A 139,176-nucleotide genomic window follows, 5' to 3' on the forward strand; every position below is an offset into this window, starting at 1 on the left:
CTACTAGCATCAAGCAGCATGTTTGTTTATTCGATTAAATTGCGAGAAAGCAATTATAAATGATCGAATCCTCCGATCCAAGTCCAGACACATTGGGACTAGGAAAGAAGCGGACTTTAAAATCGTCGCCACCAAGCAATCTTCGGAAAGCTTCGAAAATATTCGGCAGCATCCGTAAATGGTATTACTAAACAGCTCTGAATATATTCAAACCTCGAAAAAATCTTTGGACTTCCGGTGTCTCTGACTTCGGAAAGCTTCGGACGTTTACCGAACATCTTCGAAAATCTCAGAACATATTCGATTACGTCGGAGACATCTTCGGTGTTCCGGTTTCTCTGACTTCGGAAAGCTTCGGACATCGTTTGTATCGAACATCTCAGAATATATTTTAAAAAAGTTAGAAAACTTTTTTGTGTGCTCTAAAGACAAAAACAAATACTCATGTATCACTTTATTAGGAAATGTAGGTCTATTTATCACAATGTATGGCTATGTAACTCATGTATAACTGTAAATGATTATGTAGGTCTGTGTTTGGTATAGTGATTATGATTTGCTGACAAAACCACGGGTGCATACATGCCTTTGTTTTTATCTTTCTTTCTTTCTTTTTTTAGATCTTTTTCAGGTCTGGTTCAGGAAACTGGTATACTTTATTTTATTTTGTAACTTCATTCAGTCTCAGTTTTCTTGTTGTTAATAGCCCAATTTCGATATATTAAAATTCAGCCTAAAACAATAGACCTCAGGACGAGGCTGCGGGGACTAAAGTATAGAGTTTGTGGAGAGTTTGCGGAGCCTCGTTGTGATGTCTATTGTTTTAGGCTGAATTTTAAAATATCGAAATTGGGCTATTGTTATTCATTAAATAGTTTCAGTGTTTTCGCTGTTGTTGTTGCTGCTGTTTGCCAGGAGTTAATTTTAAAATACATCATCTTAACGTTGCATAGGACGGAAGGCATGATATACAAGTACACTTATTGGGTAGATTACACTTTCTCAAAGTCCTTCGACGCGCGGTTTAGGTATGTCACACGACGCTTTGTTCGGTACGCTCCGGGGGTACGCTTCCCTAAGAGGGCGACTTGGTGCAAGTCTATGGGTAGATGAAAAGCATTTTTACTTTTCCAGGATACAGTCCATAAGTAATCTTACTTATCTGAAGAAATCGTTCACAGAGTCTCACATGACCCACATGCAGTGCACATCTGCTAATTGTAAACGTCTACAACACTAGTTTGCACAAGCCAACTTCCAACGCCTGTCTCACAAATCCAAACTACTAGCTCCTTAACTTAGCAGCATGTTTGTTTATTCGATTTAATTTAGAGAAAAAAATCTATAGATAATCGAATCCTCCAAACCGAGTACAGATGCAATGTGGGGCTGGGCACGATCATTGCCAAAGCAATCTTCGGAAAGCTTCGGACACCTTCGGCAGCGTCCGAACATCGTATACGTAAACTGAGCATCTCAGAATTGCATCCGAAAAACGTTGGAAACATCTTCGGAATTCCTGGTACTCTGAGGGGTATCGAGTGGTCTTTGCGAGCATTGACAAGCATGCGAGCAGAGCGTTTTTCTTTGCGAGCACGAGCATTGAAAAAAGTTAACCTTGCGAACAACGAGCACTTTTCAAAAAGCTACCTCCACTAAAAACCGAGCATGCGAGCGCTTGTAAAAATTTGTGACCACGAGCAAACGAGACCTCACTAAAATTTTGCGAGCATTGCGAGTAGAAGCCTAATTTTGCAAGCACTGCGAAATTTTGATGCACCATTCAAAAAAGGCTTGTGCAACCATTTTGCAACAATCCAACTTTAACGTACATATCAAATTTTAATTTCAAATTATTTAAATTCAATATTACTCACGGTTTATTATTTCTTGGTAGGAACTGATACATAAAAACAATGATATTGTAAATGGTGCCAATATGGACTCTTAAGGACAAGCGAATGTTAGTTCAAGTACAAACGGAAATGTCATTATAGCGGTCTGTCTGTGACTGAAATTCATACATTTTGTATTGAGTCATGATAGGTGTTGGTGTTTTTTATGAACTGTTCTTGTTTGTAAAAGTTATTTTATAATTAACTCATGTAACCCTGAAACTCTCATTATTATCGTTGACAACGCTGATTGCTCTAAAAAAATAAAAACAGTATCTGATAAACTCAGAAAAGACGTGATGATCTTGAAAGACGAAATGATAACGAAACTTGCGTCTGTTCAATATCGAAAACTGAAAAAATGTCAATCGGCATTTTGAAAAAAAAAGTATATTGCGCTTTAAGTTGTCGAGTGTTAATATTTGTTCACAAAACGGCGAATAACACGCACATACATCTATTGAAAACAAAATGTTATTGTTGTACTTTCCTGCTCAATTTCTTTGTGATAACAGCCTGATATTATGCCTCTAGCTATAACCGATGTTAGTCTTTGCAGGCACAGTAAAACCCCATGAGTGTAAATTTGTGCGAGATAACCACTCCCTTGAGTCTTCTTCGTTGTATACCAACGAGATTAGTGCTACACTGATGGTCAGAAGACGAATTACGTATCTGTGAAGCTATAGTACCGAGTGTTGTTTGGGAGCCAGAAATATAATCTTCCCTTTCTCTTATCTCCCGAAACCGCTTATTTTCCTTTCCCGTCAGGGATCGTACTGAGCGGGAAGATCAGTGAAAGTAACTTCTCGCGATTCATTATAATTACTATTTAGTTAGAGTCAAATTGTACAGTGAAGAAAGCTAGCACTTTAGAAACAAAACGAGAGCAAAGGTTTCACTGCTATAAGAGACCAATTTAGCCAGATCTCGTGTACTGAGACCACACCTCAAGCCAGCAAAACATCCCTTTTACTTCCATGCATTTGAGAAATCAATTCAAGATAAAAGGGGACTTGGGCGAGACTGCTGCTTTGGTGAAAAGAGACTGAGTCTGCTTCTACAGTCTGCCCATAACACGGGTCACACCCTTGTGTAAGGAGCATACGATTGTTCTTAACTTCCCTTTAAAAAATACATGGTTCGTGACTTCGTTACATTTTGCCTTTGGCAACGGAAACGCGCGAGGTTACTCACTATCAACAACATAATCTACAACTTATAGTAATTACTCAAGAAGTGAGAAATAAAACTCCGTGTCAAAATATATGTACTGCTAATCGGCAAACTTCCCGGTGCTTTACAAATTTTAGATACTCCACCTCGCTTATTTATATATCAGTGCTTGCTTATCGGTGAAATAACGTATCCAGTTATAACGTGAGAGGCTTAAATTCGGTAGATTGCACGATTAATATTTGAGATTTAGTGTTTAACACCGCCTTCTCAGCACTTTTAAACGTTTGTGCGCCAAATATTAGAGCTGCATCTTTATATTCTCGGCTTTAGTGTCTTAAAATAACAAGTTTAAACAGTAAATCCCAATAACAAATCAAATGAAGCTATTTAATTTGAGTTGCAACAAGCTACGATGACGGAGCATTTATTTACAATAATGCGACTGTATCACTTTCAGAAATACTGTACCCATATATTAATATAATCAGAGTTTTCGTTTTACATATATGAAAATATACTTGGTTAAGGACATCTTATTTTCAATTTTTTTTTCTCAAGAAAGACAACTCTTGTACTTGACAACAAATTTAACAATTCCTTCCCTTGTATTTCTATAAAAATTTCTGATTTTACCCACGGTTTTCAAGCTCGAACCAAGGGCGGATTCAGGGGGAGGATGCAGGGGCGAGCACCCTTCGCTGAGATGACCTGCGGCGTAGTTTTCGCTTTTAAAATTTGTCTGCGCCACCAGTCAGTTACGCCGTTTTTCAGTGGTCCTTACCCTCCTGGATTTGCACCCCCCCCCCTCCCCCCTAGAAAAATCCTGAATCCGCCCATGCGAATACTTGCGCGACATTCTGAATCCACTTAGTTCAATCATGCTTCAATGTCTCTGTATCCACACGAGCATAACAATTAACAATCCAAAACTACCACCCTTTAATCTTTATTTTTAACGAACTTTCAAGCAGACATGTCCCCGCACATTCATAAGCTGCTTTCAAACAGTACTCTCTCGGATTTGTCAGCACGCATTTATGGTAGGCCCCGTTACATTTTCGACAGCAAAAGAAGAAGCAGGCAGCTAGGTAGGGTTTCTTCTCGATATCAAGTCTTCCAGTTTCTTTGCAGAAAATAGGATAATTTTCAATCCAGACTAGTTTCTGCAAGGGAAATGGTAAACAAAAGAACGTTAAACAAAATCCGAAAAGTCTCATCATTGTAAGCATACAGAAACGAGACGTAATGACGGACCATTATTTTCATAGGAATCATTGTAATTCACGCCCTAATTTTATTAGTTATAAATATTCCCGGGGCTACGTAAAAATGACAAGAAAACATCCTGTTATAAGTCTATGCCATGTTTTTTTAGGTATATAAAAGGGGTACCTTTTTTCAGTAAAAGGTATACGAAAGGGGTACCATTTCTGTCAAAATGGTATATAAATGGGTAAGGGGTTAGAGCTCGGGGCGGGGCCTTCCCGTATAAAACGTTTTGTTTGTAACCACCCCCCCCCCCTCCCCCCTGGTAAATATTCTCAACACGAAATGTATTCAACTTACCTGAAGTTCTGAGCTGTTGGGATCAGGGCAGAAATCACTACAGTTACATGAAATGGCTTTTCGTGGATCGCGTTTTGTTTGATCTAACATCGATTGACCTTTTTCACCTTTTATCTCCAGGCTTCTTACTTCAGCATTTTGTTCAGACGGTCTTGGAGTTTGCTGAGGGCTTCTGCATGTAATACGATTCTTGTAGAGAAGAAATGCAAAGAAGATCCAAAAATATACAGATGACAAGTGCCTTCTCGGGCACATTTTCACATCTCTTAGCTTCTCTTTTAAGCTGCGAGTTTTAACTTAGAACAAGCCTTAGTAGTTAAGACAATGGTTAGTTGCAAAGATGTCCAAATTAAGATGGCGAGTGTGAAACGGTTGAGCGGCTATGATCTCTCTAGAGTCTGTCACAAAAAAAAACTGATTATTTATTCCAATGTGGACAAATTAGGTCTTGCAAGACTTTGTTACATCAGGCTTTTACGGGGAATGAAGAAATATGGGGAAACAAATAACCCTACAGTAAAATAAAATTTGTAATTAGTTTACGCCAAAAATATGCCGATTATTTTTCTGCGCGACAGAAAAAAATTCCGTGCTAAATTGAACCAACTTGTTGTTTGCTCCGCGGGTTCAAAAACCCAGTGAAGTGCAACAAATGACCACTACAATGTACATATTCATGATATTGGCAGTGGATTTTCCCGTAATAAAGTATATGAAAATAAAGCACATTTTGTATCAGCTGCAAACGAGATTTCAAAGTAACTAGTGCACGAAAATACACATTATTTTGCTAAAATTTTGTTTTGCTGAAAAAAAGTTTAACTAACGTATAACGGTGAAAAAAAGCAATGTAGGGATAAATATGAAATAACAAAACTCGGGCCAACTCCAACGAACTGTAACTAGCGGCCACTACAATCAAACCTGGCTAAACTTAATTTTACTTTAGAGAAGCTTATCTACAGCAGATAAGTGCGGTGATAATGTATTCACAAGATATATTTTGTTTGTATGAAACCGAAGCACAGACCTATATATTATCTTAGCTTTAAGGTTATTTCCACCCAAGCTGTTAGAATAGATGTGTGTTCTTTTCTAGCCTGTTCCAGGCTCTCGGTTTGTGGCTAGTTTTTTCCAGCAACACAGTTTTTTTTTTTTACATTTACACCTTGGTTCTGCTTGACTTGCTTTATAATATCAACGCCCCTCCTGAATCCCGGGGGAGGGGGGGGGGGCTACTCAAAAACGTTTCGTACAGGGAGGCTCCGCCCCGAGGTCCAACCCCTTACCCTTTTATACACCGTTTTAACAGAAAAGGCATCCCTTTTGTACACCTTTTACTGAAAAAAGGTACCCCTTTCATATACCGAAAAAAAAACATGACATAAGCCCAAAACAGGAAGTCTTGATGCCATTTTTATTTAGCGTTTAATAAATTTAAATGATACAGCCATAAGGTGCGTCTGCTCTAAATCTTTTAATTGAAGGCCCTTTTAAATACCTAAATGACCGATACCCCTACCCTTTTATATACAGTGGAACCCCGATATAACGATATGCCAAGGGGGCAGTGAAATTATATCGTTTTATCGAGGAATCGTTACATCGGGGTTCCGTTCCATACATTTTACTATTGCCGGGACATAACATATTCATTGATATATCGGGAATATCGTTATATTGAGTCATAAAAAAGGTACCACTTTCGGGCGGAGCCTCCCCGTATACTGGTATAGGACATTGTAGCTAACGCACCAGCAATACAACTTAAAATTCAACGTAAATTTATTCTTGTGGACGTAACTTAATTACCAGTGGTTTCTAGGACATAAATAAAGAAATATATTACACTAAGAACAGAAATAACAGCATACAACAAAGGAAATACTAGAAGACAAACGAAGGAAACGATATGTACCTGACGATTTGGATACGCGGCGAAACGAAGGACGACAACTGAACGAACGTAGCTTCTTAGATATAAACGAATCTTTCCGTGAAGAAACAATATGCATAAAACTCGCAAAAAGGTGACTTAATATACACGGTAGACTGGGCCGAGTAATACATAATCGCGGTAGACTGGGCCTAGGAATTGGTTTCTACAGACATTATAGGGAGTACCCCCCGGGTCCTGAATGAACTATTCGGAAAACCCAAGCTTGATATTACATAGAAATTCTCCTAACTAACTATCAATCATTTCTTTTAATGTTAGTTGTGAGAATTTGGCGTTACATCACGACAATACTTGTTGATGATTTTCTGTATTCTCATTACCTGCCTGCTAAGCTAATGTATTGAGATTGAAAGGAGAAGTAGTAAGGTCCGCTTACATTCGGCAGCAGCCAATCAGAGAGCAGCATTTCTGCGCATGCGTAGAAGGGAAAACCACGTGACTTGGGAGTTGATGACGTCATAGGAGTCGGCCCCAGGGTGTCCTTGGAGTGTCGGTCCCAGGCCCCGCTCGGAGTGTCGGTCCCAGTCCCCGGACGGTAGAAAAGAGCTCGGCCCAGTCCCCCGCGGAAAAAAACCGAAACTAGGTGTAAATAGGCGTAAAAGGGAAAAACCACGTGACTTAGGGGTGTGATGACGTCATAGGAGTCGGTCCCAGGGTGTTTGGAGTGTCGGGTCCAGGCCCCGGACGGTGGAAATGAACTCGGTCCCAGTCCCCGCGCGAAAAAAAAACGACAAGACAAGAAAATAGGCGCGTAAAAGGGAAAACCACGTGACTTAGGGGTGTGATGACGTCATAGGAGTCGGTCCCAGGGTGTTTGGAGTGTCGGTTCCAGTCTCCGAACGGTTAGAATGAACTCGGGCCCAGTCCTCGCGCGGAAAAAAACGACAAGACAAGAAAATAGGTGTAAAAACAGGTTTTTTTTTAATAACAGGTTTTTTCTGTTAAGGTACAAGACACTAAAAAACGGTAACAAGTGGTCCTAAAGCCCCGGTAGTGTAACGGGTATCACTCCTGCCGCTGAGGTAGGCAATCGAGGTTCGAGTCCTCGCTGGGGATATTTTTTTTTTCCTTGTGTCAATGTTCACTAAGCCCTAGTGGCCGCGCACCCTGGGAATGAACGTGTACAAAGTTAGCAAGACCACCATCCTATAGATATGGTTCACAAAGTGCCATACTGTCCTTGTGGTATCTGGAACTCAATACTTTGCACTAAACGCATGCGCAGATGAGTCTACGCGATACACTCACGATTGATAATTAGTTACCTCTCTTGTGAAGACCACAAAGGTTGTCTCAGAAAGCGCCATGCCTTCCTTATGGTATGGTTCTTCCTGGCACTAAACGCATGCGCAGATGAGTCTACATTGCTTTTTCTAGGTCGGCGATTCTGAAAAAACGCACGCTTGTGAAGCTATTTAAAAAAAACACGTCAGAGAGGGGGGATGAGGGGGTATCCCCCTTTCTCGGTTTTACTGGGAACGAGTACGAATCGAGCGGTGAGAGTGTTTATATCTCAAAAGATGTCGACAAGTAAGTTATTAAATATTCAGTTATGGAGAACGATCAACGTGGGTACGATTGAAACTATATCAACGTGTTGCGGTAGGTTTCCCATCTGGGGCATGCTGTTGGACACAACAGTGGGAGGACTAGGAGTTAAAGTAACCATAGGGGTATGACATAAACGTGCTGGCATCTACCACTCTCTTGTCGAAAACCACTTGATAGCGCTTGATCTCCGTCACAGTGTTCAGGGTTTTGGTCGTTTTGTCTCGGGTGATCTTGTGAGGGTTGAACAGGGCAATGCTCCTCGTTTCGGCCAAGGGCTCTTTCACTTCGGATTTGACGTTGTCTTTCAATGTCTCAAAGTTGAGATGGGCGGAGCCTCTCACGTTCAAGGAAAAACCCCTTACTTTACAACAGGTTTTTCCCAGTTTGGTCTTGTAGGCATAGTTTTTTGGTCCCGCGGCGGCAAATTCCACAATGAAGTCATCATCGTCTAGCTCGTTGGTAAAGTCTCCTAGGTAATCACCCAACGGTAAGGAGGGTTGCCCTTCTCGATGCTTGTAGATGAGAGAATCTGTGTCAAAATACAAGATCTGTTCGGGTTGTAGGATGGAAAGACCTTCTTGGTACAGCTTCAAACGGGCCCAGGTGGTCGTAAAACAGGCCACAAAGATGTTGATATCCGGTTGAATGTTGGCACAGTCCTCCTTGCACTTATGGACCACCTCCAGCATGTCTGGATTGACGACCCGGATGTCTTGGATGTCTCGGGTATCGTCTCTCAACAAATCGTGAAACTCAGCTGCAGAGGTGAAGGCTTCAACTTGGGTCTTGTTGCCTCTCTGACCATACTTGCCCCAAAAACTATTGAGCATGATCTTGGCCAGGGATCTGCGTCCGGGATTCTTTTCAATTTTGTCCGGATCCAACTGGATGCCTTCTTTGAGAAAGAACTGTGTCAGGTATTCCTGGCGTTTGTCTGGATCGTCGCCCACCCACGAGGGCCAGCCGCTCGCTTCCTGCTTCATCTTCAGGAAGGTGTTGACATACTCTTTAAACATGGTGTTGGATTTGCGGTCAAAGTGCCACACCTCGTGAATGTGCTCCACCACGTACCCTTGCTTGACGGCCTCTTCCAACTCGGGCGTGCACCACGTACCGGTCAGTTGGCGTTCTTGAGGGCTGTGAGCGCATTTGGAGGATCGTTGGGTCAACGGCTTGGGCTGCTCCACTTCCACGCAGGTACGGCAGAGGGGGAATGTCAGTTTACCCCCTTGGCGATAGGGCAACACGGGGCTGTACAACCCGTAAGGTGGCGTCACCGTACACTTTGCCAGACCGAAGAATTGTGAAATGTTCGTGTGTCCCGGTTCTAGGATCACTTCGGGATGCCCTTGAGGGTAGTCACAGTTTTTGTTGACAAATGGATACAACGAGGTAAAGTCCACGTACCGGATCTCTTCTTCTGGTTCGGCAAGGTCATAGAGGCGGACGGCGTTGGTTCTACCGCCAAAGAAGGCGTCTCGGGGCTCCAAGCGGGAGTTGATCGCCAACGAGTCCACGAACGATTTCACCTCGGGATCACTGTCCTTGAGCGCTTTCCACCGGCATTCCCACATTTCTACCACGCGGTACCCCGCATCCCGGATCCGCTGCGTCTTTTGTTGCGTTTCCGCGTACACGTCCCTCAGGCTTCTGTCGCCCATCTTCCGGTGCTTCTGATCGCGATTGGGAAAACAGTCAGGACAGCCGTGAAAGTAACAGCCGTGGAACTCGTAAACCGTGTGATCCTCGTACCCGTCGACGTTGATCAGACGGCCTCCAATCCACAAGGCTCGTTCTCCACCGTTCCTGGCGTGGCGGATGGTACCCTGCGTCTGGCTGTCTTGATAGAGCAACCATTCCAGCGAGACGTGCGAGTGAGGTTTGCCCTTGCCTTCCCAGCCTCGTACCGGTTCAGAAGCCAACGTCTGTTCTTGCATGCACTTGGTGCGGTAGAAGCGATTACAGGCCGAGGCAATGGTGAGGCACTTGTCCATGGGATCGAACCCGGCAATGGCTTGAAACTCTGCCCGGAAGACCTTGCACCCTTCGTGCAACAGCTCCACGTCGGAGCGACAGTAGTCGACAAGTTCGTTCCGAAAGTGGAACTCGTAATTCTCCGCCACGCGTTCTTCGTACCACTTGTCGAATTCGGCTTTCCTGGCAGCGGACATTCCCTCTGGATCGTAATAGTCTCTGGCAGGCATGCTGCCCACATAGTTTTGATTCTCCTTCGTGTTGAAAAAGTGGGGGAAAAACCCCTTTTTTTGCTCGGTGAGGCCAAAGGCTTTGGGAAAGGTAGCAAGGCTCATCTGTAGAAAACACATGGAGTCCTTAAAGGTGATGTTTGGGATGCTCATGCTCAGGATCTTGGCCCCATTCACGACTTGGTCAGGGCAGATGGCTTGGTCGTACAACTCGTTGAGTACAAAGTAGGAGTCGTACCCTTTGAAATTGTGTGCGACAGCTATGACGCGTTGTTGTTCGGCGATCTCCCTCAACCAAGCGAGAAAGTCTTTGACACAAGTCTCTCCCTCGAAGGTTCTCCTCTCGTCGGTGTCTCCTCTCAGGGCGCAAATCAAGTTGGCCACGTGCTGGCCTTCTTCCTGTCTGGCTTCGGCGTCCCAACTCACGAACACCGGTGGTTCGTCTTCTTTGCGTTGACCGGCGCTGGTTCTCTTGCGGTTCTGTTTTTGTTCCACCTTGAGAGGATTTTGTATGTAGCACTGGTGGTAGCGAAGATCTTGGTATTCCTTACAGGACGGGCAGGAAGCATGGCCGCACTTGTGACTGTTTCTCAGTTCATAGGCACCGTACGTCTTGAAACAACCCGCACACCGTTTGTGCGTGTCACACACGCTGTTCCTCTTGGCTCGGGTCATGTCTTTACCGGTGTCGGTGCGACTCTTGTGCAATTGAAGACAGCGGGTTCCAAAAAAGTCCCGCTGACAGTCTGTACAGTTCACCCTGGGTACAGCGTGGGCTCTCTTCCATTCGTGGCAATCGGTCTGATGGCAGGCGGCGCACCTGGTACCCGGGCAGTTGTGGTCCTTACGGCGGTCATGGCTATACCCCTTTTCGCACTTGGTGCAATAATAACTCTTTCCAAAAAATCCCCCTAGGGTGGTACAGCCGTGGTAATGGTCATGGTGTTTGATCAAGATCAAACGTTTGTCGTCGGGGCGTTGTGCTCCTTTGAAGATGATCTGGTAACCATGTTGGACAGACACCACCACAATCTGGTAAGCGTTCAAGTGGGCTTGAAATTTGGCCAATTCGTCCAACCCGCAAGGACCTTCTGGCACGTCGGACAAACGGTGTAGTTCCCTGGCAGCCCTTTCCTGTACCGTATCGCACTTCCTTAAGTTTCCATAGTACCAATGGTCGGTCCCGAAATCGGCACGGGCCTTCATCATCACCAAGGCGCGGGCACAGCATAACTGGTCGGTGTTTTTGATCTTGAAGACACATTTTTTGCGGTCCAGGATCTGCTCAATGGGATCCAAACCGGGTTTGTGTTTCTGATTGTCTCCCCCTCGGCCTGGATCTTGCACGTGAGACACGTTTAGGTTGAACGTGTCGTCCACTTGAAAAGTCTGATTACTGTTCAGCATGTCACTGATTTGTTTTAACAGCTGTTGGGCAGCGACGGTGTTTTCTCGCCACTCTCCCACTCTCAGCCGTCTGGAATGAAAAGCATTTTGAATCCTGTTACTGTTGATGTTGATCAACAAGTGGTCGTCATCTCCAACCGCTCCGTCGTCCAAAATATGGCGCTGCACGGCTCTCTGCAGGGCTCGGGCAATCTGTTGTACGAGTACGGGGCGCGGTCCTAGGGGTGCGGATTCTACTGCGGCGCCACCACCTGTCTGTATTAAGCGTCCGGTAAAGTTTCTGATGTGGAGCCCAAATCTGCGCACTCTGCGGTCCACGTGACCTCTCAGTTCAAATTCAAAAGGAGCTTCCATCTTGAAACAAAGGAAATAAGGCAATGAATGGATGGAAAAAAAAACAAATGTACGTTTTTTTATCTATATGACTGCCATGTTCGGAGTCATCAGCACTCTTCCAAAGTACAGGGGTCTCGAACAAATCTGCGTACTCTCCGGTCAACGTGGCCTCTCAATTGAAAGTCAAAGGCAATAAGGCAATGAATGTACGTTTTTTTATCTATATGATGGCAATGATCGGAGTCATCAGTACTCGTGGAAAGTACAGTGGCCTTTAAAGTGACTACAAGAATAACATTTGTCCGTAATTTTCTGTTTTCCTGTACAGCTCATTAGAATATTACACAGCATAAAAGCACATGAAAAACGGGTTACACGAATTCACTCTACTCTAATAACTAGTTACCTCTTCATTGGACTCTCCTTCACTTGTGCTTGCACTCTACGATGAAAAGAACATCGTATAAATAAAAAACATTGGCGAATCAAATATAACCCAACGCATCTCATCAACGTACCTCTTCCAATCTAGCTCTCTCCGGGCTCTCAGCCTCTATATCTTCTCCAGTAGTAGTCTCATCTCCAACCATAGTAGTCTCATCTTCTTCTTCCATTGTAGCGCTCAGACCAAACAAAGTTTGCGAGTGAATAAATGAGCAAAGTAGCTCCTTTTATACAACTTTTCCATCCCAGAAGAACTGGGCTCTAGTATTCCCATTGGTCAATCGAGGTGACCTGATACAGAATGAACCAATGAGATCTCATGATCAATGTCACCCAAGGTGACGGGATTTTCCCCACAAGGGTAAAATCCCAAGCTGACGGGATTTTCCCCACAAGGGTAAAATCCGCGGGATTTCCCCCCAAGGGAAAAATCCCGACGCACGCGCGTGGAGAATCTTTCTCGGAATTCTCGGAATTCTAGGAACCCGCGTGTGTTCATTCTCGGAAAAGTACAGTAAAACGGACAAAGTTTTCTTGTCGGATTACAGCTCTTTTCAAGAAGGATATAAGCTTTAAGGTGAGCTAATGTCTCCATACTCTACTGTACAAGACGAAGAGCGTTTGATAAATTGTATTTACTGCGAAAAATAAATTTGGTTACGTTGTAAATCTTGACAAGTGGTTTGTTTTTGTTCGTGCGGCCATCATGAACCGTGCATAGTAAAGAAGAAGAAGGTTTTAGACCCGTTCATTTCGTTCAAGGTTTTTTGGTCTAGTTGTGTTTATGGTCAAAAAAAAAAGGAGGAAGAAACCGAACTTTACGAATGAACAAGTCGTTTTTGGTGGACTGAATTATTCTTTTAAGCGAAATTGCTCGCGCAGTTGTCGTTTTCTTTCGTAAACAACAACAACTTCAAACGCCTTCATCTTTTCTTTTCGCGGTCTCAAAATATCGAGGGAACATCCCACTATGATTCAGAAAAAAAAAATAAAACCTAGCCACCTAGAAGTGAAGCTTAAACGTTTTTTAAGAAACCTAAACAAATGTGTCAACGACTTTGTTGTGATTTTTCACCGCTCGCGAAAAAATATAATTGTAGCGAGCGGTTCATTTGACCGTTGTTCAAATGCATTATTCTCGAGGAAAATTTTTGTTTCGGCCCTTAAATCAAAGAGACCTCCAACCATGAATGGTATTAATTTAGTAAAACGCAAAGCAAGTCATTGAGCCGACTCTTTTACATTTTTAGGCTCTAAACAAGTGTGTCAACGACTTTGTTGTGATTTTTACCGTTCGCGAAAAAATATAATTTTAGCGTGCGGTTCGTTTGGCCGTTGTTCAAATGCATTTTTCTCGAAGAAAAAATATTTTTTGCGGCCCTTATATCAAAGGGACGTCTAACCATGAATGATATTATTTCGATGAATGTTATTGAGCCGAAAATTTCATATTTTTGGACTCTAAGCACAAGTGTCATCGACTTTGTTGTGATTTTCACCGTTCGCGAAAAAATATAATTTAGCGTACGGTGTTTGTTGTTGTTTAAATGCGTTTGTTTGTTTGTTTTTGCGGCCGTTAAATCAAAGAGATGTCCAACCATGAATGATATTAATTTAGTAAAACGCAAAGCAAGTCATTGAGCCGGATCTTCACATTTTTAGACTCTAAACAAGTGTGTCAACGAGTTTGTTGTGATTTTTCACCGGTCGCTAAAAAATATAATTGTTGTAGGCGGTTCATTCGGCCGTTGTTAAATGCTTTTTTTAATTTCGAAAAAATGTTTTTTGCCGCCCTTAAATCTAAAAGACGACCAAACATGAAAAATATTATTTCGATGTAAGTTATTGAGCCGACTCTTTCGCATTTTTTAGACTCTAAACACAAGTGTGTCAACGAGTTTGTTGTGATTTTTACCGCTCGCGAAAAAATATAATTTAGCGTGCGGTATTTGTTGTTGTTGTTTTAGCGATTGAATCCCATACTCTCGTAATTCAGTTTCGGCATGGAGCAATTCTTAAATTTATTTCACAACAAAAGTCTGGTACCATAACCAGAAAGCATGACATTCGGTCATTGGACAATGTCCTTCGTATAGATGAAAACCGCAACTAGGTAAAGGCTGTACAATGGTCTCTTTCAGCACGTCGTATTTCGGACATCCGTACAGTTCTAAATTCATGCTAGGAATGTTCAGTTTGTTCAACAAGTCTCTTTCGACGTGACCTCCCTTGTAAGCCACCACGGTTCTCTCGGGGGTTTTGGTCTCCTCGTACAAATCTGTCATCACCTCCTCCACCCTGTCATACTCGTAGGCCTTTTCTTCCTTTCTGGGTTGATACGTCAGTCCGTGCACGTTGTATTTGACGTAAGACACGGTTTTTTTGTCTCTGGAAGATAAGTTGCACCACGACATTCTCATGTAGAAAGCATGGCGTCCGAACTTTTCTTGCCAAGTGTAATAACCCAACTCGCGTACTCGAAACGTCTTCTCCACAAAGTAACCTTCCAAGTCCAAGATCATGCACACGTTTTCCGGAGTCATGCCAGAGCCAACTGCACTCTGATGCTTGACGTAGAAAATATATGAAAATGTTTAAACTGTAAATCTCAATGATCCAAATTAGGATATTGTTTCTGGGAAATGCATCTCAGATACAGTTGATTTCTCAGCATTTTCTCTTCATCCGAGTCGTACTTCACGCCAGCCAATTCCGGGGGGAGAATAATTTTCCCTTCTCCATCCACCCAAAACTTTTGCTCTTGACACTGTTTGACCAACGACTCGTCCAAGGGAAGATCACCAATCCAATCCTTGACCGGGGGTGGGTAGTGTTGTACTTTGAAGGCGGGTCTCCCATCCAGAATTCGTTGCGGTCTATCCACCACGTCTTGTCCTCTTCTGGGGTATCCAAATTCGTCCCTAGAGTCCAGTCCAGACCTTCTCGAGTAGAGGGGATCCTCGTTTCCCACATATTCCTTTCCTTCCAGCCAGGCTTTGATCTTGCCAAACGGAAGACTGTCTGCCCATTGGAAGAACCGGCATTTCCCCTTTCTGCACTTGAGGTAGATCCTGTTCGGGTTGCTCTCTGATTTCGACATGCTCAGAATGAGACTCTCGTTGCAGTAACATTTCATCTTATCCATGTTCCAATAATAGTAAGCCGGTAATTGTTGATTGACCGCCACCACGTACTGGTCAATGTGGGCGCTACCGGTGCAAATGAAACAGATGGTGCCTTCGCTCGTGTGGGGGCAAAAGTAGAACTCCCATCCCCCGTCCGTCATTCTCTTGGTCAGCGGTTCTTTGTGGACGGGGCAAACCGGGTCGCGCTCCGTGTCGTCAAAGGTCTGTTGTAGGAACTGGTCGGGGTCGAAAATTTCACCCTCCTCCAACACTTCCTCTTTCAACTCCATCTTCTTCTTCTTTGTAGGATGTCTCTTTTTACGGGGGACTTTGGGTTTCTTGGGGTTTCCAGGCCCTCTCCTCTGTCGCTTTTTTTGGGGTTCTGCTACGTCCATGGTGCTCTCGATGCTCCAACTGAGGACTAACAGGAGACAACACGGCGCTTTTATACTCTACTCTCGGATGACGTCAATACGCACGAACCAACCAGAGAGGTAACACGTGACCTCTTCCGACCAACCGGCAATGACCCAGGTGACGTCATCCAACGTATAAAAAGAGCTGCGCGTCCATTTGTCGACTCAGTTGTAGCGATGGAAAGCACAGAGAGCGATTCCAGCCAAACTCAAACTCAAACCCCACAAGTCAACGGTGTCTTTGTACAAGGAGATCCCAAGGACTGGGAACCATTGCCTTACTATAGGGATCTAAAAAGGGGCGATTATCAATCGGACGAAGATTACCTATTGGAGCGCGCGAAACGTGGCATGGAAGCAGGCTACACGTTTATGCAGTGTCAAGAGCATTGGATGTGCGATCTGGAGAGTGCATTACACAAAGGTTCGGCCGAAGCAAGCCAAGAGCAGTGACATGGGTACGAGAGAAAACTGGATGGACCTGGAACAACGACTCTTCTACACCAATTGTACAAAGCTAGAAAAAAAGATCCAGACCGACACGGGAATGAGTATGTTGTCGTTAGACTTTCCCACCACCACCATACCCGAAAACATTCCAAGGAGAGTCTACGTCTTCGAGGACATGGTGAAAGAGCGCGGGTGTGCCAAAAACCGCGTCACCGAAAGTGAATGGCTCAAAGAGAACCCTCACTGGAAGGGAGCCGTGATGGCGACCCTCAAAGACATTGGGCACGGTTATCTCTGGGATAGACATTGGAATGAATTTGTTTACGTGCCATTGCAGCGAGCCTTTTTCTTCATGACGTCTCGCAAACCGCCGCCCATTGGCAACGGCGTCTCGTTCTGGTTAAACGCGAACGTCTTCGACTTTGACGAACGGAGTGGTTTAGAAGATCTCATCGCCCCGTTGAGAGCGAGTGTAGCCCTAAGCCAGACATTGTCTGCTTACTTGAAACAACCTATCACGGTCGACGCAAACACGTACGAAGAACTGTGCAACCAACTGGCAACTCAAGTAAAATTGCAACGCCTAGAAAGCAATCGTTGGCAAGAAATAGCGGATAGATTGTTAGACAGAGATCTCTGCAACCGTTGCGCCATGCAAAAAGACGAAGCTTACCTGGGCGACGACTACCAAAAAGCCAAGCTGTGGAGACCTAGAAGTTGCGAAACATGTACAAAATCTTTTGATAACATATTTATTGATGCAGGCTATTTAAATTGATATTTTGAAATAAAAGTTCATTTGTCATGGATCTGTATGGAAAGTGGGAGTGGTTGAAACGATTGTGCGAGAAAGCGTATGCTGAATTTGGGAGGGGTATAGATATACCGGAAGATACAAGTGACTCCCCCTTGAGAGTGTTCGAAGCCACCCACATAGAACAAAACTATTTCAGATTGATACCGTTTATATTATGGTTGAGACATTTCAAGGATCCAGCCGAGCTGTTTGCTTCTATTTACAAACTTCATCCGACCACGATCGAAGAGGCAGCTCATAAATTACACGTCACTTATATGAGGGTGGTCAGAGCGTCGTCGACATGCCAAAGAAGCTGAAGAAAAGAAAAAGGATGAGAAGATACTTTTGGACTACCACGATCCCAGTCAACCGGGTAGCTTGGGCGGGATAACAAGATTCGCCAAAACGCACAAGATATCTGTCGACACAGCCAAAAAAGTATTGGAGCGCGATTTGGGTTATACCCTTCACAAACCGCGCAGACGTCGTTTCGCCACGTTACCGGTCCTGGTGTTTAATGTCGACCAACAGTGGGTAGCCGATTTAGTGGAAACGCAACCGTTGTCCAAATACAACAAGGGTCACAGATATCTACTCAACGTGATCGACGTCTTGTCTAAATATGCCTGGGTGGAACCCCTAAAAGACAAGACGGGAAAAACGGTGTCGGACGCCTTTGCCAAGATTTTGAAACGAGCCGATGGACGCAAACCTCAGAACCTACAGACCGACGACGGGAAAGAATTTTACAACAAGACGTTTGCCGCGTTGATGAAACGGGAAGGCATCCACCACTTTTCCACGGCCGGAGATACCAAAGCCAGCATCGTGGAACGCTTCAACCGCACTCTCAAGGAACGCATGTACCGATACTTTACCGCCAAGAACACGCTCAGTTACCTACCTGTACTCCAGGCCTTGGTGAGAGGTTACAACGGATCCCACCATCGTAGCATCGGCACTAGCCCCGAGACAGTGAATGCGAGCAACGAAGGAAAAGTGTGGGAACGTCTGTACGCGAAGAGATTGTCGTCGGGTAAAAGAGAACGAAAAACCCCGCTAAAAGTAGGAGAACGCGTGAGATTGAACAAGAAATTTCGCACGTTCGAGAAAGGGTATTTACCCGGCTGGACCGAAGAAGTGTTTGTGATACGAGAGGTGCGTCGGGGACCACCCGTCACGACTTACAAGATCCAAGAGTTGGACGACACCCCCCTTCGCGGTACGTTTTACAAGGAAGATCTACAAAAAGTCGCAGTGTCCGACGACGATGTCTTCAGGGTGGACAAGATCGTCAAACGAAAAGGAAATAAAGTCTTGGTGCACTGGAAAGGCTGGCCAGACAAGTACGACAGCTGGATCGAGAAGACGGCTCTAAAAAAATCATGAGCCACGAGGAAGGATTTTACGTCACGTTACCCAGTCACAGCAGCGGAACCGAGTTTCCAGAGAATAGAGCAAACTCTTTCAAGGTGCGATTACCTCACCCGCTACGATTGGAAGGAACCGGTTGGAAAGTGGGATTGAGTAGCATTTCCGTGCCAGATGCCAGCATCGACTTAACTCGCTTTAAGTCGTTCAAGTTTCCTCTCTTGAGTGCTCAGTGGATGCTCAAGCGCAAAGACAATGAGGGTCGCGTGCAAAGCAAGTCGGTGACCACCGATCTGACGTTCCAGGACATTCTATATGACGACAACATCGTGGATGGCCTCAGTTTCATGAAAGCCCTGGTCTTCAAGTTCGATCAAGTCAAAGAATACAAGCGTATCGTGGGAGACTTGACCAAGTCGCCCGATAATGGAAAGCAGTGGGAATATACGTTCAAGTGGGAAGGTGAAGAACTAGTCCTCGACAACTCGAACTTGGACGTCTCGGAAGTGAAAACTGAAGGCGTCCCATACTACATGTCTTTCAACGAGGATTTGGCCTTTGACATGGGATGGGTAAAAAAGGACGAGAAAGAAAACGTGTTTCTCGGGCCGAACCTGAAGCCGGAATGCCACCACGCTACGATACCCGATCCCATAGACGTGGATGATTTTGGAGAGGGCAAGAAAAATTTCTGGGTTGTTGAGAATGGACAGCTTTTCTTGAGTTGCTATTGTAACTGGCGCTTTGTGAAACTCAACAGAGCCTTCCAAAAAGTGATTGGAGATGCATCGCGTACGCTTTTCGTTTACTCAGATGTGGGTGGTAGTTCCGTTGTGGGAAATCAAGTCACGGATCTGTTGCGGGAAATTCACTTTCAACGTGAAGGAAAAGGTATCAAGTACTTTGAACCTCTCCACATACAATATATTCCACTCCGCAACCAGATTGTGGACATTATTGAAACGCAAGTGAGCGAGACTACAGGTAAACTGGTGGATTTTGGCGAAGGCAACACGATCGTGACCTTACATATCAAGCGAACATGAGAGGCGGTGCCCTGACGCGTTTCACACCGGATCCTCCACCTCAAGAGGGGAACGGATTTTTGGCCGACATCGTGAGAGAGTCTCTGGGTGGAGCCGTGAGAGGATTTAAGAGTGGGCGCGGCGTCGCGGACCGCATTCGTAAAGCGGGTCAAGGAGCCAAGAGTGGTCCTAAACGAGTCGTGAAACGCCAACTGAAAAACGTCATAGAACGAAACGTCAAGAGAAAACTGAACGACATCTTTGGCGAAAAATGAATCCCGTTTACTCGCGATCGTCCAGACTGGTCCGATCCAAACGCGCCCCCGTCAGACAGCGGGGAGAAGGATTCTCACTGGCACTTTTGAACCAGGCCTTGTTGGGACAAAAGAGGCGACGACGAAAAGTACAAAAGGGCGGGTGGATAGGTCCCGAGGTCAGAAAGCCTCCTGGCTACGACTGGATACAGACCTTACGGAAGCGCAGTGGAAGAAGGAAGAGAAGACGATGACCGAAACCATCTCGAGCGCCTACCCGCAGTCGAGACGCGAGGCCAATCCTCGATTGGATCTATTCGCCGTACCACCGACAGACGTCAGCGTCTCGTCGTATCGGATGGTCCCCGTTCAGACCTACACCACAGGCATCAATCCGGTGGAGTTTCAGATCGACCCCCAAGAAGATTACATCGATCTCAGCCGTAGCTTTTTCGAGGTAGAATTGCAACTGAAGAAAGACAACGATGAGAACGTGGCAGCTGCCGACAAGCTGTGGCCCGTCAACAATCTAGCCCATTCTCTGTTCAAGCAAATCAGCGTGCGTCTCAACGGTACTCTCATCAGTCCCCAGACGGACACGTACCATTACAGAGCCTTCTTGGAAACGTTGCTGAATTACGACAGACGTGATGGAGAAACCATCTTGAAACCTCAAGGATGGTACAATCATATCGATTTCCCAGCCACGTGGACGGACAATAACACGAACACTGCAGCCAACGCTGGAGCTGGACACGCAGACTATGTAGCCCTGACCGCCAATCACAAGGAGGCTCTCAAGAACTCTAAAGCAGAACAAGCCAATTACACGGAAGGCAAGCGACACGTGTTGCGTTTCAAACCCCTCATCGAAGTGTTTCATCTGAGCAAGTTGTTGGTACCCAGAGTGCAGATAGGAATACAGATGTACTTCAATTCTCCCGACGTGTTCTTGAACGGAGTGGGTCTGGCAGGAAAGTTGACGGCCGAGGAAGTCAAAGTTCGAATGTACCTGTGTCAAGTGCGTCTCAATCCCACGACGTACAGGAGACTGATGGATGAGATGACCACCAAGAGTCAAGTGGTGAGTTACCCGACCGTGAGAAGCGAGATTCGGACCTTCAACATGCAGGGAGATCAACGACGGTACGAATGCACCAACTTGTTCCAAGGAAGAATTCCCAACCGCGTGATCGTGGGTATGGTACTGTCCACAGCCTTCACCGGGAACGTGGTCAACGATCCCTTCTGTTTTCAGAAGTTTGGAATGAGCAGCATAAAACAACTCGTGGGAGGAGAAGAGTATCCTTACGAGACGCTAGAGTTGGTCCACAACGATGGCACCAAAGATCTCAGAGGGTACCACCGTTTCTTGCAAGCCACCGGATGCCTGTGCAAGCAGCAAGGAAACATGGTGAGAGGTGACGATTGGGGACAAGGAAAGAATTGCACGTTGTTCGTGTTCGACAACGTGGCCAATGGATGCGTGGACAGTTACAGGATGAACCCCAAGCAAGCCGGAAATCTACTAATAGAGCTGAACTTTGGAGCCAACCCAGCTGTGAACTTGACCATCATCGTGTACGGAGAGTTTGAGAATCTCTTGGAGATAGACAAGAACAAAGCCGTGTTGTACGACGTGTACCAGCGTTAGTGATGGAGAAAGTGACTTTGAATAACGTGCAGTTGGATCAGTTGGCCAGACATCACCCGTCGTTGAAACCTTACTTTTACGGGACAGTGGCCTGCGATCGATTACCTCGCAAACCATTCAAGACGGAAGCCCGCGGGTACATCGTCAACACCGATCCTCACTACATGCGCGGTCGGCATTGGATCGCGCTGTGGACGAATGGAAACGTGTGCGAAGTGTTGGACAGTTACGCCTTACCCCTGGAGGTGTACCAGACGGCGCAACCGTTGCAAGATTGGTTGGACGCTCATTGGAAGTACGTGGAGCGCAACGGACAGAGTCTACAATCGTTGTTCAGTCAGAGCTGCGGCGATTACGCGTTGATGTATCTCATCGATAGGGCCGAAGGACGTAGCATGAGTCAATTCGAAGCAAGATTCAAGAAACACGATTACGTGTACAATGATCATAAAGTTGGGCAAATGTTGAAGCAATTGATCTCGAAGGAAAGGTCGTGGCACAAAATTTGTAAGATGGAATACCATCAGGATTGTGAACCGTCTCTCTGCGGTGTAAGACACTTGTTGTTGTGAGATGACAAATAAAAACGTTGAAATGAATAAGGTGTGTGTCGTCTGTCGCTCGGGAGATCGGGATTCGTTGCAGACTTTTTTTCTGCAACATGCTTATATCATTGCTCGTTTTTTGACGAATGTCATTTCGCCATGGAGCGCGGTGAAGCCTTTAGCTTTCGGATGCCCTCTAGCATTTTGATCGTGGGCCCCTCTAGCTGCGGAAAGACTTGTTTTACCGAGTCGGTACTTTTGAATCACTCAAAAGAGTTGTTTAGTACACCCCCTGAGACCATTCATTACTGTTTTGGGGCTTGGCAAGACGGTTTCGCGAACATGAAAAAGCGAGGCGTGAAATTTCACGAAGGGATTCCCGAAGAAGTAGATTTGACCAAATGGTTTCCCCGTGGAGGGGTGATGGTATTGGACGATCTGATGGAAGAAGGAGGAAACGACAAGAGAGTATTGGATCTGTTCACCAAACTTTCCCACCACAGGAACATCACCGTCCTGTACTTGTGTCAAGACATGTTTCCGCCGGGAAAATACGCCAAGAGCATTTCTCGAAATGCGCATTACATCGTGGCTTTCAAGAACCCTCGCGATCAATTGGGCATGAGGAATTTACTGTTACAAGCGTTTCCCTCCCGATGGCAAGATGTGATGGACGTCTACACCAAGACGACGGAAAGACCCTTTGGTTACATGGTATTGGATCTACACCCTGCCAGTGGCGACGACAGACGGATTTTTAGCCACCTCTTAAAAGGCGAGGGATGCATGAGATGTTACAGATTCGTTCGAGATGTTCGTACGTAACGATCACGTGTGGCTCGCGTTCTTGGACCTGTGCAGTCGTCATTTCGAGCGTATGAGAGAAGAGGACATGGACTACGAGGCCATGCAAACCGTGCTACATTTGGCCGAAAAGCGACAGATGTGGAAATTCGTGAGAGAATATAACGAGACTTACTTCAGCGAATTGATCCAGACACTAGAAGAGAGAGCTAGAAAAACATGTCAAGACATTCGCCAGCAGGAGTAGGAACCAGTCCTAGTGCCATTCCGATCGTCAACGTCAACCGAGGGGGATTGGAACAGACATTGGATCGAATCGACCCCATAGTCCTAAGACGGTACTTGGATCAATTACCGTCTCCTGCAGTGGGTACGGGGACTTTGAGACCTTCTTCCTCGAGGTCCAACGTACCTGCAGGTCAAGGAACGCTAACGGGTGGTCCACACCGATTGAATCAAGACGACATGCAACGTCAATTGCAAATGCTGTTCAACGATCAACGTCAAGTGGCGGCTGGACGTCGCATCGCAGGCATCACCACGACAAACACCATCACTACGACCTATAAAGACGGGGGACGACCGACCGTTCGTCGTACCTCGACGAGAGTGAGCCATTAAAGATGTCCCTACTAAACGGGTCAAAGACGAACTTGGATCCAGACCTGTTACACAGATTGGACGGATTGTATACCTTTTACCACAAAAAGTGGTGGTGTCATCGTCAAATGTTTTACCATTTTAAGTGGTGTCATGCTTCATTGAACGCTTTGGCTTTATTCATCGTGGCAGCGGGTATCATTGCGGGTTCCCTTACAGAAAATAGTGTTATTGTGGCATGCCTAACTTCAGCTGGGACTGTGGTCAAGGGCTGGAACGATTTCAAGAAATATTCGTTCAAAGTGGACGTATGTCGTTTTGCCTACACCAGCTACGACAAGACGTTGATCGAATTGAGAACGTACGCGCGCGGTCTTCCGATGGACGAACTAGAAGGATTCTTGATCAAGATGCAAACTCTAGATGACACGATCACCGATTTCACGCCGCCCGTGGCCGACAAGTACGTGCAAGCGTACGAACGACAATTTCACGATAAATCCGAAGGTACCCCCGTCTGAAGTGACAGTTATGGTAGGATGGGAAGAACGAAACGTAAGGCCAGAAGAAGGAGGCAGCGAGGTGGGGCTCTCGCGAGACGTAAACATCGTTTGGTGGACAAGATAGCCGAGGGGGCCAGCATGTTTCTCTCGGGTCCTTCACCCACATTCTTCACGTTGGGCGGTAAATTGGCCAGTCAAGGATTTAAAGGGATAATGGATAATGTAAATCATTATAGCCGTAGACCGCGACGACGATAGGACCATGAGGAGAAAGAAACGTGTGACGCAAAGGCGGAGACGTGCTGGCAGGAGAAGAATAGGACAGAAGGGTGGTATTTTACCCTTAGCAGCCTTGATACCAGCTTTGATCGCGGGTGGAAAAGCAATCGCTTTGGGTGCTGCATCGGGTGCTGCAGGTTGGGGTGCAAAGAAAGCCTTGGATGCAGCCACTCGAAAGAAAAAGAGATAAAAACACTATAAGAGGATGGGGGCATTGGGCGTCACCGGTAGTTACAACAGACTGCATTCTGTGACAAGATGGTGCGAGGAAGAAAGATAGTAAGGAGAAGACGAAAACAACCTAAAAGAGGACCCGTGTGGAGAGGAGAGGGTTTATTGGACATACTCAAGTTTGCCGGCAAGTTGGGTTATAAATTGGGAAAGGACAAGCGCTATAAGAGGATGGGGGCAAAGGGCGTCACCGGTAGTTACAACAGACGTCCAGCCCCGTGGGAAGTATGAATCGATTACGTCGACAGCGTCCGTTCTTGGAGAGCATTCTGAGAGAAGCCAATCGGTTCAAGCGAGAAGAGATGTTACAGCACGCCAACGCCGATCAGATCAACGCCGTGAGTGAGATGGTATTGAATTTGCTCAAGAACCGCATTCCGCTCAGTCCACCGATCACCGCCAAGCTGCGACGATATAAGAAGGTCTTGCGCGAACTGGGTAAGCGCAGAAACTCGTTGAAGAGAAGGCGAGAAGGTCTCCTGTCACAGAAGGGTAGCGGGTTTTGGAAAGGACTGCAACAGATCTACCAAGCATGTCTCTGCAAAACACCCTCCAGACAATGATGAAAATGTTACGCGAATCGGCGGACAGAGAAGCAGAGTGGGAAAAAAGAGCAGACCATTGGCACAAAGCCTACGCCCGCGTCAATCATGACTATTTGGCTTTAAAATACGACGCAGAGTGCGAAGATTGCATTCGAGAGAGGCAAGAGACTCCGGAAGGAAAGACCCTAGTACTGTGCAAGGAGTGTAGCGACAAGTGTACATCGAGAAGCGACTTGAAAAGGCGCATAGACAAGTTAGAAGAGGAAGTTCGTTACTGGCAAGGGTGTTACGAAAGCTTGTTGGAAGAATACTTCAAAGATGACCGAGGAAGTCGTGATGGTTCCCGCTAAAGACTTGAATCGTTTGGTGCAATATTACAAAGGCGAAATCACGGACAATGCATTGTTGAACAAAGCGGCTCGCATAGCAGCCGAAAGTCACTTGCTGTTAAAAGATAAATCCGTTCCCGATGGTATCGCCGTGGCACGAGTGAAACCTCTCGCTCGCGAACGGGCTCGTTTGACCAAACGGATACGTCAATTTCCCATGGGAGGAGTAACAGCCAGACGGCCGGGCGAAGAAGCGGAGGAGGAGGAGGAGGAGTTGGAGAATGTAGGTTTGGTGACGGGACCCGTGGAGACCATGTTGAAACAACTCATAAAAGGGAGTGCCAAGAAATCACCTCCCACAGTCACCCCGAAGGCGACAAAGAAAGCAAAAACGGCACCTGCGGGCAAACCGACATTGGCAGAGAGATTCAAGAGTTTAGAAGAGAAACTAAAGACGAGGAAAAAGCCAGCTGTGCGAAAAACGGAAGCCGAGAAACTGAAACCATTACCCGGTTGGGAAGATTGGGCCAAAGGCAAAAAGTTGAGACGAAAATTGGAGTATGACGAAGACCAAGAAGAAGAGGACTGAAAAAAAGACGACACGGCGACGACAACGCGGACGTGGGATCGACATTCAGAAGTGGCTCGGGAAGACTGGAATCGAATTTCACTGGCCCGGTTATCAGTACATGGGTCCCGGAACCAAATTGGCAAAGCGATTGAAACGCGGGGACCCGGGCATCAATCGATTAGACAAGATCGCCAAACAGCACGACATCGATTACAGTCACGCCAAGAATCTAAGGGACAAGTGGAAAGCCGACGAGAAAATGATTAAAGCCATCAACAAATTACCTGGAAGTAAAACCATGACGGAACGCATTGTCAAACGAATCATGCAAGCCAAGAAAAAGTTGAAACTTTAATGTTGTTGAACACAATAAAGACGTGGTTAAACGTTTACATGTTGTCGTATGTGCATTCGATCACCGACTTGAGCAAACAAACAAAACTCTCGTACTCGTTCCCAGTACACCCGAGAAAGGGGGATACCCCCATCCCCCCTCTCTCACGTGATTTTTTAAAAAATAGCTTCACAAGCGTGCGTTTTCTCAGAATCGCCGACCTAGAAAAAGCAATTTTGGTGGGTAGACTCATCTGCGCATGCGTTTAGTGCAAAGTATTGAGTTCCAGATACCACAAGGACAGTATGGCACTTTGTGAACCATATCTATAGGATGGTGGTCTTGCTAACTTTGTACACGTTCATTCCCAGGGTGCGCGGCCACTAGGGCTTAGTGAACATTGACACAAGGAAAAAAAAATATCCCCAGCGAGGACTCGAACCTCGATTGCCTACCTCAGCGGCAGGAGTGATACCCGTTACACTACCGGGGCTTTAGGACCACTTGTTACCGTTTTTTAGTGTCTTGTACCTTAACAGAAAAAACCTGTTATTAAAAAAAAACCTGTTTTTACACCTATTTTCTTGTCTTGTCGTTTTTTTCCGCGCGAGGACTGGGCCCGAGTTCATTCTAACCGTTCGGAGACTGGAACCGACACTCCAAACACCCTGGGACCGACTCCTATGACGTCATCACACCCCTAAGTCACGTGGTTTTCCCTTTTACGCGCCTATTTTCTTGTCTTGTCGTTTTTTTTTTCGCGCGGGGACTGGGACCGAGTTCATTTCCACCGTCCGGGGCCTGGACCCGACACTCCAAACACCCTGGGACCGACTCCTATGACGTCATCACACCCCTAAGTCACGTGGTTTTTCCCTTTTACGCCTATTTACACCTAGTTTCGGTTTTTTTCCGCGGGGGACTGGGCCGAGCTTCTTTCTACCGTCCGGGGACTGGGACCGACACTCCGAGCGGGGCCTGGGACCGACACTCGGACACCCTGGGGCCGACTCCTATGACGTCATCAACTCCCAAGTCACGTGGTTTTCCCTTCTACGCATGCGCAGAAATGCTGCTCTCTGATTGGCTGCTGCCGAATTTAAGCGGACCTTACTACTAGGAGAAATTAGATGTTGATCTCTGCTAGGAATTTAATCGAGTCAATCATTTCAATTCATCGATTATTTTATCTACTCCCGAGAATAATCCTTCAAAGTATATATAATTTTAATATGAAGAGTTGACAATTACGACCCTATAGCAAGTTTAATTTGTAAATTCTTTTCTTTAGTACGTCTGAAGGAGTACGAATCATTCATCCCCCCATCTGTGATTCGCAGAAACCAAGACAATATTAATTGTATTGTTCTTAAAAAATGACTCAGGGCACACCCAGTTTTTAGCTTATTCAAAGTCCCCGCTTCTACCTTCGGGAATGAGGGCTTCATTTGGACCCTGTTATTCCACAGCTCTAAATAGCTTTTTTTTGTTTTTTGATTGTATGCAATATTCTTGTTTTAATGTGTACATTGGTTTTGAGAAGTTGATATTATTGTTATTTGCCTGTTTGGCAGTGTATGGATACAGATAAGAAGAAATAATATTTTGTTATCACAACTGAGAACGGGCGAGGGGGTGTGACTGTGAACAGTCATTGGGCATATCCGAACAAATAAAGCGTTAATTTGTTTGGCGCAAAAGGCGAAATAAATGAACACAAACAAATAAGGCAGATGAGACAATTGTCTTGTGCAATGAGAGTTGTTGCGGACGTTTCAGAAAGGAAATGAAAGCTAGTTAAATTTCAATATATTAAAGCACATAGATAATTAAGGTTCATTTCAAATGAGTTTATTTGTCTTTTACAACAAACTTACATCACTAACTAAGAGAGAACAAACAACTATCAAAAGCTTAAAACAACCAACACTGAAAAAAAAAAAATCTTATAAAAAGCAAGAAAACCAAAGCTCTTGTTTACGTGTTCAATTACATCACTTTATACTGATGAGTAATGTCCCGAACTTGTTGTACGGATTACTTTGAGGGTTTTGCGGGTTTATAAGGGAGTTCCCCGAAAGATTTCTTGTCAATGCAATCACACATACACTTGTACGCCGCGCGCATACAGAACCCATAGCTGTTCCCAGGCTGTCTTAGGCAAATGTAAAAGGCTTGGTTACATCTTCGGCAACAGTCGAACATTTCTTTGCAGACATACTTGTTCTGTGGTTTGTTCTCACTTCTAGGTGGCAGCATAATGGCTGATGCATCGCGACACAGCACCGGGAAGTTCTCGTAGCTGAGATAGTTGTCAATTTTCTGCCAGAAAAGAAAAAAAAGAAGATACGTTATTTAAGTCACACTATACTCCATGATCCCTACATGAAGTTCTTACTACTCAAAAGTGTGTGAGGATATTATAAAAAAATATTGTTGTTTGCTTTTCTCGGCTTGTATTCTCTCATTTGCATGGTATAAAACAAACGAACCATTAATAGTTAAATTTACTAGTTTGAAATTCTCTGTAAGGCGTTTAGCATTGTCTATTTTTTTTTTTATTGCCATTTTGAATTCCCGCGCAGTCGGACTTACCCGAACATCCTGTGGCAGCCTGGTAAGATGAAGTTTGTCACATTCTGCAGGGCAGTTACAAGTATCATTGTTGCCGCCCTCTTGCCCCCGGGGAGCAACAATGAGTCTCTCTTTAAAATCCGGCGATGGTTCATCTCGCGTCCCCTCCAGGGCTTCTAACGCCTCGTCGTTGTACAAATCTTCAAGAGTTTGTCTTCTGTAACCATGTGCGGCCATTATGACCGAAGCGAGAAGGCAAACAACCAAGAACGCTTTCATGTTGGTACTGAGAGAAGCACCGATTGGGAACGATTTTTGGACAAGCCCTTCTGCACTGAATGAGATTGGGTGTGTTAAAAGCTTTTATATCACGCCAGTTGCAAGGAAAATACTCGAAGTGTTTGTGGCTTGTTTTTGATTCGTTGTTGAGAATGGCAATCATGCATGTATGTATAAGTTAATATCAATGTGGTGCCACTATACCAAAAATATTCTCTCGTATGTTGGCTCCGATTGAATGCTTTGATAAGCTTAAAAAAGTAGTGTGTTTTTTTTTACATATTTTGAAGAAGAAACAAGTTACAATTTTGCTATTGCAATCCTTGAAAAATTCAGACTAGTAAACAATAATACCAAAGCGTTAACACAAAACTTTTCTCCACCAGAGATTTTCCTGTTTGTCCATTTACGTGACTTTGCTATGTATTTTTTCCGTTTTATCTCAAGTACAAAGTTATATTTGACCCCAAAATAGGCGGTATGATCAATTAAGGACCGTTCCACAACGTTTTCAGACAGATACATCATAGTGTCATGCAGTATTGGATAGGACGGAAATAAACCTCTTCGCTCAAGGGCAACATTTTAGTTCAAGGGCTTGTACAGGAATGTTATCCGGGCATCAGTGAGCCTATACACACCACAAAACAAACATAACTGAAGCGCACTTAGCATAACTTCGCGTTTGTTGTCAATATTTATCTTTTATTTGCGGGATGAAAGGAATCGATCCTTTTGAAATATGTCAATAATATCGGCACCACAAAGATCTGCTCAACTAAAGCTTACTTGGACAGAAATATAGTAAACTGTGACACTGATATTATGCAATCGGGAAAAGTTTATTTGGTATACAATAATAAAATTTGTGTGGCATTTTACGACCTCAACAACACTGTAGCAAATATGGGCTTCCACTGTAAATTATACATTGTACTCACAATTTGTTCTGAGTGGTTTTCGAAGCTTTATAACTGAATACTTTAGAGTGCAATTCTCAAATAATCTTGTTAACTGCCTGTTTTTATTTGCTAAGTATTATTGTTATAGTGGATAACAATGAACTCGAGTATACATAAAATCGGAAAGGGGCAAATATTTTCAGGAAAATGGGTGTACTGATATATTTATTGTTGATACTGTTCTCGTACTGAGCAAAAATCGCAAGGCCTCAGTGAGCTCAAGAGAGTTTGAGGGATCTCTTTATTCATTTCAGTTTATGTTCATATTTTCAGTTTTTCTTTCATAAGAACAACCAGAAATGACTGAAAACATCTTCAATTTTTTTCCACACATTTATTGAATAATTCACATCAGTTTACAATTAATATCACAAAAACGCAAGCCGTAAAACGCTTTGTAAGATACAACTAAACAGCAGTTAGAAATACAAAAACAATATACTGCATGGAAACAAACAGCAAAAGTCAGGAAAACACCGCAGTCATTCCCAGTCTGCTTGCGTCAGTAGCATACAGTGTTCAGTAAAGATTTCATTGTTGCTGTTGGTTTATCTAGGACGGAAGAGAGGTAGGACCAGTGGTAGGAACAGTGGTAGGACCAGAGGTAGGACCAGGAGTCGGACCAGGGCCCGGACTAGGGAACGGTGGAATTTCAGGTGGGGTGTGCTTTTCCATGCATTTACACATGCACTTGTATGACTGGCGATAGCAGAATTCTGGGCCCCCGTTAAGACTTCCCATTTGGATCATGCATTTGTCGTACACAGCATTGCAAGCTCTGCAGCAGTCAAACAGGTAGAGTTGCAGGAACTGACATCTGTACAGCGGATTTCTGTTGAAGACGATCGTCGAGGCCAACACGCAGTTGATAGGCCTCGCTTCAAATTTGTGGAAGCTCTCGTTTTTCTGTTGAATGAAAAAGGGAGTAAAATTAAAATTAGAGATGATGTCTTTGAATGAATGAATGAGTGAAAGAATCATTTCACTTTCGTGCCTATAGTGAGTTTCTGATAGTAGCTAAGAGATTGTGTGTGTTGATAGTTCGTAGAAAAGGCGTGGCGCAGCTGAGATCTAGAACTTATAAAGCGTACACAACGACATGCATTCCCCTTACAATTCAAAGTATAGCAATGTCGGTCTTCAACTGTGTTGTAAAAGTAGAAATCAAACACTAAAGAGTGGTGTTTACCTCTAGAAAATCAGGCACTTCCAGCTTGTTGCATGTTGGTTCACAGGGAGCTAGGCACTTGGTCGACTCGTCATTTTGTGGAGCCGGCGCTCGGATGGATTCGTCTTCGAGCTGCAAGCTGGTTATTGCGGGAAGAAGAGCTCTATGCTCGGGTCGAAAAAAGCGTTTAACATGTTCTTCAGTGCTGAAGGCATTCACCAACACAATGGCGAGCGAAAAAGTTACAAGAAAGCTACACGTCTTCATACTGTGGTATTGTATGCTTGTTTGAATGAAGTATTGCCTCTCTGCAAGCTTTCCTCGACTGAGAATACAACTCTGTTTAACCGAGCTTTTATACCGCAGTACAAGATGACCAGTGTTTTGTGTATTGTTTAGTCTGCATATTCGACCGCATTCTATCTTGAGTGGGTTTCCGTTGATACGTGACATGACGCTGTCATGTCAAACAAACAAACCCAGCCAGGAAACATCGCTGAACAATAGCAACGCAGGCCCGAAAACCAAGATTGGACTCCGCGTAATCAATGAGATAAGATCGTTCATCATCAAACCTGTGAAAAATTTACTTTTTGAAATTATTTAATTTCAAATTTGAACTCGTCCTACAACCATTAACTCCTGTTTTATTGTGTACATCTTCGTTGGCTGTATTTCATTTTCGCTAGTTATAGTTTCACATCAAAAATATCATATTTGGTCATGGTTCAGTGAAGCATAAAAAAAGTAGAATTTCCTTAAATGAAATTTTTAAGGTCACTTGTGGTTAAACAGGAAAATTTTCTTTAAAACGATATTTAAAAGAACAACTATATACTATTAAATGAAAGAGCTCATAACGACTCTTATTGCCTCAATTTGTTATATTTTTGTTAACTTGCCAACAGATCTTGCGAGACCTCTCAATATTCGAGTATGTGATCTTAGCCAACTCATTTTAGTGCCATGCCCAGAAATGGGAAAAGTACTTATACTGATTTGAATCTGTAGCAGGCGGGCCGTGTTAAGTTAATTATCAGATGACAATTTTGTACTGGGTCTTTTTATGCATCAACGAATCTCAATTGCTTGTTTCCTGCAAGTTTTGCACGTAACTGCAGAGAACACGAAACAGCTATCAAACTACAGCACTGTCATGTTCAGCTAAGACAGAGCCACAGATAAACGGTAGCAGTAACATCAATTGATCTTAGCCAACTCATTTTAGTGCCATGCCCAGAAATGGGAAAAGTACTTATACTGATTTGAATCTGTAGCAGGCGGGCCGTGTTAAGTTAATTATCAGATGACAATTTTGTACTGGGTCTTTTTATGCATCAACGAATCTCAATTGCTTGTTTCCTGCAAGTTTTTGCACGTAACTGCAGAGAACACGAAACAGCTATCAAACTACAGCACTGTCATGTTCAGCTAAGACAGAGCCACAGATAAACGGTTTCTAAATGCAGTAACATCAATTTTATCTGCAGAAGGTGTAGTGTCTACAGCAACTTCTCGATAAACATGGCTTAAAATTAAACACGTACTGTCATATTGTTCGACAAATGTTGCAGAAAATTAAAGGTTCAATATATTATTGAGCACCCTCTCAGACTTGGAAGTGGTGTCGGTAGCTGTCGAAAAAAAAAACCAGGCAAACGCTACACGCTACATCGGTGTTTAAGCGATGTTTTCGATCATGTATCACAACAATGTAAATAATACGAAGAGCCTTTCTTTCAAAATACCGCGGCATGTCTTTATGAGTATTGTTAACTCGTTTCAACATATTTTTTTTCTCATGTATTGCTTTTGATCTCACGCGCATGAATTAAATTTTTGAAAACATTCAAGGGCCCAAAGCCTTTTCTACGCATTTTCAAAAACTTTCGTCGGCAATTTTACTCTAAGGGACTTTAAAAGTGAAATATTTCTGTTCAATAGACCCACTCAAATAAATTGGGACAAAAGAAGGTTAACCTGCATCAATTCATTTAAAATATTTTGTTGTCAGAAGCTGCAGTGGTCATATCAAGTGGCAAAATCAAATTTATCCAAATAAGCGCCTTCTTTCAGATATCATATCTTAAAAACGAATTCGGTGACCCCTATTTTTTTACATTTCTGACATAGTCCGACATAAGTAGTGTAAACTAGCTGTGGTGAAAGTTTAAGAAAAGTTGCAATGTTGGAAGATTTTCGCGCGAACGTTCTTAAGGTGATTCCACTGAATTGCATTGTGCATCCTTGCTGCGCATACGAACACTACGAGATTCCCTTCTGGCTAAGGTCCGTAGGGAAATAAATGGTCGTTTTCTCTTAAACGAGCACGGTGACCCCCATTTGTTAATGCATTAATTTAAAGTTCATACGGCTGTCTACAATATATCGAAAAGTTTAAAATTCTACATTGAGATATTTTAATTTTAATGCCGTAAAAAGCACGTTTTCAGGTATTGCCGTTGACATGCGCACGAAGCAAAATCTTTAATTTCTTTCATTATCTTAATTCCTGTACATTAAAAATAGTTTTTAATATAAGAACAATGTCTATGTTGTTGAGCTAGACCAATACTGTAATGTAATAATGACTTTTTTCTAGAAACATTAGTTCCTCATTCGGATTACTGGGATTCCTAATATATACCTCGTGGGTCGTATATTTACTATAATGCCCATCCATTTTACACAAAAACTAGCGTGGTGACCCCCATTTTTTATTTCATTTTTTTTTAATGCTCATATCATAATTGTAACCTCTATTCAGTGGAATCACCTTAAACGGACTGTCGAGGGGTAAAAACATCCTTTTTGTTGGAGGAGGACAGATCGCATGGAGACCTGACTGAGAGCGAGGCCAGAGCAGAACTGAGCCCGACTCTACGTACCGGGGGGATATGTCGCTGAACAATAAGACCGAAGGCTCTAGATTTGTCATGCCTGGTTACCAGAGCCTCTCTGAGCTGTCCAAGATTGCGGACTTCGTATGACTTTCGTGAGAAATGCTTGGGGAAGACATTGGAATGTAGAAATTGCGAAAATGAGGATTGTAGCGAGAGCTTGCGCAAAATATCAACAGCTTCTCATAACTCACCCCTGGAAAACTCAAACTATAGGAACAGGTAAGAATAAGTGAGGCGAAACGACAAGAAATATTGGAGACGAGCTTCTTGCGTTGCATGCAAACAAGTGAACCGCTCGCAGGCACAGTTTGGCTTCAACTAAGTGGAAACTTAGTGAAACGGTAAAAGTAAAACCAGGTCAGAGGTTTTTATATATAACATTTAAGCTTTTGTAGTTACTTAAAATATGTTTGCCATATACTTACTGCACAAAAAGGTACCGCAAAAGTTGTACATCAAACAATTTTAAGTAATCAGCTACAGAGAAATAAAACAGTGATACTAAGGGCCCACTACAGTCGGGGGAATATGTGCCGGTTTTGGCAAATCTTCGTTGAAGCACTCGAAGAGATTTCGAATTATTTCATCCAATCAAAAACTAGCGCAAAAGGTTCACGAGTACTCCGAAAGAAATCGCGCGTACAAATTCGTCATGTTGCTTAGCAACTTCTGGGACGAAAACCGCGGGCTCAGTCACTTCTCGGAGAAGTGATGTCGCTATCAACTGGCACTTGTTCCCCCGACTGATTACAGTATCTCGTTGCCAATTAACGTTGCCAAGCTACGTGGTTGCCACGCAAGTGCAATTTTATTTCCGGTTTTCTCGCATTTCGTGATCAGCTTTAGTAAATTTTAAAGTTTAGTTCTCTTTCGGTTAGAATCATTTTCCAATCACGGAAATTTGTTCTGCAGTAAAAGCGAACTGGGTGAATGGAAATTAAAAAAACGTTTGTCGTACTAAATACTTGCAAAACATACACGAAGCCTAAAGCAAGTATCCGAAACCAGTGGCGATGCATTAGAAAACACGCGAATGTGCAGCGATACCGTCACTTTTCATCGGTTTCCCCTTCAGCTCACTGAAGAAATCTGTGAAAGCCACGGGCAAAAATAAAGGCATTGTCACTAGAACTAAACAAATGCCATAGAAAAACAGCGATTCATTTCGTCCGCGGAACGAAGATAAGGTAATTTTTACGCAGTTCCCGAATAAATATACAGGAATGAACTCGATTTATCTGCCGTAAATTGCTGGCAGAAACTGCTAAAATGATTAGTACAGCAGTCCTACCACATGACAAATTCACAAAGGTACAAAACTGCGAAAACTAAACTATATAAAACACCTGTATAAAAACATTTCAGCTCACAAACGTTAACTATTTGTTCAACCGAACTACGAATTGTAGCCTTCTTGCTCAAAACATAATAACGCCGTTTACGCTAATCACGAGCCGATAATAAAGAAACTCGCACTAAACTCTTTTTAATACTTACGACCGACTCTGTTTACATTTGTCATAGCTTGTACATGTTAGTTAAGCGACAGTAAACGTCGTTAAAGCTGTACGAATACAAGCAAGGAGTAAAGTTTGCCGTGTCTAAAACAGTAGATCGGGGCCGTGCAGCTGTGATTTAACAGCACGCAATCATACATACATACATACATACATACATACATACATACATACATACATACATACATACATACATACATACATACATACATACATACATACATACATACATACATACATACATACATACATACATACATACATACATACATACATACATACATACATACATACATACATACAACAACAACAACAACAACAACAACAACAACAAAACAAAACAACAACAACAACAACAACAAAACAACAACAACAACAACAACAACAACAACACAACAACAAAACAACAAAACAACACACAACAACAACAACAATACAACAACATACATACATACATACATACATACATACATACATACATACATACATACATACATACATACATACATACATACATACATACATACATACATACATACATACATACATACATACATACATACATACATACATACATACATACATACATACATACATACATACATAAAAACTTTATTTTTTCTCGGATTTACAGAGTAGCTGGTTAGCTAATATCTCCGAGGAAAAAAAATGTAAAAATAACAGCCTAGAAAATTATAAAAACAAAAAAACACTGAGCGGAAAAATAAAGCATTACAATTAAATTAAAGTTACCTAATATAATAATAATATATAATAAATAAGATCAGTTTATATACAAATTACATAAAACTATAGTTTCGGACGAGGCGCTTAAAATTGTTGAAGGAATTGATTGTTCTGTAAGTATCAGGTAGAGAGTTCCATAGTTTGCAGGCAAGATAACTGAAAGAATTTAAACCAAAGGAAGAAGAAGACGGCTTAGGGAGGGTTAGAATGTTGCTACCTCTTAAGGAATACGAAACAGAGCGAAAGGAAAACATTTGTTTCAGATATGCAGGATAGTTATCAAGATACAGACATTTAAAAAGAATCAGTACCATGTCTTGCAGGCGTCTATTTCCTAAATTAGTTATTCCCGCTTTTTTGAGCAATTGAGCAATCACTTGAAGCGGGGACGACAGCCGGGATTTAACATGAAGGACTAATGTTTTTCTCAAATGAACGTTGTGAGGAGTTTGTTCTAAGATGTCTTAACGCTTCTCCCTTGACAAAGCCTTGCGTGACGCCTGGCAGATGACACGAATAGAGATTCGTGTATTGAAACAGCTCTGTAGGTTTGTAATGTGCTCACACGTTAATTAACAATTATCCTGCGAAATCGCGCGGAATATCGCCTGATACTTAGCCGACGAGGCCGTAGGCCGAGTTGGCTAAAATCAGACGATATTCCGCAAGATTGAGCAGGATAATTGTTTTATTATTCAACAAATTGTCAACGAAACACATTTTGCAGGTAGAAAAACTGTATTTATGCAGCGCTTTACAAGATTTCGGATGAATCTTCGCAACCTACGTATATCGCAGGATATCTGTTATGTACACCGGGATGACAGATAACGTTAACATTTTGACCATATATGGGCAGCACGCGCATTGTGCACTATCGTCTACAAGAAAGTAGTGTCTGTTTCCGAGATTTCAGCCGTGAATTTTATCGAAGGGTGAAAGCTGTTTGCCTTTAGAAAAAATTCTTCTATTTTGTTTCTTCTTGTGCATCACATTGAAAAGACGTCGTCGATGGATCGTTTCCAAAGGATAGGTTTTTTGCTACTTTGTAGGAGTATTTCGTTTTCTATTTTGGTGATTTTCGTGTCCATGGCTGTTCAATGGGTTTAAATATAATCTTTTTCATTGAATATGAACTAGTTTTCTTGAAAGATCAGACTGAGTATATTTCTCTCTTTAAAACCTGTTAGGTACGGAAGGGTTTCCTTGATGAAATTCTTTGTATGCTTCGCATACAGTGTTAATGAGACAAGGAAGGCTTTTTTAGACTGTTTAGGCAGTGTAATCTTCTCATTGAAGTTATTGACGTCGGTCGCACAAGGCTGGTTTCTGTGCTACGCGGCTGAAGTAGATGGTCAACAAAAGCTGAAATACGTCCTGTATATAGGGCAACAACAACTTTATTACCAAAACAATCACATCCTATATTATGGGTTTTCCGACAGGTGTGTATATAATAGTTTATTTCGGGTTAGAAATTTGGCAACTGTGACTCTGACTACGAAAAATGATTTCTTAGTTTTCTCAAAGTACATGTAAAAGGCTTTTGGCGGAAACAGACTACATCAGGTTTCTTTCCCACCTTATAGCTATTCTTGGTTTTCACATGACGTCATCAAAATTCTAAAATCCAAAATTGAGATATCCCTGACTTTTTATCCTTCACTGGCTATAAGACGTCCTTAATATATATCTTATTGAAGGCTTTTTTAACTCGATAGCATCCGCTGTCTTTAAGATATAACATTTTGAATTTCGGAGTTTCGCGCCACACGACATCCGGGGGCCCACCGCCGACGAAGGCCAGGGGGGGGGGGGGCGGACGCGGTGGTGGGAGGGTGGACCCGCAGCCCCCCGCCCGGGCGGGAGACCGGGCGGACACCAGACACCAGACGGGTCGACCAGCCACGACAGGAAGGACACGGACTCCGGCCCCCACACGCGAGGGGGAAGCGAGACACACCCGTCGGCGTCGAGAGCCGCGGGCGAGGGCCGAGAATGCACAGATTCAGAATTACTTCACCAGAAACTGAACCTGAGATCATGTTTGCCAATTCCTGCGAGAGTAGATTAAGTATTACCGTCTGTAATGTACTATGATAGTCTGGTCGTGTGGCTCAACAATGACAAAATCATGTGCGTCGCAGATATCGGCTAGACTTTACCCCTTAGAAGACGTACTGGTCAAGCAAGTGGATACCATGAGGCATGTACATCCGCAGGGTATTTTTTGTCTAAATGTTCTGAGGTCTCGTCATAAACACTGTGGACGGAGAGAAGACTCTAGAGGTGTTATAAGAAAAGATGATAAGTCGAGAACAATAGGTACGAGGCCCGTAAGAATGTGAGTTCAAGGGTGCTGAAGTATAGGGATTGAGGTGTGTATTTTTTGTTTGAATGCTAGTTTAGTTTTATTTTTAAGGGTTAGTTAGCTAAAGTATTTGTAAACACGACCACATCAGCTATGCTGCAAAACATTATCGTGTATAAATAAAAGCTTTATATTATTATTATTATTATTATTATTATTATTATTATTATTATATCAAAATGGCCGCCCGAAGGCTGTCACGTATGTTTAAAGAAAATGCCTAATCCTGTTATTTTTAACAATCTAAACGGTTGAGGTTTAACGAGAAGTGTTTATGTGAATGTTCACGTGCATCTCTGTGCGGACTGAGTCGCGAATAGTATTCCTGGAATTGAGAGAGGAACGAGAAAGAAAATTTGGAGATGAATGATGAAAAAAATGTAGCGGAACACAAGATGAGAGAACATGAGTGAGTGAGACCGGTTGAGTGGAAAGGAGAGGGAGAGGAGAGGGACGAGAGGAGGGGAGAGGAACACTGCTCCCATGAATCCGAAGGGACACGACACGGCGGCATGCCGCTGGGCAGCCATCGTGAAGAGCCCAGGGACGTGGCCCCACACCGGGGGGAGAGGAGCCAGGGCCGATAGGGAACCGGGAGCGGGAGATGCACAAAATTCGCCGACCAAGTCCATTTCTAGCGATGTTCATGAAGGTGAACTGACCGCTTTTTATAGCGGAAGTTAATGCCATATGTTTTTATTGATTTCCGACGGCCATCTTGGAGCCCTTTACATGGACTCCAGCATGGAGTTTCCATACTGAGCTCTCTAAATTTGTGTAAAATATTTTGACGGATAACTCAAGTACGGAATACCGTACAGACCTGAGAATTGGATACGTTGACTATATAGTAGTTTTCTACAACCTGTAATATTCTTGAATTTTTTGACTCAACAGTTTTGGATTTATTTTTTAGCAGCGCGTGACAGTAGCGTTACTTGCGTGACAGTGAAAACCAGCAATATATGGACAATAAATAATAGAAATAGGATTTTTAACTTCTGGAACGAAATCAAGATTTTTCCCCGGTTTTTCCTGAATATCGCTCTTGAGTTGTTTCTTTATTTGGTTAGGATGTCCCCGCTATGCGGGGCTTTGAACAGACGTCTTGGCCCCTAGGGCGGGGTAATGAGCCGGGTTTTAACACTTGCCAAATGTTAAATTCCCCGGTAAGTCCCGGGGGTCGGGTGGCCGGGGTTTCAATTGACTGATGCATAAGATACTCTCAAAGCCGGGAGATTTTTCTTATCATCTTGATGGTAGTTTTGGAATAAATAGATAAACAGAAAGGAGTCATCTCTCTTAACCAACAAAAACTATTACTTGTAGCCAAGGAAAATTTTTAAAAATGCGTTGAAAAGGCTTTGGGCCCTTGAAGGTTTTCAGACCATCTCGAAATTTTAATTTATCTGCGTGAGATCGAAAGCTGCAATACTGATGAGAAAAAAAATACAATGTACGTTGAAACGAGTTGATTTTGACAACACTCATAACAAAATGCCGCGGTATTTTGAAAGAAAAGCTCTTCGCATTATTGACGTTGTCTTGAAACATGTCCGAAAACATCGCTAAAACACCGATGTAGCGTGTAGCGTTGCCTGTCGACAGCTACCGACACCACTTCCAAGTCTGAGAGGGTGCTCAAAAATATATTGAAACTTTTAAGTAATTTTCTGAAACAATATGATAGTGTTGGTGTTTAATGTTAAGCCATGTTTATCGAGAAGTTGCTGTCGGTAGACACTACATCTTCTGCAGATAAAATTGATGTTACAGCATGAAACAGTTTATATTCTGTGGCTCTGTCTAAGCTGCATATGACAGTGCTGTAGTTTGATAGCTGTTTCATGTTCTCTGCAGTTACGTGCAAAAACTTGCAGGAAACAAGCAATTGAGATTCATTGATGCATAAAAAGAGCCAGTACAAAATTGTCATCTGATAATTAACTTAACACAGCCCGCCTGCTACAGATTCAAATCAGTGTAAGTTCTTTTCCTATTTCTGGGCATGGCAGTAAAATGAGTTGGCTAAGATCACACACTCGAATATTGAGGTCTCGCAAGATCTGTTGGCACGTTATCAAAAATATAACAAATTGAGGCAATAAGAGTCGTTATGAGCTCTTTCATTCGATAGTATATAGTTGTTCTTCTAAATAGTGTTCGAAGAAAATGTTCCTGTTTGATCACAAGTGACCTTAAAAATTTCATTTAAGGAAATTCTACTTTTTATGCTTCACTGAACCATGAGCAAATATGATATTTTTGATGTGAAACTATAGCTAGCGAAAATGAAATACAGCCATGATGCAAACAATGAAACAGGAGTTGATGGTCGTAGGACGAGTTCAAATTTGATAATAAAATAATTTCAAAATGAACTATTTCACAGGTTTGAAAATGAACGATCTTGTCTGATTAATTACGCGGAGTCCAATCTTGTTTTTCGGGCCTGCGCTGCTATTGTTCAGCGATGTTTCCTGGCTGGGTTTGTTTGTTTGACATGACAGCGTCATGTCACGTATCAAACGAAAACCCACTCAAGGAAGAATGCGGTCGAATATGCAGACTGAACAATACACAAAACACTGGTCATTTTGAACTGCGGTATAAAAGCTCAGTTAAGCAAAGTTGTATTCTCAGTCGAGGAAAACTTGCAGAGAGGCAATACATCATCGATTTTTTTGTGCTTATTTTTCAAACAAGCAGACAATACCACTATGAAGACGTTTAGCTTTCTTGTAACGTTTTCGCTCGCCATTGTGTTGGTGAATGCCTTCAGCACTGAAGAACATGTTAAACGATTTTTTCGACCCGAGCATAGAGCTCTTCTTCCCGCAATAACCAGCTTGCAGCTCGAAGACGAATCCATCCGAGCGCCGGATCCACAAAATGACGAGTCGACCAAGTGTCTAGCTCCCTGTGAACCAACATGCAACAAGCTGGAAGTGCCTGATTTTCTAGAGGTAAATATCACTCTTTAGTGTTTGATTTCTACTTTTACAACACAAATAAAGACCGACATTGCTATACTTTGGATTGGAAGTGAAATGCATGTCGTTGTTTACGCTTTATAAGTTCTAGATCTCAGCTGCGCCACGCCTTTTTACGAACTATCAACACACACATAGTCTCTTAGCTACTATTAGAAACTCACTATAGGCATGAAAGTGAAATGATTCATTCCGGCTTCATTCATTTAAAGACATCATCTCTAATTTTCATTTTTCTCTCTTCTTCATTCAACAGAAAAACGAGAGCTTCCACAAATTTGAAGCGAGGCCTATCAACTGCGTGTTGGCCTCGACGATTGTCTTCAACAGAGATCCGCTGTACAGATGTCAGTTCCTACAACTCTACCTGTTTGACTGCTGCAGAGCTTGTAATGCTGAGTACAGCAGCTGCATGATCCGAGTGGGAAGTCTTAACGGAGGCCCAGAATTCTGCTATCGCCAATCGTACAAGTGCATTTGCAAATGCATGGAAAAGCATACTCCACCTGAGATTCCACCGTTCCCTAGTCCGGGCGGTGGTCCAACTACATCTACTCAACCAACTCCGACGGCTGGCCCGACTGGTCCTTAAAACGAACGATGAAACTTTTCCTGAACATTGCCGGTACGCTACTGACAAAAGCAGACTGGGAACGACTGCAGTGTTTTTTCCTTGCTTTCGCTCTTTGTTCCCATGAAATATATTGTTTTTTGTATTACTAACTGCTGTTTAGTTGTATGGTAACTCGCAAAGTGTTTTACAGCTTGCGTTTTTGTGACATTAATTGTAAAATGATGTGAATTATTCAATAAATGTGTGAAAATATGTGTGAAAAGATGTTTTCAGTCATTTCTGGTTCTTCTTATGAACGAAAATCTGAAAATATAAAACAAATTAAAATAAGACCCCTCAAACTCCCATAAGTATCTTTAAGGTCTATCGCGAAATTGAATGTTTATAACGATTATATTAGAAAAAAAAAATTATTATCACAACATAAATATATCAGCAACACCCATTTTCCTGAAAATATTCGCCCCTTTCTGATTTATGTATACTCGAGTTGTTGTCAACTATAACAATAATATTAGAAGTCTTAAAGTCTTTATTAAGAAGCTAGTCACAACAGACGTGTGGCTTTACAATAAAAAAACAATCTAAAATAAGCTAAACTAGTAAATAAAAGCAAATAAAAACAGGCAGTTAACAAGATTATTAGAGAATTGCACTCTAAAGTATTCAGTTATAAAACTTCGAAAACCACTCTGGACAAATTGTGAATACAATGTATAATTTGCAGTGGAAGCCCATATTTGCTACAGTTAACGTTGTGTTGAGGTCGTAAAATACCACAAAAATTTTATTATTGTATACCAAATAAACTTTTCCCGATTGCATAATATCAGTGTTACAGTTTACTATATTTCTGTCCAAATAAGCTCTAGTTGAGCAGATCTTTGTGGTGCCGATATTATTGACATATTTTAAAAGAATCGATTCCTTTCTTCCCCGAAATAAAAGATAAATATTGACAAGCCCTTGAACTAAAATGTTGCCCTTGAGCCAATACTGCACGACGCTATGATGTATCTGTCTGAAAAACGTTATGCCACGGTCCTTAACTGATCATACCGCCTATTTTGGGGTCAAATATAACTTTGTACTTGAGATAAAACGGAAAAATACATAGAAAAGTCACGTAAATAGTCAAACAGGAAAAACTCTGATGGAGAAAAGTTTTGTATTAACGCTGTGGTATTGTTGTTTAGTAGTCTGAATTTTACAAGGATTGCAAAAGCAAAATTGTAACTTGTTTCTTCTTCAAAATATAATAAAAAAGCAAACTTTTTTAAACTTATCAAAGCGTTCAATCTTACCCAACATACGTGAGAATATTTTAAGTACAACGACCAAATTGATATTAACTAATACATGCATGTATGATTGCCACTCTCAACAACGAATCAAAAACAAGCCACAAACACTTCGCGTATTTTCCTTGCAACTGGCGTGATATAAAAGCTTTTAACACACCCAATCTCATTCAGTGCAGAAGGGCTTGTCCAAAAATCGTTCCCATTCGGTGCTTCTCTCAGTACCAACATGAAAGCGTTCTTAGTTGTTTGCCTTCTCGCTTTGGTCATAATGGCCGCACATGGTTACAGAAGACAAACTCTTGAAGATTTGTACAACGACGAGGCGTTAGAAGCCCTGGAAAGGACTCGAGATGAACCATCGCCGGATTTTAAAGAGAGACTCATTGATGCTCCCTGGGTGCAAGAGGACGGCCAGAATGATACTTGTAACTGCCCTGCAGAATGTGACACACTCCATCGTAGCAGGCTGCCACCTGATGTTCGGGTAAGTCCGATTGCTAAGGGAAATGTCAGTATCAAAATATACCGTATTTTCTCGATTAAACGCCGGGCCCCGAATAAACGCCGGGTCTCCAAGTTGTATTTAAAATCAACCCCTTAGACAATTATAAAAGGTTGAATATGTTTAAAAATAATGTCTAATTATATAGCGTAAAAATATGAATAAAATCATTTCTTAGAAACATAGGGCTGAAAAAACTCCGAATTCAAATAAACGCCGGCCCTATAGGGCCAAGTTTGAAATAAACGCCGGGGGCGTTTAATCGAGAAAATACGGTACAATGCTAAACGCCTTACGGAGAATTTCAAATTAGTAAATTCAACTATAAATAATTCTTATGTTTTTATACCAAATGAGAGAATACAAGCCGAGACAAGCAAACAACAATTAATATTTTATTTAATCTTCACAAACATTTGAGTAGTAGGAACTTCATGTAGGGATCATGGAGTATAGTATGACTTAAACAACGTATCTTCTTTTTTTCTTTTCTGGCAGAAAATTGACAACTATCTCAGCTACGAAAACTTCCCGGTGCTGTGTCGCGATGCATCAGCCATTATGCTGCCACCTAGAAGTGATAACAAACCACAGAGCAAGTATGTCTGCAAAGAAATGTTCGACTGTTGCCGAAGATGTAACCAAGCCTTTTACATTTGCCTAAGAGAGCCTGGGAACACCTATGGGTTCTGTATGCGCGCGGCGTACAAGTGCATGTGTGATTGCATTGACAAGAAATCTTTCGGGGAACTCCCTTATAAACCCGCAAAACCCTCAAAGTAATCCGTACAACAAGGCGGGACATTATTCATCAGTATAAAGTGATGTAATTGAACTGGTAATAACAAGAGCTTTGGTTTTCTTGCTTTCTATGAGAGTTTTTTTTTTCAGTGTTGGTTGTTTTAAGCTATCGACAATTTTTTGTTCTGTCTTAGTGAGTGTTGTAAGTTTGTTGTAAAAGACAAATAAACTCATTTGAAATGAACTTTAATTATCTATGTGCTTTAATATATTGAAATTTACCGGCTTTCATTTCCTTTCTGAAACGTCCGCAGCAACTCTCATTGCACAAAACAATTGTCTTATCTGCCTTATTTGTTTGTGTTCATTTATTTCGCCTTTTGCGCCAAACAAATTAACGCTTTATTTGTTCGGATATGCCCAATGACTGATCACAGTCACAACCTCTCGTCCGTGCTCTCAGTTGTGATAAAAAAAGATTATTTCTTCTTATCTGTATCCAAACACTGCCAAACAGGCAAATAACAATAATATCAACTTCTCAAAACCAATGTACATATTAAAACAACAATATAGCATGCAATCAAAAAACAAAAAAAAATTGCTATTAAGAGCTGTGGAATAACAGGGTCCGAATAAAGCCCTCATTCCCGAAGGTAAAAGCGAGGACTTTGAATTAGCTAAAAACTGGGTGTGCCCTGAGTCATTTTTTAAGTACAATACAATTGATATTGTCTGGGTTTCTGCGAATCACATATGGGCAGTATTGTGGATAAATGATTCGTACTCTTTCAGACGTACTAAAGAAAAGTTTTTACAAATTAAACTGCACTATAAGGTCTACTGCGATACTCATAATTGCTAACTCTTGGTAAATTATATACTTGAAAGGATTATTCTAGGGAGTAGATAAAATAATCGATGAAATGACTGTCTTGATTAACCGGTGTATGAAATGCCATGGGTTCGATTCCTGTCGAGGACTCAGAATTTTTCTTTGTCCCAAGCTTGTGTCATTGTTGGAAAATTCATCTTCATTATCTAATTGCTCTTTAAAATATCAATACATTGGCTTAGCTGGCAGGTAATGAGATTAAAGAAAATCATCAACAAGGAAATATCGTCTTGATGTAACGCCAAATTCTCCGAACTAACATTCAAAGAAATGACTGACAGTTAGTAATGAGAATTTCTATGTAATAACGAGCTTGGGTTTTCCGAATAGTTCATTGTTATAGTAGCGTTGATAAGCAAGTCAAGCAGAACCAAGGTGCTAAATACATGTTAAAAAAAGTTAAAAAAATCTGGATTGCTGGAAACGAACACACATCTAAGCTTACGTTAAAAGCAAAGTATAAAGTCTGTTTAAACTGCTTGGGCGGAAATAACCTTAAAGCTAAGATAATAGTTCCATGCTTTGGTTTCAAACAAACAAAATATACTCTTGTGAATCATTTTATCACCGCTCTTATCTGCTGTAGATTAGCTCCTCTAAAGAAAAATTAAGTTAAGCCAGGCTAGTCACCGCTAGTTTCTGTAGTTTGCTTTGCTGGGCTTAACCCGAGTTTTGTTATAAATTTCACATTTTATCCATATCACTTTGTACCGTTACGTTCGTTTAACTTTTTCCAGGAAAAGGAACTTTTTATAAGCAAAACAATGTACAATTCCGTGCAGTAGAAGTCTCGCAAGATCAGTACAGCTACGCATATTTTTTTAATGCAGAAAAATCCGTTACCTGCCACTGTCATGAATATGGGCATTGTAGTGGTCATTTGTTGCACTTCACTGGGTTTTTGAACCCGAAAAACAATAAATTGGGGTCAACTTAGCACGGATTTTTTTTTTGACGCACAGAATTGAAAAATAATCGGCATATTTTGGACGTACAGTGATAACAAATTTTATTTTACTGTAGGGTTATTTGTGTCCCCATATTTCTTCATTCCACGTAAAAGCCTGATGTAACAAAGTCTTGCAAGACCTAATTTATCCACAACGTTTGGAAATAAATAATCAGATTTTTTTGTGACAGACTCAAGAGAGATCATAGTCGCTCAACCGTTTCACACTCGCCATCTTAATTCGGACATCTTTGCAACTAACTTTGTCTTAACTACTAAGGCTTGTTCTAAGTTAAAACTCGCAGCTTAAAAGAGAAGCTAAGATATGTGAAAATGTGTCTGAGGAGACACTTTTCATCTGTATGTTTTTGGATCTTCTTTGCATTTCTTCTCTACAAGAATCGTGTTACATGCAGAAGCACGCAGCAACTTTCAAGACCGCCTGAACAAAATGCTGAAGCAAGAAGCTTGAAGATGAAAGGTGAAACAGGACAATGGATGCTAGATCAGACAAAACGCGATCCAGAAAAAGCTATTTCATGTAACTGTAGTAATTTCTGCCCTAGTCCCAACAGCTCAGAACTTCAGGTACGTTGGTAGCATTTCGTGTTGAGATTATTTATTACTAATAAAATTTGGGCGTGAATTACAATGATTCCTGTGAAAATATTGGTCCATTATTACGAAGCGTTTCTGTATGCTTACCGTAATGATGAGACTTTTCGGGTTTTGTTTAGCGGTCTTTTGTTTACCATTTCCCTTGCAGAAACTAGTCTGGATTGAAAATAACCCTATTTTCTGCAAAGAAACTGGAAGACTGGATATCGAGATTATATATGGTCAAAATGTTAACGATATCTGTCATCCGTACATAACAGATATCCTGCGATAATCGTAGGTTGCAAAGATTCGTCCGAAATCTTGTACAGTTTTTCTATGTGCAAAATGTGTTTCGTTGACAATTTGTTGAATAATAAAACAATTATCCTGCTCAATCTTGCGGAATATCGTCTGATTTTAGCCAACTCGGCCTAAGTATCAGGCGATATTCCACGCGATTTCGCAGGATAATTGTTAATTATAAGAAGAAGTGAAGGGCTGTCGATAGGCTGTCGAAGGGTAAAAGATACCGTTTTTATTTTATTTATTTTATTTTTTTAGCCAAGTGGGATTCTAATAATATCACTTATATCTAATCTTATGTTCGGAGACCTTGAACTGATCTAAGTCTTCTGAGGTCCAGCGCAGATTCACTATGATTGTTACACAACGTATCTACTGGTGGTGCATGACATGTCGCTGAACAATAAAACCGAAGGCTCTGGATTTGTCATGCTGGTTACCAGAGCCTCTCGGAGCTATCCAAGATGGCGGATTGACTTTCGTAAGAAATGCCCAGGGAAGATACAGGAGTGTAGAAATTGCGAAAATGAGGATTGTAGCGAGAGCTTGGGCAAAATATCAACAGCTTCTCATAACTCACCCCTGGAAAACTCAAACTATAGGAACAGGTAAGAACGATTGAGGCGAAACGACAAGAAACTTGAAAACGCAAGGCGAGCTTCTCTCGTTGCATTGCATGCGAAATTATATAAAGTGGGCCGCTCGCAGCCACAGTTTAGCTTTTTATATGCTTCAACTAAGACGGAACTTAGTGAAACGGTAAAAAGTAAAACCAGTTCAGAGGTTTTTCTTATATAAAATTTATGCTTTTGTAGTGATTTAAAAATATGCACAAAATGGTAATGCACGTACCCTATCAATGTTAAGCCCGAGAGGGGGGAGCTAGGGATTGGTCGGGCATGGAGTGGGGATTTTGACAATTTCTTAAAGAAAGCAAATTATCCACCTGTGGGACAAAATAATTGCTCAAAATCCCCACCAAGGGGCAAGGAAAGGTGGTCAAATGTCCTTCAAACCTTGTCGCAGGGGATCACATACAACCAGGCATAACTAATCGATGACATCAATGACATCAATGAAATCAATGAGTAATCAATGAGTAATCGATGGGTAATCAGTTGATTAGTCATTGATTATTGCCAATGATCAATGAGTAATCGATGACTAATCGATAGGCCACAAATTTTTTTGTCATCGATTAGTCATTGATTGCATTGATTACTCATCGACATAGTCTCGTGGTTGAAAACCAGAACTTGTAAAAGTATAACACGCTATAACAATCTAACAATATCATGGTAACACGTGAAAAAAGTACAGAAAGTAAAAGTGCTTGCAGCTGTTCCGGTGCGTAATGTAAGTGCTTATGATGGCTGTCTCCCTAAGCTGAAGCAGTTTTACTTTGCTGACAAACATCCACCGACCAAAATCTACCAGTATAACCACATAGTCGATTCTTATCTTCGTACTTGTTAGTTTCATTTCCAGACTGGTTGGTTTTCCTGTTCAATTGTTTTGTTATTAAGTAAAGAGTTGGGTAAAGTGAAATATTGAAATATTATCTGTATTTGTGCTTAGGCCTTCACGTCTTGATATGCCGGAAGGTTATTTGACCTTTTGTGAGGGCGTAATTTCTTTAACAAGAATGTCAGTTTTAAAGCAAAAATATGACTAACATAGAGAAAGCAAGAAAGCAAGGAATGTGTCTTTTGTGTGCAGTATGATAGTTGATGAGTAATCGATGGGTCATCGATGAGTAATCAATAACATCAATAGGTAATCAATTACATCAATGAGTAATCGCTGTCATCGATGAGTAATCGATAGGCCACAAAATTTTTGGGCTTCGATTACTCATCGATTACTCATTGATCATCGCCAATAATCAATGACTAATCAACTGATTACCCATTGATTACTCTTTGATTACCAATTGATGTCATTGATCATCGATTAGTTATGCCTGGATACAATCAAAACCCCTGCCCTGGGACAGGCCTCATGATCAAATTCCTGTGGTTAGCCAAACCCCTCATCCCTCGGGCTTAACACTGTTAGGTGCATAACACAAAAGTTGTACATCAACAATTTTCAACAATCAGCTACTGAGAAAGAAAACAAAGATACCAAAAGTCATTCTAACTTCTTTCTATAAGCTATAAATACGGTTAATTTAATATTACACATAGTCTACTTTAGATTCCTTCATGGCCATTGTTTGGGCTTGTCACACGTATGCTCAGGAGGGAGAGTGTTGTGTGACAAGCTTAAACAATGACTGAAAAGAAGATTAAGTCTACAGTACCTGGTACAAAAATGATGACTCTAATATTGTCTTCTGTTTCTCTTGTTTTTGAGGTGTTCTTGTTGCTGCTGGTGATGTTGTTACTCAACAGTTTGTTGAGCGGAAAGGCTTTAATCATGATTGTATCAGAACAGCTCGCATGGGGGTCGTGGGTTTAATTATCGGCCCTGTACTAAGAACATGGTACCTAACACTTGACAGAATTGTGCCCGGAGCAGCAAAGACTGCCGGCTTCAAGAAGATGCTTCTAGATCAAAGCCTCTTTGCTCCTGTTATGATTTGTTTCTTCTTTGGAGTAACAGAGACTTTAGCTGGGAAAAGGCTCAGTGACATTAAACAAATGCTCCAGGAACGCTACACAGATGCACTGATTACCAATTATAAAATATGGCCTCTCGCACAAACAATTAATTTTACATTTGTTCCAATTCAGCATCGTGTGGGATTTGTCCAGATAGTGGCGATATTTTGGAATGCATATATGTCTTGGATGACTAACAAGCCATTGGCCGAGCCTACCTTAGAGAGTGTAAACTCAATCCACTAAAACAGGTTTAAGCTCTCTCCTCTTGTCTCTCCTCCTTCTCCTTGCCTTATTCAGCAGCTCGTAAGGAAACTAACATTTTCTGTGTAAATGGCTTGCCCGCAGTGCTACAAATGTCTTCTTTTTCAAAAACATTCATTCTGTACTGTGTAATCATGTGTTTAAATAGTAAAGAATTCAATGATTTGTGTTACTCAAGAAATAAAATTTGTATTCTTTCATAATCTTTTTTTATATTGAACTCATGATGTCACAAGAATAAATTTTGTGAAATTGTAGATCAATTTAATTAGTTGTGAAGATCTGCAAGAATGTTTTGGAAATATTCACAATAGCCAGCTTTTTATGGCATTTCTCTGCTGAGATATGGACAATATAAACTAATAAATCTATTTTACTATGTATCTGTACTTTCCCTTTTGAACCAGTAGAAAAATAATAGAGTTTTGTTTGAAACTATACAATTCCCTGGACCTCTATAAAAATGTCCCATTCTTTCAATTACACTAAGTAAACTTGTCTTGTCTAATAATTTGAAATTTTGTATCTGATCTTAAAAGCAGCAATCTCAAGCTCTACATGTAATGCAGAAGGGGGTTTTGAGGCTGGAAAATATTGTTTGGAAAACCATTACATCACTCTTACTATTGCCCACAGACTTCTTGTTATCGGGTTAGTACACAGGCAAGAGTAACAGGCAAGTCAGTTAATATACGGTAGTAAACAAGACTAGACATTCCCATCAACTCCAGACATAAAGTTATAAATTATAAATATTAAATTATCTGCACAACTTTTTATTTAGAAATGCGATGTTATTATAATTACAGCTTTTGAAGACAAAGAGGAACCTGTCAAATGTCTTGAATTATATCGATTTTTGAATTATATTATTGATCAGCTAGCTTTGTCTCCAGGGAGCAGTTTCCTCTGGTTCATCCATTCATTGAATGTCCCAGGCGAGCAACTTAGTATCTTTACCAGAAGAAACTAAAAAGAAAACCAAAGGAAGAAATATTAATGAATTTAATTGGTCCACTTTATAACATATTCCTCACACGATAAACCTTTCTGTGAACAAACCCCTCCTTCTGCCCCAACAGCTTGCCAGAAGGCAGTTGATAGCATATCCGCTCATTTATATAATTCCATAGCAAAAATTATTCGGAGTACATTGCTTCTTAGAGAGGTAGTTTCTCTGTATGAATTGCAGACCTATAATTCCCCGTGATAACTCTCTGCACGCGATGCAGGCCTGTGATTCTAAATTTTTCCATCATCCCCACCCATCTCCCCCACCGAAATCCATCGCCACTAGCCCCTTGCCCTTAAAAAAGAAATCAATTTGTCGTGCTTGGGGCGTGAAGAGGGGGGTGCTGCCTGTGTAATAGCTAATAATGAAGACTATCTTGTCCAAGAACATTACAAAACGACAACAATAATGCAGGCTTGGGGTTTACAAGACTAGTTTTCCTAACTTCGTACATCAAAAAAGTTAAGTTCCACTTACCTTTAGCGCGTCCATCGTTGTCAGAGAACACAGTTCATAGACCGGGAGGGACTGGACGACAAGACAAAGTTTAGCCTAGAATGATGTAAGAAGGTGGATATACTTAAATCGAGTTTGAAAACGTTAACTGAAAATGTACTAGATGCCTTTGGTTTGAGTTTAATCAGAATAGGGCAAGAGAAGTAAATTCGACCCTTAGTTTATTACATTGCAACGTACAATTATTTGCGATCAAGTAACGTTTCAGAATTCTTGTTTAATGAAAGGAAGCCTAAAGTCATGTTTTGATAGCCAAAAAAAAATATAAAAATTGGAATGCAGCAAAAACCCAGTAGGACAGTAGTCTTTAAGGCAGGCGATTCAGCGAGATTCTGTATGAAGAGTAAGACGAGAATTCCAAGCACCCCCCCCCCCCCCTCACCTCCGCCCACCCCACTCCTCCCGAAGCGCATGACCATGAATCCAGTACGGACAACCTTTTCTGCTTTTAATTTTGTAATGTACTCTGTGATGAGGCGCACCTGAACATAAGGCAGTGTTGTGATGTCATCAATAGCAAACGGGTACAACTTGTTTAACAGGTTTATAACTTCTGGCTCCTTATCCACTCCAAGATCTTGAGCCTCTTTTTCTAATTCCCCATACCTGCCGAGTAGAAATGTATACCAGAGGGATATGCGGGCATTATCAAAAACAATTCGTTAGGACCTTGATCCAACTAAACTTGTGCAAAGTCATAATACTGCGAAAATTGAGCTTAATTTTAAGAGACTTAAATGTTTTGAATGCTATTTTCGAGTACCTTGAACTCGAATTTACTCCCTCTCGGCCTGCAGTGTAGCAACTAACTCTTTAGCTTATAATTATTCTGGTCCTCAGTGTAGCAGTTACTATTGTTTTTGGGGACTGGGAGCATTGCTCTTGTTGCTTTTTCTAATTATGTTCTCCCGAAAGGTAGCGAGCCATTCGCGTGTGACTTCACTCGACCTTCATTCACCTTAGATATTGCTTCTCCCCTCTTAATTAAAGAAGCTGTATCACGGATCTTCAGCCAAATTTAGGCACGGGAAATGGCCATGAAATTTGGTGAAATATAAAAACTAACCGCTTGGTTTTGTCATTTAGATTCATAGAAGGAATTTCTTTGCAAACATTAAATTTCATTGCGAGTTTTGACAGAAAGTGATGACCGAGGCAGCAGGAGAGGAGGGCCGGACCGAAGCCGCGGGCGGACCGTGTCCCCACCGCAGTAGTTATACATTAATTATTTGACAAAACTTAACAAAATAAACTTAACTGTGACACAGTCCCTTTCAACAATGTTAGATTTTTTATCTCTAAGACTCGCTTCGTTCCTCTACAACACAGTAAATAGTGAGTGTTCTTTACAAACAATTGCAAGTTATTTTTGTGATAGTTAATTTAGGCCATCCCAATAAAATGTTGTGTTTCCCATCGCCCCATCTCTTGTGATGGTGGGTCGGTCGGTCGGGCAAAAAATAAAAAATAAAAAATATTGAACACTTGAAGGGTTCGTGGTTCCAGAAAAGGCCAGGCTGCTTAGTAAGAAAGCCTGATTACAAAGTCAGCTCGAAAACGTGGTCTTTTTCTTTCGTTATTCCTTAACAGTCTTTAAGGTCGCGGGGGATACCTACAGCATGAATAAATTCATGAAGCGAAATTTTGCTTGACCTTCTTCTTTTAAAACGCTTATTTCTCGGCTGTTATGGGTGCGATTAAGCTCAAATTTTGCACAGACATAAAGAAATGATAAAGTATTATGTGTGTCGTCTTTTATTTGGTAGATTATACTTAACGCCGATGTTATAGCCACGTTAGTGCCAAATTGGGAAGAACGTGACTTTATGGCAGAGTTTACGGAACGAGCAGGAGACAGCACACTGTGATCTTGTCAAAAACTAATCAGTCAATATCTGTAGAGTGTCATAACAGAAGCGGATTTTTTAATTTAGAATTTGCCAGCAAGTTATGTCGGTTTAAATGCGCAAATTTTAATTTAATGCCTTCTACCTCTTTCTTAAAGCGCTCTTTTAAAATTCCGCCTCTGTTATGACACACTACAATGTCCATAGTTTACCTATCTGCAGTGGCAAGTCCCCGGGGGGGGGGGGGTACTCCCTATAATAGCCTATACGGGGAGGCTCCGCCCGAAAGGGGTACCTTTTTCAGGCTTCAGGTATATAAAAGGGTAGGGATTTCACGAGTTTAAGTATATGAAAGGGTACGGAAATCTGTCATTTGGCTATTTAAAAGGGCCTTTAATTAAAATATTTCGAACAGACGCAATTTATGGCTGTATTATTTTCATTTGTTAAGCGCTACATAAAAATGACAAGAAAACGTCCTATTTTAAGTCCACGCCATGTCTCTTAGGTATATGAAAGGGGTACCTTTTTTCAGTTAAAGGTATACGAAAGGGGTACAATTTCTGTCAAAAATGGTATATAAAAGGGTAAGGGGTTAGAACTTGGGGCGGAGCCTCCCCGTATAAAACTTTTTTGAGTACCCCCCCGGGGGCAAGTCATGAAGGTTTGTATCTGCGCTGTATTCTCTGCCACAAAATTGTCGGTAAAGTCCAAACTTTGAGTTTTCCGAAGGTGTCCCGACCAAAACACGATCAGTTTCCAAAGGAGAGATGTAATTATGGTAATTGTATTCCACGCTTTTATAATGAGAACAATGCGTTTTTTTAAAGGACATGATTAGCTATGATTGTTTATGCCGAATATTATTGTGATTACTCTGAGTTGCAGAAACAAAAACAAATTGTTTAAAAATTAGCTACAATCTATATAAACGTATATCGCCAGTGTTGTTTTAAATTGGTTAAAATAACAAAGAAACAGGAATTTATTTTTTCAAAAAAATCACGCGCACGCACCCGCATATTTTTATCCAGTCATGAATATCTCGTAAAGTTGTCGATGTCACTTTGTCAGTCGTTGCACTTCGTGCATACGCTTTAAATAAATGCATAATGATGAGCCTAAGGTGTCCCCCGCGACCTTAAATAACATAGTATCGATGTTTATTAAAGACAAAGACATCATACCAATTGTTGTAAATAAAACAAGATCGTGTGCTTGTAAATTGAAGTACTTGCTGAAGTACCTGAAGTACCTGGATTTTTTTTTTTACTTTTCGAAAAAAATGGGTCGGTCGGGCGATGGGAAACGAAACATTTTATTGGGATGGCCTCACTTACCAAGGAGCTGTTTTCTCGCCTTTTATGTCGTATTCTTCACTGACCTCACGACCAGCTTGTCTGACTCTTTGTAAATCTACTTTATACAAAAAGGACGGTTGAAATGCCTGGACTTTCTGAACAAAAGACTCTTTCTCCTTCCTGTGAAATGAATTCAACATAGTCGACACGTTTAGATAATCGTGATAATCCATCAACCGGGCGGATCCAGCAGAATCAAGAAACAGGGAACCGACAACTTGAAGGGTGGGATCGTGATAATCCCCCCACCCCCCCGGAAAATTTACAAATCTACTTTCTCTGGGAATGCATTCTGAGACTCTAGGAATGCATCTACATCAACACATCAACACTAAAGTCAATAAAAATCGCGAGATTTCACAGCAACCGTAAACATCTAAATAAAAACTAGGATAGTAAAAAAAAAATGTTCCAGAAAAAAAAAATATGTTCTCCCCCCTTACATTATTCATTTGCCCGAAAAGTTTGACGTTACCTTCAGCATATTTTCGATTAGACAAAAAGCATCGAAAATTACTTGAGTAAAATTTAGAACAGCATACAGTAGTTTCTCACTAACTGGCGTTGTTTGTATTTATATGAAGTATAAAATGCATGGGTGCAGGAAGTTACTAAAGTCCAATTTGTTTGTTAAACGTTAACGTGATACCGTAAAATTCCGGTTATAAGCCCTGGGCTTATACAACTTTGTAAGGGGTTTCGGGTGGGCTTATAAGCGTTTTGGGGTTTATATCCGGGACGGCTTATAAGCGGAATGAAAAAAAAAAAAACGTTTTGAAACGAGCCACAGGAGTTTTGATCGAAATACGTTTTTAGGTTAAAAACATATAATAAAGCAACATTTAGCCCTGTTCAGTACCGTCATTCAGCAAAGGGGGGCTTATATCCGGGAGGGCTTATAACCGGATGTATTTTTTTGTTTCCAGGTAGATGGGCCTATAAGCGGGGGGGCTTATAAGCGGGGGGACTTATAACCGGAATTCTACGGTATCCCACGAGTGAGCGCAGCAAAAGAGGGAGATTTCGAGTTGAACACGTCAAGAGAAATTTTATAACTCCAAGTAGCCATATGCATGTGTTATTTTGATTAAAAACGGTTTGTATATGATCTTAAAATTGGCTCAAAAAAGCTGTTAAAAAAACGTATAAAACTGAATTTTCGGTAACTCTTTGTTACCTTCATCAGAGTTAAATTGGTTCAGTTCATTTTTTGCATAATAAGTTTTTATACGTCGTCGGTCTCTAGGGATTTTCCCAATGCTAAATAAACTTGCGGAAAATGTATATGTTCGTTCACGCAGTTATTTTATTAACTACATAAACAACACTAAATTAAAAGATTTTGGTGTTTTTCCGAAGAGTTCCGAAGACTAGCTAGTACCGCCAAAGCTTTCTGAGAGAGATCCAAAGACGTTTCTTGACTATAAATGTATATATATTTTTAAACAGTGTCCCGAGATGTTTAGACTACTTAATCCCTATAGAAAACAGTTTAAATAATAACGCAATGCTAAACGTACCTGTTAAACTTCTTTATTTTTTCTCTAACTCGTTTAGAAGACTCGGCCTGAATCTTCGTAAAGCCTCCGCCGATCATCTCGGACAAGGAACTTTCAGTTTTTGGGGATGACTTCTTTATTCTGCGAAAAAAACAGGTTTGTAATTAAAAATACTGACAAGTAAGGTAGGTTGGTAAAGTCTGCGTTTGAGCCTAGTGGCCCATCAGACCGGAGTTTATCCCACTTTATTATATGGCTACAATAGTACGCGCGCTCTGATTGGCTGCTGAGCGGGCATTATTTTCTTGTAATGACCGGGCATTATGAAAATTTTTCTCGGCTCGACGATTTTTCGAGTTGTGAGTTAAAGCTTCTAGCGAGGGGGCAAAAAAAAAAAAAAGCCGACAAAATATAACTATCTTTTCAATAACTTAAAGAAAAATATAATCATACCGATACTTCTTTAGTATGAGCGACGAAGATAGCCACAGAGAGCGAGTTTTACCTTCAGTGTTTTTTCCCTTGATTATACTCTTCTTTTGAATAGTGCTTAAAGGCCATAAAATAAATAACTTATTAACCTCGTTCGTTCGGTCATTACAGGGGAATCTCAGACCTCGAACTTGATGTATTGACCTCGCTATCGCTCGGTCAATACATCAAGGCCTCGGTCTGAGATTCCCCTGTAATGACCTCACTCTCGGTTAATAAGTAGTATTTCAGTAGCATGAAGCGACCAGGAGTATTTCTACTCCCCCTTGGATAGGATGTTAGTCCATCGAATGGTTACCCCCAGCATTATGTCGCTGCAGGTGCCCATTTTACACCTGGGTGAAGAGAGGCACTGTGAGAGTCAAGTTTCTTGCCCAAGAACACAACACAGTGACCCCAGCCAAGTCTCGAACTCGGACCGCTCCTCGATCCGGAGTCCAGCGCGCTTACCGTTAGGCCACCGCGCTCTAAGTCTTCGGTTTCAGTGTACTGACCTTGTGGCTCGTTTGGCTCGGCAGTACGTAGTGGATGTAAGAACGAGTGGTTATTGCATAGTGTGCGTTATTGCATTGTGCGCTAAGTCTTCGGTGTAGATTTAGTGGCTTGTTTGACTCGGCAGTGGAAGTATTTGGTGTAAAGATTAAGCCGGGCTCGTTTAGCTGACTACCGAACCAAACGAGCCACCAGATATATCCGTCTTCAAAAGTGGCCCTGTATTCTGTAGTTTAATTATGCTCAGCAAACGTTCTTTTTGATTGACAAATGATTATAAGCCAAAAGTTAGGTAGACACGCCATGATCACCGTTGCAAATAAAAACTAACGTTTCAAGGGTAAACCCTTCGTCGGAGCACGAAATTGTCTTGTCGTAAGAGAGAAAGCTTACCTTCTTGGAAGTGTGCCATTAGCGGCGTTCTCTGAACATCGATTTGTTTAAACACAAAATTCATGAAAAGAAAAACAAAATTAGTTTAAGAGGAAATTTACAATATAGGAAGTGGCGAGCAAGCCTAAATAGATAACATTAGGATACGACTTAAAACACTGACATCTTCGTTACGATAATTTAATAAAATACAAGACATTTTTTCGATGAGCTTTGTCAGAATGCAGTCGATGTTTAAAATGGGCATTTGTGTGGAAAGATCTATCCAATCTGTATCAGTTGCGTATCCCAAATGCAAATTGATGAACTGACACACTCCTCCAAATCCCGGAATAATACGGATTAATACTTCAAGGGTTAAGTTTAAGTTTATATAAGTTTCTGTTGTGAGTTTTTGTATGTGTACTGCAAAAAGAGGCAAGAGAGATCGAGTAAACGATACTCATCTAATTAGAGTTAAATACTTTGATACTTTATAGCTTACGGAAAAGTGTCCAATATTTGCTGTGCGACGAGCATTTTTCGTATTGTAGGTAAAATTTGAATTGTCAAGGAAAATTAGCACCATGAACGATTATAACATTGGCCTAACATTGGGAAAACATTGATTTAATTTTGGTAAGGCCGCTCTAGTACATACTTTTCTCAGCTGCGGCAACCTGGTGCCAGAGAGGAAGCGGTTCTGTAACGTGACTAGCGGCGGCTACGTTCTGAATCTGTTGTAGAATACCATATCGTCTGGGAAAAAAAAAAAACATGTCTATCTTTATTGTGAACTGTATCTCTGTATTAAGTCTATACGCGGTTTTTTTTATTATCAAACGTCAGACCTATACAGCCAATCTAGTGGCTGGAAAGCCATATTTACATTCTAGGTATACGGTATTTGCAGGAGACAGTTTTTCCCCCCATAATGTTCCCTACCGGCAAGCTGGCACTAGTTTCCCGCCAAAAAAGCCGCGTGGGTTAAAAACAACTCGCTGGTGGCTTGATATTCTTTGCACACGCGCCTATATAGAGTTTTTAAGTGAAAAAGGGGTTGTGAAATGAGCAAGAGGACGAGTGAGCGAGCAAGCTAGCATGGAAATACGTAGCCTCCCACGCAGTCGTTCTTAGGGGCGATCGTGTTTCACTCCTCGAGGAGTGAAACACGATCGCCCCTAAGAACGACTGCGTGTGAGCTAGGGAGTACGGGACACGCAGTAAAAGACATAATTTCCATCCAGCAAATAACTCGTGTTCCAAATTAATTCACTTTCTGGGGGGAATATTTCGTTTGGATTATTTTTTCTCACCTAAAACAGATACAACGAGTTCTAGCTTTATGTTACAAACCTCGATCTTATCCCACCGTACAACATCTTGACTGAGTGCAGAAAGCTTGCTCTGGTTGTACCGCCCCTGGCGCCCGGTTCTCCTGCTTGGCCGCCCCTCGCCCAAGGAGCCTGGGATTGAGGCGGTGGCTTGTCTCCAGCCTCCAGCAGATCTTCCCACGTTTCAATTTTGTCAGATGTGTCTTTTGGTCTAACATGACAAATGAAATGGTTAAGATCAGACACTACACAAGACATAATACAAGTTGTTTTAAACATTCCTTTTTGCAACGACTTCAAGATCGGCTTCCCCGGGAACTTGTCAATTTAAATAAGTCTGGTTCCACTCAAGGGTTATGGAAACTCTCAAGAAATGCAAAAGAACAAATGATAACCACAGTCAACTATGCGAAGTTTTATTGTCTAGGTTTAAATCCAGGGTCACTGTATATAGGTAACCAACTCTGTCATTCCTGTGTTCACCAGGGCCGAGTTGTTCAAAGGACGATTACACTAATCCAGGATTAGCACGAATCAGTTGATTTCAGCTTTTCAACTTTTCAGTGAGAGTTTTTGTTTATATTATCCGCCATTTAGTTTTGCCGTCTAATTATCCCAAAATCCACAAAACGTAAGCATCAAAAACACTTTTATATAAGAGAAAAGGAACCCTCGATTTACTTTTAATCCTGGGTAAGTGTTAATCGGCTTTCGAACAACCCGGCCCAGGGTACTAAGGTCTTCTTGAAATATGACGATGCATGATGTAGCACCAGAAAGGGAAATATCTTGCGCACTTGGCACTTAAAGATTTTTTTCCATTGACTTTTTTACTTGATCCTCGATCGTGGATCCTTGATCCTGGTTTTCCAGGAAACCATCGGCAAACGGCAAAAATGAAACTTTTGCCGTCTCTCTTCAGTTGGGTGTACAGTAGAGTGAAATTTTGCCCCCCAAAATCCAAAACGCTAAGCAGTTTCATGCCATTCCACTGTAACAGAAGTATTTAAATAACATTTTAGGGCAAAAACTTTTTTGAATTACAAGGATTTCTTTCACTGAGAAAAATCGTGAAGATATTGATGACGTCATGTTTGCTGACTAATTTCGTAAGGTTTTAATGAGTCGAAAGTCGAAACGTCTCTGGATGTTCCACGAAAATCTTCGGCAAACTTCGTTAATCTTCGGAAATGTTCGTATGGCCTTTGGATAACACTCGGACAATCTTCGGAGATCTTCGGTCTAGAAATTGCTCGAAAGGAAAAAAGTTGCTAAAAGGGGAAAAATTTGCTCGAAATATGAAAAGTTGCCAAAAAGTTGCCGAGCAACTTGTGGAAAGCCCATATATTATAAGAAACGATCGCGAGTTACTGGAAAAAGCTACTTTAAAGTACCTTAATTTACGACTGAAAAAAGATGCCCTGGACTCGATCGCACCCGTTCCAGTAATCCCGGTGCGGAATAAAGAAGATGGTGAATCGCTGACAAAGCTTGACCGTGTGTTCATGTGAGGGGAGAGGTGATGATCATGCTCCATACGGGATATTGTTGCATCAGTGGAGGACCTTTGATTAGCCCCACGAGACTGAGGATGAAAGTGGGCCATATTCCGTGTATGTCGCAGGGGCCTTCCGTTTTGATCCGTAAGAACCTCTGTTTTGAGTGCCTTGAGAAAGTCCCTTGACAAGGGAGTCTAGAAAGCAAAGTACAAATGTGGTCGTGATCATCAAGATGTGGATGCACCTGATTGGTTACGAGGATAGCATCGATTCTAATGCACGTGTTTTACGAACCAATCAAATGCAAAGGTAAGCCAACATTTAAATGGGTTTACAGACCTCGATAAGTACCTTATTACATGAAATTTTCGCGAAACGTTAATTCTGCGAATTTCGCGATTCTTAGCCTGTGTACAGGTTTAGTGTCACTGACAGAAGAAATTTATAAATGGATTTTGTTGTCAATTCGCTCAAGAACAGTTTTTCGTGCACGTAGACATTGTTAGAACCTCTGTTGTTGCTATTGCCGAGATTTAGGCCCCGTACATACTGACCCGGGTAAATTTGAAAACGCATCTTTTTTTCTCCGGTTAGGCCAACCGTCCACACTGAAACGGCGTTTTCGGTCACCGAAAACGGAGCTTTTCAAAAACGCTCACCAATGAGCGTTTGGACTTGGAGCGTGAAATAGTGTATTTTTATATTTTATTGAAAATAATTTTAGAGGGCCACTGGTTTGTTAGTATTTTTTATGTTATTTTAGTGCTACCCTCGTTAAATAAAGACTTTACTTTTACTTTTACTTACTAATGAAGCGTATCGTTTTCAAATTTACCCGGGTTAATTTTACGCGGCGTTTTCAAATTTCTCCGTTTTCAAATTTACCCGGGTCAGTGTGGACGTACGGAGCCTTAGTCCCGCTTTTGGCGTACTCGTTCCTTTGATGAAGTCGTTTTAATTCAAAGGCATGTTGTTAAATAATGTGCACCTCAAAATCGCGAAATTAACGTGTCGCGAAAATTTCATGTAATAAGGTAGCCATTTCTTACCCTGGTCCGTAAATCTCTTGTCCTGAGATGATAAATGTAGCACAGTAAAGTATACAAACTGCCAAGTTTACTACCAAAATTACGAACACAACGTTCGTGTGCGTCCCTGAAAAAAATTGCATTGCGAATACACAACTCATTAATTGTTATTGTGCATATTCCAGTGGGTGGAATAATTATTACTCAACAAATGCGTGCGTTGCACATACAGCTATTTCGAGAAAGGTTGTCTAAAAAAAAAACCATCAAAGTGCACGCGACAAGACCGAAAGGTGGTCTGGGTATTCACTGGAATTTTGCATATTGGCCTAGAGGAAATTTACAAGTTTGTATTTTTGCACGTGGAGAATTTGTTTTTCTTCTCAGGAGGCCTATATCTGTAGCTTTACTTTTACTGTCGCGTGTCTTTGAGTGAGGAAAAATTCTTCTGAACTTCAGAGGGTCTAAACGTACCTTGTTTCTACATGTCTGAAAAGAAAGAAAACCTGAAAATTGCGCTTATTTTGTTGTTATAGCCATTAGTATTCAACACGTGCAGTAGCTCAATACGTCTACTCATACTACCTTTAGGGATTGACTTGTGCAGTTTTGTGCTTTTTTCCGACGACGTTTCTCGAAATAGCTGTATATGGTCAGAATGTCATTGGCATTCGTCATCCTTATATAACAGATATCGTGCGATGTGCGTACGTTGCCAAGAATTAGCAGCAAGATGTGCGGGTTTGTTGATAGTTTGTTTAATGATAAAACAATCATACTGTTCATGCAATATTGCAGAATACCGTCTGTGGGATATCTGTTATTATTAAAAACTAGCAATGGTATGTTGCAATTCCTGAGTTTTGATTGGTTAACAGACAATGGTATATGAGCTCATATACCATTGACAACAATCTGGCAGCCGATACGCGTCAAACGTAAACAGCTGGGGAGCTCAAACAATTATTCCACTCGCGCATGTTGGATATGAGATCGTTAGGGACGGACCTTATTTTTTTGGAGGGGGGGGGGGGGGGGGAATGAAAAATATTAAAAAAAATTGTTTGCAGGGCCTGGAAAGACAAAATAAATTGTTTGCAAAAACGATATGTATAATAAAAAATAGTAAGAATTTCGAAAAAAAATGTTTGCAGAGATGCATAAACTAAAAAAAAAGTTTGCAGACGAAAATTTTTTCATCCCCCCCTCCCAAGAAAATAATGGTCCGTCCCTTATAGCCAACTCAGCGCTACGCGCCTCGTTGGCTATCTACCATCTTATATTTATATCCAACAAGCGCGAGTGGAATAATTGTTAATGAACAGATGACGGACAACAGTGACTTTCTGACCATATACGGACAACGTGAAAATTTGATGAATAATGAAATGAAATAAATGGAGGTGTTTAGACCGAGATAAAATATCCACAATCTAAGAGCAATCAAAAAATATTACTGTTGCAAACAGTATATGCCAGGTTTGAGGCAAATTGATTGCGTAAATAACCTTTGAATTTAAACTTGCCGAAATCTTACTCAGTGAGAAGGCAGTAAGTACGGTAAATCTCCTATCTACTGTGACAGAAGCGCGGTTGAAGGGAGACTAGTAACTAACCTACCTCTGATCGATGTTTTCTTCCTCGTGATCTGATTTTATCTCGCTGGGGAAGGCAGGAATCAGTTCATCTCCAATGCTAGAAACGTCTACAGATGGTTTAAATTTGTTGAACATTTTCTGTAGTTTACTTGGTGTGATACTTGAAGGTTTACTGCGGTGCTCCTTCCAGGTGTCCACTACCTGAATTCATGAAAATGTGCATGTACGATTTAAACAGGGCCGTTTAAGGGGTTCCTTTTCCCGCATTCCTGCTCCTTTTTATGTGAATCCCGCATCCCGCACTTTTTTTCATCGCTTTCCCGAATCCCGTTTTTTCTTTTTTCAAAATGCCTTAAAAAGAATAATTTCTGCAAAATTAAGGCTGATACATGTAAATGCAAGCTGTAGATATTGCTGCGCATCTTGTGTCCTCAGGGAAAAATTCTCAACGCCACTGCCTTAGCCTGCTATACAGCCGCCTCTCGCGGGAGCAATGAGTAATGTAAAAATGCATGTAAATGCTGTTTATGGTAGTCATGCACTACGCTTTGAGATACCTAACTTCCATGCATGTCACTGGAACAGAGTAAACAAACTATTTTACGTGAACATAACATAGATAAAAATCCCAATAAAAGCGTGACCGAGGATTTGAACTCAGGACGAACGAGAACAATCCAGCCAATGTCAGGGTGGAGAGCTTAAACCTGATTACAACACTGGCATCCTGACCACTTCAGTTCGGATAAGGTGCCTCGAAGATGATTAGATGTGTAATTCACAGACAGCTTTCTTTGAAAATAACAAGGCATTTTGTAAATATAAAACGTGAAAAGGATTTTATCGAAGATAACGGTTTTGCTCACTTTCAGGGCACGCGCGAGCTAAGAGCAAAGTGGCTCACACTGAAATGACGATTATCAAAGCTGTATTTGAGTCGTGAATAAATGTTTTCCAGTACATTCTAAACAGACTCATAAATGGGACCATGCACATGTTTATAAAATGACAGTTTCATTTCCATTTTTTGACTCATGAATTTTTCGACATTTCCACGGTCATCAAAATTGAGAAGATCCCTAAATTCTTGATCATCTAGTGCTTAGATTCCACGGTTGGGTAGCAGGTCGCGAAAGGCTCGCTACCCTTCGAGGGAAAACAATCATACTGTTCATGCAATATTGCAGAATACCGTCTGTGGGATATCTGTTATTATTAAAAACTAGCAATGGTATGTTGCAATTCCTGAGTTTTGATTGGTTAACACTCAGACAATGGTATATGAGCTCATATACCATTGACAACAATCTGGCAGCCGATACGCGTCAAACGTAAACAGCCGGACATTATTACAAAATGACAGTTTCATTTCCATTTTTTGACTCTCGAATTTTTCGACATTTCCACGGTCATCAAAATTGAGAAGATCCCTAAATTCTTGATCATCTAGTGCCCAGATTCCACGGTTGGGTAGCAGGTCGCGAAAGGCTCGCTACCCTTCGAGGGAGCAACAGAACAAACTGAATAGAAACACTGCCCCTAGCCCCCCGGCAAAAACACAGTAACTGCTACACTAGAGGACCGGTAGAATTCCAAGCTTACGAGAGTTGCTGCATTACTGGACTGATTCCACTAGAGAATAACAACCAGGAATACAGTTTTTCGTTATAGCGGACACGCTAGGGACCCCGTTTAGTGTCCGTAATAGCGAGAGTCCGTAATAGCGGAGTGTGAGAAATAAAATTCGTTAACATGCGCTAAATAATATAGACTATCACCTGCTTACCAGCAGTGGTGAAACTGCTAAGCAGTCGTTGGGAAGGCCTTTCATATACTTAAACTCGTGAAATCCCTACCCTTTTATATACCTGAAGCCAGAAAAAGGTACCCCTTTCGGGCGGAGCCTCCCCGTATAGGCCATTATAGGGAGTACCCCCCGGGGTCCTTAATAGCGGGCGTCCACAAGGCGAGAGTTGACTGTAACAAGTCTTACCATTGTGACGAGGTCCTCCTTTCGAACACAATCTTCAAATGTTTGGCCGGCTCGCACGGCTGGCAGTCTATCCCTGAACTGTAACAACTTGCTCTTGATATCACTCAGACCTCCTTCGTTCTTATAAGAGATAGAAACTCTCGGCTTTTGAGATCTTTGAGATTTCTGTTTTGTTCAGAACAGAGCAATAAAAGTAAGCGTTAAATTAACCTAAAATGAACTGCAACCTAAAGTTAAGACCGCCGGGTCATTGGAAGAGGGTCTAAATGGGGACGGGGGATAGGGGGATGGGGGGGGGGGGCAATGTCGGGAGTCAGTTAAAATGTTATTACGTAGTCGGTTGTCAGTTATATTTTTCGCCCTTTTTCGCTAGTTGTCGGTTAGCCCCATTCAGACCCTCTTAGAAACAGGGTCAAACAGGTTTAGAAGTAAGAATTATCGCAAAGCAAACAGCCACTTTTGTCGAATTGCTGTTTTTTTTTCTGTTTTCTCACCTTTTTAGCAGTAGTCTTTTTTTTCTTCTTCTTTCTTTTTCTCTTTTTCGTTGGTATCAGCAACGACGTTGTCGTTACACTAAAGAATCAAGTAGTACATGGTTTATAAGTAATTAATTTACGCCCTGTACATAATGTAAGTAGAGTAGTTTTAAATATGTACGTATACATACTAGTTATGCAACGCTTTCGAGTGGTATACTATGGAATATCCCACGAGTCACTTGTATTTTCTCGGTATACACACGAGCCTTTAGGCGAGTGTGTATGCCAACAAGTGGGATATTCCATAGTATACCACGAGAAAGTGTTGTGTAACTATTTTATACCATGCCATAGAAAATACGCTTACTAAATTTCGTCGAGAATACAGTCGCAGCGCACGATGGGAAGGTTGGGTTGAATACCGTCGAATATACAACGGCGTTCCTGTATTCTGATTGGCTGTATTTTCTATGGCATGGTATAAAAAGATAATATATTCTCTTGATATGTAAGTGTATTAAGATTTGTAGTAAATAATAAATTTGGTAAATTTTTGTATTAAGATTTTTTTTAAGTGTAACGCGATTGTATTTTATGGTAAGTCGTTGCGCGCATCGAAAAACAAGTGCGCCGTGAAACCCCGCGCCTGCCCTCGCCCAAACTCCCTCTCGTGTCTATATCTTGACTGCCGTCAAACGTCTCAGGCAGCTTTTTCTTTTATTTCGGGGGATTTCATTCACCAAAAAGGGTATACATGAGTCAAGGATATAGGAATAAAATAGATGTTATTTCTCTCGATGGACCGAGTTCCGTTCTTTACTTTTTAAATGTAAGCCAATGTTCCGTCCGTACTCGAACAAAATTGCTCGGAAAATTGCGCTTACAAGTCCGCATTTCACCGTTTTCAAAGAACATTTTAAGGGACACCTTAGGCAAAAAAAAAAAAAATTAGCAAATCAGCATAATTCTGGTAAAGTAAGGTTATCGAACTTTGAACAGCGAAAATAATCTTATCTTTGAAGTGCTTTTCTTTTTTATTTAAAATTCTGTCTTTTGACCGCGTTTGCGTGTCTGCATCAGGCCATGTCGGGCGCCATTTTCTATTTCTTCTGTTTCAAAAAAATTGTCTGTCTCGCGCAACTCGATTTAGAGAAATAGCTAAATTTGCAAACTTTGCACGAGCTGTTTTCAAAATAACGAATTTTATCAACAGCGCGCGCAATCATTGAAAGGAATTTTGCTCAAGAAAAACTGAACTAGTCATTTCAGGATACAGCAATGTACTACTAAGGCCAAAAGGATTTAACAAGTTTATGAAACAACAAACAGACAAATAAACAAAGTGAAAGAACATGTACAGCTATCGGTACTTTTGTTAACGTTGTAGCCAGGCAACAAGAAAGAGCGCGCAAAATTTTTAAACGGCTTAGCAACACGTACTAGAATTAGTTTTTGAAAAGCATTGAATTTAAACAATTGCACGTTGATATTAATACGAAAAAAATGGGAGCTGAGCGCATTACACTAGAAAGATTTGTGTTTTACCTTCTCTGAGCTCTGTTCAAAGCCGACAGTATTGACAACAAGATCTCGTACATCCAAACACAGATCACCCACTGAGGCATAAGGCACATGAGCCGGAGTGTAAAATCCGCAAACACTCTGTTTGGCACGCCGGTTATACTTGTCTTTCCAGTGATCGTCTGTTAGTTCTGATCTGTAATGACGGTTTGTGCGGATTCGTACTTTTCTCTCGCTTTGAGCCTGTTGAGGTGGTTGGGGTTCAGATCGAAAATTTTGCTTCAGACTACGAACGATATCCGTGTAAACTTGATTCTCGGATTTCTGTAACACGACCATTTTTGTGTCCAAATAACTTTCCAAAGAACAACAAAAATTAAAATAAATAAAAATTTCTACCCTTTCTGTTATTCTCTGGTACTGAGAAATGCTCGAAACGGTTCCTGAAAAATAGTTTCAAACTTACAGTTGTCATAGGGACGTTTAGTGACGAGTTGCATGACGACAAGTTTTAAAAGCGAACTAAAATGGTCTGCGCCCGCAGTCTGACTTCGCTTTGAGTCTGAAAGCCTACCAACGCTGACCGTTATATCGTTAAGTTGTTTATTTTTAGAACTAATAATAATCAGAGATTAGGGGAGTGCGTTCGACCCAAGATAGGTACCCAAGATAAGGCTAGCAAGCGTAATCAGAAAATTTAAAACGACCGCGCGTGCAACATCAGTGAAGCGCGCATCCAACATCACTTGAAACTATCAGAAAAACAATCTCAACCCAACAGTTCACGAGGCAGCACAACAGGGCAAACTCGAAAACGGAAACCTAAGAAGTATCGTGGAAACAGAATCCAGTTCCAGATCGGTATCGTGTAAACAGAAGACCGACTCGGTCTGGTTTTCGGAACTTCCCCTCCCACACCCAATAAGAGCGCGCGCTTTTGAACCTTTTTCAAGTGGTTCATAGCCTGTATAAGTAGCAAGCGTTCCTGTATTTTGGCCGAGAGAAAATCGAGGGAGGGAAAAGAAGATTAAAAGGGGTGGTGGTAAAATGCGGAACACTTTTTATTTGTAAAGAACGCTTGTAACTCAGACTAACCTGGTTAACATATTGAGTATTTTGTAATATAGGTACCTCTATTTTTGTATATAAATAATTTGATACAAATTCACTTAAATGGGGATCAGTATTAAACTTTCTTAAAAACCATTGTTCAATATTAATTGTAGCTAGCTAAACTGTCACATTTTATTGACATAACAATCAAGTTAATATACGACTGTACCTTATTGCCAACATAAATTAATTCCCAATTCCTGCTATGAGTCATGCCTGCAGGGAATTGCAGTACTAAGTTGTAATCAACAAACCAAGTCCCAGACTTGGCCGACATTGAATACAACTACCATGATTCCCTGCAGGCAAATTAATTTTCATAGAGGAAATTGGGCATTGGTGATTTTGACTTCATTATTAATCTATACACTATACACTACTATATGCACTACTACTATACACTGCAGTTAATCACTATTTAAAACCCCTTATCCACAATTAATGTAATCTTAATAATAACAAAAAAATGCAAAATTCAAACCCTATAATGAATATTTCTTCAAACCCATCTTGTCAAACCACACATTGATTAATATATATGTAATGGTAATACAGTCAAACCTCTCCTTATGGATACCTCATGTGAGTTCTTTTGACATAAATTTGGCCAATCTTCCCAAAGTGAGCTCAAGAACATTAAAAATGTTAAGGGCAGTTCACCTGGTCCCAGAGAAACTAGAGTTTAGTCTATGAGAATTTTTACCTCTTAGCCTACAATACGGACACCTCCATAATGCAGACAATTAGCACTGGCCCATTGGTGTCAATATAACTCAGCCAATAGCATATTGTAAAAAATATACCTATAAATCAATTGTAAAAATAATCTATTTACTATTAAAGTGATTTGTGTGGTAATAAACCACAGGATGCATGTAAACTAAATTGTAAGTAAATGATATATTATTATTATGGCAGTGGCGGATCCAGGGAAGGGGCCCAGGGGGGCGGGCCCCCACCTTGTTTTTTCGGAAATAGCACATTTTCTTTAAAGTGCAGGAATTATCTTTGCAGAATTCAACATTTATAGTCAAGCTTTTAAAAGCGGGCCCCCTCCTTAGCTGAAGGTCTGGATCCGCCACTGTATAAGTACTTACTGCAATCAGTGAGTGTTAAAGCCACAAGCTTAAAAGAGTGTGGGCTCAGCAATAGGACTTGACCCAGTACCAGATCCAGACCTTCAACTAAGTGGGGGGCCCAATCATCCAAACCCTGGAAAAAGGAGGGCTCAAAAAAATTTTAGGGCCCTACAGGCCTAAAAATAAGGTGGGGGCCCAGGCCCCCTAGATGTGCCACTGTAACCTACAATGAGCCCATAACACCGTCCACTCATAACATGCCCTATATAGTGTGTATGAAACAAACAAAAAAAAAGATATTAAGTATTCATGGTCTGTTGATGTATGAGTACATGAAAATTGAAAATTACAAAACTTTGTCTACCGATATATAAATTATGTCCAGTGTGTTAGTAGTGGTGTTAGAGGGGGGGGGGGGGGGGGAGGTCAGGAATGTTTTTGCTTCCTTTTTTGTTCCAGTTCCCGCCCTTCCATAGCAGATCCTGCCTCTTTGTGCTATACATTTCTTTTGCAAAATAATTATCTTACAAAGATTTTCTCGATTTTTTCTCCAGTTCTGGCCACCTTGGGAATCCTGCTACCCGTCCTCTTTTCTCCTACCTTCCACACCCCTCCCACCCACTCTTATTCCAGGCTCCCCCCTGTCCCCTCCACTTACTATACAGCCACACATTATTTTATGGCTGTAGGTACATCCTGCTTTTTAAGGTCTGAAGATAAACTTGTGGTCATTTCCCCTGGCTCGTAGACTGTAGTTGTGCTTGTAACAGGTTTGTTTGCCATCCAAGAGAGATACATGTTCCAGCAGAGAGCCACCGCCTGAACAAAATTAGCACGGTGTTGAAGAGGGACAAATGTAAAGTTGACGGCCTGTACAAATGGCCAGACTTTGTAAGCTGTGAATATAGTCTTCAGATATCTTTCCTGAAGTAGTAGCTTTAATTCATTAAGATCTTTTCCAGCCAATGTGGTTGATAGACTATAGAAGAAGAATATTATAAAAGGCCCATAAATAGTCTGATCTACTATCAATTTCTTTACAATCTGTATCTTGGATGTGGGCGGTATAAAACGTTCCAGGGTTAGAAACCATGTCCTTTGAATAGGTCCGACAATTACTCCCATTACAAACATTCGTAGTGTTCTTCTACCACTGTGATGTGATCCTTTCTTTTCAACAAATTGCTGGGTAAGGATGTCACTTGTTGTAAACATCATAGCTGAAGAAAGAAGAAATTATTGAATAGTTTTAATGCTGGCCTTTGCAGGCCAAGGCAGGCACGGGCTAAAACCCAAAACATATCAAAACCAAACCACCTGAAACGAAAAGATTGAAACAAAGGAAACCACTGAATGACCAAACTGGATGAAATAAGCAAAACAAAACATTAACAAGATCACCAATCAGGGACGGCGGAGCCGGGGGGGGGGGGCTGGAGGGGCTTTAACCCCACCCCCGCCCCTCGTTTTCCGAAAAAAAAATAAAGACTTTCTAAGAGAAGAGTCTATTAAGCCCCCCACTTCAAGTCACTAGTCAGCCCCCCCCCCCCCCCCAACCTGGAAAAATGTTCCACCGTCCCTGCCAATAGTATAAAAGGTCACATTAGCTTGATCAATGTGCAGTGTCATTATAAACAGGATGCAAGTTTTCTTAAACAGTCACTGTGTGTCTACGGAAGCTTTATCCTCCACAAATCGTCATGACTGTAGTTAAGATAAGATAAGATAAGATAACTTTATTTATACAGGGTTTTTCCATCAGTCAATTAAGTTACTGGACTATCTACCTATCTAACTAACTACAAAAATTTAATAACCATTGCATTGATAAACTTCTGACAGAATTGGTCATGATGCTTCAGGCCTAATAAAGAACTGCTTCGGCATGTGATTTTTGAACAGCTTTTTTATAATATATGCTGAAATGATTTTGGCTAGGATATCTTCAACGAAAACTAAATATGTACTGCCTTCTATGTTCTGCACGAACACATTTTATGGGGTTGTCATGGCAAAAAATCCATATTCTAATTCTTCGTTTCTTTGGTAAAGAAGTATCTGTGCGATCTGAAATTAAACATCCAATTTTGGATTCTCCCAAAGACACACACCCTAACTTGAATGCCCTGTGTAACATAGTAACCGTTTTGAAATAAAATTCTGACTCTCAAATGATTATTATTATTTCAATCTGTTGACAGATTAAAATAACTGTTTACAGAAACCGGCGTGTACAGAAACCGGTCTTGGCAAAAGTCACGCAAGCATAAACGTATATAAATCTACAAATCCTTTGTAAAAGAAGGCGAAATAATTGAACCAGAATATAACCGTTTGCTGATATATCAAGTATAAAGACCATACATATTTCAGAAATTTCATTTTGCGAACATCGGATTCTTATAATGATAAACAAACTTCAGCTTGTTTCCAAAATGGCGGGACGTGTGTTGAACCGTGAAAAGGAACACGTGAACAATTTTCATTCTGGGAAACTAGAACACATCTATTAATTATCATACCTGTGGTCATCGTTTGAGTTCTCCAAGGATGGGTGAGGAGATATCTTTGATATGTTGCCCATAATTTCGAGAAGAACCTCATGGTATTTCTACTTCTCACGGCTTTGTTGTTGCTAGCAGGCGTTCGATTTTCTGCTTTAGCTAGGAGATTGGGGCCAAGTCTTATTTGTTTCGTTCCCAGGCTTGCGCGAACGGAAAAATATATTTTCTTTGTTTCTTTCCGGATCCTTCCCCTCTTTTGCTTCGATTTGCTGATTTGAGCTCATCGGTGAAACAGTGTGAATGTTTTCTGTGTTTTATATGTAAAAATAGAACTGTATTGTCTGTATATATTACTTTTATTCTGCTGCAGATCAGAATTTTTCGCACAGATCGGATAGAATAAATAGGAACCTCGAATTTTGTCAACTGACCGGTCCGTATTGGATAAGTAATACCTCAAGGTATTTTATCAAATCTAAAGACATGACATAAAATCCAAAAATCTGAAAGTGAGTCTAATCATAAATACAGGTTATAAGACAGATGTATCTCCGAGTCTAAGTGGGGAGGGGTGGGGATATAAACCACTCACTGTATGTAACAACAGGTTGTGTTTACGATATTTTGAAAATACAAGAGTTTATAAGATCTTCCATCATCACCATTCTTGTCTGGAGGGAATATAAAAAGGTATGGTTTTTATTAACTTTTGTTTAATACTTATAATTTTGGAATTATTTATTTTGAAACTATGTTTTCTGGCGATTTGTAAGAATTTATTGATAGCGCTTTGATGATCTCGACGCAACAGACCATGATTACGAACTTGTATTTTATTTTTCAATCAAAAGCCTGCAAGGAGATGGATCCGGAGTTAACGGCGTCAGAAATATAAAACCAAACTAGCATTTTAAGAGAAAGTCAGTAGTCAAGTCTCCGTTGTAGAGCAGTTAAGCAAAAAAATAGTAGTTATATGTCTGAGCATTTCAGCAACACGCCGGTTTTCTTCTGGTGACCTGTCGCGCGGTTGGTTCGAGATTGACCTCCATAGTACTGTCACCAGAAGTTTGCAAAAACAAAAAGTTTTAAAAGGATCGTTCCCGTAACTTACTAGCGGCCAAGTACTGATACAAAATCACGAGAAATTATAAAGGAATAAAAAATAATCGTTTTATCGTAGCGAATATTGTCTTAATTACCGAAGTTACTCTGCGTCGCCAGAGGCTCAATAGCGTCACACCCCCGAGCAGCATTGGTCGCGACTTGCGCTTAGAAATAGCAACCAAAAGTGTGAGGCAAAACTGCCATAGATAGACTAGAAATGCGCAGAAAATGACGTCAATCAAGTGGACGAACACGGAGAAAGAGGATCTCGCATTGCAGTGGTAACAAAGTGGGAGCTGAAAGCAACTAGTGAATTTAATACCCCTCGAATCTTTTTATAACAATTAAAAATTAATTTTGAGTGGCTAATAAATGATGATGATGATGATGATAATGATAATGATGATGATGATGATGATGATGATGATGATATTGTAGACAAGCTGTATTTTAATAAACGATTTATCTATCCCGATGATGACGATGATGATGATTTACTTTCAGGATGACCAGTCAAGACTGCCGAACTGAACGAAGAAAACCGAACCGAGAATACCAATGAGAGCAAAGTAGTCAACACCCCAACTGTATCTCTACCATGACAGCAAACGAGAGCGCAGAAAAGGGAAAGAATATTGTATGCTTCTTTGTCTTCGGCATTCTTTCTTTAATTTACGACGAGATTTCCTTGATAGCAGCCGAAGACATTTTAGCAGGATCAACAATCGCCACAACAACAGTAATTTTATCCATTGCTATCCCAGTTCTTGCCATCAAGCTCGCAGCACCGTGGTTTTTCCAGGGTATCTCATATTGGAAGAAAATGCTGCTCGTTGTGGTACTTTTTCTCAGTGGATTAACGACACTTGTTTGCTCGCAGTGCATCTCGGGAAGACTCGCTGGTGTTAGCGTTGTAGAGTCTGGTGTGGCTACAAGTGAAATAACTTTTCTGTCTCTTACTGCGTTCTATGAGCATATTACTGTGAGCGCTTTTGTGGCTGGTGTAGGAGTGGCGTCATTTATTGGACCTCTTTATTATACAAGTAAGTAACGATGCATCCTGGTTTGTCTAGTCCATCGGTCCATCCAGTCCCTGAACACTCTCTTTTGCGCGCCCTATAGGGGTTGAAACCAGGCCCGAGAAAACGAAAACAACCACCACCAGCAGTTTTCAGTATTTCAAAATAGCGCGAACCGAGGAAGACGTGATCTGACAGCCGGGAAGGACTGGTTCAGAATAGCCCTTAGAACATTCTAGGGAGGGGTGGGGGAAACACGTGACAGTCTCATTTCGTCTTCTTCATGATGGTTTTAATTCTCACCATAGCAAAGTAAACGGAGAGAAAGAGTAGGAAAAGAGATGGTTGAGTAAGCAAATTCCCCGATGAAGGGAAAAATCAAAACTGTCGCGTTTTCAGAACAAAAGTTGTTTTGCGTGCTACTTCCGGTTTGGTGGGGTTCGGCGCTAGGGTAACCCCTAGCGGTTAGGACTAGCCAACTCGCCTTGGGTTTCCCCCTACAAAATCAAGAAAAAACGCTGAGTAGTGACGTCAGAAGTAGTATTAATATAATTCCCACGAGTGCAAAACTCGGCATGCGCATTGTCAGGGGTTATTGTGACTGGACCAAAATCCCCTTGTGAGTGCCAATAAATTGCCCGCAAAAGATATATCTCCTCTTTCTGAAAATAAATTTCCGCGCTGCTCAATATTGGAGTGACCAGTTCGATGCTTCATTTCTGTGATAAAAATATATACAATGCATATGCATAAAATCAACGAAGGTAAATAGACCTAAATACTTAGCTAATTTCTAATAATTTTTTGCGAAGTCTTCTAACAAAGAGAATATGTTTCATTTGATTGATAGGCTTAACCACGTGGTCATGCCTCGCTCCCCGCACCACTATTATGATAACCATACCATGGCCCTTTTTGCTGCTCCTTCTCTACGCTCTCCTGGATAAAGAGCCCATCGGGAAGAAAGGGACGTTTGTTGAAAGTGAGGAGAATCCGTCTTCTGAAGGCGAACTAGAAAACGTACAAAGTATTTCATTCTCGGACAGATTGAATATAGCGAAGGATATTTTTCCATTTATTTTATTTCTCTTCATAACATACTTCGCAGAGTACATATCAAATCATGCCATTATCACAACTCTTGCGTTCCCAAACGCGCCCTTTGGACCAAGAGACCATTATCCATATTACATACTATCTTATCATATCGGCAAATTCATGGGTCGGTCACACTTGTTCCTAGTCGCTGCAGTGAGTCCTAAGCTAGTTCAATACATCAGGGTCAAACGGACGTGGATTTTAGCTTTGATTGCTCTCCTTCACGGTGTATTTTTCTTCCTAGCCTCGTGGTTTCGGTTTGTTCCGCGCGTGGAAATCATAATAGCACTGTGTATGACCGAGGGTTTCACAGCTGGGTCAATGTACCTCAATTCAGCGCACACTGTTTCTGAATTGATTGCGGATCCCGAGAGAAGAGAATTTGCACTGTGTTTGTTGACTGTTGGAAACGCCTGTGGCAAGCTAGCTGCTGGAGTGTTAGGTTTGTTTCAAGAGCCTTTACTCAAGAAACACTGTGTTGAAGAACTCAAGCTGGGCGAATATTGTTTAACAAGGCATGCGCACAAGGCAGGGTGGAATAAAAATTCGCATTGTTAGGGATTTCTTGTCTTTTATCTTGAGTCAGTCCACGACCCTCATGTTATCGGTGCTAGGGCATTCTGGGCCCGGGGGGGGGGGGGTGGGGGTACTTGGGTAAATTTTTGTTGGGTATGTGCCGCTGGCCTCTCAGAACCCCTACCCCATTATAGTCTTATTCTATGGCCAATTATAGACCCCACCTTAGTCACTTTTGGGTAAATTTAATTTTTACGACCCCAACTTAGTCACTTTCTGGGAGCTGTTTGTCAAATATTGAACAATAGCAATAAATACGGTAACATTTTTTTTCGGCGAATATTTCCGTTCATAAATTACAACTTGCCAGAGTTTTCGTACTCTCAAAATCCCAGAAAAGTGTGACCCCATTCTAGTCACCCTATAAAAAATGCTTGAAATGGCGACCCCATTATAGTCAGTCCAGTCGTGAAAATGCGACCCCATCCAGCGGCACATCCCCATTAGCCCATTTAAAGGAAGTGCCCCCCCCCCCGGGATTCTGGGCTTCCAATTCCAAGGTCGGGGCTCTCAGGAGTTGTCACCATATTGGAATGGCTAGAAGAACCCCCATTAAAAAATCCTAAAAATAGCACATGCATTTTTAACAGGCCATTTCTTGTTCGTTTACGCACTGCAATTTTAGCTGATGCAGTTTCGGTACATTATCTAACGATTAATGCGAAAAAAAATCGTAAGATGGCAGGCGAAAAAAAAAAAAAAGAAAGAAGGACTAGGCCAGCAGAGGGGAAGGAATCTTTGTCTCTTTATTTCTTGTTCAGTCTTTCACACATATTCCTCGTTATCTGAGAGCACAAAAGAGGAGGGGGAGGGGGGGGGGGGGGGGGGGGGGGGGGGGGAGGGGGGGAGATCGTCAATATGCCTATGCTCCACCTGGGGCTAAGGGCTTGAGTGAGTGAGTGTCATGTAACAATGAAAAAAAATAAAATAAAAACCAACAAAACAATTGTGTGAATTCATCGATATGCTTTGCACCTTCAATCTCATTGTTTACAAAAGGTAAAGGTAATTTATTTTATGTCAAGCACACAGGGAATGGTTTCGCAATCTCCCGAGCCACTAGCCTCCATGCAGTCGTTCTTTGGGGCGATCGTGTTTAACGACTGCATGGGAGGCTACTGAGCTACAGGCTCACAATAAAAATGTTTCAATTGACAATTTAGGTACTTAGAATAAATGAAATAATATTAAAAAGATTTTAGAAATACATATTAAAAATACAATATATACAGTATTTCTTTTATTCCAAACATCAACAAGATGAATATTTAAGATATTATAAATAATTTTAATTAATAGTATCAGAAGATCTTTTTGGGTTTCTGATAATACACAAAAATAATTGATATTATTATCTACATCAGTTCCCTGTAACCTTTGCAACGCAGCAGTTATTAATATATTTTTCCTTTATTTGGATGGTCACAATTGGGCTGATAGTCTCTCTGCGGATGAAGACTATCGTGTCACATGATCAGTTTGAACCAATCAGAATCAGAGAAAATATATAACTACATGTATAACAGGTGATAGAAATCAGGAGCAAATAATTTCCTGACAATTTCCTTCAGATAATGATTTACAATTATTTCTCTACACGAGTTACAGTAAAAACCCGCGTATAAGAACCTGCTTTTTTAGAGTTTGGCAAAACAGGTTCTTATATTTTGGGGTACTTACTGGCATTTTTTAGCTTCCCTGTGCAATTCTTGATCTCTAAAGACATCATTTTTGATAAAATACAGTTATTGTATTATAAATAAAATAGTTTAACCCCACATATAAGAACCTTTTGGGGTATTAAGGAAGCAAATTTCTGCCAGGAGGTTCTTAATTTCTAGGTTCTTATACGCGGGTTTTTAATGTAGTATTGGTAATTAAATGGTGATGAGTGAAATTAGGAAATAATTTCATGTGCGTTTTGTCAAAATGCTATTAGAATTTTGACACAATGCAAGAAAAATTATTTCCTAATTTCCAAGTATACCATTTGATTACATTTTAAATTATATCATAGGTAATATCATAGGTAATACTGAATGCAAGTATTGCTTCTTGCCTGGGTTAAGACATATAATATAACTTTCTCTAATAATTTTATACACGTATAATACAAAACAACACAAACTAAAATATTCTTTGCCTCAATCCATGTTGTCTCACTCACAGAGACATCCTTTTTGGTTTGTTTGTCACACAAGCCAAATTAAATGAAGGGTCTTCATAGGGGTGATATAACAGCTGGCCATTTGCTCTTTTTCAATATTTCCTCAGAAAATGCATCATTTAAATATTGTCCACAGAAAGAAATTAGACTAGATTGCAGACTACCCAGCCACTTTTTTGCATCTCATTGCATAACAAAAGTGCCTAGTGTTACAACTGTAAGCCTCGTTCTTTAAAGCGTTCGGACACAAGTAAATGGCCGGGCATTCAGACTGCAATCAGTACAGAAATTATTTTAACAATCAAACATTTTATTGCGGTTTTCAGTGATATGCGAACTCTGAAATTCAATCCTGCACCAACGGTTTATGCTTTTGCTGCCATCAATCATCTGTTGTTGGTAATGGACCTCTCAGGAAACAGAAGTTCACTTCAACTGGGTCAAAAGGTCACATCTGTCAGTTGTAATTATTGGAGGATTTTGATCCATTTTGTTTGTTTCTGTTTTTCATGATTTGTTGGCTATGACCATAATTATGATTGACGGCAGCAAAAAACACAATAACAACTAACAATTATTGTTAGTTGGATTTTAAAATCCAGAGTTCACATTTCACTGAAAACCAACACTTAACTGAGTCTTCACATAATAATTTTCTTGTTGCTTGGAAAATTTCTATAACCAATGAGTCAACTTCTTCAACAGTTCATATGTACAGTTAATGATTCCCCAGGATACTAAAGCCCTTGTGTAGTTAAGAGATACTCCATAAAACAGTCGCCGTACTTTTCTTCCCCGCTCATTGAATACCATGGTAAAAGCTTTCACACCGTTCACAAATTCCCCTCCAAGTTGCTTTTGCATTTGACTTTTAACAACATTAATTGGGAAGAACAAAGTACTTAGACAGGCACCTAAAACAGCTCCACTGACAAAATCATTGACAGAATTCCCAATATGAGTCTTTGCTTCAGGCAGGGCTGATTTTATTGGACCCCTCAGTCCGAAAAATAACACATTGGACGGACCATTCCTACACAGTATTGGTGTAAGACCACGATAATATTCACGAAATCCATACGTTCCTACAACTTTGAAAGCATGAAATGTGTTCACGAACCTCTCATTATGCCCACGGTGAGACAGTAACGTTTGTATTCGTTCAAATGGCGTTAAGATCGCTTCCACACTTCCAGCTAGCATTGCAGCTGAAGCATTGGTTGTAACCGAAGACACGCCGGGAAAATTACGAGAAAGTTCTTTTTGAAACTTGTGGTATGCACCGAACATAATAGACAGTGAAGTTCCTTTTTGCATCAACGGAGGACCAACTCCACGATAAAGGTTCGAGACTCCTTCTTTTAAGACCTGGCGTAACGCTTTACGAAATCTTAACCCTTCAACTTGCTGTCGAAACATCACTTTGTAGGCGGGAAACGTTGCAAGGATATTCGTGGCTGCAGCTCCGGCCCCACAAACGAAATCAGGCCAGTCTCTCTCATCCTTTCTTCCTGGATCTGTAGAAGACCTTTCTGCAGACTGTGCCGAGTTTAAAGCCATTACAAGAATGACTTTTTCCCAAAGAAATTCTATTCCACGATGTGCAGCTCGCCGGCCATATTATTTACAACCGCCATATTGGATTTATCAATTAGGTCCCATAGTGCATTGCTGTAGTGTTTTGACGTCATGACAACAGTGTGAGGGTAAAACAATATGGCGGTCTGATCAGTTCGGAGATGTGATCGTTTTACGCAATATTACGGAGCATTTATTGATGATATGGCAAGCAATACGATTTATAAAAGGTCAAGTTGAACGTTAAAGTGATATTTACGTTATGTCTGGTGTATTGGACTCGCCAAATCAGCTTATAACCACTTTGGATGAAGAAGGTCTTCAAGAACTGTACACTTGGATTGATGAAATCAATTTATCTCGTCCAAAGCGTAACATTTGGAGAGATTTCAGCGATGGAGGTAGATATAATGTTTTATTTTTTCTTCTGTGTCTTGTAACAATCAAGTACTTAATAGCTGAAATAAGTGAAATCTTACGATGTCTGTCAAAATACATGGTTCAAAATTAATATAGTGCTACTGTTAATTTTTATAGCATGAAATATCAGAACGACTACGTATCTATCAATAACAAAATTGTTTGTTGACAAACCTGTCATTACTGTGGAAGTTTGGATAAATATTTTCTTACCTTAATATTAGTTTGTTGTAAAAAGTTTTCAGGAGTCATCCATTTTAATATTTTTCTTTCAGTACTCGTCGCAGAAATTGTTGGACACTTTCTACCTAAAATGGTGGAGATTCACAACTATTCTTCAGCAAGTTCACAAGCCCAGAAGCTGACCAACTGGGATACACTCAACAGTAAGTGTGGAGAGAGCTACAGTATTCAGCATTTTCTTTCCCATTGTGTTGTTCAGGCAATCAGTGATGAACATGCTCATGTTTAAATTAAGGACTACTGTACTGGTCTGAAGTCATCTGTTGATAGATCAGTTTCAAAAATAGTTTTTGATTGTAGTCGGCATGAGAAAGAGAATGGCCATTTAACATTTCCTGCAAAATAAAATAAATAAAAGGTGTTTAATTACCATTGGAGTACTGAGTGACCTGGGACCCAGAATGACGATCAGTCATGGTCGCGCACGTTTCATGCACTGGTCACCATTATAGAACCGTATTTCTCGAGCCCCCCCCCCCCTCGTAGCGCCATGAAATGGCCCCCCCCCCCCCCGCCCCGGCCGCTAGTCTTGTTTTCAAACTCTTGCTGGAAAAAATTTTTGGAACAAATAAAGAATCATGGTTTGTGATATCTCTCCTCTGCAGAGGCTCCAAAGGGAAATTTATATAAATTTCCTTCTCCCCAATCTCCCCGGATGCGGCAAAGAAACCTCTGCAGAAATGAAAGGTTTAATAAAAACCATAAAAAAATGTCATTTCACAATTCTCATGGAAAAGTCAATTCATGGCTCACAGCTTATGTAACCAAATCATGTGTCATGAGAAAAAAAAGCCAGTTTAAATAGACCATATTCGTATTCTCGGTATTTGACTGGAACTAGCTTGCAATTGAGGCTGATGCGGGGGGGGGGGGGGGGGGAACATTAAAAACAGCTTCATGTTATTTGCATTTGAAAAGATTACCCGCATCAGCCTCCATTGCAAGCTAGTTCCAGTCCAATATCGAGAATACGAATATGGTCTATTCACAGGAAAAAAGAAGCTTAGCAGATCACAAAGAAACCCTTAACCACCCTCTAATAAGTTGCAGTTACACTTTAAGGGGTCATGAATGGTGCCTCAAAATGTCGCAGTGCTCGCAAAATTTTAGTAGGTGCCCGTTTGCTCTTGCTCGCACATTTTTACAAGTGCTCACATGCTCGGTTTTTGGTGGGGTAGCTTTTTGAAAAGTGCTCGTTGCTCGCAAGGCTAATTTTTGTCAATGCTCGTGCTCGCAAAGAAAAACGCTGTGCTCGCATGCTCGCAAATGCTCGCAAAGACCATTTGATACCCAGTACTTTACATACAATCATTGAAGATTTTTGATGTCATTTGTCTTTCAGGAAAGGTGTTGTCTAAACTAAGCTATACTGTCCCCAAGACAACTGTTAAGGATGTAGCTGAATGCAAACCAGGAGTGATAGAAGTAGTACTGGCAAATCTGAGAATGAAAGTAAGTTTTAGCGATTTTCTTTTCTTATATTTACAAATTTATTTATAGAGTTATGACAATTGGATTATTTTACTTACCGGGTATTTCAATATGAAAGCACTGGAAACAATGTCATACTCATTCATCTCATTTTTAACACAGAAAAGTATCGCTTGGATACCAAAAGATGAGTGAAGGAGCCATATTCAATGTTATGTTACCCTTCTTTTACTTTGTTTAATATGATCCAGTTTGAGTTCAGTTCAACACTACTGTATGCGATGAAACTTAAAGTTTTTCTTTCTGATGCCAATATTATTGTATAAAAATTCATTTGAATTTGCTTTTAAAAGGAAGATTTCTTTTTTTTTTCTACTATTATGCATTAAGTTTAAGTCTGTTGAGTTTGGATATTGAACGCTGTGTATTTTAATTTAGATTGAGAAGTACATTGCTAAAAAGAAAGCTGACAGTTTACGGAAGCAACAGCAAGTGTATGATGAGTTCTCTCCCAATGGACCAATCTCTGATCATGAACCATACATGTATGATGATGGACAGGCATATCTAGGTAAGAAGGTATCATTTGATTATTATTGACAACCCAAATGCACTAGCGAGTTTACAATATTAAGCTTAGTACTCTTTAAGTTGTTGTTCTAGAGCTGGTTATACTAGGGACAGGGTTGACTTAAGAGTCCATATAAAGACTACATATCACGATAAAAATCTCAAGATTGAATCAGAATTCTTGTTTCTTGTTGTGATTTGTATTGTTTGATTGGACTCTTTTCCTTCTAACTTCAATTTCAAGTCCATCACTTAAAGTGTAAACCTGTCATTGTCTTACATTGTATTAGGCTTGTCCTCAGAATTGTATTCTACAAATTCAAAGTCTTCTGACCAGGAAAATGCTTTCCTAACCATTTTCAAGTGCCGCATACCACACCTCAGAATTAGTAAATCTTCGCCTGTAACTAGCAAGTCAATTCCTTCAGTTTTACCAGAGGAGTTGGTTATTTCCAAAAACTTTAACTGAATTATATTATTATTTTTTATCTCACAGGCCCAGAAAATAACTATGGTTACCCCTTTAATACTGGTTATTCACAACAGCGGAATCCAGTAAATGATGTGAGTAAAAATTGGTTTCAGTATTCATTTGAATGGTTATTTATTTACAATTTCATGTACTGATTACTAAAAATTTGCAATCAAACTAATTTCAGCAACAGGGTACAGGCCCCTATGGGTCGCAGCCATATCAGTCTGGTCCGGTCCCTTATTCAGGCCCAGACAAGAGCAGTGGTGACAGCCCCAGAGGTGCTAATACTCGACACAGGAGCAAGGACGGTAAAGGCGGGGCTTACGCTGGACCTCTTGGTGAGAAATCAAAGCTTGCTCCTGTTAATCAAGGAAAAGGGTAAGTGGACAGGAATTTGGTTATTTTGGTGCTGTAAAAAAATTGAGCACTACCTCCTTCTCTGTAGTACGACTTTTTTTTAGACAAGTTTTCTCACTTCAATACCCAGGATCAGCTATTTAACCAACACATTCTACAATTTGATTATACTTTCCTCTATAGAGTTTTAAACCCCCCCCCCCCCCTGCCCCCTAGAAATTAGTTGCCCTCTTTTCCTTTGCTTTTGTGATTGTTTTTTGAACTAAATTATAAGATAAGCCAAGTCATATATTTTGTGATTAACCTCTTTAGTACTAATTTTTATTTGTCAATCAATCTTACCACATGGTTTAAATAAGTTTAAAGTTTTTGGTTCTTATTTTCTCTGTAGGCATAAAGTTCCTCGCTCTCAGTCGTATCAAGATGTCAATGGCTCAACAGATCCTAGATTATTACTGGAAGAAAAAGAACAAGCTTTGCTTGCATCACAGGAAACTGTACAGGTGATAAGAACTGTACAAGTTTGCTCTTCAGAATGTAACTTTGCTTAGGGGAGCTAGGATTTATTTATTTATTTATTTTTATTTGGCTTTAGAAACTAATGATCGAATGAATTTTATTTTGTACTGCAGTATGTTTAATTTCTGCCTTAAAAGGAAAAGAACTTACATAATTGTGTACATTTACTGTATTTAATTGATTAAGTGCCCAACCTCGAATATGCGCCAGATCCCTGTTATGTAGGTAGGAAAAAAGCGCCCAGCCTTGAATAAGCACCCCTTGAATAAGCACCCCCCCCCCCCCAAAAAAAGTGTTGTCTGTAGATGACTGCTGCCTAGTTATGTCAGTATTGAAAAATAATATTTAAAATACCCGGTCTGACTTGTTCTTTTTTATTTTTCCCCAGATTTTAAATGTAAAAATTCGAAGACTTGAACACTTACTGCACTTAAAGGATTTAAGAATAGAAGACCTGACCAAAAGACTGCAGCAGGTGACACAGCCGCCGCCACGGCAACTACCCCCTCAGGCAAACCCTCCCCACCCCCCTACTGTGGATCCACAGATACCATCCATGCATATGCATCATCAAATTCCTCTGCCGCCGCTACATCATAATAATCCGTATAACTCACAACAGCTACAAGAACATTAGACATAAAGCAGAAATCTTCTGTTGCTGCTACATCATAATAACCCATATACTAACTCACAAGAGCTTCAAGAGCATCAGACATGCATTAGGAAGCCTCTGGCTTCTTGTACCTTCGACAAGTTCCGTATAACTCACAGCAGCTACAGTCTAGAGTAGTAGACATACAGCGAGATGTTCTGAAATTATAAACAAAAGGCATGAGCTGGCCATTCTCACTTCAAGCTGTGGAGAACTGCTTGTCTAGGGTTGAAGTACATTACTGGTAATTCTTTTCTGCTCATACAAAAGCTCAAGTTGTAATTAATTAAACACAAAAAACAAAAATGTCAAATTAATCTTATTGTATTATAGTCAGTTAGTTAAAAAGTAGTTTAGATTAATTTGATCGTACCACAGTGTAGTTTTAGACAAATATTGCAATATTATTACGAGCCACAAGAAAAAAAAAAACAGCTGTATTTTATACAACTCTCAGTATAGTTTTATGTGACATGCATTTTCGGTTTTGGCAGGTAACCTTAGGCTGTATATGTTTCTGGTAAATAAATCACAGAAAGTAAAAAAATATATATATATTAGCTGCACTAAAGCAAAATCAACAATAAGTATGCATGCCAAGAAAGGATGACTTGTCTCTCTGTTCTCTCATCAGTTAATCTAAGATCAGAATCAAATTTCTTCCAACTGCTTATCATAAATTTCTCTTATTCACTTGGGTGAATTTGTTATGTTACGGGTTAGAGGCCTATGTACATGTACAGGCAAGTCATGGGCAAGTTTAAACTGTGTAGCAATAATATCCCAGTTTTTATGTGCAGGTGACATGTAAATATATAGCAGTTATATTATTTATATTCTCATCAAGGTGTGAAAAATAAAGATGTTGTTGACTAGAACAGTATAGAAGCAAAAGAAAAGGAAGCTATGTGTATACCCAAAAGTTACCCAACTCACTGGTTTTTTTTAACAACAGAGGGCAAACATTTTGTAATCTTTGTAAACATGGGGGAAGCAGAGGCCTTTTAAAGGTACTCATATAGTGAATGTCAGTAAACTGTTTATAAAAGGGATGAAAATCAGATTACAATGGAAATCCTGATTTTTTTTCAACAAATTGATTTCTCCGAACTCTCGTTAATTTGAAGCAGAAGACGTTTCCTTTGGATTTGCTTCACTACAATTTTGCCACTGATTCAAATTCAACTCAACCTTCCACTGAAGGTTTGAAAAATACAAATTCCACTGTAAATTACTTGCCATGTGATTTGTGCAGTTTGGCATTGTATTATGCAGAGTTTCTAACTTATATTTATTGCATTTTGCAATATGCATTGCAGTTATTGCTTTTGTAGTTGCTGTCGAATGTGCTGCAAAAAGCACACTGACATTGTAATTAATCCTAGCTTTATGGCGCAGCAATGCTCGTTCGGCATTCTGATATATTTTTAAGATTGCCAAGCTCAAGAAACCTGTAAACATTTGGAAAAAGGCTTTTTTTGCTTCAGTTCACGTAACGTAACCCTGCCCTACACCACATTTCTTCAACTTGAATGCTACCAAACTGGTGCTACGAACACCTACCCTTTCCCTGCAGTTGACATTCTTGGAAATGCTTAGGAAATCATATATTGTCGTCCAAATATGTAGATACTGAAATTTGTGGGAGGATTTTGTTGTATAGTTCTCTACTGTAATCTATAATAAAATATAGATAAAGGAAAGTGAATGTATTTTTACTTTGCTGTTTGATCCAAACCGTCGCACCCCAAAAATGAAACTTTAGCGTAACTGTCGTACGATGCCGTGTGCTGCGCTGTTGCCACTTACATACATACATCTTTATTTCAAATTCATAAACATAAATCTGACATAGCATTAACATAAATTTGAGACGTCACTTGACAAAGTTTTTTATTAGTTTTTGACAAGTTTATTTGTGTCTTTTTGACAACTTTATGGCTACTTTTGTTTAAACTAGCCAATCAAAGTCCAACGAGGGTAAGAGGATGAGTTGTTAGTTCCGCGATTACTCTCCGACAAAATACTCAACCACACGTCCCTCACTTCCCAGGCTGCAATTTGATTAGCAGTGAAACAGAAGCCATCAGAAATCTGTCAAAAATATGTTAAAAAATGGTTAAGTGGTAACGGTATGTTGCGTTGAACTGTAATCTGGGGATATAATACGCCAGGAACAAGGGGAAGCCTTACATGAAAAGAAATGGCAAATCTCAGTGGAGTTCAGTAGGCTGTGTATCTGTAGCTGTTTGCACGCATTGCAGATGAACAATACTTGTTTACAGATGGTCCATTTCATTTTCAAGTTCGTCGCTCGTTATTCGTGAATTGCGAAGGCAATCAACGAGTTACAGCATTGTTGTCAAACTCACTCGTTCGGTCGATTCCCGTCAACACTTTTAGCTACTTTTGGTTCATTTCGCTGACCAGAATTTCTCATTGGAAATTGCTATGAATCTGAACTTGTCCATACAGATGCCTACTTGGATCTCAATCAAATCACGGCTTGTAGCGTACAGATATTAGGCAGTCACAGACATATATTTACGGGGAATGACAAAAGGACAAAATATTTGTGCGTAAAAACAGTCAACCACATTACTGGAAACATCTTTATTAAAAGAAATAAGGCGGACAGGCGGTTTTATTTACAAAATAAGCAACAAAGTCGAAACAAAGATACCCAGCAGAAAGGTGCCAAGATACCAGTCATGGTCAGTTCATTGCCGGTTTAACACAGCATTCAAGAACGTTTAATCTATGGTCTGCATACTATGAACAATATTTCTGTATATATTGTGCTAAAATTAAGAAAGAACTTATTCAAGTAACGATTTAAGTTCAATGCTAAAAGCCTTTTTACTGTTTTTATACTTTACAATGGTTCTTGTGGAACGTACGTCAATCTTGCAACTCGTCACAATAGGGAGCTTTAGCAATGACGACGGCGACGCCGAGAACAACGCCTGGTGCAAAATGAATTTGTATTTTACTCGAGAATCTCGCGATTATCCAGAGTTATTCAGTGTGTCTATTGGTTTAGGAACAAGTCCAAGCTGAATGTGTAAAGAAAGCGTCCATCCCCAAATAGAAATACGGAAATTTAGCTGTCATTGTTCACGTTCTCCAATATACGCAATACTTGGTCATTTCACGTGGTTGTTTCGCAAAGAACGGCCAAGAAATGTACCAGGATTGAAAACGCACGTGCAGAGTTATTATTTTGCTAATTAAACCTTTTGTTTGGTGACGTTCTCGTTCACGTTGCCGTCGTGGTTTGCTAAAACTCCCTATAATATAATATAACGAACGACGAACAGTTATTTTTATTCTATTGCCTTAGATCAAAATTAATTATATTTAATTTTTACAAAAGTGTCATCAATGGATTGCAGTCTTTAGCGACCGATTCTTATAGCAAAGTCCTGGCTCATGCTTCAGCGTCTTTTAACAATGAATAAGTCTTTTCTGAACTCTTTTTCTCTGCGCTTTTGTCAGGCTGTGGAGGCTTGAGATGTTTTATCAACCTTTCTTCCCAGGTTTTACGCTCAGTGAAGTCATAATGATCCAGGAAGGTTCTGTTGCGCAGAGCTTTAGGCAGCTTGCTCCGATCAACTCCGTCGATTCGCATCACAATAACCGACGAGTCACCCATCTCTGTGCTGCGGTACAAAGCCATCTCCAGTTCCCCCCGGCAAAACTTGCTTGACATGTAGTTGTGTGACATGACAGCCAGGACTTTGCGACTTGTGTACACGCTTTCTGCCATGTTGTCGACCACAGGCTTCCCAATCTCAAAGTCTCTATCGTGAATGCAGTAATTTAGCTTATGCTTTTCCAAGAGAGGTAAGAGTTCTTTGTTGACCCAGTTCAGATCCTGGCTGCTAAAGGTCACAAAAACATCATATCTAAACTGGCGTCCGTTCACTGGAGTTTCTAGTTTGTGGAAGAAACAACAACAAAAACAATAACTCTCTGCTTAATAGCCACTAAACATAACATAAAGTTGGTACGTACACCAGGGGGGTGGGGCTACTCTCTATAGTGGACTAAACGGGGAGGCTCCCACCTCCCCGAAAGGTGTAACTTTTTTAGACTATAGGTCTATGAAAGTGTAGGTATTTCACAAGTAAAAGTAATGAAAAGGGTATTGGGAAAACTGTCATTTAGGTATTGAAAAATGCTTTGCAAAATATCTCTAACAAACCCAGCGAATTGTCGATTAATCTAATTGTTTTAAGGGGTATTCAAGTTGAAAATAAAGAAAGAGAAGCCATACCCGTCTATAGGTCTGTGAAAGGGGTACCATTTTATATCGAAGGTATACGAAAGGGTATATAAAAGGGTAAGGGTCGGGACCTCGGGGCGCAGCCTCACGTATAAAAAGTTTGAGTATCATCCATGTTGCACCTCCAGTTCAAGTTAGTTTCTAACGACTCAGTTATCGACGTATTTCGTGTGTTTATAGCTGTAATCTCCATTTATTTACTTAAAAGCAAAGAGTGCAGTATTCCCTTGCTGAATACTTTAATAAACTGCCCCTTCCAAACTACAAAGCTAACTGCAAAAGTCGTTTTCCTATTATATTTTAAAATTACTACTGGATTGCGTTGTAGCGGATACCTGTTCAATTTCGTTACAGTGAGATATCTGTTGGATTGCGTTACACTGAGATACCCATTGGATTGTGTTACAGTCGAAAGAAATGCAATCTCACCAAAGAACGGTTCTTCGGTGTTCCGCTTGTTTCTGCACAATCTAAAAGCGACAAAGGCTGCTACAAAACCCATGATAATGCCGCCTGCAGTGATCGAGGTAATAGCGACCAGCGGACTGTCCTTAGAATCAGCACCAGTGTTCCCATCATCCAGTTCGTCTGCAAAATGTACAACAAGAAAATAAAAACAGTTGAACACAATCATATTCGGACCAAGCTTTTCTTGGTCATGGCGCCAGAGGTAGAGGTGTTTGCAGTGACAATGAAGCTTGGTGTGTCGGAGATCCAACAATCGTTAATTGTAACTGCCAGTTATGACGTCACCTAACGTGAAATGGCGTCAAAAATTTTGACCGCCATCTTGGATTCAAAAAATGCAACATAGAAGGTAGACGGCAAAATTTGGTTGTCATGGAAAGAACAGACTTTTTTGTCACATTAAAACGTTCACAGATTAACTTGGTTAAATAAGTAAAATTTGGGGATTATGTAAATACAATAGAAGGGTTTGTAGCAATACAAACAACTTTAAAAACCATAATCAATTCAGATAAAATCTACAGTAGAACCCCGGTAACTCGAACTCTGAAGGGAAACGTAAAACAGTTCGAGTTACCGGGGTTTCGAGTTATCGGGGTCGATTGCATATTTAATTTGCCAAGTTAATAATTGATAGTTAACTGGTTTTTTCAGCACTTCAGTATACGGTACAGTGCAAATTGAACTTAACTTGTCAGAAACTCTAACAAGACCATACATTCTTATGATAAGAGTGGAAAATGGTTGTAAAATACGTGATCTGTTCGTTGCTCTAATCAATGAGCAACCGTGTCAAGTTGCAAGAACCGGAATTCGAGTTATCGGGGTAAATTTGACCCAAATTTTGTTCAAGGGAAACGAAATTTAGTTCGAGTTAGCGGGGTTTTCGAGTTATCCGAGTTCGAGTTAACCGAGTAAAAATGACTGAAAAGTGGGGGTCAAATCCAAGGGAAATGGCAGTTAGTTCGAGTTAGCGGGGTTGTTCGAGTTATCCGAGTTCGAGTTACCGGGGTTCTACTGTATTTGAACAAGAAATAAATTACCACTAATAATGCAAGCTTACCTTCAGGGGTCTCTTCTTTGATACTCAAGAAAATATTTGCTGTGACAACATCAATCTTAAAATCCACACCACAGGTATACCAACCAACATCTTGAGCGCTTACATTGGAGATGTGCAACTGAAAAGATATGAACTTAGTTGTCGAGTTCGGTTCCAGTGTTGGTCCATATTCCTTTGATTGGTAGTGCTGTGACTCTTTTGGGATTCTGGTTTTGTTGAAAACCCAAAATGTCTCTGGAGCTGTCAGAATAGCTGGATAGATTGCTTCACACTTCAACCAGGCTGGAGACCAGAGCACTGCAGATGCGTCATTTGAAGCTGGTGAGATATGAGGAGCGGTTTCTGGAAAGAAATTAAAAAAGCTACAGATAAAGTAAGCTGTTTCAAATATCGAGGTTGCTGTACCGCTTTTCTCCGTTTCCGTTATCTCGGTCATCGCGCTTCCCTCCCTCAGTTCTCCCGTCTCCCCGGCGTAGACCACCCGTCCCGACCGTCCCTGCTTTTCCAGGTTCCATCCGACTGTCCTATCCCATTTTCCTCCACTAGCAAGTTGATATGATTACGTTCCCAGATCTCTCGTAGACGCAGTCGAAGGTGAGGTGTACGAGAGATGTAGGAAGATTTAAGTTGATACTCAAGGCTAAAAACGTGAAAAACCCATATTTGACCTTACGACGCCTTAGACCTTACAACGCGTTACTCTTTTTCTTCGTCTGCACTTAAGGGTAAAAAAACCGTATCACTTAATTCTTATCATGCACAATCACAACTAACAAACCATTGGTCAGGATATGCAGTTGTCTCGGACTCTCTGTAAATCCTTTGGAAGTGTATATCCCACAGTGGTATACTCCTTGATCTGTTAGTGAAACGTTGAGTATTGTCAGCACAATCATCGCACCGTCGTTGTAAACCTCTCTGGACAATATGAACTTTTCCGATGCGTTCACATTTGACCCATTGTTTTTCCAGAAAGTCGTGGCCGTCTCTTCACTGCATTCCTTTACGAAGCAATCACATTCCAAGGTTGTGTTTCTACCCTCGATGGCTACAACGCCTTGCTGTTCAAGATAAGTGTACTTTATCATATCTTCTCCTATTAGAAAATAAAAGTAATATTTGAGCTACAAAACCAAATAAATATTTTGGGGATTTTGCTGAGACTATAGCAACAGAGACTGGTCTTATACAATTTCAACCTTGGTCATGCAAATAAAGCTCAAATGTTATGTTATGTTATGTTATACGACAAACAATTGATGTTCAGAAACAGTGACTTCTTTAATAATAATTTATGATTGAATATACTTAAAACATACGTTTACCAAATAAAAGTTATGTTAAGTTGCATTGTTAGCTACAATCACGGACGAAACCAGTTGAGACAAACGCATTTCACAGATTTTTCGCGAAAGTCTTGACTTGCAAGCTGGTTAAAAATATGTTATCCCTTCGCCCCCTGCTTAATGTTGTTTTATGGGGTTTGCAATTCACCAGGCTTTGTTTACATAAAACGTCAACATTGACAACATTGAAATGGAGAAGGAAGAGAGGCTAGAAAACTGCTTACATTTCGCAATAAACGTTATGACATTTACTCACTTTTCACCATAATAAAAACGTTCTCCTCAGATGTCCCAAAAAGGTTTTCAGCACGGCAGGTATAGGTACCTTGATGGTATTCAACAACATTTAGTATTTTCATGGATATCAAGTTACCAGGGTTATCTGTTATCATGTACGAGTGTGAGTAGTCTCCATTACGTATCCTGGCACCATTTCTCCACCATGATACACGTGGTGCAGGCCATCCACTTCCCTTGCACCCCAGCTCAGGAATGTCCCCCTTGTCAAATATTTTGACGGACGGCAACTTTTTCAACTTTGGTTTAGCTGTAAAATGCAGAGACATAAAAAATGTTTAAAAAAAAAGTTAAGTTCCAGTACCAGATATGGACCCTGCGGTCACCTTATTTATTGCCAGTGAAACAATAATCTGATATACAGTTAACAAACAAACAAATATTTTGAATCGTAAGAAAAGTTTTGTTGAGCATGCACTGTGTAGCAGACTGAATTGACCGCCTTCGACTTTCGTGGGGCAAGAGTCCATCCTGGGCGGGGCCATTTTTCACCGCTCCCTTTTTCCTCTTCATGATAGACTGTTCACATGCAGTCTCTATCTTTTCCCTGCGCGCTCTGTGGTCGCGGGCTCACTCCCAGCTCTCTCGCGGTTCTTTCTGCTCGTCAACTTTGAGAACACAGAGAGACTGTGAATAGACTGCTTCTCGCTGGAGGTTCTATCAGAGGAACTTGACAAACTATGATTGATTTATATTGATTGACATATTTTTGACATTTTTATGCCGCTCAATATCAAAATAAGCGATTAGCTGCACTAGCAGAAAACTGACCAACACGAAAAACTGAAAAGAATTGATAAAATTAATCAAAACAAGAAGAATAGCAGCGGCACTAAAGCATTTTACATTTTTTATGAAGAAGGTATCTCATTCAAAGCCAGCTTCTCACAAAATAGCCTTTCTGAGAACCTGGAAGGTCAATTCTCTCCAGAGGAGGAGGGGGTGTGGCCACGTTCCCGCCGCGCAGGATATACCCCCTGTCTCTAAACTTCCTCGATCCGCCCCTTAATATGTCTAATATTGCAGAATTGAAAACTATTTTTGCTTGACAAACGCCACGTACGCATATCTTTTGTCAAAAAAGCATTTTAATTTGTGCTATATTGACCCCAGCTCTAGGCAATATGGAAAATAACAAATAACAAACAAACTAGAAAGGAAGTATTGGAGTCAGGTATTGTTCTGTATTATTATTTTTTTTTGTTTTACCGTTTTTAAAAATTAAAGAACAAATAAAAGCTTCTTACTTGGATGAACTGAACAAGATACCACATCCTGACCACGTTTTCCTTTGCATGTAAATTTACCGACATCTTGAACTGAAGTCGAGTTTGTATAAAGAACCACAGCTGACCATTTCTTGTTTCCGGTTGAATCCTCCAGAATGTTCTTATCGTCAATAATCTCGTTATTTCTTGTCCAGATGACGGTGTCAACAGAACGCTGATTAAATGTACAGTTCAGTACTACAGTCACTCTCAAGGGATGTTTTGTGAGATTCTTGTCTCCAGGAGTGATGCTGCATTTAGATGTGCCGGCCGCGAAATGCAAGCTGAATAGCACTATAAGTGTATTAAACAAAAGATAAGATAATAATTAAAATAGATTCGAAAAATTCATTTTGAAAAACTACCAAACATAACTGATAAAACAAGAAAGGAAAGTTTAACAGGTCGGAACAGGAAACACATTAAACAAAGTGTTTTTCCTGTTTGTGATAATTTAAGGGAGAGCTTCGGATATTGTTCAATTCTTGCGCATGCTTATAAGATGCACGATTGCCGACAGTCAATTTGCGAAGCGAATGTGTGGCACCGGCCAGACTCATAAATTTTCTTGTCGCTTTCTACACACTGTGGTAATTGCTCATTCAGAACAAGGGAAACTGCTTTTTTATGAATGATATCTAGGACCTACTGCAAGTTTTTCTTAAAAAATGAATGACTCATATATCATTTTATGGAAAGGCCGTTCTTTCGATATTTCTTTTATCTTCCTAAATATATCCGCCACGGTGTTTTATGCAACAACAAGCTGGCTTTGTCTTGTTGGAGTTATAAAGTGGAATTTGACATCAATCTCTTAGTATTTTGCGGTACCGTCACACTAATATAATTGATATATGTTTAAAAACACACTGCAATTACTGTATTCTATCTAAAAGCTGTAAAATATTGTAGTACAAGAGAGTAGGAGTGCACATTATAAAACCTTAAAACATTGCATAGATCAACCATTTTGAGTGGGTTTTTTTCTTCTTCTTAATTTTGATATTTGATTTTCCTTGGAAACCACCTAATGTTCTGTTCGTGTCGATTACCTTTCAGTCCAATATATGCCTGCATGGATTAATTAATTCCTCCCGCAAACTCAACAGCTTTAATATAATATTTCACATCACTTTAGCTCTCAATGTTTCATTCATTTCAATAAAAATATACACCCAAAAGTTCTTTTCTTATATTTTAAAAAGGTGATTTTTTTCTCAAGCGTTGTATCCCAGCTCCAAAGGAAAATTTTCTCCAGCAGGTTTTCCGCCTATGACGTCATCAGTGTCACGGTAGCATGCAAATTTTGCCAGCACTTAACGATCTAAACGCAGACAGCTGCACTCAAAACTTCGAATCCTCGTTTCTCTTTATATCTTTTCCTTTCACCAAAATGTAAGCAAAAAAGGTATTTTTCCGCATTTATCCTGAGATTGTTACTTGAATTTATGAGCTGTTATGCAGCTACAATGGTTTGCAACGTTCTACCGGTTTATGTATGTTTTCGTGTAAACTGACATACTCCATACTGACACCAGTGGTTGGATAATAAAACGAATCGAAAACAGATCTACATATAAGAACAAAATCGCTCACGTTGTGAAAAATAACATTTCGTTTTTTCAGCTTATCTTGTAGTAATATTCTATGTTGTGGCCAGTACAAATTTGAATTAACGTTTAAGCTTATGTTCCTTTATGATACTCATATATTCAGGCTATAGCGTTTTATTTTTAGCGTTTTAAATTTAAAGGCCAAATTCACATTAAATAATGTATAAATTGAGTATGGGCTTAAATGATCGCAAACTGTTTTATGTTTGACTAAAAATTTTGCCATGAGATATTATCTATTGATGCGAAAAATTCTTTAACTTAACTTACATTTAGTATTGCACAATGAATTGAATTCGACACTTACCTAAAAGAATCAATCGGAGGGAAAGTACCTTTATGTTCATAATGCGTACACTTTAACGCAAAACTTGCCGCTTGGGTTTAAGCTTCGGCACACAGCGAAATGAATACACTGCGGAGCAACGCTTTGAGTAAAGACTTAACGCCACATTAAGACGTGACGGTGGTCCTCTGTAAATTCAGAAGTCTTAAATGCATTGCTTATCACGACTGCGCGGTTAAATCCACCTAAATGGCAGGATGACATATTGTGATTAATAACAACCAGCTGTATCCTGTCTGAGTTATGTTTTTTTGTATAATTTCGTTTCCTTTCGTTAAAATCATGCAGGGGGGAAGCAAATATTCCAAACCTATAATTGCTTCAAAACTCAGCATGAGTTCTAAAAACAAGACAATATTGAGAAGAATTTAGCAATGGACTAAAAAGGTTTTCTCACATTTTGTGAATTAGATGGCGATGTTGTTGCCTGAAAGACGAATAAATATAGCAAAATCAATTTTATTCTCATTTTAGGCATGACTTAATCGACTTCCGTTAAGAAACTTTGACCGGAAAACGTTTTCAAACTTTGTAGTTAAGAGCGGATATGGCAAAAAGAGAACTGTAACTTCCCGTAGAAAAACATGAATATTTTTAGTGAATGTCATGTGAGTTTTTGGACTGTTTTTCGGTCATATAGAAAATGCGACAATAATTGACAAAGTACGCAGATCAAGCAAAACGCTTTGACAATCCGAACGAGCCAAAACAGCTTGGTTGTAGTTTGCGGTCGCTTCAAAGGTGCCTAATCACAAAATTGCCAGTGCTGTGACATCCTCCTTGCAGTTTGAACTGGTGCAAGATTATATTACATTCAGTGTCATAAGTTGAGACAAGATCATTCTTTGTTTAAACGTAACAGGCTTTAATATTGAAAGTGTAGTTATTGTCTTACGCCATAGGCGTTTGTATTGAGCCAACACCCTACAGAGATTATGGGAGGCGCGGTGGCACGGTGGCCTAATGGTTAGTGCGCCGGACTCCGGATCGAGCGGTTCGAGTTCGAGCCCCGGCCGGGGTCATTGTGTTGTGTTCTTGGGCAAGACAATTTACTCTCATAGTGCCTCTCTCCACCCAGGTGTATAAATGTGTGCTGGAGACATAATCATGCTGGGGGGACCCTGCGATGTACTAGCATCCCATTCAGGGGGGAGTAGAAATATTCCTAGCTGCTTAATGCTACGGAAACTGGGATAAGCGCCGGCAGTGTGTGGGCCGCATGGCTCGTAGCTTGCGTTTTTTTCTACAGGGGCCAGTAAAAATACTGAATAAAAATACCTCTACTAAATGTAAATGGAGATTGATGACATTTAAAGTCTGTCGCGCACTGTAATTTACCGGTTCATATCGATCGACCGGTAGCGCGGAAATTTCTAGAAAGTTTGCCTTACCTCCGTTTTCCTCCAAATTTGAAGAACAAGAAGCTGAAAGAATTAGCTAATTACAGAGTGATTTTGGGCCAAGACACTTATATGTGCTTTACATGACGATTTTTTGACCATCGTGGATTTTGAGACCAACCGTGATGGCGGACTCAGTCGAACGGACTTTAAGGAGGCTCGATGTAGTTATTTTAGACTATGGGTGGTTGTTTTGAAAATTAAAATTACCTAGGAAGCCAATGTTCGATTTTTGCCAAAATACACCATAATGATCAAATGTGACCAAATTTTAATTTTTTACCCGTCACTTAGTCACAACGAAATCTAGACTGACACTTGGTGTTTATTTTTTGTAATGTTAAAGTTTAGTAGATTGACTAACTGTTGACGAAATTTTAGAAAAATCTGTAAGAGCGTTTTCAAGTAAATCAAGAATGAAATTTTCAGAAAAACAACGTTTTAATATAAAATAGGCGCCTTAAAATTGTTTCGTATTATTTGAGCACAGTTTCTCTCACTGAAATATAAATACTTACACCATCAAAGACCATTAACTAAAAGCGAAAGACTTTTTGCTTTAATTTGTTAAAATATATCGACTGCCGATTGTAAGAAATTATAAGAAAATACCAAAAACTTCATTCTTGATTTACTCTAAAACGCTCTTACAGACTTTCCTAAAATTTTGAGCACAGGTAGTAAATCTACTGTACTTGAACATATCAAAAAATGAATACCAAGTGTCAGTCTAGATTTCGAGAAAACCAAGCTTGTTTGAGAACAAAAGAAAACGTCAATGGTTGCTATGGTAACCTTTGTGACAAAGTGACGAGTACAAAATTAAAATTTGGTCATATTTGATCATTATGGTGTATTTTGGCAAAAATCGAACATTGGCTTCCTAGATAATTTTAATTTTCAAAACAACCACCCTTCGGCTAAAAAAACTACATCGAGCCTCCTTCAAACAGGCGGCCCAGACGTTGTTTGTGATCCGTGACAATATTGTTCAGGGGCGGATCCAGGGGGGGGGTGGATTGGGTGGCTAGCCACCCCCCTTGATCCACCAGAAAAATGAAAATAAGAATAAGAAAATAAGGACAATGTCCATCCACCTCTCATAGTCAGGCGGCCGTTCAAAGTTAAGGACGGCCATTTTTCCATAATAGGAGATTTTCGACAGCCTGTTTTTCGAACTTCTGGCTTAATGTAACAAAACATGTGTGTATAATTTTGAAAAAATAGATTCCTTTTAGCTTTCAAGAATTGTTTTAGCCTTGCTAGAATGATTTTCGTCTTTATTTACGTCTTTTTTTAGCGAGTTTTCTTACCGTTTTTTCGCATCGAAGCGATTTCACAAGCAAGCAAAGTCGCCAAAGTTGTCCCAAGGCCACTTTGCCAAGAGCTAAAAATTTCTACGCACGTGGGTGAGCAAAACAACGCATATCTGTTCTTTCCTGTAAGTTCGTGGCCTGTCAAATTTCAATCACTGTTCATTTCATAACTGAAAACTATACTTTTTCTCCGAAATATAACTCAAGGTAAGTTGAGGAAAGAATATTTTGCCAAATTATCAAGGAAAAACAGTGTTTTAATAACTTAATTGACAGCTGTATAAAGCTGCTCAGAATCGCGGAAATCACGTCTAAGAGGCTTCAACTTTTCAAAATTTTCTGCGGGGAGCATGCCCCCAGACTCCCCTAGGGGGATGGAGCCTATGGCTCCATGAAATATGGTCCTCAGACCCAAAATAATTTGCGCTCCCATTTTCAAAAAACTGCCTAAAAGCCTGAACCCCCCCCCCCCATAAACAAATTGGGGCTTAAACAATTTAGAAAACAAAAATATTGGTAAACAGCCACCCCCCTTTGAAAAATCCTGGATCCGCCCCTGTTGTTTTACGTTCTGAGCCATTTAAGAGAATGAATGAGAATGGGTCAAAAATCGAACTAAATTCAACTTGTAGTAGAGGATTTAAACAAAAGTAGCTAACCTTGCTCTGCACTTGTGTTTTCTTGATGTCTCTGAGATTGCTGCCCCCCGGGGGGGGGGGAGGTACTTCATATAATGGCCTATACGGGGAGGCTCCGCCTGAAAGGGGTACCTTTTTCAGGCTTCAGGTATATAAAAGGACAGGGATTTCACAAGTTTAGGTATATGAAAGGGTAGGGAAATTTGTCATTAAGATATTTAAAAAGTCCTTTAAATTAATTATTTTGAACAGACGCAACTTTTGGCTGTATCGTCTTAATTTATTAAGCGCTACATAAGAAAATGTCAAGAAACGTCCTGTTTTAAGTATATTTTGTGTCGTGTAGGTATATGAAAGGGGTACTTTTTTTTCAAAAAAAGGTATACGAAAGGGGCGCTTTTTTCTGTCAAAATGGTATATAAAAGGGTAAGGGGTTGGACCTCGGGGCGGAGCCTCCTCGTACAAAACGTTTTTGAGTTCCCCCCCCCCCCCGGGGGTTGCTGATAATGTCATCAGATTATATTCACGATTGCTTGCTAATTTCACGTTTCCGACGATTGTTTCTTATTCGAAACTGGAAATCGGTCTTTATTTATTTTATAAAAAGAAAGTTATTGCTCAGTTCAAACCAAAAGAAAATATAATAGGTCACCATAATCATTTACTGGAAAATGACGATTTACCTCTCTGGCGCATAAAGAAAAAGCCGCCAATTTTTTAGGGGGAGACAGTTAACCAGATGGATGGATTCTAACCTTGGGTTTAGTAAGTATCCTGGTTAGTATCCTGTTAGTACCCTGGGTTTAGCTTTTGGTCTTGTTTGTCCTATTGGAGATGGCCTTCATTTTCGGTAGAAATAACCATATTTGGTTAGTCACGTGACCAGAACACAAAAACCCTAAAAACTCACACTGCTTACATTTTTCTTCGTTGAAATCAACTCCCCGGGTAGAGTGCATTTAGAAGCAAAATCTGTAGCACGGATTTGTTAAATTTCGCGTTACCGACGTCATAACTTAAAAAAATAATGTAAATTTCAACAAATCCATGCTACAGATTTTTCTTCTAAATGCGCTCTACCCGTGGTGCCGAGAAAAATGTAAGCTGTGTGAGTTTTTAGGGTTTTTGTGTTCTAGTCACGTGACTAACCAAATATGGTAATGACTACCGAAGATAAAATAAAGGCAACCTCTATTAAATAGAACAAACATGGAAAAAACTAAATCCCGGATACTAAGGATACCCAAGATATGACGATAAAAAGCCATCCATAGTAACCATTATGTAGTTAAGTTTCTCCCCCCTTAATGTGCGTGCGCTAGTTATCACAGCTCATAGTACGTTTAGTTATTATTATGGTACATCGAAAGCAGGTTTCGGTAAATTTCAAAGAAAAGATTTACAGTACACGCGTGCACATTCAAAATGTGAAGCGTGAAACTGCAAGACTGATCGGACTGCGTAGAAAACTTAATGCGGCAGAGACATGATAGAGACCAATCCAAGAGTCAAAGATGCATAACTGTAGACAGCTGTTTAGGACTCTTTAGTCCTCGTCAGTACAGTATAATGCCACAGAGAACAGAATGTGCAGCCAACGCGAGTCAACTGTTACAATCCTTGTGCGCCCTCTGCTCGTGGCATTATTTCGATCAACACTTCCGTGGCTCTTTTCAAAACGTTTTTTTTTTTCATTCCGCTTATAAGCCCTCACGGATATAAGCCCCTCCGCTTATAAGCCCACCCAAAACCTCTTACGAAGTTTTATAAGCCCAGGGCTTATAACCGGAATTTTATGGTATGTCATAATTTAAACAAACACATCATAACTTGCTTTCACAACTATAATATATAGCATTCAAAAATTCATTTCAACTAAGTTAAGTACAACTGAAATATAACAATCCTACCACAAGATCGCTTTTTCGAGTGATCGTAAATCAGTGGAGAATACGTTCTGAGGAATTATTCAGTTGAATCTCTTCAAGAAAGAAGCGTATTAACAGCAGGGTATATGAACATTGTAACAAAAATGAGCCTTTTTCGCGTTAACTTTGATTACACGTGTATTCGTTATCTTTTCTTTCTAGTTGATATCTCAATTATAAATTAAGATCGCTGTTCATTATAATTATTTCATAAATTACTCTATACACAGATTTCATCATCTTTGTAAGCTGTTCCCGTTGTGTTAAAAAATGCTATTATTATTACTGGATAAATTCAAATGAGTATGTATATTACAGTCGACAAGATATTGCGTTGCCCACTCACTGTACTTTCACAGAGACATTTGCTTACGTAATTTAGTAATACGTTCGTTCACTATGTGGACTTACATAAAGGTACGTTTATAGTTTGGGGATACTATGCGGCCATTAAGTGCAAGATACTGGTCTGCTGCCCCATCACTGGGACCTTTGCTTACGTCAGCAGTTTAAACGTAACACGTGCGCTGCTATGGCAACTAAGATAAAGGTATACAGTGTGGGCGCACCTAAGTTATACAGTCATAAGGTACAAGTTCTTCGGTGCCCCATCATTGCAATTCAACAGAGGCTTGTGCTTACTTCAGCAGTAACACGTTACTATGGTAACCTAGATAAAGGTGTATTAAGGGTTTTCATCAAAAAAATGAAAATTTAACTTCACTTAAATCTAAACTTAAACCTTTCTTTTTTAAAAACTTATTAATACTATTAAAGTTGGTGTCCTTCTTTAAGGCAACAATATGACGGCTACAAAATTGAACAGAACAGGAAGTGGATTCTATACCATTCGCTTTCACTTCATAGCTTTTAAGCTTCCACTTCATAATTAATAATCATAATGTTTTAAAGTTTAAAATATCCGTTTTTTGTAACAATTAAGGAACGGGTTCATCCAGTACATCATAGATGCTTTATTAATTTCCAAACGAGCACTGAATCAATACCAAAATTTGTATAGAGATAAATGCTTTTTATATATGTGAAAATAATAGCTTTCTAGGATGAACTGTTTAAATTTTAGAATTTTGATGACGTCAGATAAAGCCACTAATAGTGTGGGCTCACTTAAGATATACGTCCATAAGGTACAAGATATTTGGTCATCCCATTATTGCATTTTGATTGTGACCTTTGCTTGCGTCAGCAGTGACACGTTACTATGACAACCACGATTTTAAAGGAATATAGTGTGGGCGCCCCTATGAAATATAGTGGTGAAGTATATATATACTTCTTAGCTTGCCATGGACGAGTTCATTACTTCTACTCTCTGACCATTTATTCTAATTTTTAACATGCTTTTGAAGGCTGCTTTGAACTTTGAAAGCCGCCAAGCATAAAGGAACGGATTGAGCAAAGACTTCATGGTGAAAATGTAATAAAATATTGCAAACAGGTACATTTCGTACGATTTGTGATCTTCACATGTAGGGCATGCACCAATGACTTGATAAAACACAAACCAAGGCGCGAGACAGAACAGAAATAAACACAAAGCCACTAGCATCGCTTTAGTCATGTTTCTTTCTCTTCTGTACGCGTTCATCACCATTCGTCCCGACTCGTCAAGGCTGTTCATGGCGGCGCTCTTTCGATGCCTCCTCACCACAAGGTAGAGACGAAAGTAGAAAACAACGCTGATAATTGAAGGCAGCACGGTGTGGACGCCAGATATGATATTTATAAGCACGATCGAGTAGTTAAGTTCTCTAAGCACCGTGCGATACGACATGTATATACTACTGCAGAGCCAGATTATTAGAATCCAGAAAAACACTCGTTTCTTTGTCACTGTGGCATTGTGTTGTAACGGCCTCGCCACGGCTATGTACCGATCATACGACAAAGCCACCACATGCAAAAGTGAAGCAACAAGAAACAGCGAGCTTACAGCTTCAATCGAGTGAACAGCTGTAGATGAAAATGTCAAGATCCACCAAGCACAAAGTGGTTCTTGCACCAAACCCACGAAAAAATCAGCCACGGCTTGGCTCGCGATGAGAAGATTGGAAGGCGCCCTCTGTAAGTTTCTGTTTGGGTCTTTCCATACAGCAAGGACCACTAAAGCGTTTGCCAGCAAAGTGGCTACCGCTGTAAGAGCTACAAATACTGCCCAGAAGTACTTTGAATGAAAGTTCGCTTCTTTCCAAGGGCTGCTAGAAGGATCGTAAAAATTGTCCTCCATCTTCACCGATTTGGAAGATTTGTTTTTTTGTCAGTAGTGAAAAACAATGAAATTGGATTTGCTTTGTATATCTTTCACATGTATCGTTTGCAATTCTAAACTGTTAGTTTAAGAAAGCAAACATCCTATTTAATATTGAGCCCAATCAGGAATCAAAACCGTCAGCTGTGTCTAGTGAAGCTTACTTTAATTCTTTCTTTCACCGGCGATCTGTCAAAAAATAATTGTTATTGAGACCTTTGCGTCAATCATATTTTCCTTTTATTATGTAGTTTAAAGCGATTAAATCAAACTTCTAGTCTTATCGCCTAGCAGCGTGTGCTTATTTCTACACCAGTAGCATTAAAGAATAATGAATTTGTATCTTTTTTATAATTAATTGATTTGATTTTCAAATTTATTTTTTTCCATTCGGAAGTGTTAGTTTAAGAAAACAAGCACCCTTTTAAGATTACAGGCAATCAGGAATCTAAGAAACAGGTGTATTTTTTTAGTTTTGCTGTATTCCTTTCAACACCGATGACCTGTCAAACGAACAATACAGCGGTTACTTAGTGATTTTAGAACTTTTTTGAGCTTGTGTTTTAATTGTAAATTTTCGGTTAGGATTTATATTTCTTTTTTTGGAAGTTTTTTTTATTTTGATGTTAATTTTTCTACATTTCCGTATAATTAACTTGTGAGAAAAAATAATTATACTTTTAATTGCAATTGCAAGAAAATTAACAAGCTAGAAGCACTGGAAGTCTTTAATCAAAACAAATCGCCCACCGTTTGCAAATAAAACTGAGAACTGAACCAGGATGTAAATTCCAATTTGTGAAAAACAAAAGAAGATCTCTGATTTTAAAGACATCTTTTGACGAATTGATACAAAAAAACTTTCATGTGGCTTAGTTAGTACGACCACTACCATTAGTAGAAAAAAATACTACGAACATAAAAATTAATCTAGCCTTTTGCTGCCAATTTTAAGGTTGTAGACTCATTGCCGTGTTGTGATCTGGTGGTATCAAACTCAGAAGCATGGGTTCGAAATCAGCTTACTCACTGATTAATTAAATGTGATTAAAGGTCTGTGAATGAAACCCTAATGTGTGAACATTCAAATGAAAGCTGCTGATCGTTACTCTTATATGTGGTACTGTTTGTTACCCTTATCGAAGTTGTTTTTATTTTACGTCTGTGGTCTGGCCATGATAAACCAATAGGGTGTGATCATTCAAATGGACGCTTTGAAGCAATACCATAATGTGGTGCTGTTTATTTGAAAATATCAGTTGCGAACTGATTGTTGGGATTTTTGAAATTTTGTACTGGCACTCTGAGAGTTAAAGGGCTAAACCTTGATGGGGCGAAATGAGATAGTGTCCGACTCCCATAAAATAATTAGCCAAGTTATTTTTATCAAATGAATAAATAAATCTACACGGAAGGCTTGATTCGTATGGTGTTTTGTTCACATTCTCACTTTTACATAACATACCCAAAGCAACCATTATTGCAATATTTTAAGGTGGTAACTTTCAAAGCCTGCAAAAACTGAATTAGAGACAAGATCTTTAGTGGCGTACTGCAGGCTCAGACACTAGAGGTAAACACACTAATTAAACGGAAGAAGAGAAACAATTTTGAGGAAATAATTAAGTGCTGAATTAAAATAAGATTTGTAACTCAAACGTATCAGAGGAAGAAAATAAAGCAAAAATAACGCTTACTGCAGATAAAGGTTGATCGCGGAGAGTATATCCGTTTGCTCTTAAGGCATTTACAGTACAAGGGATAGATGAACCCAAATCGAATTTTATGATCAACGCTTTTTAAGTGGACTGGAAACGAGGATAAGACCGGGTTGAGTGGGGGGGGGGGGGGGGGGTTGGGGGAAACTCCCATATGAAAAGAACGTGATAATGCTCATCGGAAAATTTGAATTAAACCTATAAAAAAGACCAATCTGGGGGTGGCTCGAGCTTTTTTTGCCCCTCAAACATTTTTCGTGCCGACTTTGATGGCTAAAAACATATGCTCTCTGTCCTGAGCACCCTAAGTGAGACCAAATACGTTATTTACACATTTAAGCTAGACGACGAGCAGCTTGACCCTTATGTGGCACCCCTCTCATCTTCCCTCCGGGGGGGGGGGGGGGGGACTGCGCCGACATCAGTTCCTTTGTCAGCGCTCACAAATGTTCGAACGCAGACATGAAAAATCATCTGCGAGTTGATCTTTTAACATTTTAGTTTTTCAAAGCGTTAAGGCCCGACGTCGTTTGAACGTGAATGATAAATTTGTAGTCTAGCTTTTATTCTGCTCCAGAAAGTTCTTTCGTCGAAGCGATAAAAGAATTAGATAAACTTCGGTAATTTCTTGACATTCTCTGTCTTTGCTATTCTTTGAACGCACGATTTTGGAGTTAAAATATTAAAAATATCTTTGTTAACTGCTATAAATTTCGCTGAAATCTCAGCCTCGTCAGGCTTGTTCCGCCATCTTGGATTCTGAATCCAATTACCGAGGCATTTATTCCTGTTGTTGGTTTTAATTATTAATGGCAGCTCATTTCTCAAACAAACGTGTAATGAATAACACTGCTCTGACAGTTGTTGCAGTTGTGAATATAAAAATACATTTATTAGGAAACATAACTGATTTATTAATTTACAATGAAAGATATTAAGAAAATGTATTCTTTTTCATGGTTGCTTATTTTATATCAAATGCTCGATATTGAACATTTTCATGGCTGATTATTATTTTTTTTCGAGGCATACAGAGGTGAGTGACATCAGCTTTTAGGAGCAATTAAAAAAGCCTGAAGAGCTATCAGCAATAATTAATAACAATTTTTCAACGTCACCACCAAGATATTGCACAATAATGTGGAATAAAACTGAACCAAAATTTCCTCTGCAAACACGAAAAGCAAAACTAAATGTTCAAAATATCAGTCCCTTTTGGACAATTCAGTAATAGTAAATGTTTAATTAGAGTTTCATGTACTATGTGTTTTTTTACAGTGGAAATGCCAACTTGTTTGTGGGCAGAGAGGAAAAATATAAATCTATCTTAAATATAAAACAACCTAACTTGGCGTATTTAAATTGTGGGAAAATAAGTCCATTTGTCTGTTTACAACCCTGATATTGAAGTTTCAAAGTTTTAGCATACGTATAATTAAGACACGAAATATTTTGGTTTTGTTCTGCCTGTGTCAGTAAATTAGAAAACAACTTTTGTTCATCAGGATGACCCTCAAGTAACAAGCAACATAGAAGCACATATTCTTTCGTTTTGTTTTGTTATTTAATACCATATATTGAATTGTATTTCAGATCTTTGTGCTATTCGTTAGTAACGTTCATTAAATCGCTGTTGCATTCGGTTGACTTGAGTGTCTTTCAAGACAGTGACAAAACTAATCATTGAGCAAAAACGGAACGTAAAAGATTTCACAGCAGTTAAATTTCTGGCTAAATAATTCTGAAAACGTGTTGTTCACAAAATATAACACCAATCGATCGAGGTGAAAGGTAAGTGCCACTATATGTATAGCTACTCTTACTACTTTTTGACATTTCCTTAATACAAGTTACGGCTGTACGTGTTGTTTCCTTTCAACATGTCCAGGATGTATAAAAGATTTGAAGTGGCTTTCCGATATCTTGAAAAATTGCAGGCGTTCATTAAAACAATTAGGAAGCCCTTGAACGACTGAAAGAAAGTAAAGGAAATAGATTACAACATAGAGACTTGAGTTCTGTTATCTGTAAGTGCCTACAATTTATTTGCAAAGAAAGTTTATTTCCTATACTGCGTAAGTAAAGGAAAGCGAAATGAATTGACCTGATACCAAATGCATGTATGGTGTGTGTCACTTAATAACTTTTGGTTTTTATTCCTATATTTATATCGTTGGCTTTCGTTTAGAAGAATGACACGTTTTAGGAATCTGTGGATATCAGCTGCTTTTTATTCTGCCTTCGTTAACTTCGTTGCTGGCACAAAAAGCGATGAGAATTCCAGGTCTACAATGTTCACTGCATTTCCAGGTAGCCTGTATGGCATGTTTGAATTCGTTATTTCTGTTCGACTAGCTTAAAAGTGCCCTTGTCACCAATTTGTTTAGTTTTTCGTAGAAAGTCCGCATTGAAAAGGGAACTCTGCGCAAAAAAAATTTATTTGAAGAAAACGCGAATTTTTTATGTTTCTTTTAGTATTCTCTCGGTCACAAAGGAGTTGTGACGTAGGTTAAGGAACACGTGACGCAGATCCAAATAAATTCAGAAAGATCTTACCAGGAGTTCACGAGTGACTGGCTAAAAAGTTTTTTGTCGATACGCAAGAACTAGCCGACTACGCGTCCTTATAGTAAACACAAGAGCCGTGGCGTTCCTGAAACTGCGTCATTGGCGGCCCGTACTCCGTCAGCGGAGGGGGACAAAAAAAGTAGGTTTATATTAAAAAATTGCGGTTGCAGAAGTTCCTTTTTCAATATGGACTTTCACTTGGAAAATTAAAAAACTTGGTGACATGGGCATTTTAAACTGAGGCTTTCAGTTTATATATACATTAGGACTGCAAAAAGGTGGGAATTTATTAGAAGCTAAGTGATCGATCAGGAAATAAAGTAAGCTAGGATCAAAAAGGAGCCAACTACTTTAGTTCGAAGCGACTACTAGTATTTCTACTACGCTTGGATAAGATTTGCTGGTACCTATTTATAAAGTTAGGTGAAGAAGGTTAATGTTAAGATAAAGTGCCTGCCCGAGAAGACAACATATATGAACCCGGTGAGGACTAGAACTCAGACCTCTCGATCCAGATTCCACGCACCATAAATATAATAGTTAATAGCAATTAAGGCAATTAAACAGAAGTTTCTGCACAAAAGTTTCAAATGCAAAATTTGATTATGTGAAAGGATTTTCCTTGTGAAGTAAATATCAGGAAATGTCAGAAATATTTAAAAGAATCCCAGACGTTTGGGGAATATAACCCTTTTTCAGTGTGGAAGAAACGAATTTTCCATTCACTGTTTATTTCAAACTTTGTTAATGTCAGCCGATAATATTTCTTTCAGACCGTGTTCTGAAGAACCACGCTTTCGCTGTGTACCACGTGACATCAGAACTGGCTTGCGGTTTAAAGTGCTTACAACACAATATGTGTGTGTCATACAACTACAAACCAATCACAAGCGAGCGAGGAAGTACCTGCGAGCTGAATGACGTAATCCGCATCACGTGTCCAGCGTGTTTTGTAGTGGAACCAGGTGCCACTTACTACGAAGATATTAAGGTACAAAAATTATAAAGGAGGGGGGATTTGCGTATCTTGACTTTGATTTAAAAAGTACCATATTGAAACTGCAAACAAAAGGGTTGACATTTTTGTAACAATTATGCGCGAAGTTTGAACATTTTGATGAGACTTTGATCGTACCTTTTTCAATCTTTCTGTCTTTCGTTCGTTCGTCCGTTCATTTGTTTTATAGTCGAATGTTTGTTCCTTTACTAGACAGCTATAATGGATGTTTGTTAAGAAGTATCCTTGGCAACTTGCTTGCAAACAAAAAAATGTTTTGAATGTTTAATACTCTACCTATTTCTTTCTTTTCAAGGCCAAAGTTGCTGAAGAGATCTGGGTCGAAGATGGTATGTTGCAACAGTAAAACGTACGGCTTTTAACTAAAAGGATATGTACGGTTAAAACTAATGAACATACTAAATTCAAATTTTAAAGAATTTTTAACCAATTTAGAAAAGGTAGCACAGGCAAAAGACAAAATTGTCACGTTCTAAAGTAACAACTATGTAGCAATATACCAGACGCCATCATACTTATGTTATGACACTTACACGTGAATACCGTTGCAGAGCACAAATTATTAATACATTATAATCGCCTTGCACGCAAAACAGACTGAAGTTAAGAAGATCGTACATTCGCTGTGGCATCATTTAGACTTTGGAAATCTATCTCATCAAAGATAAAGAAACAGCGATCTCATGACTAATTCTTTTCTAATTGAACATTGTTTAGGGAGAGCGCAAGGTATAGTTTTTTATTGATGTAATGTATTACCCTCGTGTAATAAAGTTGATTGATTGATTAATTGATTGAGTGATTGATTGAATGATTGATTGATTGATTGATTGACTACCAACCGTCTAGAACTCTCCTATCAACACACTTATTACTTCTTAACCACACCAATTTCCATCTGAAGTCGTATGGTTATCGAGCTTCTGCTGTTTCCGCTCCTGAACTCTGGAGATGTCTCCCTCTTTTTATCCGTTCATGTGACAATTTAAGTTCTTTTAAATCTAAACTCAAAACTTATCTTTAAAAAAAAACTTATTATTCTTAGCGATTTTTACTTTTTATTGCTTTTAATGTACATTTTTAATTGTTAAGATTTATACAGTTCATTTATTGAATGTTTGACCGTAGAACCACCAAGTTACGATGTTACCTTCCCAAACAAAGGTACTATCAGCTACGTGGATCGGAACATGCCATTATCAGCCGATATGCAGAGGTTCACTCTGTGCTTTTGGATGATGACCGCTGACCAGGACCGAGGAACACCGTTTAGTTACGCTATTACCAGTACCGAAAACGAACTCACGATTAAAAAGGACTTGTTTTACATCAATGGTTATTATGTGTGAGTATAATTAAAACAATTTCTTGGTAGATTATATCGTGGAATGATTTACTAAAAGTATTTCCAGCTGAAATAAAATCGTATGTCTTTTAAAAGTCTTCTTTAATTGGTCATCACAAAAAATGACGTAATATAATTGTACAGTCAACTCTCTCTTAACGGACACCTCCATAAGATGGACACCTGATGATGGTCCCTGCCGTTTTTCAGTCATTTTACTGTGCCCAAACTTCCTATAAGACGGACACCTCTCTGAGACGGACAACGGACACTTTGAAACCATTAACGGACACTGGAGAAGTGTTTTTAATCATGTTTTATTAGTGAAAATACCCCCCAAATTTCGTATCGACCTAAAGCAAAGTTAGTCAGCGCCCTAAGCATACGTGTACACCAAGCTTACTAACCAAAAACAATGACGCTTTAACGGATTACTTCTCTGATTACTTGTATGGACACTAAAGAGGTCGTTTTCTACTTACAAAATTACAGTTTGTAGAAGCTCTCAATTTTTGATTTAACAAGCAAATACGGTCCTTTTATTATTTTAGTCTTATTGCAGTTAGCAAAGGTTTGTTGCATTGTGCAAAGCTTTATCTTTAGCTTTATTATCTCAGAATTACTGGTGTCATGTTACCTCGACTCTCTACAAGGCGGACACCTCTCTAAGACGAACAGCTGTGGCCGGTACCGAAGGTGTCCGTCTTAAATAGAGTTGGTTGTATGATATTTTAAAAATACGTTTTTTCATTTATGCCTAATTATCAACTAACCTAAAAATATTCTTTATTACCATTATGGCTAGAAAGAGTTTTAAAATTTTGGCAGGCTTGGATACACAGTTGAGCAGCGCTCCTGAGGTCAGGCGTCAATATCCTCTGCCTTCCTTCCCCTGTGGAGTAACCTTAACAGCGCTCACCCCACCCCACCCCCAAAATGATATGTTCCAAGAGAAAATGATAAAAGTAAACACATCTCAGTGTCTCATGATAATTTTAAAAACCTTTTTTTAAGCTTCGCGCAGGAGATTACAGAAAACTGCTGCAATGCATTCAAATTATAGCGTGTACCTATAATCCCCTTTAAGATATGTTTTCTTCGGCCCCAGATACCTGGGGCCGAAGTTCTGGGGCCACCTGACGACAGAAGAAAGAAACTGCCAGTCACTTAAGACATTTAAGAAAACGATTCGAAAGCGTGACTTCAATAACTTTTTAAAAAATGAACGATGCAATTGCCGTTTCTGTGACTATTAATACTAGCCATGTATATAGTCTTTTTTATCACATAAATAGATTTACTTTTTTACCCGTTTTTATTATTTAAATAGCTCTTTTTTAACTTATTTTAACTTTAAATTATTAATTGTAATAGTTGTATTATGATAGGTTTAAGTTGTTTTTACGTTTTTTCTTAGTCAGGTGTCCACAACTAGTAGAGGGGACTTTTCCCCTCAGCTAAACATTTTTAGACACGGAAATAAAGTTTATTATTATTTATTATTATTATTTGTTTTATACGTTTCATAGAAACATCCCACTGGGAAGTTATTACAACGGAATATGGCATCATGTCTGCATGGCATGGGCAAACGCCAATGGATCTTGGAAGTTGACCATTGATGGCATCATCACTGACTCAGGGACTTCTTTCCAGGCAGGCCACGTAATCAACGGGGGAGGGGTAGTCGTTATTGGTCAAGATCAAGATTACGTCCTGGGTGGATTTCAGTATTCGGAAAGCTTCGTGGGAAGTATCAGCGGAATGAATTTATGGAGCACCGTTCTACCGCAAGACGAGGTACTGCGCATGTCCGAAACGTGTAACGTGGGAATTGGTAATGTTCTTCAGTGGTCGGATTTTGAGAACAAGATTCATGGTGACGTCATATTGGAGGATCCTTCCTCGTGCCAAGTCCCAAATGCATAACTTTGAGAAAGGGAGCTATTTGCCCAATCTTCTCAAACAAATTGTAAATTAAATTGTGACGTTATCTGTACTGTAATGTAAAGAAGAGTGATTAGTGCTAAATAGTGCTAAATAGTCCACAAAACAAAAGAAAACAATGGAATTAGTGTCTAAAAGTATCTACTTGAGTAGCAACTATTTCATGGTTGAAGTAAAATTGGGAGTAAAACTAAAACAACTGAAAAAATGAAAAAAATCGCAAATATGACATAGATTAAACCATAACTACAATAATCCAAACTTACTTTGAACCTTTGAAGTTCAAGGTTTTATAAGTTACCCATTTGATACCAGTCTACTTGTCACGTAATACTAAAGTATAAATTTGATGGTACGCTGATCAAATCTTACCGGGAATAAAAAAAAGCTGACTGAACGTCAGTTTATTTATTTATTTATTTTTTATTTATTTATTTATTTATTTATTTATTTATTTATTTATTTATTTCGATAGTTCATTCATTCAGTTATTTAATTATTTATTGACGGTAATCAAGCGAAACCATAAAACAATTTAGAAAATCACTCTAATGTTCGCTTTTAATTTTTTACTTTTAGCAACATATCGAGTAAAAATGTTATAACTTTTAATAAAATTATCCTTACAGATTTACAGAAGGCTACATTTGACATCTTTTTTTGGACTAAGTCCGTTACAACAACAAACTTCCTTTTGACTTCTTCACTTCCAAGGTGCAGGAATAGGTCGTCGTCGAAATGGCTCCATCTGAAGGACGGTACATAAGTATACTCTTCCCAGTGTTCCTGTCAAAAAGTGAACATTTCCACTTAAGCGCCCCTCATACGACAAACTAACGTTGTTAAAACTCAAGCTGGTGCGTAGGTGTGAACGACACAACAACATAGTAAAATGGTAAAAACGTTCTCTGGTAAAAAAGGGTTTAAAAACGTAAACTTTCGGCTATCAGTCTATAGCCTTTAACGAATGAAAATGTTAGTGCGCGTATGGAAATTTATATACAGAAAAAAGGTGCGAAGAAACTAATGAAAAACAAAAATCAAAAGAAGTGTGAAGTAAAAGCTAAGAAAATAAAATGTAAATGATATCTTGTTGCAGTAAAATTCTTCGCACCCTTTTTCTGTATATATTTCCATTCTGTATATATATATTCTGAAAGCCGAAATCTTATGTTTTTAAACCCTTTTTAACCAGAGAACGTTTTTACCATTTTAATATGTTTTACCCTGGTTACAGTTCGATTTTTAATTACACAACAACAGTTTGCAAACACGTTGTCAAACTGTTGGCGAGAATAGAGACAAGTTCTATTTGTCGCCAACATTTTGCCAACGTGTCTGCCAACTGTTGTTGAACAGGAAAGATAAGAAAAGATATATTGGTAAAAATGCAGTGTTGCTAGTATGCTTTAATTTGATCACTAATGTTGGTGACGAGCTGAGAGAGGGCCTCTCATGGGTTTGTGAAAACAAGGAAGCATAGGCTTCTATTTCATGAGAACAAGGGATATATTTTTATTATTTTTGAAAATTTAGGAACGATTGAATTTATAAATGGGGAACAAGGGAGAAAATAAAAACAAAGTTTTTTAAGGGACCATGGGAACACGGAGCCCCCACTGGTAGGCCTTGTAAGTGGTGAAATGAGTGATGCCTTCACATTATTGACATTTAAGTATATCTAACGCGTATACCTTTAAAATTTGCTGAGAATGCCGAGTCATACTTCTGAAATTCTCTTAAAGGAATCACTCCTTTAGAAGTGTCATCACTTTCCCGTCGTCCCATGCGCTCCTTGAGCTGCATGACCAGGAGTCTCCATCCATCCTTTCGTTGCAGTTGATTGCAAATATTCAGAAATGTGTTTCTTCTGACGCAGTTCTCACGGTATTTTTCTTCCTCTTTAACTCCTCTTGACTTACCTGCGTTAAAAAGAAAAGCTAGTAAAAAAGCGGTTCAAAGATTGTATTTTATGGTGTTTGACTATTTATCTAAAGGTAGACAAAGAATCGTTCACGTAGCGGAGGAATTAATTAAGAAGGAAGCTGCTGCTTTTGTAGCGCATTCCGCGATCAATTTGGGGGAGAGGACACATCAACATGGACACATGCAAAAATGCCTTGTTGCCTCGAAATACAAATGTCGTGAAGAACTGAAAATTATATCATCTGATCCTGTTTAATATTTAATCATGTTTAATGAGGCACTTTTGGTCCACTAGTTAGACCCCTTAATTCCCCACCGCGCTCGGTAATAAGAAACTGATCACTTTCAAGATGGCATCACAGTACGTACATCTAAGGTTTTCCCAACACTTTATAATTGAGTTGTCCCATATCACGGCAATCATCCTGTAGCCACGTTTCTGTTCAAGGCGAGGAGAAGCAAGGAGAACACCTTGTTTACCCCTCAAAATTTTGCATAAGCATTGTTTTCAATTTCTCTTGGGATTTACAATGACGAACAATCGTCAATTTGTTGAAAACAATGCTTATGCAAAAATTTAGGGAGGTAAACAAGATGTATTATGGGATCGTGAAAAAAGCCAATTGCCAATCCATGACTAACTCAGACACCTAACCTTTGCATAAGACATTAGTCCAAGCGAATCCCTTTTTGAAATTGTCTTAACTCTTAAAAATATCGAAGATCCGATACCAGGATTCATTGTAAAAAAGGTAATAAAACGTTCTCTGGTATAATCGTTTTAAACTATGAGCTTTTAACAGCCGGTCTGCTGTCTTCGACGGATTTAAACTGAGTGATAAAATAGATCTAAAATTTGAATATAACATGCGAATCGCACAAATTAAAAAGTTAAAAATATGTGTAAAAAGAATGTTAAAAGAATGCTAAAAGTGTTAAAATTAGTGTTTGTTTAAAAGAATGTTATATTGTCCGGGCAGAGGGCACGAATTGTTATAGGCGTCAACCGTTACGTTTTCGCTGTGTGCCACGATTCTAGCGTCTTTCTAATGCGGCTGTTACCCTTGTCAATTATCACTGCATTGGTAAAGTCAATGACGTGATCAAAAGTCCAGGCATTTTTCGCTACATTGGAACCAGTAGTACATTGTTTAGTATTTCAACAATTTTACCAGAGAACGCTTTATTACCTTTTTTGTCTTATATTTGGGGGGGAGATTCTGGTCAGGTGCAAAACGCCACAGACTTTCCAGTCTTTTAAGCCACCTACCTACTAAAAGGTTAACACAGGCTATCCTTTTGTTGTGGACAGCTACATGGATAGCTGATCTTCCTGATGGCATCTTACGAGTGGGATCGATATCAAGACTCATCAGTTTAGATACCACTCTTGCGTGACCTTGGTGGCAGGCAATAAACAGGGCTACGTAACCACGCTCGTTAAATATTATTTTTCTAAACCATCCTTGACCAGGCATTGTAGCTCTGATACGAGAAGCCATTACACCTGTTCAATTGAAAAATTACACTCAAGGTAACAGTTTTTATTGAGTCATATACAGTAAAAAAACCGAGAGTAAGGAACTGCATTTTTCCAAGTTAGTCTATAAAATAGGGTTTTACATTTATGGTAATTGGCACAAATTTAGGTTCTTACTGGGTTCCTTTTTTCTGAAAAAAAAAAAAAAAATGATTGTTGCTTATACAATTTTAAGTGGCATTCAGCCTTTTCCTTAAAATTTACGTACCAAATAAGTGTTAATGTAAAAAAAGGCTCTAACAGAAAAATATTCCAGCATTATCACATTACATGAATTTATTTAAAAATAATCGATTTTAGAAAATAACAATCTGATTCTAAATTTCAGTGCTAAAGAGGTTTTTATAATTATAAAGAAGGAGCCTAACTGGTAAATTTTAGCCTAGAAGTTCGGTCTTGAATATTAGGTTTTTACTTGCGGGTTTTTCCTGTATATGTTGTGGTTAATTTTAACCTTGTACAATCAAGGTTCTCTTTTTTGGTCTTTTTTTTTTTTTTTTTTTTTTTTTTTTTATCTTGCTCGTTTTAATAAAATAATAATTTTTTTTTTTTTTTTTTTTTTGGGCGAGAGAGTTGTTGTGGTTCAATTTTACGCTCCGGTACAATGTGGGGTTTCTTTCGTTTTGGTTTTTTTTTTTCCCCATTTTTAATATTTTCATCAGTTTCTGGTGTTTGGTAATACATGATGAACAATATAAGACAAGAGAAAATACCAAATATAATACCAAGGGAGGGCTCAAAAATTTCTTTGAAAATATTATAGTTTGCTTTTGAATGCTGAAAGCTATAATGACAGTTTTTTTAGAAAGTAGTCACTTCAAAATGGAGAGTTGTAAAGAGAATTCTAAACACCTCATGTTATGATGTTATATGAAAAGACGGTGCGGAGTTAGAAAACTTGTTACTACTCGGATTATTGAACATTGAATTGTACACCTGTAATGACTTTTTTCTTGAGAATCTTCTTTAGCTGTCAGAATAAAAGGCGATTATCGTGCAAACTGAAATAAGTTTTAACCCTTGCCCCCGCCGATTAATTTGTTGCTTTTACCTGTAGTGGGGGCAAGCAATTTTGTAACCATTCATGAAAACAAATAAAGCTCAAATTTCAAGTTTAAGTGATCACGTCGGCAAGTTGCGTCACAGGCTCATTCCTTTCCTACTGAAACGTTGCACTTGCTCACGTGACCGTATCACACACTCACATACCTCTGACGTCACCATAGTAAGCAGCACGAATAAGACCATCCCACTCCGGCCACCACTTCACCCTAACTATTGAATTGGGTACCACGTGATAGAATGATAACCTCTTTTTATCGTCAATGTCAAGGTCATCAAAATAAGTCAAGCGCTGCAAGTGGCTTTATGGGAAAAATGATAGTGAAATGGCAATTATAAATTTTATTTGGGTTCATTTTAGTTATTATTACTATATATTTTACCGGCGAGGTTACTTAATATACGAAAAAGAACAAATTGTGTATCGCCATACAGCTACGATTTTATTGAACTACATAGGCCTTTCGACCTTAAGGGTCCTCTTTAATGTAGTAGTATTTGAAATGGCAATGCAACGACCAGCAACATGTACAGTACAGTTAGGGGTTGTCGAGATATAAATTAAATGAAGTAACGCCGTTGTTTAATGCGCAGGAATCAACCCTATTAAGGCCATCAGGTTCATTAGTGCGCAACTTACTTATCCATATGGACTCTAACTCAATAAACGTTTCAGGAGCTGCTGAGGCTGTACAATGCGTTTTGAAGGAATTTAATAGTGGTCTAAATATAATAGCCCAGTTTGAGACCAAGCGATAGTCAAAATTAAACAAATTGAAAATTCGTGGTATACTGGTAAATTAGTGAAAGCATACATCATACTTTATTATCTTTCCCCATGGGGGCTTTTCGAAGATAATATACTACTAAAATCAATAACATTACATTCTACTAAAATTAAAATTAAAATTTAGATAATCTAATAATAGTAATAATAATAATAATAATCTAATTTAGATAATCACGAATTTAAAAACTCTTCAATTAATTTACGTTTCAATGCCTTTTTAAAAATTGAAATAGATCTACTGAGTTTAAAAGTGAGGTCCAATGAGTTCCAGATGGTAGTTGTCCTGTAATAAAATGTTCTTTGGCCAGTAGCAGTTCTGAATAGAGGAATTTTAATTGTTGAGAGCTCCTAGTGGTACGCGTGCTTATGTCTGCACGTTTGATAAAAATAGAGGCAATAGTCAGGAGCACATCCCGTCATGCACTTGAAGGCTAAAGTGGCGCTTCGATAGTAAGTTATGTTCTGATGTAAACTCGGGAAATTTTATTCTCTGTGGTTTGCGCAGTGATATTCAAAGCTGAATTTTTACTTGGCTTGTGCAAACGTTTCAAACCTTTGTTAGTACTTGAAGATGTTTTAAACGCTAAAAACCCTGGTGTTTCAGCAATGCTAAATTTAGCAGGAATCAAAACTTGTAAACCTGCACATTGTGGCGGTAGTATTGACAAGTTCTAATAACTTAAGAATATTAGTTTCGCTCTTATACACTAGCCAGGAAATAATTTACAAGTTTCTGACTAAAATAAAGTTGCTGTTGTGGTCTTACCGTGGAATCCCGCTCGCCAACTCTATTCGATCTTTTAACGCCAAAACGCTCATCGAGGTATAAACATCCGTTATTTCAAATGTTTCGTCAAAAGGAAAAACAACTTTTACTGCGAAAAGAAGTTTTCTGGCCGAGTTCACCTGGCGAGCCATTGTAGACTTGTTTCTTTTTAGTTGTTTGGTCATCAATGACGTCACAATTGCGACAATGTAAATTCAACACCTGCGCGCGCCTATTTTTATGGTTTTCGTTGCAACAGCAGTGGGCTTAAAATTCGGGAAGGAAAAAAGTGTTCAGACGTGACAATAATAAACAAGTGATATCTAAAACGAAAGTAAGTAGTCATGATTAATGGTAGAATCTACTGAACGCATTGTTTAATTCTATGGTCGCCATGTTTGTATCCCAAAGATTTACACAAACATAACGACCGCATACTAAATGCTGTAATTTTCATAAAATTATTTTCGCAATAACTCGGTTTTGAAAAATGCTAAAAAGCTATAATTTTGATAAAACATATGTTACTGCTTTCCATATAATCTGGTTGTTTCTCATGTTTATCATGCAAACAAACAAGACTGCGTAAGACTTGTGTAAACCACCAGTAGTGATCTGCAAGCTGTGCGATTCGAACGCTGTATAATGTGATTTGGACATTTTTATTGATTTGAGCGCTAATGTATTATGAATTCCTCCCTTGAAAACAAAGCATATCCATTGCGTGTTTGCAAATCCCCGCAAAGTCCAACAGATGGCTAATTTGAATCTCAATGACTTGAATCCTTTCAATTTCTGAATAACACCGAATTTACATCACAATGTTGCTGTTTATTTCTGGATTAAGTTTTGGCTCACAAATTAAAAGGGCTTAGAAGCAAAGTTGGCCAACCCTTAAAATTTTATTTGGCTGTTTTATCCCAAGTTAAATGTGTTGCTCTGGGTGAAAAGAGAAATTAAGAAGCGAAATATTTGTCGCCATGCAGTTTACAGTTTTTTTTCCACTGACTGCTGAGAACAGTATTGTTCTGTAGCAGGTAACTATATGATAGCTATAATTAAGATAGCTTTTACACCGACCATTAAAACAGAATTCTGTTCTTTCATGCATTTTTGGCAATATAACACGACACAAATTGGCCTGCTCTCACTTCATCATCAAATCTCTAAGTCTTCAAACATACGTAACATTAACTCATTCTTGTCACAACAAAAATAATACAAAATTGACCATGTCGCACGTTTTACTTTATAACTCCAAAAGTATTTACAGCAATAAAGTATCCAATATCTCATTTGAAAGGGCACACATTAAAGTGATAATTAGTTAATATGTGAAAGAACACGCAAATCTTGGCCGAATTACAAAATGTTTTATATTGCTTAAGCTTTAGTAAAGTGCTACGACTCTTATATTTTGTTTGAAAAGGCTGTAGGTCACCTAGAATGCAAAATTAAAGAAGATCGATGGATGTTTGAAAAGGCGTGCATGTTTTTTTTTTTTTTTTGGAAAAGCAATATTTAAGTAACCTAACTTGAATGAATAGCTATAAATAAATAATAAGAATGCTCGTTATGTATTTTAACTTAACAGCTTTGTCAAAGCATTAATTTCACCGTTGGCACACCAATTTCAATAACAACCTATTAACCTTCTAAGTAAAGCCTGCGGTGAAAATATGCCTTCGTTCAAGATTTTAAGCCTTCATTTGCTTTTCTCACTTTTTCCATCTAATATTTTGACCGCAAAGCAGTGTAATGTTGTTTCACGTTCGAGGAATGGATTTGTCCTCATAGGACATGTTTTTAAATCGTTTACAGAAGATCGTCTTGGGTTTTGCTACATCGCTTGCAATATGGATCCGGCGTGCCAGAGTTCAAACTACAACCTTGTTAGCAAAACATGCGAGTTCAGTTCAGAGTCCCGCAAAAGTCAGCCAGGCAGTTATCAAGAAAACGAAATATATATGTACGCCGACAATCCCGATCGAGGTTTGTATGTGAATAATTCTTAGTGAAAAGAAAAACAAACATAGGGTGTAGTCGCAGACATAATTCACGCGTAATCCATCTTGCAGAATTGACACACATTTCATCGAAGATTAACATGGTAACTGAAAATAACAAAATTACAAACACAGAAATGAGCATAAAATAACTTACAACGAACGACATGATGAAAACAGGAAAACGACAAAGCAAAATAAACGAGAAACTTACAAAGACGAATGTGACTACTGAAAACCATAAAGACGAACTGTAAACTAGCTTGACCATAAACTCGAAAAAGGTCTCAAAACTCGTAACTAGACTCGGAACTCGCAAACCAAAAACTAAGTGAATAAATTGCACGCAACAGAATATATACCAATATGCAAATAAAAGTAACATGTACAGACTGATAGACAAGAAACAAAGGGAACTAATTAACACGAAAACTTACACGAAGCTATGACACTAAAACTAAACAAAACGAAAGTTCTGGCGCGTACATAGGGGTTTTAGCTAATTTAGAAACAGATTTAAAAAATATCACAGAGGGAGGGTTTTTTGTTAAGATAATGGCAGGTGTCAAGCTTTAATTTTTTTCTGCCAGGTCAGACGAAGGAAAAGGTTACAAATAAAATAATTGCTGGCAATTTTTCCTCTCTTATGCGTTGGGCTCTGGAAAATTTTTTTCTTTGTGTTTGAACTTGGGTTTATAAATTCTGCGTCAGTTTTAGAAAAAAAAAAAAAAAAACCCCCAAATCCTCGGAGTAAAGCAAGAAATAACATTCACTTTCAACATGCAAATTTGTAATTTTTAAGTAAACCTATAATAATACGATTTTCTTACTCTTTTGAAATTATGTCTGTTCAAAAATAAGCTAGATCGACCTGATTGTTGTAAAATCAGGGAAATCTAACACCTGGAGAAATATGAAAACAAGAAGAAATACGGGTGCCGCGCAAACATATAACTCCGTGAACATAGAGGATAATACATGGTGGCGCGGAGATATGAAATTTATCTTCGAGTGTTCAAATCGATATCGGATTTGAACACGAGAAGATAAATTTCATATCTCCAAGCAACCATGTATTATTCTGTTTATTATATAACCCTACTAATTACGATGTTTTTGACGATTTTCCGAAGATTGCTGACCATTTTCCGAAGATTTTCGAAAATTTTCAAAATGTTGTCCGAAGGTGTACAAATGATTCCGAACTTTTTCCGAAATTTTCCGAAGTTTTCCGAAAATTACCGAAGATTACCGAGGAAGATCCGAAGATGTTTCGACTTAATATCGATTTACTTTTGGCTCATTGAGCATTGAAACATGGCAAACTCTGCGAGCTGATTCGTCAAAAATGATATCACGCATGTGTGGATATCATTTTTATCCACACATGTGTGATACCATTTTTCTCGATTTTCTACCACCCGCTAAACCACTGCAGTTTATATAATAAAATGGCATATCATATTTAGCAAACTGTTGCAAGATGAAATCAAAGTCTCTTCGAGATACCGACTTTTTTGCATGAAGTATGAGTCGAAGGTTTATCCTGTGCATTGTTCTTCGAACTTATCATTACAGTTGCTTTGTAGTTTAGTTTAACAATTTCCTATCTTTGCGGAGGAAATGCAGCCATATAATTTTGTCAAAAATGGCTCGTCCGCGCCGGGTATTTATACACATATTCCTCAACATTACACAAATAAGCAGTGCAAATTTTACCGAGATCTGACAATTCTATACTTTAAAATTGCAAGGACCTTTCAAGGCAGTCGATTACGGCAGCGAAATTAGCAAATGAAACAGCAAAATATCACTTATGTCCAGGATTGAACGCAGGTAATGTTTAATGAGTACTTCATGTTTGACTGTGTTATTTGACATTTCCATATTACTTCATATTTGACATAATTTGGTGTGTTTTGGTAAATTTTTATTAATAAGGACACTTTGTGATGCCTGTCATGAGGAACGTGCATCTCATTAGCGTTCAATCCTGGACATATCTGCAAAATATGCGTTCCACGCTTTGTTTTTGCAACGCCATATTTGAATTGTTATAGGTAGACCGCTGTTCAATGTGTTCACGGCCGTATCGTAACGATTGCTCCACGAAAAAGTACGAAAAACTACGGATATTTCCGACTACTGTCGAAGAAAACATTGCGCATATAATAGCATAGCGCACTAATGACGTCACAGAATTTTAACTCCCGTTGTGACTCGGACAAAAGTCGCGAAATGCAGAATGTTCACACTGTTCTAAGTGTCTCATTGTGCAACACAACAGAGCCAACCTCCGATGTATGCCACGACAAAATTACGCAAAGAAACGCTTGTCCAATCGGTCTCCTTGCCTGACCCGAATATTAACAGAGGTCAATTTCATTACACCGAGTTGTCGCGGCAAAATACAAAATTTTTAGACTGATGAGCCCGACTAGCTGCAGTCTTTCAAAGCAATTGAGATAAATAGCAACTTTATTAAAAGGAAAGCCCTTCAAACTGCAACGATATATCTGATTATATTATGAGAAAGTCGTATGAATAGCATGATATTTTCTCCCTCTATCTTTCGAAACAGACGGCCGGCCCGGATATCAGTGCCGTCAAATTCGAGATTTTCTTGCAATTGACGTTCTTTCCAGGGCCTAAATGAAGCAAACATACAAGAAGTGTTCTTCGCATTTCGTCGCAATTCTATACTTTAATTTCAAAATTTCACGGCATCCTGAATAATTTTGCAGCGCAAGGAATCAAGGTGTCATTGCCGAATCTTCGACTAATAAATTCAATTTTGGGCCATTTTTTGGATACCTTGAATCTGTTTTTCACTAACTAAAGCAAGAGTGTTTGAAATCTACCATTTTTCGGGCCTTTCGAAAGTCTCGGCCTCAAATTGAGCCTTTATCGCCTTTTTTTCTTGTCAAGAATGCGTCCTTTCCATACAAAGCCTTTGGCCAAACTCAAATTGTTGTCCGACTCATGCGGGGGGTCTCATGCGGCGAAATCTATTTTTAGTAATAGTGCACTTCGCTATTGCAGCGTAAACAAATCGATACACTCATGCTGCGTTTTGTCTGGGCTCTGCGAGGGTCGGATATCAAGACAGCTTCTTCGTGGGCTTAAGAAGGATTAAACAAAAGCCATATATACAGTGAATGCTTTCGAACTATAGTTGAAGATGAAATACGAAATAATTTTGCTGTCTTTGTCTGAAATTCTACTCGAACTGCGTAGTTATGATCGCATGTTGTAAAGCCGATTCATGCAACATTGCTGTCAACGCGAGGTCACGTCCCTAACGACCTGAGCTGATGACAAAATAGAATGGCGCAAGTAGCAACCAAATTTGGCCTAATTTTAACCGCTCCTAAGCTAAAAGAAGCCCCCATCTCTTGCATTTGTTTTAACTTAAATAATATCTTTGAAAAGAGCGAGTTTTTTGGTATGGCTTATTTTTGACGTTTGTAATTTTTAAACGATGTAAGTGCTAGTGATTATTCATTCGTGTTTTAGCGTTAGTTACGCAATCCATTGTTTGTGCAACACTTTTTATCGATCGCCTTTCAGACACACGTGCGTTGAGATAAAAAAGCTGGCATGTCACTTTTAAAATTGTTATATAACGTTTGTAAATGTGACAAGTCACGTTTTTTCTGCTTGATCACCCACAGCGGATAGTAATCCCTTGAGAAATTAAAACAGTCCCTTGAGAGTTAACAAGAACGTGGTTCCACATTTACCCCCACTTAACTGCTATTCTCCGTCATTTTGCTTGTAAACAAGCAAAAAAGTCGAAAAAATAAGATAATTTTTGAAATTTGGCGTAAAAAATATAAATGTCGAAAGTTTATGCCGACGAATTCTATTCCAAGTACGTGATTATGAAAATATTTTACTTTATTTTAAAGGAAAAAAAGGTTCGCAAGCCACAGTACCAGGCCTGTCCTGTAAAAACATCCAAGACAGTGGAGATCTGGAAACAAGTGGTTCTTATTGGATTCGGCCTGCAGGCTCAGATGTTAGTTTCCAAGGGTACTGTGATATGTCAGCGATCGGAAGTAAGTTCAATTTGGAGGTTGTTTACATGATTTTTAGAGAAGGAGAGAAGGAGGGAAGGAGGGAGGGAGGGAGAAAGGAAGAAGCGAAGGGAAGATTGGAAGGAGGGGAGAGGGATGGAGTAAGGGAGGGAGGGTTGGAGGGTTGGAAAGAGGAAAGAAAGGAGGGTGGACTGGGGCATGCCTTTGGCCAATGCAGGTTTGTTTGTTTGGGTTTTATTTAGTAGCTTTATACTACCTAGTAAAGCATCTCGTTTTTGCAATTACTCCTCGTTTAGTTTATTACTATCCTGAGTAATTTTTGGCCTATTTTAGTTAGTTTTTTATACTGTAAATATTTGTCCTTTTTACTGGCAAAATAAAATGGTTGTTGTTGTTGTTTTGTTAACTTACTTTCAAGCAGTCACTTCGATGGGGAAGCTTGAGCGCGCACGGCAAAATCAAATCGAGAGCCAAAATCTTTCACGTGTTTGCTGTTCAAGCGAAGATTTCCTAAATAGGAGTTGCACATTTATAGCACAGATTGTCTCTGATTTTTCTCATGTGCTGGGAGGGTGAGGAGCTACCTTACATAGTTCGATAGATAACAACTATAGACATATTTTTTGGCCTCTCGAGCCATTATTCTTTGCTCTGTCTTTTTCGTTGGACAATCCACATATCTTTCCTGGCTGGACAGAAAAATACAAAGGAAATAGTAAACACCTTTTTGAAAACACCAATACACATGCACTTGATTTCGAATGTCCGCCAAATTGCAGCAAACTTTATTCATGCACATTTTAAAACTCCTTAACAAAGTCGACGTCTTTCATTTAAGAATGGACAAGAGTTACTCAGTCGTGGATCGAAAGCACTTTTAAAGGAGGAGCTACGCTGACCTACAGCGAAGAAAACAACGGGCTCGTCATCTCAGGGCATATGACATCATATGGGTGTGGTTCGGGGGGAGCTCCAGCCATCTTAACGTACATCAAAGGGTACTGGACTAAAATAAAGTACACACAAGAGTTCCGTGGTGTAGCGTCATGTTGGAGCATCTTTGGACATGATTAGTAAGTAGATTTATAGGTAGCTAAGTAGATAAATCCTGAAGAAAACCCAGCCTTGAATGGGATTCCAAGACATGAAATTTGCCATACACGGTGCAGTGCTCTACCAACTGAACTATCAAGTGTAAGTCAACTAGCTAGGAGCTGGTCACTTTGTGAATTCGTAGTATGCCCATAGAGACCATAGAAGATGAACGTATGAAAGTGAATACAATAAGAAATGTATTAGGCTTTCTTTCCGACACTACTTAAGTTGCGTTCATAACTTTACAACTTTCACGTGTTAAATCTTTCACCACAGTTCAAGTTTATGACATTTCAAATCAATTTTTGTGTCTAGTGCGAAGCGTAGACACTAAGCTATAACGCTAAAATTTTTCAGTAAGCACTTCATATACGGCAAATTATGACGTCATACTAACCAAATTCCACTGAGATTTCTAATACGTGACAGCGTACACGAAGTATTTTACAGAAATGCTTCTCTGCATAATAGTAATCGATAAACACTCGTTTTGCCTTCGTTACCCCTTCGTTATTCCTTCGTGAACAACTGATGAAAACGTAGAACAAACGGAACAAGTCTAATTTGAGATAATTAAGACATTAATTACGTCAACAAACGTCAACACAATGCATTGCGCTAAAAATAATAAATTCTCGGACGTTTGAAGACTTTTGTCTCTTCATTAACGTTAAAACTGCCGTTAACAGACAGCACGCGCAAGACCCTGCATTCAAATGGGATGAACGTTGACTTTGCTTTCTTGTGACAGTGCAAGCGCGCGCTTGCGGCGAAGATGCATTTTAAATTTATTTAAATGTACACGCGCGTGCTGTCTGTTAACCGAATTAGAATTCTCTACAACTATAGTCTATGCCGACAAAAACCTTATAAATGCACTACCGTGACCGAGCAATACAGTAATGCACAAAGCTCAATAAAGCTCAGCACTAGACACATGTACGCAGTGCGGACCTATTTTTATCTATCCATAAGACCGTGGTAACGGCCGTCTTCTCGCCCGAAATCCCCGAAAGAAGGGCGCGACCCTCCTCTAGAGGGTTATATTAGGGCGGCGATAGCTGACGCTTCAGACAAGCTACCCTCTGTGAAATAATTATAAACTATAATATTGGCCACTCATTACATCCTCATATGATAGTCGACTGCACTGCCATTTCTGTAAGTACGCTTTTCTTTTCATATCTAGTACTGGTCGTAACTCAGTCAACAACAAGCCATCAGGCTTACATCCTTTTGACGCGGCTCAAGGAGACTCCATCACAAATCAGCACTACATGGGAGGAAATTGTAAGTGAAATATTGTGTCATGTGGCGCTACTGACCTAAAATTCACGCTACAGGAATATATCTTTTGGTTCGACCCAAATGTATTTTTTAAGGTAAAATAATAAGAATGGTTGTAAGGTTAGTAAAATAAACAAGGAACTTCTATACAGTAAATGGATTACGAAAAATCTATTCGTCACCCAAAAATTATATCATGAACAGAAATGTTAAAATTTGGCCAATTGTCTTTTTAATTGTTTTTCAGCTCACGAATTTGATGGTGTTACAAGAAAATGCAACAACTTAGCCACCAATTTTTGGGATAACCCCAACCCAAGTGTGAGGTACGCGACGGTTACCCTCAGAAGACAACTAACTGCAGAGAAGGCGGGGATTTTTACTGGTACTTCATGTGGCACGCCAACATTCAAGATTAAGGATATCTACATATACTTTTAAGTTAATTATTGCCGCTAAGCACTGATTGATTGATTGATTGATTGATTGATTGAATAAACGTTCGAATTAATCATGAAAGATGAACTTCGATTGATAATAACATAATTAAGCCTTTAGTAAATTATTTTATTGCTAATTGAAACAAATCATCAATCAGACAATAAGTAAAGTTACCATTACCAAGACATTCAATGATTGAGCACTTTTCATTAATGGATGGCTTGCACCCGATAACAATCCTAATTACAACATGATGCTGGCCCTTTAACCGCTGGATTTTCCAAGATAAAAAGGCAATTAAGTGCTACAGATGCGTACGTTAAATGCGTACAGTTCTGGCCCAATACATTCCATCGTGTTCGTAAAATTTAGACACACGGCTTTGTAAGACTTGCTCCTACTTTGTCAGCTGATCATGAAATATATATCCTGTTGTGAAAACATCACAAAACAGATCGCTATGCGAAAATATAGCTTTGTTCTTTAAAACTTTACTTTCCGATGGGTTGTTAGTTAAATACCCTTGCCTAGTGTGAATAAAGTGCTTTAAAGCGCAAGGAAATAAATTTATTGTGATCGTAGATATACCCGGGATTTTAAAATATCACAGCGTAATATAAATGATATACAATAAGCGTGATAATTGGACTGAATGTTAATATGTTACACTGTGCAGAATTTTTGTCATTTAAACCCAACTGGTAAAGCTAAATCCTAGATGAACAGGCGCGTATTGACTGCCACTCACTATTCTTTTTCAAGAATGTTAGCTTAGCACATCCCCCTCAATGCTAAACTTGTTTTGTTCTCACGAACATTAATGGAATGTTAACAGGTGTGAGTTAACGCTCGGACTTACAAGGGGAGGGGGTGGATGCCATCCCCGTAGGGTTTTTTCAAAATTTTGAAAAAAGGATTTACTCTACAATGTTGAAACTTTCCGTAGCAATTAACCTTGCTTCAAATTAAGTTTTCAATACATCATCTAATCTTTAAGTCTATCTGCATACGTATCCATTTTAATACTACATACACAAATTTCTGCATGCTCATTGGCTGACAGCACGTCAATTAATCCCAAACAGTGCAGAAAGTTGAAATTGAGTGCAAAAAGTTGAAATTAAATTGATTGAGAGGAAAGTCGGAAAGCGCGCCAAAACAAAATGGCGGCCGATGTCGGAGTGTTTGAGAGAGCAAAACTCGAGCAAAAACATAACGATTCATGAAAAGTTTGACCGATTTAACGAAAGTTATAAGTATATAAACCAAAGTACTAGCAATTGGACGTCTGTACAGTACAAGAGAGGCTTTACGAAACTACTGAAAGCTACCAATCGTCAACCAATTTTCTTACCGACGGCTCGTAAAGAAGGAAGATTACAAGCGTAAATTGAAGTTGGACATTTCAGCCTATATCAATACAACTGAATGAGGATAAAAGTACCTGATAAAGCATGAGAGAGAGCTTTAAAATTTCCTAGCGGTATTTGGATTTTACAAAGCCCGGCAATTGCAACTCCGTTATGTTTAAGAACGAATCGGAAAGGTAAGCCACTGAACACATTTTGTTTGTCATCCACTTCAAGTGAAATTTTTGTATGTGTATTATTACAAATTGCACTCGCCCTACGGGCTTGTGCAATTTGGTTAGCCTTTGAAAAATTTACTCGTGCTAATTTATTCCAAATTGCACTCGAAATCATGTGATTACCTATACAAATCTGATAATTAGCTTTGCGAATACACACTATTCCTATTTTTATTCACGACCAATAAATAAGATGGGTGTGTAGCTCGAACTATGAGTCCGAGTATTTAATGTCGTCCTCATCAAGTATATTGTTCAAATGTTCATATAAAACTGAAACATTACTCGAACTACAAGCCTGTGCACCGCCTGCAGCTACGAAAACTCAAAAACCCAGTGGGAAACATGGGAGCGTACCCCAACCAAATGCAGGCGCATGAACCTTTGGGGGTTAAAGGTAAAGTACAAAGATAGCAAAGTGTATAAAATAACAATTGAAAAGTTCGAGAGCTGAGATGAATACATTACGTCCATCGACCTTTACAATAGAGTCAATTAACGCCATAACGGCTCATATGCATTCATACCAATAAGAAACTATTTTCATTCTCTGTCTGTCACTGCCACTTACAGTTTAGTTCCGCCGAATGTGAATACTTTTTGAGTCTAATGCTTGCGTGCGCTTTGCGCATGCGCATTAGACTCTTTGTTATATGAAAAAAGCTGTTAGCAATCCCAAGGGAATGGTTCGGGATCGATAATCGTTCGCTGTAATGTAGAAAACAATGATCAGCTGCAAGAACGGACTCCGTACGGACACGCACGATTAGTTTCAATTAAAAACAGCCAATCAGCGACACGTGTTCCCACGCATAATTAAAAGTTCTTTCTCAAGTCACGATTATTCAACACTTGAACAGGACGAAATAATTTTCCAGTTAAGACATTTGTAAGCTTTTTGTGAAAATAAATTTTCGTTTTCAGTTCAGTTAAGCACTTGTGTTTTCGTCTTGCTTAAAAAGCAAGACGTCTTTGAGAAAAAATATTTCGACGGCGACTCGCGTTTATTTACACAATGCGACCAAATATTTATTTTGTTTTAAAAAATAGAAAACTTTACCTCGGTTTTTGTATTTAAGTCATTCGAATTTTGACCAATTTTTTCTTTACAGTGCAAACAAAAACCTTCAAAAATAAAAGATGTACATGGATAAATGTAAATCAAGTTACGCGACTAAATCAAAATGCGTTTGTTTGGCCGCTTTGCAGTATTACACTGTCCCGGCCTTTGCCATACACTGAAATCGAATTTCATGCTTTTACGACTCTCAGAGATCTTAAGTTCTTCTTACAGCTAGAAAAATCATAAAATGGTTACATTGATATGGAAGTGATGATTCGCGAAATTTGTACATCATGATAAACAGTCTTCGCTCCTGTGTATGGTAGCTCGATAATAATTGCCTAGTTTCCAGCGTTCAAAAGGTCATCATTATATTGACGTGAGCATTTACACCCGTTTTTAGGAAAATCTGTCACTAAGTGCTTACAGTACAATGGAGTAACAGTCACTATTTCAAGTGCTTTTATTGCAAAATCTGTTTCAAGAGTCATCATCAAAATGGTGAAAAATCTGAAAGAAAACGATGTGAAGTTCTTCAACCCTTGTTGTAATGAACATGCTTTTTGTAAATCGTCACGCAATCTTGTCCAAATGTTTAATCGTTTCTGCTTTTACGGACAATACGGAAGAAGTAACATCAACTCCTGTTCATACTTTAAATTTTGTGAAGCATATAACATTTATGACTGTTTCGTTTTCATCCATAATCATCCACGATGCCCCTAGCTTGCTATAAGCATTTTAAATTAAACTCCCGAACACAAACCTCTAACCAATTTTAACCGGCTTACGAAAACCGCGCAATCTGTATCACTATGCCATGCGGCATTAGACTCATGTCACCCTTGGTGACCTATTTTTTTGTACTTTCCTCAGCCTAACCAAAAAATGCTTTATATGGCCTAAAAAATTTTAATACCTTACGACTCACACGTTATTGTTTTGGCAGGCCTTTGAGTCTCCCAGCATGAACCACTAAAGAAAAAACTGTTTAAAAATTAAATGCGTGTATGTTTTTATGAAAAACAATAATTAAATAACATAACTACCCTGAATAGCTTTAAATAATTAAGAATGCTCGTTACGTACTTTTACAAAACAAATTTGTCGAAGCATTAATTTCGCCGTTGGCACACCAATTTCAAAAACAACCTATTTACGTAAAGCGGTGAAGATATGCCTTTCTTTAACATTTTAACCTTTCAATTACTTATCGCATTTGTTCCATCTATGATTGCAGCCACAAAGCAGTGTAATGTTGTTTCACGTTCGAGGAATGGATTTGTCCTTATAGGACATGTTTTCAAATCGTTTACAGAAGAGCGTCTTGGGTTTTGCTACATAGCTTGTAATATGGATCCAGCCTGCCAGAGTTCAAACTACAACCTTGTTAGCAAAACCTGTGAGTTCAGTTCAGAGTCTCGCAAAAGTCAGCCGAGTAGTTTTCGAGAAAATGAGATAAACGTGTACGCCGACAATCCCGATCGAGGTTTGTATTTTAAGAATTCTTAGTGAATAGTAAAACAAAATTGGGGCTTTTTTATTAATGTAAAGAAAACCGATTTAAGAATTTACCACAGAATGAGGCACTTTTGTGTTCTTAGTGATGATAGCAGGTGTCAAGCTTCACTTTTTTCTTCCACGCTCAGTAGACGAAGAAAAAAGGTTTAAAATGAACTAATTTGAAGGCATTTGTCTATCGCTAAATGTGCTGGGCTCTCAAGAAAGAAGCTGATGCGTAATTTTCTTACTTTTCTAAAAATTATGCCTGGGAATATTAATTAGGATTATAACATCCCGCAGTAATCCGATGGTAAACAAAGTTTTTACATTCACTTCATAATAAGAGATTTATGCAGTGATGTGCTTTCAAACTTGACTCATGAAAATGTTAAAGTCAACAATTTGAAAGATAAAAATGGTAAAATCAGCAACTAAACAAACTTCTGATCTGTTTGGCCGTATCTTTGCCTTAAAATATGTTTATGAATAGCAAATTCAGGGCCCAGTGGTTCAAAGGGCAGATTACGCTATCCGCTGGATAAATCGCTATCCAGTGGATAGCGTAGTATGTTTTGTTAGTATTTATCCACAGGATAGCGATTTATCGGTAGATAGGGTTATAGAGTATTTTCACATGACGTCACGGCGGCCATTTTGGTGTTCCAAAACAATGAATAGGCGCGCGACCATGTTGGTGTACCAAGCTAATCCTATAGGATTTTAAAGTCTTTTCTTATGTAAACGCTTCTTTTTGTTCCAATTAATGTGCAAAAAGGCTGGCCATGTGAGTGAAAACGCTCCATCCGACCTTCGAACAACTGGGTCCAGATCCGAAATATGTCATAAAAATGTCAAATGACGTAGGAACTATGTCTTGATTTCTAAAAATAACAAAAATACGCTAATCTAAGTATTGCAAAAACCAGGAAAAGTCAACATTTGGAAAAATATGCAGATATTAAATATGGATGCCACGTAAATATCACTGAAGTACCGTGAATAATGACAAGCCATATATACGAAATTGTTGATAGATGAAAAATTTTGATAAAGCTCGATAACTGGAATAATTGGGATAATTGTTAGAAAGTTATAAATGTTAAAAATCTATAGGATAGGATAGGATAAGATAACTTTATTTAAACACTGTATTTCCATCAGCCTATTTACTTATGGTGATGCCCAATTCCATCCAAGTAAGTATTTAGCAGCTCACTTAATAACAAATGATTAATAGCGCATATGCTGACAGGCAAGAAAGGTTCCCAAGCCACAGTACCAGGCGTGTCGTGTAAAAACATCCAAGACAGCGGTGATCTGGACACTAGTGGTAGTTATTGGATTCGGCCCGCAGGCTCAGATGTCAGTTTCCAAGGATATTGTGACATTTCAGGGATTGGACGTAAGTTGGAGTTGTTTACATGGCTGTTAGGGAGATAGTGGAGTTAGGGAGAGGGGACGGGGGACGGGGGAGCATGGGCAATTAAAGTCAAAAGCGTCCTTTGCTTGGCGTTTTTGTTAGCAGCTTCTTCTATCCTTACTTTCGAGCAGTCACTTTTGTCAGGAAACCTAGATCATATCAAAAACCAAAACCGTCCACGTTTTTGCTGTTCAGGAGAGGAATTACTCGTATTGAGTTGCGCAATAAACACAGATTTCCCTTCTCTCTTACATGCATTTGGAGAGTGAGGAGCTGCCTTAAATAGTCAGAGTTTACAATTTTGGCCTTTTTTGGTTAGGCAAAATGTTTGCCTATGAATCTCACCCAAATTGCAGCAACTTGATTCATGCGCATTAATTCCTAAACAAAGTCAACCTCTTTTTTAAGAATGGACAAGAGTTACTCAGTCGTGGATCGAAAGCACTTTTAAAGGAGGATCTACTGTGACCTACAGCGAAGAAAACAACGGGCTTGCCATCTCAGTGCATATGACGTCATATGGGTGTGGTTCGTGGGAAGCTCCAGGAGTCTTAACGTACATCAAAGGATACTGGACTAAAATAAAGTACACACAGGAGTTCCGAGGAACAGCTTCATGTTGGAGCATCTTTGGAAATGATTAGTAAGTATGATTATAGCTGCAGCTATAAGTAGATACAAAAGTGTGTGCATTTTAATCTTGCATAGTGTAAATTTTATAGGCATTTAGTGTCTCTATGCTTTTACCAAGGAACTACCACTGTTCAAGTATTTTACATTTCAAACCAATTTTTATGTGGCGCAAACTCTTAATGAAAATGTTAAATTTCGACTTACGATATTAATTGATGAGAATAAGATAGAACGTACTAGAGTTTAATATGCATTTGGCATTCGCTATTAGTAACTTCCATCTCAATTCTACCGCTCATCGTTACGTCCTCAAATGAAAGTTTGCATTGCCATTCTTGTATTTGTGCTTTCCTTTCATATCTAGTACTGGTCGTAACTCAGTTAACAACATGCCACCAGGCTTACATCCTTTTGACGCGGCTCAAGGCGATTCCATCACAAATCAGCACTACATGGGAGGGGGAAATTGTAAGTGAAAGTAATGTGTAGTGCTTACTTAAATGACTCAACTTTGACGTTTTTGGGGTAAAAAAATAATGTAACAAAAGTTCCCAGCCCGATTAAGTAGATTGATTGAATTCAAGTTCATTCAATAACAATAGTGATGATGATGATGATGATGATGATAGTACAATAGAGGTGATGTTCGTGGGCGTGAATATGTTTTTCGCGGGACTCACGCTCATTTTCTCGCTTTTTGTAACCGTTACTTCTAAAGATGCGTGCTGTAGCATGCGAAACGTTAAGTTAATTTTAGTTTCTTTTTTCAAACCATGCGTAGCCCATGCCGATATGTTTTTTACCGCTGTTTGAATGCATTTCATTTCTTTTTAAATTAAAATGCCCAAGGACCAAAGTGTTTATAACAATAAACAAGGATATCATTATGAGGAAAATGATAAAATTTTGGTCAACTTACCTTTTTAAATTATTTTGTAGCCCACGAATTTGATGGCATAACAAGGAAATGCGACAACCTAGCAACCAATTTTTGGAGATTTGACAACGCAAACGTGAGGTACGCCACTGTTGTCCTAAGAAGACAACTGACTGCAGAGAAGGTGGGGATTTTTACTGGTACTTCATGTGGTACGCCAACATTCAAGATCAAGGATATCTACATATACTTTTAAGCTCCTTATTACCATTCAATGATTGGACACTGTTCATTAAGGAACGCCTTGCTCTCGAGAACAATCCCAATGACAATATGATGCTGTCCATTTCATCGCTGGATTTTTCCAAAACAAGGCTATTAAATGGTACAGGTGGGTAGGTTTAATGCATGTAACTCTGGCCCAATACATTCGATCGTGCTCGTAAAATTTAGGGATACGACTTTGTAAGACACATTCCTACTATATTAGCTGGTCATTAAAATGTAATTAAAAAGATCACTATGGGAAAATACAGTGTATAACAGTACCATGCAGTTACATTATTTCAGGGACAGTTTTCTCGTCAGAGGATTAATGTTTTATTTAAGCTTTTAGCGAGTAAAACACTGAAATACCACTTTAGGACTTTACCACATGTCTGAAAGGTTGGTATTTTAATGCTCTTGTCTGGTGGGAATAAAACTCTAAAGGGCGCAAGAAAATAATTTTATTCTTAGGCCTGGGCCAAATGCAATGAGCAAAACCTATTGTTTTTGGTCATTTGCATTAGGTTCGACTCATGTAAAGTTCGATGTTTGGCCCGGGCCTTAGTTGTGCCCGAGATTATAAGACATCAAGGCGTAATAAATTATATTTATTAAAGGTAGTAATTTGATATATTATTTAGTTAAAAAATTGTCGATTATTTTTTGAAGAAATGTTTGGTTTCGGTTTGGACATGGTATCATTCGAAAACTGATTGGGAACGAATTAAATTTCAAGAGAGTACTTGCAGACTGGCTGTCAATAGAACACAACTTGACATTTTGTTATATTAAAATAAATACCAAAAGAGTTTCATTCAAACACAGAATAAGTTAAAATAGTTAAATGCCAAAACGCATTAAATGTCGTATCAACTTGGATCAACCACAGGCAGCCCAAGCTCTCTATCAGATTACCTTTGGACGTGACTCTGGCTTACGAGCGGTGTTGTGTTACAAAGACTTACTTATTTTAGCAGTGGACACCCAAATAACGATAACTCGCCGAAAACGCGTTGTATTGACCTGAGAATCTGGCAGACAACAAAGAATGAAACAACGAATCAGAGTAAGTTAACTTTGTTCACAAAATATATATATATTTTTTTTACTTTTAAAGCAAAACCGTTGTTTCCCATACAAGGGGTGGCGAATGGTAAAATCCGAGACTCGCCGAGACGCCGAGGCCCTTGTTTCAAAATCCGAGACCGAGACTTAAATGATTTAAGAAAATCCGAGCCCGAGACTGTGAGCCTCTGAGCAGTAAAAAACCGAGCCCGAGACTCTGTACAGTAAAAAATTTAGCCCGAGATTAGTATTTTTTTAGTGAGACGTAAAGAATTGGCGAAATGTACTCACAGTAAGACGCCAGCTGCTAGTTATGGATTAACTTCGCAACCTTGTTACGACCTATCACGACCCCACATTTAACTATCCAAGGTCACACGCTCTGTCATACTATGCGAGCTTTTGCGTCACGACATCTTCCCGATTCCGGTCGGAAAGTATCAGTCTCTTGTAAAAGCTTTTTGAAGGTCGCCAGATCGATCTGATCCCTTGAATCTTGAAGGTTTTGGTCAGCTTTTTCCAACGTTTGAGAACTGGTTCATAGATAAATATGGACGAAGAAGGGGAGAAGGAAAAGCATCGGCAAAAAAGAAAACGTAAGTAGCGTAGTATGAGATAGTATAAAGCTTAAGAATAACGAGTAAGTGGTAGATTGTCCACAGCCTCTCGATTTTTCAACGCAAAAAACGTCCAGTTCTCTTGCCGTTCTCACTGCGCGCTCATCGATCGAGAAACACGAAAATAGAGGGCTGTGGACAGTCTAAGTAAGTGGTTACATGATCGCATGGTCTCCACGTGTTTTGGCATTGCCCTTGAATTTTACCAAAGCTTTGGCTAGCTTTATATTTAACAATCGATTATGCATAACTGCTTACTTGCGTGTTCTAGCTAAACAATTTGTAAATAGGTCAACTTTTCTTATATGCGCGCAATTCATTGTTTTTGCGACCACGTTGGAAATATAGCTAAATCTGGAAACATTCCAAGACTAATCCAGAGAACCAGGAATTTTATCTAACATGTGTAACGGTATATCCCATTCATGTGATGCATTAACCTATGAGAGTTTATCAGCTTTCATTAGCGTTTATTCCGTAATGATATTAGATTCACGCTGCACATACACTCTTGTTTTTTTTTTCCTATTTGAATATTTTTTCCGGCCCAGGCTGTGTATTTCAAGTTTTTCCGCCGCTGTTAGGCTGAAAATACTCTTGTGTACATTCTTAAACTGGTTTAGCATATTACATCTCCGTTTATGTCGTATACTGTGCATATCGTCGTATTGCATCGTCCGTTCATCGAACTGTCATAAGCATCGGAGCATTTGGCTAGTAACGGTTTTTTACTCTCATTTTCAATTTTTCTCGTTTGGAGAAACAAAGAGCTTTACATGTATACGGTCCATTTTAAAACATATAATTATATGGTATTTGCAATTTTAACACAAAATTTATACTCTGTTCAAAATCTCAGGCTTTGGATCATTCTTAAAAATTTTCCAAATATTCATATCAAAGAAATTGTTATAGTATTGTTACGGAGAGTTTTATATGAAACGGGTCAGAGATTCTGCTATTTCAGTACAGCTACTTGCACCCTGAATTGAATATCAGTCCATCGCATCTTTCTCAGTTCCTGTCCTATGCTGAATTTCCTTGAGAGTTCACCGCTACCGTGACTTATATATACTCCAGTGTAAGTAAGGCATAGGAGAGCAAGGTGTCTTAATCTTGAATGCAGTACAGCACAAGACTAACCACTCAAGGTACTACAGAGTTCGAAGAGCACGAAACATCGGATTAACAGGGTAAGACAAAACCTATTTATTTAAAGTTATATGGTTAGCTATAATTAGAGTAGCGATACGGATAAAGTTTCCAATTCTGAACCATGAGTAATCGGTGTAATCCGTACATTCCGTGTACGTAATCTTTGACTGAATATACTGGCTGGTCACGCCATTATACTCGAAAGACCACGATCGTACACATATATAAATCGTATTCAAGCGATTTCAATACGGGCGTCTGAAACTTAATGTAGAGTTCATTGGTATTGCCTGGGAACGAGAATGCCTTCTGACCAGAAGGATCGCGGCCTCTGGGCGACGAGAATGAGCGGACTTTCCTCGTTAGCTCTCGTAGCTTTTCGTTAACAACGATTCGTTTTGTCCGAGGTTCTGGCTGAAATAATATAAAATCCGAGACTCCGAGACCTTGCGGCCAAAAATTCGAGACTCCGAGACACAAAAAAATCCCCAAAAAACGAGACTCCGAGACTCATCACAAAATCGTCCGAGATTTCGAGATTTGACCGGAATTTTCCGAGACCCTGGATTTTCTGGGTACCATTCGCCACCCCTCATACAAACCCTTATAAATCGAATCTTTGTAACACAACACCGCTCGTAAGCAAGAGTCACGTCCAAAGGTAATCTGATAGAGAGCTTGGGCCGCCTGTGGATCAACAAAAGCTAAAAGATTTCATTAAGTTTTTTTCATTTTTTCATTTCCGCCGCAACTCAAGTTGCAGCTTGATTAAAACTTGACAGGGTGGAATAATTGCATTTAACAAAATTAATCACATTGTTTCCTTTAACTGCGTACGAAATTTATTTTAAAACACATCGATGGATACAGTTCGTGTACCAGTGAATCTACCGTCTACAAAGGTCAAAAAAGGTAATCACCAACTTTTCATGCTATGCGTCATTGCCAGTGCTCCAACAGTAACCAAGGGTTGTGTATGAATTAATAAAGGCACTACCACACCGCCTGTATAGTTTTTTTTTTTTCAGCTTTAAGCCTCATCAAAAAAAAAAATAACGAAACTTCTTAATTACCAAACGATGCTCCCAGTCGCGGTCACAACGCCAATTAAGTGCAACGTGCTCGACCGCACACGATCAAGGCTGGCCGCAGTGGACTGGTTAAATAAAAGCCCAACACACTGAGCTACTTACAGAGCGATATAATTCCCTCTAGACATGCGAAAGGATGGAAATGTTCCACAGATTACAACATTAGTTGCCACAGTCTATTTATGACTACAAATAAGACGGGGATTTTGAGGGGCGCAACTAAAGAAGATGCATTTAACGGAAGGGAAAACGTGGATATCAATTTAGACAGTAACACGCGAGTGTGACAGATGGTTAATTGCAACTGAATTTAGACTATATCAGCTTACGGAGTTAAAACAAGACACTCTTGACTCCCCTCTTAATCATCAATTACCAGTTATTTGAACTTGAAACTGGTATTATCGTGTGTCAGATGGCTTGTAGTTCTATCGCTGCATAGGAGGCAATTAACCATATCAATTCCATACCGTGTTGGAAATCAGTACCAAGGTTAGAAACAACGAGTGCGGTGGTACTTACATAGCACAACAGTACTTTTTTCAGCCACGTAAAAAAACCTGTTTGTCCCCACTACATGTCTATGAATAAGGCTTATACAAGAACAAAAGAATTATTTTCATACGAAAGCATCCCGTTCAAGCTTTCACACTTCGAAGCTTAAGTGGATTTGAGCCAACCTATTGACAGTATTATGACTTGCGCAATGAAAGTTAGAAATATAAAAGATATCCTTTCGGATCTGGAAAGTACGAACGAAGCACGAAAGTGATCTTTAATGTCTTCCAGTTCTATGTTCTATTGCAGCTTACTTATTCCCGACTGTGTTGGTTATCCGCCTTCCAAGGCTAATACGTTCGAGAGCTGAGCATGTTTGCAATGTAACAAGATAGTTTTAATAACGAAGGTTATTAAGCACGCAGTAGGCTTCCAGCCTCGAAGAAATCAGAGAAATGTATTTTCAGTGTCAAATGCCTTTCACAAAAATACCCCGAGTCGAAACAATATGACTTCTAGCGCATTATTTATATCTTTTTGGTTAAATAATTATAAAAAAAAAATCAAAACGTTTTAGAACTAAATAACATTCTAAGGACGTTTTTAGGCTCGAATCATCAAAAAAAGTTATTCAGTCTTAGTTCGACTTCAGCTCGACAATCAGACGTTCTTATCGCAAAAAACGTCCTTAGTTGGCTTTTCCTCTCTTTGCGAAGCGACTCATTTACCCTGACCCGCTAAATAGTTGCAATCGCATTTGTTATTTCTTTAGCCCCAGCACAAATCACTAGAGTGTATAATATCAGTGACGGGGCTGAGCGAAGTCATGTCGTTAAAATCCTGTCATCATAATGTGAAATAAATATAAATAAGTATCCAACTGTCAGAACTGTGAAACACGTAAATGCTTCAGTTTAGAACATTTTTAAACGCTTTAAATCCATGCACATGAATCTAAAAAGCTCCTCTCTTCTTCTATCGTGAAAAAGCTTAAGCTAAAGGAACAAACCGCTGTTTACTTAGCGAAAGA

At 39.6% G+C, this 139,176-nt stretch overlaps 21 protein-coding genes and 1 pseudogene across 24 annotated transcripts in view; 12 read left to right on the forward strand and 10 right to left on the reverse strand.

Annotated features, from left to right (window-relative positions):
• Positions 1-3,543: 3,543 nt before the first annotated feature.
• LOC144666926 (uncharacterized) lies at positions 3,544-4,988 on the reverse strand. The gene is made up of 2 exons (XM_078528365.1): positions 4,641-4,988; positions 3,544-4,237 (listed from the first exon to the last, which is right to left on the reverse strand). The coding sequence occupies exons 1-2, from the start codon at positions 4,893-4,895 to the stop codon at positions 4,004-4,006; spliced, it is 489 nt and encodes a 162-aa protein (XP_078384491.1). The 5' UTR covers positions 4,896-4,988; the 3' UTR covers positions 3,544-4,003.
• A 3,261-nt stretch (positions 4,989-8,249) lies between these two features.
• Positions 8,250-9,516, reverse strand: LOC144665064 (uncharacterized). The gene has a single exon (XM_078526241.1). It carries the CDS (start codon positions 9,165-9,167, stop codon positions 8,250-8,252), a length of 918 nt encoding a protein of 305 aa, XP_078382367.1. The 5' UTR covers positions 9,168-9,516.
• Positions 9,517-20,215: 10,699 nt separating this feature from the next.
• LOC144665907 (uncharacterized protein F54H12.2-like) lies at positions 20,216-22,044 on the forward strand. Its single transcript, XM_078527190.1, has one exon. It carries the CDS (start codon positions 20,233-20,235, stop codon positions 21,634-21,636), a length of 1,404 nt encoding a protein of 467 aa, XP_078383316.1. The 5' UTR covers positions 20,216-20,232; the 3' UTR covers positions 21,637-22,044.
• A 207-nt stretch (positions 22,045-22,251) lies between these two features.
• On the forward strand, positions 22,252-23,301 carry LOC144665908 (uncharacterized). The gene has a single exon (XM_078527191.1). It carries the CDS (start codon positions 22,341-22,343, stop codon positions 23,004-23,006), a length of 666 nt encoding a protein of 221 aa, XP_078383317.1. The 5' UTR covers positions 22,252-22,340; the 3' UTR covers positions 23,007-23,301.
• Positions 23,302-28,206: 4,905 nt separating this feature from the next.
• Positions 28,207-29,302, reverse strand: LOC144665861 (uncharacterized). Its single transcript, XM_078527140.1, has 2 exons — positions 28,973-29,302; positions 28,207-28,699 (listed from the first exon to the last, which is right to left on the reverse strand). Exons 1-2 carry the CDS (start codon positions 29,228-29,230, stop codon positions 28,415-28,417), a joined length of 543 nt encoding a protein of 180 aa, XP_078383266.1. The 5' UTR covers positions 29,231-29,302; the 3' UTR covers positions 28,207-28,414.
• Positions 29,303-30,506: 1,204 nt separating this feature from the next.
• On the reverse strand, positions 30,507-31,696 carry LOC144666300 (uncharacterized). Its single transcript, XM_078527705.1, has 2 exons — positions 31,382-31,696; positions 30,507-31,098 (listed from the first exon to the last, which is right to left on the reverse strand). Exons 1-2 carry the CDS (start codon positions 31,625-31,627, stop codon positions 30,745-30,747), a joined length of 600 nt encoding a protein of 199 aa, XP_078383831.1. The 5' UTR covers positions 31,628-31,696; the 3' UTR covers positions 30,507-30,744.
• Positions 31,697-41,521: 9,825 nt separating this feature from the next.
• LOC144665559 (uncharacterized) lies at positions 41,522-42,727 on the forward strand. The gene is made up of 2 exons (XM_078526810.1): positions 41,522-41,864; positions 42,148-42,727. Exons 1-2 carry the CDS (start codon positions 41,619-41,621, stop codon positions 42,481-42,483), a joined length of 582 nt encoding a protein of 193 aa, XP_078382936.1. The 5' UTR covers positions 41,522-41,618; the 3' UTR covers positions 42,484-42,727.
• A 1,200-nt stretch (positions 42,728-43,927) lies between these two features.
• On the forward strand, positions 43,928-45,256 carry LOC144665560 (uncharacterized). Its single transcript, XM_078526812.1, has 2 exons — positions 43,928-44,253; positions 44,770-45,256. Exons 1-2 carry the CDS (start codon positions 43,996-43,998, stop codon positions 45,052-45,054), a joined length of 543 nt encoding a protein of 180 aa, XP_078382938.1. The 5' UTR covers positions 43,928-43,995; the 3' UTR covers positions 45,055-45,256.
• Positions 45,257-46,039: 783 nt separating this feature from the next.
• Positions 46,040-48,122, forward strand: LOC144665166 (uncharacterized). Of its 2 annotated transcripts, none has more exons than XM_078526340.1 (2): positions 46,040-47,444; positions 48,018-48,122. In XM_078526340.1, the coding sequence occupies exons 1-2, from the start codon at positions 47,190-47,192 to the stop codon at positions 48,081-48,083; spliced, it is 321 nt and encodes a 106-aa protein (XP_078382466.1). In that variant the 5' UTR covers positions 46,040-47,189; the 3' UTR covers positions 48,084-48,122. The 2 variants fall into 2 exon arrangements, with proteins under 2 accessions (XP_078382466.1, XP_078382465.1); XM_078526339.1 differs by lacking the exon at positions 48,018-48,122 and adding an exon at positions 47,623-47,748.
• Positions 48,123-48,149: 27 nt separating this feature from the next.
• Positions 48,150-50,836, forward strand: LOC144665162 (mitochondrial inner membrane protein Mpv17-like). Its single transcript, XM_078526335.1, has 2 exons — positions 48,150-48,367; positions 50,118-50,836. The coding sequence occupies exons 1-2, from the start codon at positions 48,286-48,288 to the stop codon at positions 50,609-50,611; spliced, it is 576 nt and encodes a 191-aa protein (XP_078382461.1). The 5' UTR covers positions 48,150-48,285; the 3' UTR covers positions 50,612-50,836.
• A 463-nt stretch (positions 50,837-51,299) lies between these two features.
• Positions 51,300-67,751, reverse strand: LOC144665153 (uncharacterized). The gene is made up of 14 exons (XM_078526324.1): positions 67,697-67,751; positions 66,167-66,245; positions 65,673-65,837; positions 63,702-63,880; positions 62,103-62,208; positions 60,949-61,247; positions 59,577-59,765; positions 58,882-58,979; positions 58,242-58,272; positions 56,886-57,005; positions 55,345-55,485; positions 52,640-52,763; positions 52,119-52,193; positions 51,300-51,598 (listed from the first exon to the last, which is right to left on the reverse strand). Exons 1-14 carry the CDS (start codon positions 67,747-67,749, stop codon positions 51,506-51,508), a joined length of 1,752 nt encoding a protein of 583 aa, XP_078382450.1. The 5' UTR covers positions 67,750-67,751; the 3' UTR covers positions 51,300-51,505.
• Positions 67,752-68,956: 1,205 nt separating this feature from the next.
• On the reverse strand, positions 68,957-72,500 carry LOC144665891 (mitochondrial inner membrane protein Mpv17-like). The gene is made up of 2 exons (XM_078527174.1): positions 72,387-72,500; positions 68,957-71,084 (listed from the first exon to the last, which is right to left on the reverse strand). Exons 1-2 carry the CDS (start codon positions 72,466-72,468, stop codon positions 70,537-70,539), a joined length of 630 nt encoding a protein of 209 aa, XP_078383300.1. The 5' UTR covers positions 72,469-72,500; the 3' UTR covers positions 68,957-70,536.
• A 486-nt stretch (positions 72,501-72,986) lies between these two features.
• Positions 72,987-76,147, forward strand: LOC144666732 (battenin-like). Its single transcript, XM_078528112.1, has 3 exons — positions 72,987-73,058; positions 73,977-74,515; positions 75,342-76,147. The coding sequence occupies exons 2-3, from the start codon at positions 74,071-74,073 to the stop codon at positions 76,145-76,147; spliced, it is 1,251 nt and encodes a 416-aa protein (XP_078384238.1). The 5' UTR covers positions 72,987-73,058; positions 73,977-74,070.
• A 952-nt stretch (positions 76,148-77,099) lies between these two features.
• Positions 77,100-79,975, reverse strand: LOC144665160 (mitochondrial nicotinamide adenine dinucleotide transporter SLC25A51-like). Its single transcript, XM_078526332.1, has one exon. It carries the CDS (start codon positions 79,890-79,892, stop codon positions 79,008-79,010), a length of 885 nt encoding a protein of 294 aa, XP_078382458.1. The 5' UTR covers positions 79,893-79,975; the 3' UTR covers positions 77,100-79,007.
• A 67-nt stretch (positions 79,976-80,042) lies between these two features.
• On the forward strand, positions 80,043-85,458 carry LOC144665154 (sperm flagellar protein 1-like). The gene is made up of 8 exons (XM_078526325.1): positions 80,043-80,311; positions 80,606-80,716; positions 81,916-82,025; positions 82,443-82,575; positions 83,071-83,138; positions 83,234-83,427; positions 83,798-83,909; positions 84,314-85,458. Exons 1-8 carry the CDS (start codon positions 80,173-80,175, stop codon positions 84,560-84,562), a joined length of 1,116 nt encoding a protein of 371 aa, XP_078382451.1. The 5' UTR covers positions 80,043-80,172; the 3' UTR covers positions 84,563-85,458.
• A 1,730-nt stretch (positions 85,459-87,188) lies between these two features.
• LOC144665150 (roundabout homolog 2-like) lies at positions 87,189-95,437 on the reverse strand. Of its 2 annotated transcripts, none has more exons than XM_078526320.1 (7): positions 95,231-95,435; positions 93,290-93,604; positions 92,002-92,292; positions 91,178-91,495; positions 90,400-90,741; positions 89,298-89,456; positions 87,189-88,516 (listed from the first exon to the last, which is right to left on the reverse strand). In XM_078526320.1, exons 1-7 carry the CDS (start codon positions 95,268-95,270, stop codon positions 88,011-88,013), a joined length of 1,971 nt encoding a protein of 656 aa, XP_078382446.1. In that variant the 5' UTR covers positions 95,271-95,435; the 3' UTR covers positions 87,189-88,010. The 2 variants fall into 2 exon arrangements, with proteins under 2 accessions (XP_078382446.1, XP_078382447.1); XM_078526321.1 differs by having other exon boundaries at positions 88,354-88,516; positions 89,204-89,456; positions 95,231-95,437.
• A 5,022-nt stretch (positions 95,438-100,459) lies between these two features.
• LOC144665875 (octopamine receptor beta-1R-like) lies at positions 100,460-102,884 on the reverse strand. The gene has a single exon (XM_078527156.1). It carries the CDS (start codon positions 102,797-102,799, stop codon positions 101,849-101,851), a length of 951 nt encoding a protein of 316 aa, XP_078383282.1. The 5' UTR covers positions 102,800-102,884; the 3' UTR covers positions 100,460-101,848.
• Positions 102,885-108,646: 5,762 nt separating this feature from the next.
• LOC144665170 (C-reactive protein 1.1-like) lies at positions 108,647-111,832 on the forward strand. Its single transcript, XM_078526342.1, has 2 exons — positions 108,647-109,469; positions 110,999-111,832. The coding sequence occupies exons 1-2, from the start codon at positions 109,315-109,317 to the stop codon at positions 111,396-111,398; spliced, it is 555 nt and encodes a 184-aa protein (XP_078382468.1). The 5' UTR covers positions 108,647-109,314; the 3' UTR covers positions 111,399-111,832.
• A 136-nt stretch (positions 111,833-111,968) lies between these two features.
• Positions 111,969-117,673, reverse strand: LOC144665161 (uncharacterized). Its single transcript, XM_078526334.1, has 5 exons — positions 117,501-117,673; positions 116,092-116,246; positions 114,613-114,849; positions 113,111-113,338; positions 111,969-112,202 (listed from the first exon to the last, which is right to left on the reverse strand). The coding sequence occupies exons 1-5, from the start codon at positions 117,650-117,652 to the stop codon at positions 112,120-112,122; spliced, it is 855 nt and encodes a 284-aa protein (XP_078382460.1). The 5' UTR covers positions 117,653-117,673; the 3' UTR covers positions 111,969-112,119.
• A 1,456-nt stretch (positions 117,674-119,129) lies between these two features.
• LOC144665159 (uncharacterized) lies at positions 119,130-126,427 on the forward strand. Its single transcript, XM_078526331.1, has 5 exons — positions 119,130-119,492; positions 123,418-123,567; positions 124,385-124,619; positions 125,831-125,931; positions 126,176-126,427. The coding sequence occupies exons 1-5, from the start codon at positions 119,180-119,182 to the stop codon at positions 126,367-126,369; spliced, it is 993 nt and encodes a 330-aa protein (XP_078382457.1). The 5' UTR covers positions 119,130-119,179; the 3' UTR covers positions 126,370-126,427.
• Positions 126,428-130,161: 3,734 nt separating this feature from the next.
• LOC144665158 (uncharacterized) lies at positions 130,162-133,716 on the forward strand. The gene is made up of 5 exons (XM_078526330.1): positions 130,162-130,509; positions 131,776-131,925; positions 132,352-132,586; positions 132,941-133,044; positions 133,516-133,716. The coding sequence occupies exons 1-5, from the start codon at positions 130,197-130,199 to the stop codon at positions 133,707-133,709; spliced, it is 996 nt and encodes a 331-aa protein (XP_078382456.1). The 5' UTR covers positions 130,162-130,196; the 3' UTR covers positions 133,710-133,716.
• A 5,021-nt stretch (positions 133,717-138,737) lies between these two features.
• The window catches only part of LOC144665169 (uncharacterized), a 15,859-nt pseudogene continuing 15,420 nt past the window's right edge, over positions 138,738-139,176 (forward strand). The window contains exon 1 of the transcript XR_013572894.1: positions 138,738-139,176. This exon is cut by the window's right edge and continues 626 nt beyond it. The product of XR_013572894.1 is annotated as an uncharacterized LOC144665169 (transcript).

Source organism: Oculina patagonica, chromosome 9, assembly GCF_052425735.1.
Source record: "Oculina patagonica isolate OP01 chromosome 9, crgOcupat, whole genome shotgun sequence".
NCBI lineage: Eukaryota > Metazoa > Cnidaria > Anthozoa > Scleractinia > Oculinidae > Oculina > Oculina patagonica.

Coding starts and splice junctions, on each gene's coding strand:
- LOC144666926 (XM_078528365.1), bottom strand. CDS start 4,895: ATGTGCCCGAGAAGGCACTTGTCATCTGTATATTTTTGGATCTTCTTT. Junction 4,238..4,640: donor CCAACAGCTCAGAACTTCAG/GTAAGTTGAATA, acceptor TTTCCCTTGCAG/AAACTAGTCTGGATTGAAAA.
- LOC144665064 (XM_078526241.1), bottom strand. CDS start 9,167: ATGTTTAAAGAGTATGTCAACACCTTCCTGAAGATGAAGCAGGAAGCG.
- LOC144665907 (XM_078527190.1), top strand. CDS start 20,233: ATGACCGAAACCATCTCGAGCGCCTACCCGCAGTCGAGACGCGAGGCC.
- LOC144665908 (XM_078527191.1), top strand. CDS start 22,341: ATGGAGCGCGGTGAAGCCTTTAGCTTTCGGATGCCCTCTAGCATTTTG.
- LOC144665861 (XM_078527140.1), bottom strand. CDS start 29,230: ATGAAAGCGTTCTTGGTTGTTTGCCTTCTCGCTTCGGTCATAATGGCC. Junction 28,700..28,972: donor GGCTGCCACAGGATGTTCGG/GTAAGTCCGACT, acceptor CTTTTCTGGCAG/AAAATTGACAACTATCTCAG.
- LOC144666300 (XM_078527705.1), bottom strand. CDS start 31,627: ATGAAGACGTGTAGCTTTCTTGTAACTTTTTCGCTCGCCATTGTGTTG. Junction 31,099..31,381: donor AAGTGCCTGATTTTCTAGAG/GTAAACACCACT, acceptor TTCATTCAACAG/AAAAACGAGAGCTTCCACAA.
- LOC144665559 (XM_078526810.1), top strand. CDS start 41,619: ATGAAGACGTTTAGCTTTCTTGTAACGTTTTCGCTCGCCATTGTGTTG. Junction 41,865..42,147: donor AAGTGCCTGATTTTCTAGAG/GTAAATATCACT, acceptor TTCATTCAACAG/AAAAACGAGAGCTTCCACAA.
- LOC144665560 (XM_078526812.1), top strand. CDS start 43,996: ATGAAAGCGTTCTTAGTTGTTTGCCTTCTCGCTTTGGTCATAATGGCC. Junction 44,254..44,769: donor GGCTGCCACCTGATGTTCGG/GTAAGTCCGATT, acceptor CTTTTCTGGCAG/AAAATTGACAACTATCTCAG.
- LOC144665166 (XM_078526339.1), top strand. CDS start 47,190: ATGTGTCTGAGGAGACACTTTTCATCTGTATGTTTTTGGATCTTCTTT. Junction 47,445..47,622: donor CCAACAGCTCAGAACTTCAG/GTACGTTGGTAG, acceptor TTTCCCTTGCAG/AAACTAGTCTGGATTGAAAA.
- LOC144665162 (XM_078526335.1), top strand. CDS start 48,286: ATGAGGATTGTAGCGAGAGCTTGGGCAAAATATCAACAGCTTCTCATA. Junction 48,368..50,117: donor AACTCAAACTATAGGAACAG/GTAAGAACGATT, acceptor CTTGTTTTTGAG/GTGTTCTTGTTGCTGCTGGT.
- LOC144665153 (XM_078526324.1), bottom strand. CDS start 67,749: ATGTACGAGATCTTGTTGTCAATACTGTCGGCTTTGAACAGAGCTCAG. Junction 58,273..58,881: donor GGTTGCCGCAGCTGAGAAAA/GTATGTACTAGA, acceptor ATCGATGTTCAG/AGAACGCCGCTAATGGCACA. Junction 52,764..55,344: donor GGCGAGAAAACAGCTCCTTG/GTAAGTGAGGCC, acceptor TCTACTCGGCAG/GTATGGGGAATTAGAAAAAG.
- LOC144665891 (XM_078527174.1), bottom strand. CDS start 72,468: ATGAGGTTCTTCTCGAAATTATGGGCAACATATCAAAGATATCTCCTC. Junction 71,085..72,386: donor AACTCAAACGATGACCACAG/GTATGATAATTA, acceptor TTCTTTCTTCAG/CTATGATGTTTACAACAAGT.
- LOC144666732 (XM_078528112.1), top strand. CDS start 74,071: ATGACAGCAAACGAGAGCGCAGAAAAGGGAAAGAATATTGTATGCTTC. Junction 74,516..75,341: donor TGGACCTCTTTATTATACAA/GTAAGTAACGAT, acceptor TTTGATTGATAG/GCTTAACCACGTGGTCATGC.
- LOC144665160 (XM_078526332.1), bottom strand. CDS start 79,892: ATGGCTTTAAACTCGGCACAGTCTGCAGAAAGGTCTTCTACAGATCCA.
- LOC144665154 (XM_078526325.1), top strand. CDS start 80,173: ATGTCTGGTGTATTGGACTCGCCAAATCAGCTTATAACCACTTTGGAT. Junction 80,312..80,605: donor GAGAGATTTCAGCGATGGAG/GTAGATATAATG, acceptor TTTTTCTTTCAG/TACTCGTCGCAGAAATTGTT. Junction 82,576..83,070: donor TGATGGACAGGCATATCTAG/GTAAGAAGGTAT, acceptor TTTATCTCACAG/GCCCAGAAAATAACTATGGT.
- LOC144665150 (XM_078526320.1), bottom strand. CDS start 95,270: ATGAACATAAAGGTACTTTCCCTCCGATTGATTCTTTTAG. Junction 91,496..92,001: donor CGTTTTTATTATGGTGAAAA/GTGAGTAAATGT, acceptor ATTTTCTAATAG/GAGAAGATATGATAAAGTAC. Junction 88,517..89,297: donor CACCGAAGAACCGTTCTTTG/GTGAGATTGCAT, acceptor TCCACAAACTAG/AAACTCCAGTGAACGGACGC.
- LOC144665875 (XM_078527156.1), bottom strand. CDS start 102,799: ATGGAGGACAATTTTTACGATCCTTCTAGCAGCCCTTGGAAAGAAGCG.
- LOC144665170 (XM_078526342.1), top strand. CDS start 109,315: ATGCCATTATCAGCCGATATGCAGAGGTTCACTCTGTGCTTTTGGATG. Junction 109,470..110,998: donor TACATCAATGGTTATTATGT/GTGAGTATAATT, acceptor TACGTTTCATAG/AAACATCCCACTGGGAAGTT.
- LOC144665161 (XM_078526334.1), bottom strand. CDS start 117,652: ATGGCTCGCCAGGTGAACTCGGCCAGAAAACTTCTTTTCGCAGTAAAA. Junction 114,850..116,091: donor TTACTATGGTGACGTCAGAG/GTATGTGAGTGT, acceptor TCAATTGAACAG/GTGTAATGGCTTCTCGTATC. Junction 113,339..114,612: donor CTGTGTTAACCTTTTAGTAG/GTAGGTGGCTTA, acceptor TTTTTAACGCAG/GTAAGTCAAGAGGAGTTAAA.
- LOC144665159 (XM_078526331.1), top strand. CDS start 119,180: ATGCCTTCGTTCAAGATTTTAAGCCTTCATTTGCTTTTCTCACTTTTT. Junction 123,568..124,384: donor TGATATGTCAGCGATCGGAA/GTAAGTTCAATT, acceptor CTTTCATTTAAG/AATGGACAAGAGTTACTCAG. Junction 124,620..125,830: donor AGCATCTTTGGACATGATTA/GTAAGTAGATTT, acceptor TTTCATATCTAG/TACTGGTCGTAACTCAGTCA.
- LOC144665158 (XM_078526330.1), top strand. CDS start 130,197: ATGCCTTTCTTTAACATTTTAACCTTTCAATTACTTATCGCATTTGTT. Junction 130,510..131,775: donor CGCCGACAATCCCGATCGAG/GTTTGTATTTTA, acceptor ATATGCTGACAG/GCAAGAAAGGTTCCCAAGCC. Junction 131,926..132,351: donor TGACATTTCAGGGATTGGAC/GTAAGTTGGAGT, acceptor CTCTTTTTTAAG/AATGGACAAGAGTTACTCAG.